This window comes from Lygodium microphyllum, chromosome 18 (genome assembly GCF_053477565.2).
Source record: "Lygodium microphyllum isolate KBCC chromosome 18, Lygodium_microphyllum_v1.1.10, whole genome shotgun sequence".
NCBI lineage: Eukaryota > Viridiplantae > Streptophyta > Polypodiopsida > Schizaeales > Lygodiaceae > Lygodium > Lygodium microphyllum.
Window position 1 is genome coordinate 8,243,661 of NC_141152.1, and position 144,179 is coordinate 8,387,839.

The following is a 144,179-nucleotide window of genomic DNA, read 5'->3' on the forward strand; positions in this document are numbered from 1 at the left end:
ATCCCAATGAGCAAGGAATGAGAAAGAAGAGGAATCTAAGGAGGAAAGAGTGAAAGTGATAGATAAAAATGGGAAGAAGATTGAACTTTTAACCACCATTTAAACATCTAAAACTAGTTATATACATTGAGTGTCACACAGATCATTCATTGTATGATTGTAAAGCCATCATCTTTTATCAAAATGTGACAAAAGTAAATGTGAACACTTCTCAAATATTCAAGAGCACATTAAAAAATTTTAGTGCTAAAATTTTTTAGGAAGACCCTTGTCCAAAGTCTAAGCATGGGGGGCATTTTGCTAGTATCTGTGTGCTCTTGGGTACCTGAGGATGTGCACATTAAGTTTTATCACATTCCGATTCGATTGGGTATTTTTAAAATTATCCTATTCAAAATTATGGATGAATCAATAATCAAGACATTAATATTGCAATTACTTATCCATGTAGACTCTACAAAGGCCTCGAGAGTAAAGTGTGTTTTTCATGTTATTGCAAACAATTACTTATCCATGCAGACTCTACAAAGGCCTCGAGAGTAAAGTGTGCAATAAGACATAGCAATCTTACATGTGTTTTTCATGTTAAAATTGATAATCTTAAAGACTTTCATCATTGTTTGGATAATCTTGAAGACTTTCATGGCAATCTTAAAGACTTTCATCGACATGGCAATCTTACATGTGTTTTTCATGAAAAACACAATGATGAAAGTGTTTTTCATGTTGAAATTCTTTAAGTGTTTACATTATGTGTTTAGCATGCATAACTCAATGATGAGCATCACTCATCAAGTTTATCAAAAAAGCATCTATTGCCCCTTCCAAAGCACGAAGACATTCTTTTGTAAAGTGATTGGGTCTAGCTTGACCCATTGATCTTTCTATAAAGATTTTGCTCACAGACAAGCCTCAAGAAATGATCTTAACCCAGTGATCTTTCAATAAAGATTTTGCTTTCTCATGGGCAAGTCTTAAGAAACCACCTCTTGCTTTTTATTTTGTAGAGATCCTACACGATCTCACAAACAAGTCTCGAGAAACTAGTCTTCGGAATGATGAGACCCAAAGAGCATTAGTACTCCTCGATTTCCCTTAGCAGCCACTATACCTAGCCTCCACTTACGTTTCTTGTGGGAATGTTGAGGAGGACTTCTCTCAAGGTGGCTTGAGGAAGGTAGGTTAGGTTGAGAAGGGGGTGGTATGTTGGCAGACTGTGAAGTACCATTCTCAAAGGTAGCATCATCTGAGCCAATAGATGCCCCATTGACCTAAGCCCAATATGGGGCTTTGAGAGTAAAGTGTCTTTGCTACTACCTTTTGTCTAGCCATCTTTCCTACACACTAAGAGATTTGAAACTTAATGAATAAGATAGATATTGAAGCCCTAATATACAATACTTAAACTTTAAGACTCATCCTCAAAGATGCGCACTCTCTCTTTCTCTCCTAAACAAAAGAATATGTTCACAATGAATGCATTCTTCATATTAATATCTTCTGTTGTTTCAAATCCTTTTTGTTTCCTTCTCAAAGTCTTGTTTCTAGCCATCTGCCATGGTTTTCTTTGGCACTTGATAAATCATAACATGCTCTTTTAGTGACATAGCTTGATTCGATCATGTATGTATCCAATTCATTAGTATTTTTATTTGCTTTCTTTTGCGAGAGTTGAGCATCATCTATTACTATAACCCAAGCTTACAATCAACTCATTAATTGGAATTTTTCTTTTATTTTTATCATTGTATCAACTTGTTGTTAATCTTCTTTAGGTCACCCAATTTACACTTTTATCTCATTGTACAAGATATCGATATCATGAATAGTGCCCTGCATTGTGATCGTGTGATCACTTTTTTGAGTTTTAATTTCATTAAGTCCTTCACTTTTGTTATTATCCATTGTATTTTGAAATTGATGTACAGTGATAACATCATGATAATTTTTTGTAGTTCCTTTGTAGGTTGTGAACACATACTTTTGCTTGATCATTGCGCCAACTAGTGTAACCAAGCAATAGATCTTCACCCTCATACACATATTTCACCAAGTTTCTAATTCTTGAGAAAAATAGAGGTTTATTAGTTAGGGGATCGATTGGGCATACTCAATCTCTATCTTAATATACAGCTTACTTGGGGTAGACCCTCGGTAGAGACTATTCATTTTAATACATGACAATCTCCAATGATACTGAAGTGAGATCATTTAGAGTTCTCAAGGATTGACTAATCAAAATCATGAGTATCCAATTCTTAATGAATTTCATTATCATGAAGGAAGTGAACTAGATTACACAATCTAGTTGGATGTATGTTAAGTGTCAAGGTACTCTACATTAACATGCACACATATTAATGAAAATAGGGGGTTTTATGTCTATGGAGTTAAGCTAGAAAGAGATAAATGATGCACAAAGATGTTAATGGAAGTAGGGAAATTGATTCTATGGACATAAACTAGAGAGGTATAGATAGGCACAGAGAGATGTTAATGGAGGTAAATTAAAAAGGCATAGATGGCCCCATAGAGATTGACACATAATGTGTTGATGAAAACAAGATAGAGGACATACAAAGGTGTTAATGAAAATAGGGGATTTGATGTCTCTAGAGATGGATTGAAAAAAAACAAATAGATACATATATATGTTAATGATATCAAGGTGCTTGATTCTATGGAGATAAATCAAAGAGGCACAAATAGACATAGAAAGATGTTAATGGAAATAGAGAATTTGATATCTATGGAAGTAGACTAGAGAGGCACAAAGATATTAAAGGAAAGCGGGTAGGTTAGTGAGTGAAGGTAGGATGAAAGGACACACTAAGATATCGAGCAAAATGGAATAGTTGAGTGTGAAGGGAGAGTGCACAAACACAAATAGATTGATGGTGAGCATGAGAGGTCAAGATAGGTTGGATAGACACAAAGAGTGGTGAAATGAAGAAGAATAGCTTAGAGAGAAGGGATATCCTAAAGTTTCCTAGTTTTAGAAAATTCAATTTTATCTCCAAAAACATTTCTAAAAAACAAAAAAAATAACCAACATGCTTTTTTTACCAAAAGTGAAAATATAAAAAATCCTCAAAATATCCTAAACTGAACTCTAAAATTTTGATTTTTTGGTTTTTCCTTTAAAAATAAATATCTCTACATCTACTAATCATTTTGCATTGAAAGCCAAACACCACACTTCCATAACTAACTTTTTTAAAATATAAAATTTGGTTGAAAATGGTTCTTGAATAAGGAGAGAGAAGGAATCTGAGTAAAATCCTTTGTGGATAATATAAAAGGAGGAGAGAGTGAGGGCTAAAAGACCCATTTCAGAGTTTACTTTTTTTCAAATGCTTCAAGAATATGGAGAACATTAATGAATTATTTTAGACAATGAGAGATTTGGCAAGAGGGTAGTAACCTACCTTTAGGAATATGGACAATAGCAGTGAATCATGGTAGATAGGGAGAGCTAACCTACTTGTTATGAAGTATGGTAGAGAGTTAATGTTGCCTTGCTTGCAATGAATAATGGCAAAGAGGTAGAGCAAGGTTGCTTTTGCTATGGACTATGGTGGAAATGGAGAACAAAGGAGACTGAAGGTATGCATGTTGGTATTGTTACTGTTGCAACCATCCTCATTTTGTTGGGCAAGGCCTAGTGTTGATCCATGGCATCTCATGTGTCTGGCAAGGTCTATTGTTGATCCATGGCATCTCATGTTATTTGCCAAAATGAATAGGGTGTCCTAGATATGTGGGATTCAGTTGAGTCTGAATTTATTATTGTTTGAATACAAATTGTATAAAGAATAAGGAATAAAGGAGAGTGGTATTATGATGATGTTATAAATTAGTTCCAGGACAAGAGGGATGTGTACTAACATGAAGGTCTTTCTAGTTTTTGTAGGTAAGAAGCATTTGTAGTCACTGTGAGTGTCAGAGAGAGCACTAGGGAGAGAGAAAGAGGAGAGAGAAAGACTGCAAAGAAGAGAGAAAGACTGCAGAGAGAGAGAGAGAGAATAAGAGTGACGAGGAGAGAGAAATACTAGATTTAGAGAGAGAAAGACGAGAGATGTAGAAGCCATGGAAGCTGTGAGCAAGAAGGGAGAGAAAGATTGTAAATGTATTGATTTGTCAAAAAGATATGTAAAATTACATGTCTTCTCCTTTTATACCAATGTCAGTGTGACATGGCATAATATCAATATTATTTACACTAATTCCTTATTCTCAACTTCTTACAATCCATCCCTTCCCAAAAGTTTTTGTCCTCAAAAACAAACCTGAAAGACTAGAAAAGGATAGATGAAACAGAGTACTACTCTGATACAAGGGCTACAAAAGTAGGAAAAGCACTAGTTTGTACTAAGTAATGGACAGGATCGCAAGTGGGAAATGAAGGTGCAAAATCCTGCTCAAAACCTCCTGGATCAAAAGGTATTCCATCATAATGATTGTCCAAGAGAATAGAATGCCTCTCAACCACATACTCCAATCCACCCGGATCAAATGGATACAATGAAGTATCCCCATAATCAAATCCATGATCACATCCATAATCCCCTGGATCATAGGGAAGCACAATGTCATCTTCATATCCATGTATGCCCAAATCATGTATTATATCATCATCAGACATGTGCCGGTCATCATAACCATGATCAAGGTACTCATTATCAAATGCGTTCAATGGCTGTTGTAGACCTTGATTAAGTGTAAACTGATGCCCAAAAATATCATCATGAGATTTCTCTAAGAGTCTAAAACCTTCAACATGACCATCTACATCTGCAAGTGTTTCATGCGATTCATCAACGAAGATGCCATCAACTTGTACATCTTGCTCATCTGCAAGTGCCTCATGTAATTCATCAACGAAGATACCATCAGCTTGTACATCTTGCTCTTCATTGTTCACTTCTTGTACATCTTCTTGGACTCGTACATCTTCTTGGTCTTCTTCTTGCTCAGCGCACGTTACTGCTTGTCACTTGTTGCGCACTTCCTCGACTGCCCGTTATTGCCAGTCACATGGATCACATGGAAAGCAGACTGTTCCACTACGCAAATTCAAACCCTGAGTTCGATGATACTACTGATGCTAGTTGTGATGTCGTAAAGTTCATCGGTGTCAACAAACGAAGCCAAATCAAGCACCCTGAGTTTATCAGTTATCATATCTCTCTCTGAGTTTATCAATTATCCTATCTCTCTCTGAGTTTATCAGTTATCCTATCTCTCTCTAGATGGAGAAGACCACCACCAAGGAGGTTTTCGACGATGAGGATGAAAAAGTTTGAGAGCCGTTTTCTGCTGTCATCAGCAAGCAGTTCTAATGTTGCCAAAATTGATCCTCTTCTGAAACGATTGCCTCCGCAAATTTCTGACCCGCTAATCTTCAACAATTGGTGTCCCAATGAGCCAAACAAGCAGTTGTTTCAGCTTTCCTTTCACCAAAGCAAGGAGGCCATTTCTACCCTCAAGGACAGAATAGGATTCGGCCTACCACTGGTTCAGATCCAAGAGGAAAAACTGAAGCAACTGTGGAAGAAGGAGCTCAAAAGGGCTTCAAATCTCTGAAATCTTCATGGCACAAGTCGCATGATAGCATACTCCCAGCTTGCTACTCCACGTGGGATCAAAGCCATCAAGTATTCATCCTGTAGGTATTGAAGCAAGGAAGCTATTCCAGGTGATGCTTGGCCAAGAAGATCAGAGGTCTGAGAGATATGAGCACATCTTGGTGATGAACTTCCATGAAACTTGCAGGAAACTCCAGGAAAGGGGAAAGAGAACTCCCTCTTTTCAAAGTAACCACAGTTTGTTCCCAAACTAAGCCCGGTTAACCATCCTTTACCCTAGTTACCTCCATTTTTGTATGAAATTTGTTGACGTCCAACCATTTAAGCCTTTACCCGCCATATCTAACCTTGGATATCTCCAGATGTAGTCATTTGCTAGCTGTAGTTGTCCTGCAGCACTTCATTAGTCACTGTCTTGTACTATTTTTGTCTAAAATTGGTTTTTGAAATAGAAAAATGAGATTAAAATTGGGAGAAAATAATGGATCAAAGACTGAAGCTCTGATACCACTTATCAGAGAGAGAACTAGGGAGAGAAAGATGAGAGAAAGACTGTAGAGGAGAGAGAAAGACTACAGAGAGAGAGAGAGAATAAGAGTGACGAGGAGAGAGAAAGACTAGATTTAGAGAGAGAAAGACAGGAAAGATGTAGAAGCCATGGAAGCTGTGAGCAAGAAGGGAGAGAAAGATTGTAAATGTATTGATTTGTCAAAAAGATATGTAAAATTACATGTCCTCTCCTTTTATACCAATGTCAGTGTGACATGGCATAATATCAATATTATTTACACTAATTCCTTATTCTCAACTTCTTACAGTGAGGACCAATGAAGTAATAGAGAAGTGAAAGAAGAAGAAAATGCATACAATCCAGAAAGGAAATACACTTTTTTAGGTTGAAGGTAATGCACCACCAAAATTCAAATATGAGAGTTTTAGGTGAATGCTGACATGTCTCATGCACACAAAATGCATGATAGTGGGCCAAAAATAGAACATTTGATCATGTGAAAATAGTGTGACTAATAAAACATGCATCTCCTTTTAAACAAACCAAAAAGGTGCCATCATTGGACTCTAGCAATTGCAATGTTTTGTCCACTTGAGACTATCACTACCCAAGATAGGCATTACCAAGTACAGCACTACCCGAGACTAAGATGTTGCATTGTGGAGCCACCTAATGTGATAGAGAACAAGAGAAGGGTCTATGGTACATCTACCCTTCAAGATCATCTAAGAAGGAGAAGTCCAACTCTCAAACCAGCAAGGGTCAACTAAAACCAACATGTTCACATGGATCACCAGCTAAATTCCAAGACAATCATGTGCAACCTCTACTAGAATATTTGGCTTGCAACCTTTGCAATACATATGAGTAATTGTGCTACAATCTCAACAAACATTTAGAGACCATCAAAATTTTCTATAACAAAATTTTCGAAGGATATTACTAATCTGACAAAATTAGAAGTTTTAACATTACTAAGTGAGGCCTCATATTTACAATAAGATCAAGTAGGTTTGATAGAGTTTCAAGAGCTAGATTTTTTTGAGGACTTTACTTAAATTTACCAATTTATAATAATAATAATAATAATAATAAATAGCATTAAAAAATAAAAATACGCAAAATTAAACAAGGATTAAGAACTTGGAGAATTAGTTAATATCAAAGAAATTTCCTAAATGAGAGAAAATCAAAGCATTTCACATAATCCAAATCAAGGATCAAGAACTTATAGAATTAGTTGACAATAAAGAAGTTTACTAAAGGAGAGAAAACCAAAGCATTCACATTACCAAAATCAAGAATCCATGTGACTAGAAGATTAGTAGTAGGATATAAAATATGAGTCCATCTTTGAATTTTTCCACCAATGTTTGATAGATTGGTAACAACTCCTAAACTAGGTTGTATTTATATTGTCATATTATTAGAAAATATATTTTATACATTCAATACCACGTATATTCCATATAATATCATAATTACCACATAATCATAATCTTTTGAATGAAAGATATACTTTCGTATATAAACTAGAGCAAAAGTTCATGATTTCATGTGAAAAAAGAATCTAAATAATCATGATTTAAGCTCATAGTAGTTCAAAATTAAGTAATATCAATAAACCTATCTTTAGATTATTATAAAATACTTCAAATCTACATTTGAAATGAGTAACACCTTGGTGTCAATTTGTGCACCACCAACATGTTTAGGGTTAGAAGTGAATATATATTAAATACATATAAAGAAGCATTTAGCAACACCTTGATGCTAGTTTATATTCATCATGCACCAATGTATTTAGAATTAGGATTGAGTAGATCAACATAGGAGCACCCTTGTATTATCAAGTTGCATGCATCTTGGATCAATGTTTAAGATTAGAAAAAAATATACCCTAAGGTGACAGAAGCATTGATCCAATGTGCTTGCACCTTGTACCACTTTAGAATGAACTAAGTTTTTCTATAAATCATAATAAATATCAGCTTTGTATAGCATGCATGTAAATACATCAATAGTTATTGTGTGGATGATCATGAGGTCTACTAGTTTATGCAACCAAGGTTGCAATCTTCACGGTATTTGGCGTGCACCCAAGAATCCACATGCTTTTCTATGTTTATATCTTCATTATGTCAAGTTTGGAGGCATTGGCCACAACGCAATGACATAGTGGATACACAAGAGGAAACACAAAATGACAATTAATTTCCAACTTAGAGCAATCTTGTATGGATGCATAAAATGGTAGGTTGGAAATTATCTATCATTCTGTGTATCCTCTTGTTTATCCATTGTGGCATTGCATTTTATTGTCAATGCCTCTTACCTCATTGCATTTTGTGACCAATGCCTTCTCATTTTGTGATCATAATTTTCTCTATTCTTTTGAGTTCTCCCCTACTAAACATTTTGAGTTCTATCCTTTTGAGTTTTTCCCTACTCCTAAACAAGTCTACTTGAAGAATAGATTTATCAAATATAGTTGTAAACATTCTCTAATTTTCTCTTTATCCCTAAAAATATTTACTTCAAAACTAAATCCATCGTGTAAAGTTGTTACTATCCTCTAAGTTTCCCCTATCCCCCTCAAACAAGCCTACTTAAATAATAAATTCATTAAGTAAAACTATTTCTATTCTCTAAGTTTATTTCAAAAAATTAAAGTTCACATAAAAAATATTTTTTAAATTTTATTTTACATAAAATTATTTATTGAACTAACTTTAATTGATTTAGTTCAATCCATCTTAAATTTACTTTACTTAATTTTTTAAAGTTGACTATAATTTTATATTATATTTCAAGTATAATTTTTTATGCAGCTTGCTTATCAAATTTTGTTTATTATTTTAATATTTTAGCTTATTAACTCCATAAGAATCCATTAAGCTTGTTAAATCTCTAAAAGTTCATTAATCTTTTAAGTTTTTAAGCTTTTTAACTCCATAAGAGTCCATTGAGCTAAATTACATACTTAGATAGCTCATTGCAATATTTTTTCGAAGTCTTTATCTGTGCCTTTACAATCCCTTTGGTTACAAAGACTAGTCAAACATGGCATATAAAATAAAATCTCCAATTTTATAGGAGAATATTCTTTCATATGAAAGAATATCCTTTCATATGGAAGAATTTTATATAAAAGATTCTTTCCACTATTTATTTTCTTAATCCAATATAATAATCACCATATCTGTTGACATGTCCTTGTATTTTTTTAATCATCATATAATAGTCTCGTATTTTTCATATTATAAAAATCTCATGTTTGTATTGATGGAGATTTTGAGATTTAACATCAAAAAAAATTTGTGATGGAGAAGGAGATATAGAGCTTAATACCTAAGAAGAAAGCAATAGTGATGCAAAAGGCAACGATGATTCCTCCACCAAAAGTGATGGTGACAAAAAGAAAAAGTGTGGTAAGAAAAAGTTTCAAGGAGAGTGCTTCTCCCATAAGAAGAAAGAATATCCAATTGGAGATTATTGTATCAAGGAGGGAGATGAAAGAATGATACCTTAAAAAGTAAAGAAAAGGAGATAGCCAATGGCTAAAGTAAAGCTAGAGTTATTCATGGCCACCATTAAGGAAGTGTGTTCCTCAATGCAAGAAGCATCAATCATCGACTCATATGTGATGAATAGAAAAGGAGATAGCCAATGGCTAAAGTAAAGCTAGAGTTATTCATGGCCACCATTAAGGAAGTGTGTTCCTCAATGCAAGAAGCATCAATCATCGACTCATATGTGATGAATAGTGGTTTCACCCATCACATGACCTATAAGAAAGGCCTATACAATTATATGCAGCCTTTACAAGAACCTATCACAATGATAGTTAGAAACAACGCAAAATGTCCTACTGAGGGTAGACGTACTATTTATTTTATCACTACAAATGGTGAAGTCAAAAAGCTTTCAAATATATTATATGTTTTAGAGAGTAAGAGAAATTTGTTACTATCAATTTCTTGCACAATTGATGTTGGCCATGAAGTTACATTAACCAAGATATGTACTCTTGTATCCACCACTAGAGTGCGCGCAAGTATACTTTGGGTATGAAAGATTTGGTCACATTGGATTTACAAAGTTAAAGAATGTCAGAGAGAGAACCAGGGAGAGAGAAAGAGGAGAGAGAAAGACTGCAAAGCAGAGAGAAAGACTGCAGGAAGATAGAGAATAAGAGTGACGAGGAGAGAGAAAGACTAGATTTAGAGAGAGAAAGACAAGAAAGATGAAGAAGCCATAGAAGCTGTGAGCAAGAAGGGAGAGAAAGATTGTAATTGTATTGATATGTCAAAAAGATATGTAAAATTACATGTCCTCTCCTTTTATACCAATGTCAGTGTGACATGGCATAATATCAATATTATTTACACTAATTCCTTATTCTCAGCTTCTTACAATCCATCCCTTCCCAAAAGTTTTTGTCCTCAAAAACAAACCTGAAATACTAGAAAAGGATAGATGAAACAGAGTACTACTCTGATACAAGGGCTACAAAAATAGGAAAAGCACTAGTTTGTACTAAGTAATGGAGAGGATTGCAAGTGGAAAATGAAGGTGCAAAATCCTGCTCAAAACCTCCTAGATCAAAAGGTATTCCATCATAATGATTGTCCAAGAGAATAGAATGCCTCTCAACCACATACTCCAATCCACCCGGATCAAATGGATACGATGAAGTATCCCCATAATCAAATCCATGATCACATCCATAATCCCCTGGATCATAGGAAAGCACAATGCCATCTTCATATCCATGTATGCCCAAATCATGTATTATATCATCATCAGATATGTGCCGGTCATCATAACCATGATCAAGGTACTCATTATCAAATGCGTTCAATGGCTGTTGTAGACCTTGATTAAGTGTAAACTGATGCCCAAAAATATCATCATGAGATTTCTCTAAGAGTCTAAAACCTTCAACATGACCATCTACCTCTGCAAGTGTTTCATGTGATTCATCAACGAAGATGCCATCAGCTTGTACATCTTGCTCATCTGCAAGTGCCTCATGTAATTCATCAACGAAGATACCATCAGCTTGTACATCTTGCTCTTCATTGTTCACTTCTTGTACATCTTCTTGGACTCGTACATCTTCTTGGTCTTCTTCTTGCTCATCCTCTTGTTGATCATGTTGTTCATTATCCAAATCTTGTTGTTGAAGAGATGGATGCTCATAAGCATAAGCATGTTGACCATAGTAACCAATCTGCTGCCAAGGTTCAATGGAATGATACTCTGCATTATGATATGGTACATCATATTTATAAGCATTAACATGTTGTCCAAATGTACTTGCATACTGCTTATATTCATTTGCATGTTGTTGCTGTTCATATTCATAAGATGCATGTAGATCATAGTGTGTACCATCAACATATACATGTTGTCCATAAGCATGAGCATTTGATCCAAGTGTACCATCAGCATATAGATGCTGGCCATGAGCATAAGCATTTGATTCAGATCCTGCTGTTTTTTCCATAAGTGCCTTTGTAAGAGCAATACACTGTTCAGTCGAAACTACAAGTTTGTCAATGTTAGCTTTTGTTTGAAGCCAACCTTGTCTAAGTTTGTCCATTTTAGCCTGTGTTTGAACCCAACCTTGTCCAAGTTTGTCCATTTCAGCCTATATTTGAAGCCAACCTTGTCCAAGTTTGTCCATTTCAGCCTATATTTGAAGCCAACATTGTTCACTAGAGCTGGAGCTATTGTTCTCAACTACCATTGCAGTCAAGTTGAAGAGATATGTTGTTCCTTGAAAAATAGAAGTCCAAATAAGGTGTATGATAGCTTGGCTCGAAGGTTAGGATGTCTAGTATCAACTAGAAATCCTGGTTTGAATTTAGGAATAGCAATACCCCTCTCTGTTTAAGAATTTCCAGAACTGTCCATAGTAAACTGCTAGTGAACTGCCGGTACCAAATAGGCTCTAGCTCGAGAAATGTGTGTCCAAATGAGACGTTTAATGGCTCCACTCGAAGCTTATGATGTCTAGTATCACTTCCAATTGTTCCTTTGTTGTTAGAATGATGCTACTAATTTCTGTAGCAACTTTTCCAAATCTGTCCCTGTTTGGACTGCACCCTGTTTTAGCCCTAAGCACACAGTTCTCTGTGCTTCCCAACTATCTCAAGGGTCATACATTCTCATCTCCATAACTGTGAAAGCTGGATTAACTTTCTAGAAAGCAAGTCAGAGGAGTCTGTGAACCAGCTTCAGAAATTTTTGTTGTCAAGTATCAATGAACAAGGGCCTTTAGCTGTCAAGCTCCATGACATGACGGAACAAGCATTTTCAGAAATTGCAAGTCAAGAAAGAAGTGACTCAAGTCTTTGGGCTCTCTGAGGCTGATTACTTTGTTTGCATCGCTCTGGTAGAGTTCCTCCTGATTTTGATTGCTTTTCCAGCTATCGGCAATGGTGCAACAAGCTTTGGAATGCTATAAGGTTCGCCATAATCAATCTTGGAAAAGGATTTCACCATTGTCTCTTCTGATAAATTGGATGAGAAGGTGAACTCTTCTGATGATGACTTGATAAAGACAAAAGAGGAGAATCGAAGACCGTTATTGCAGATGGATCTGATTGATTTGTCATCTGTGATTCTGAACGGGGCGCAGTTATGTCTTCCAAAGCAGAAAGCACAGAGGGTATAATCCTAAACAGCAGAAGATCTATCTTGCCAGGCAGGACCAGTTTCAAATCCCGAGTCCTCAAGAATTACAAGACTTGCAAGCTGGCAACGAGAAGCTTCAGAAAGAACTCGAAGCTCTGAGCTTGCCGTTAGCTTCAGAAGTTTTCAGGCTTGCTTCTATCCACTCAAATGATTCAGCTGTTGTCAAAAACCGGCATCTTCTTCTGTGCACACTCCTTGTGTGCAACTCCTTGGCTATGGAAGGTATTCTATTCAGCAGCAGCAGCAGCAGCAGCAGAGTTTACTTCAGCAACGTACAATAAAAGATGAACAGTCAAAGCAGCTGCAACAATGCCAGTTGCAGCATCTTCAGATACAACAACAGAAGCATCAGCAGGCTGCTCAACTGTTGGCAGCACAGCAGCCTCAACACGTTCAGCCTATGCCTGATCCAGCTGTAATGAAGCAGATGATCCAAATTCAGGGTGGAAGAGCTTTTTTTACAACAGCAACAAAAGACTTCATCACAACCAGCACCCTCCCCACAGATTGCATCTCCCCCTCAAATGTCCCCTCAAAGTGATATGCTGCCTCCCTTACTTGGGAGAATTATGAATGATCTCTGGAAGATTGCTGCTCGGTTTGAGGAGAAGAAAGAGCGGCAAATCAGAAGACCAGCAGGACAGCTCCTTGATCAAGAACGAGTACAAGATGATACAGAACTACAAGGTCCTGCAAGACGTTTTCAATAAACTCAAAATTGAGAAGCACATAGAAGTGAACAAACTCGTGAAAGGCAGGCCTCTGGATAACTTGGAGTTTATGCAATGGATGAAGAGATATTGTGATTCGATTAACGGAGGATTCATGAACAGCAGTTACAATCCAATAGAGAGGAGAGAAGCTTGCAAAGGATGGAAGGAGATCAACAAAAAGTCTTCTGCAATAGTCCAGGTTGCGAGCAAGTCTGCAGTTACATCAAGAACAGCTACGACTGGACCAAGACGTGTAGAAATAGCTGGATCAACGGCTTTAACTACCGGAAATAGGGCACCAAAAGCTTGTCCTATGACCAATGCAAGTCTCGCCCCTTCCAATACATCTGCAACCCCCGTTGTTCCTATGGTCCCTGCATCTCAGGTTGAAGGTCTTAACGAACAGGTGACCGAACTCAAGCTCTCCGTAGATAGTCTAGAGAAAGAGCAGCTCTCTCTCATGACCATTGCTTCTCCCAACACGACGGAAAAACCCTTGCCGGAGAAGAACGTCTGCCATGAGATGCCCGATGATGCTCCATCATCATCAGGGAAAGCTGCATACTGCTCGGCTAATTCGGCTTCTTCTTCTCCTCCTTTGTCCAACAGAATAGCGAAAACCTTGACAAAGAAGAACTGCTCCCCCTTTGTTCCAGGACGAGAGGATGGCGGAGAGGATCATGAGCACCAGGGACCCCAAGCAGCACAAAGCTTTTGCCAGAAAGGTTCGGGGCTTCCGCCAGGAGACGTGGGATGAAACCCTCCCTAATCTGCTATTTGGGATCTTGTTGGCCAAGTTCTCACAGCAATGGAAGTCATCTTTGTCTGTCTGCCTTCATTTTTGGTCCAAACTCCATTTAAGACTCCAAGAAAGCTGCCATTAATGCTCCTGCATGCAGTCCTTATGGTCCAGAGGTGTAAACTCCCAAGAAAGCTGTCATTAATGCTTCTGCATGTAGTCCTTGTGGTCCAGAGATGCTTTGGAAACTCCCCTACTGCTCCCGTGCTTGTGTACCTGTGACTCAAAAATTCCATGTAACTAGAAAGTTGTAACTAGGTGAAAATGAGGGACTAACTGGGACCAAGAACCAAGGCTCTGATACCACTTGTCAGAGAGAGAACCAGGGAGAGAGAAAGAGGAGAGAGAAAGACTGCGGAGGAGAGAGAAAGACTGCAGGAAGAGAGAGAATAAGAGTGACGAGGAGAGAGAAAGACTAGATTTAGAGAGAGAAAGACAGGAAAGATGAAGAAGCCATAGAACTGAGCAAGAAGGGAGAGAAAGATTGTAATTGTATTGATATGTCAAAAAGATATGTAAAATTACATGTCCTCTTCTTTTATACCAATGTCAGTGTGACAAGGCATAATATCAATATTATTTACACTAATTCCTTATTCTCAGCTTCTTACAGAATACGCACAAGCAAGGTGTGGTTGCTTGTCTACTAGCAATGATTGAAATGAAGGAATAATGTGAAGCTTCTATGATAGGTCAACAAATAAAGATATTTCCATAAGAAAGTTAGAATACTGCAAAGGCTCCTCTAGAGTTGGTGCATGTTTACTTGTGTAGTAAGATACCTACACAAGCCTTGAAGTGATCTTATCGTTTCATGTGGATCAATGACAATTATAGCATGAAGATGTGGGTGTACTTCATTTGTGATAAAGCTAGGGCTTTTGGTAACATTAAAGAATAGCTAAAACTTTTTGAGAATGAAACAAGGGAAAGTGTGAAGGCATTCACAATAGATGGTGGTGGTTAGCTCAACTCTAACAAGTTTGAAGACTTTTTTGAGAGCAAAGGGATCGAGTGTCAACTAAAAATGTCTCACATACCTCAGTAGAAAGGATTGTGGAATGCTTGGATCGCACCATTATGGAGATGGCAACATGATTGCTCAAGGGAAAGGTATTGCCAAATCATTTATTATTTTCTTCGGTTATATTAATGAGCAAAAGTTTTAAAATTTGTATGATCAAGAGGTAAAGAACAGCATAGCAAGCTATGTTGTGGAGCATCCACAAATAGTGGGGGCAAAGCCAAGCCCCTCCACTTTATCATCAATAAGAAGTCATCCACTATGAACATGTCTCAAGAGCTATCCCTATTGTTAAGGAGAAAGCATCATCTTTGAATGATGAAGAGAAAATTTACCAACATGCCATCATCCCACATAAAAAGTTGTTGCCACAATGGATGAAGCAACTCTACAATCAACATTATCTAATGTGTACATATTTCAATAAAAGGAAAATGGACCAAGGAAGCCTTAGAGAATCAAGTAAAAAAATAGTCTACTATGAACCTATCTCAAGAGCTATCCCTATTTTTAAGGAGAAATCATTATCTTCAAATGATGAAGAGAAAGTTTACCAATTTTCCATCACACTGCCACCAAAGTCTTCGTCATGATGAATGAAGCAACTTTATGATCATAGTGATCCTATGCCTACATATTTTGAGCAAAAGATAGATGGAACAAGGAGATCTCAAAGACTAGAGGAGCAAAGAAAGGCTTCTACTCACATAGTCAATATGGCCTTGATGGTAGGCCAATATTATAACAGAAGTAAAAAAACCTGCTAACTTGGAAGAAACACTTCTAGATCAAATGCGGAGATCAACTATGAAAGCTGAGTATGATAGCATAATAAAGAATGATATTTGGGGTTTCGTGGATTAGCTAGCCAAGAAGAAGGTTAAAGCACCAAGTGGGTCTAGAAGGGTTTGGTTTTTAACAATCATTCACTCCAATTTTCAAAATGATCATTATCCATATAGTACTTCCAATATGACTACTTACATGAAGCGACCAATTTACCATATGGATGTTAAATCTATGTTCTTAAATAGTGACATCAAGAAGAAAATGTATGTGGCTAAGCCACTAGGGTTTGAGACTCCCTATTCTAAAAACAAAGTTTGTGAGGTGAAAAATGCATTGTATGACTAAAATAAACTTGAAGAGCATGGTATTAGTAGATAGATACATTTGTTTTAAGCTTAAATATCAAAAGATATGCCTCAGATGCTAACTTGTAAGTTTACATTATGGTGAAAAGTTTGTAGTGATTGTTCTATATTTTATCAGAGAGAGAACCAGAGAGAGAGAAAGAGGAGAGAGAAGACTGCAAAGGAGAGAGAAAGACTGCAGGAAGAGAGAGAATAAGAGTGACGTGGAGAGAGAAAGACTAGATTTAGAGAGAGAAAGACAAGAAAGAAGGGAAAGCCATAGAAACTGTGAGCAAGAAGGGAGAGAAAGACTGTAATTGTATTAATGTGTCAAAAAGATATGTAAAATTGCATATCCTCTCCTTTTATACCAATGTCAGTGTGACATGGCATAATATCAATATTATTTACACTAATTCATTATTCTCATCTTCTTACAATCCATCCCCACTCAAGATGAAGTTTTTGTCCTCAAAAACAAATATCGGACTTATTGGTATAGCCAAGTAGGGGGCTGTAGAGTACTACTCTGTACAGCATTATAAGTGGTAAAAGAAAAGATTACCTAATATTCAATAGTAGTACTAATCTATACAGAGGGTCAAAATCAGCCTGTAGCCACCTAGATCAAAAGGGAAAGTTGTATCGTTGCCATGCATTGGATCAACTTTCATAAGATCAAAGTCAAATACAGCTGGAAACATGATCATCATGATGGTCCTCACTAACGAAGTCACCATTGCATGATGATTATCCAAATCCACATGCTGTCCATGATCTGCCTTCTTGAACTGAACTTCTTGTTGTGGACTCATACCAAAATGGTCTTCAACAAGATCTTCTCCATCCTTTGCATCATAATAGTCAAATACCAAGAATATTTTGGCAGACTTTGCCCTGCATGTGGCTTGGTGATTACAAGATAGTGGCTTAGCACATCGATAGCATAAGCTCGCAGCATGCAGTTCCCGTATCGTATCACTAGTAAGGTGTCTAACGCGTTTAGCCTTAGATAGCAATTTACACACCTGCTCATCACCATTGGTCAGCTCTATAATAGTTTTCACATGCTGCTCATAGTCATCTTGCTGCTCATGTATAACAGATGGCTGTCCATGCTCATCATGTACAACAGACGGCTGTCCATGCTCATGACCATATTACTCATGCTGTCCATACTGCATATGGTGATAATAACCTTACTGCACATCAGAGGGACGGTTTGGTTGAGCATATGCATTTGCTACCACTGATGTTTGCTGCTCACATACATAAGCATGCTACCTTTGATCATTGATCCCACAGCATTGGTCATAATTACTTGCTTGCTGTTGATCAAAGCTAGAAGTGTACTGATAAGCATACCCATTTCTGTCACATCCATAAGAACTTGGCTGGTCAACCAAGAGAGCTTCACAAGTATAATCATAACTATTTTGTTGAAGAGATGGATGCTCATAAGCATAAGCATGTTGACCATAATAGCCATACTGCTGCCAAGGTTCAATGGAATGATACTCTGCATTATGATATAGTACATCATATTTATAAGCATTAACATGCTGTCCAGATGTACTTGCATACTGCTCATATTCATTTGCATGTTGTTACTGTTCATATTCATAAGATGCATGTAGATCATAGTGTGTACCATCAGCACATACATGTTGTCCATAAGCATAAGCATTTGATTCAGGTCTTGCTGTTTTTTCCATAACCGCCTTCATAAGAGCAATACACTGATCAGTCAAAACTCCAAGTTTGTCAATTCTAGCCTATGTTTGAAGCCAACCTTGTTCACTAGAGCTGGAGCTATTGATCTCAACTGCCATTGCAGTCAAGTTGAAGAGATATGTTGTTCCTTGAAAAATATAAGTCCAAATAAGGTGTATGATAGCTTGACCCGAAGGTTAGGATGTCTAGTATCAAGTGGAAATCCTGGTCTGAATTTAGGAGTAGCAATACCCCTCTCTGTTTAAGAATTTCCAGAACTGTCCACAGTGAACTGTTAGTGAACTGCCGGTACTAAATAGGCTCTAGCTCGAGAAATATGTGTCCAAATGAGACGTTTGATGGCTCCACTCAAAGCTTATGATGTCTAGCATCAATTCCAGTTGTTCCTTTGTCGTTAGAATGATGCTACTAACTTCTGTAGCAACTTTCCCAAATCTGTCCCTGTTTGGACTGCACCCTGTTTTGGCCCTGTTCCAAGTGTTTTGAGTACTTCTTATCCAACTTGAGTCAATACCCAATACCGATACACTCAAATGAGTAGGAGAGAGCATTCCATGAATATGGCATTACAAGATTGCATCCCCAAAGCATTATGCATACCCTTGAGAATGCTCCATCGGTCTTCCATAGGCAATAGGTTGATAACGAGAAGTCAAGTGGCACAAGATTCTTCAAATAGATCATTGCTGAGCCTTCAAGAAATGGTTCAATCTCTTCAATGTTGGGGAAGAACCTTCAAATGTTGTTGGTCACCAATTACTTGAGCTTGCTTGATGAACTCCTCAAAGCCAATCTTGTAGTAAAAACGCTTGAACCAAAATAGTAGTATATCCCAGCATCATACTCTACTCAATAATGCTTCAATGGTTCTCCATGAACCATAGCTTGTTGAAGAGGAACCAAATGCATTCCCCTATGCTGAAACATTGTTGAATCTCTAGACAATGTGACTTCTTCAGTGTATACAGATTCCAAAGCCACAGTCTGCTAAGAAGATTGTTCCAACCACGGGATCGATCTTTGCAAGTCGTTGGGGAGGAGTGAAACCTGGAACACTAGGCATGGAACACTATGAATCGGTACTAAGATATCCTGTCCAGTCTCCAAGAGTTACTGCCAACGAGTCGGATTATGCATTTGACATAATTGCAGAACATGGGCTGGGCCTCGTTCATCCAAACAAGGTGTTTCAGTTCTATGATGAGCTCCACAGCTACCTTGTTGCAGCGGAAGTTGATGGAGTCAAAGTAGAAGTACAGAACATATTGGAAACCCTTGGATCAGGGTTCGGAGGTCGTGTGTCCTTGACAAGAAAGTATCATCAGGCCTTAAAAGCATCTATTGTTCATAATTTCCCTGACAATGGGTGAAGAGGGCAGGCCAGTTTTGATCACAAGGATGTTGCCAGAGCATTTAGCCAGCAGTAAAACTCAGAAGCAGTTCTTTAGGTACTTTGTCTTCACAATGGAAGTCGGCCTAGCCTACATGCCATCTATTGTCCAGCAATGCATACTCATTTTGGATGCAGGTCCTTTGAAGAAGGGAGCGCCTGGTTTTTCTGCCATAGTACAATTACTGAAGCTGTTGGGTGACCATTACCCAGAGAGAGTAGCCAGGACCTTTGTTGTGGATGCTCCTCCCATGTTCTATTACCTTTGCAAGGGAATTGGTGGATTTCTTGGTGTAGGGATGCGGGAAAAACTGAAATTTGTGTTTTCCAAAGACTACAAGGCTATGTCGGCAGCTGTTGAACATCGCGTAAGGACTGCTAGATCTTATTCTAACTGCAATGAGTGGACAACAGAACAAAGCTATAATGATCAAGAAGATGAGGACAAATTTGACACCACATGGAGCTCAAAAGGGCACACAAATGCAATCCAAAGTGTTTCCAGTTGCTCCAGCTTCCGCATTTCATCCTCATCGTCATGTTCATCTGCAGGTGATGAAGAGCCTTTACCAGAAATGCCAAAGAGATGGCGAGACTATACAGTGGAGTTCCATTTTCCTGAGCCCACAGAGCTTACACCTCCACTTCTTCAACTTATTGATGTTACTTTCAGCTATCCTGGTCGAGATGATTTTGCACTGAAGAAAGTTGATGTTGGTATAGATATGGGCATTTGAGTGTTGGTGAAAGCCCAAGCCTGGATGCCAAGAGGCAGGTTGATGATGTTCCAAAATCAGACCAGCAGGTTGATGATGTTCCAAAATCAGACCAGCCAGCGGTAAGATCATGTATCATCTCTGCTGAAGGTAATGGCAGCAACCTGGAAGATGATTTGTTGAGTTCATCTCATTCCCAAGATGATCATAGTTTGTATAGTGTTGATTCTTTACAGGGATCATCTGTTTTCATACTTTTCCCACCGACTCCTGTCCAGACTCCGTTGCCTGAGCCAGTGGTGTTTAACAACTTTTAACCACCTGGTCCTGGAAGTTCTTTTTCTCTTGTTGGTTGAAACGAACACAATAGTAAAAGGCTACTGCGTATAGCCATGAATCACTGTGAACAGCCACAAGAGAGAGCCAATCCTGATCCTCCAAGCTATCTCTTGCAAAGTTAATACCTAGATCAGGCTCAGGGAGCTCTGGAAGGCGCAGAAGGCTACGCCCCTTCTCAAGTCGAGGTAGTCCACAGGTAGAGGCCTCTTCCACATCAGCAGATGGTGTTTTTGATGACCAAGAAGTGATCACATCTTCTCTGAAGCATGGGAAACTGCCATTGGTTGCATTGTCGATGGATAGCAATCGAGCTATTGATGCGATGTGAAGCCTTGCCTTTGCTACAAGTGTTTTCCACTCTACATTTTCAATAATGCATATCTACAAGCCCTTTTAACTCAGCGGTAGAGTAATGCCATGGTAAGGCATAAGACATCGGTTCAAGTCCGATAAAGGGCTAATTGAACATCTACTGGCAGAATTAGATTCCAAGATTAGGTTCGGTTTATTATTTTGTTCCCCCAACCCGTCTTTATATATATATTTTTTATTATGAATATGTTATATCTATTTTTTTTTACTGCTATGCGCTACAAGCACGACAATACTGCATTTTTATAGATATCAATTCAACTTCTTTTTTTCTATAATCAATAGAATATGATAAATATCATAATGTAAAATTAATGACAAGGGTGGACTGCCAGGTAAACTAACCCCCCCCCCCCCCCATAAACTATTTTGAAGTGTTTTAAAAAATTCTTATTATAACTAATAAGAAAAAAATATGGTAATAATAAAGGGTTTAGGGTCTCCCAGATAACAGATAGTGTTAACTGTTCATGGCTGCAGATTTGCAGCAGAGTTTGGTTTCTTATGCTGCTGTTGCTAGTGGCAACGCAATCATGACAGAGTATGCAGATGGAGACCCCGAATCATCATGAATGGCTTTAAAATGCTTGCAACATTTGCCTCCCCTACATAGTAGGTTCAGCTATACAACCTGTAACTACATGTTTATCTGCCTGATTGAAGGCCTCTTCATCTATTGTGCAATTGTTGATGAGGCTCTTAGCAAGACCAAAGCATTCATGTTCTTGGAGCATGTCAGGGATGCATTCAAGGTGCTTCTGCAGCAACAAGGCTCTGACAGAGTGAACCCTCCACCCTACTTCTTGGATAAAGAGATGGCTCCCTTTTTTGAGCATCTTGCAGCCCCACTTGTTGGCACACCACAGAAAGAAAAGGATCGCATACAAGAGGAACTCCAAGCACAACGGTATGCAGACATTGACTTTGAAATCAGCTCACCCTCTGCTGTTGCACCTCTTCCTCAAGTATAACCGAGAAGGCGACCTGCTGTTTTCCTGCGCCAAGGATCATACCCCTACCATGTGGTATGCGCACAACGGAGAACACCTTGGAACCTACAAAGGCCACAATGGAGCCGTTTGGTGCTGTGATGTCTCAAGAGACACTTCTCGACTGATTACTGGGTCTGCGGACCAGTCAGCAAAAATTTGGGATGTGGATACAGGAGTGCAGCTTCGTTCCTTCAATTTTGAGTCTCCAGCTAGGGCTGTAGACTTTGCTACTGGCGACAAGCTAGCTCTTATCAGTACTGATCCCTTCATGGGGGCACCTTCTGCCATACATGTGAAAAAAAAATTGAGAAGGATCGATCTAAGCAAACCATCGACTCTTTACTCGTTATCACGGGACCATAAGTGCTGGTGGCAAACTTAAGCAACCTTGTGCTCACTCTGAAGGTCTTGATCAAAGGAATCTATTCCATGTGATAGTTGGCCAAGAAACTCAGGGGTTTGAGAGAAATGAACAGATCTTTAGGGCTGATCTTCCATGAAACCTGCAGGAAACTCCAGGAAAGGGGAAAGAGAGACCCCTCTTTTCAAAGTAACCACAGTTTGTTCCCAAACTAGGCTCGATTAACCATCCTTTACCCTAGTTAGCTTCAATTTTGCATAAAATTTGATAACGTCCAGCCATTTAAGCCTTTATCCACCATATCTGACCTTGGATATCTTCAGATGTAGTCTCTTACTAACTGTAGATGTCCCGCAGCATTCCACTAGTCACTGTCTTGTACCATTTTTGTCTGAAATTGATTTTGAAATAGGAAAATAGGACTGAAAATGGAAGAAAATAATGGATCCAAGACTCAAGCTCTGATACCACTTGTCAGAGAGAGAACCAGGGAGAGAGAAAGAGGAGAGAGAAGACTACAGAGGAGAGAGAGACTGCAGGAAGAGAGAGAATAAGGTTGGAGAGAGAAAGACTAGATTTAGAGAGAGAAAGACAAGAAAGAAGGGAAAGCCATAAAAGTTGTGAGCAAGAAGGGAGAGAAAGACTGTAATTGTATTAATATGTGAGAGAAAGAGAAGAGAGAAGACTGTAGAGGAGAGAGAAAGACTGCAGGAAGAGAGAATAAGAGTGACGAGGAGAGAGAAAGACTAGATTTAGAGAGAGAAAGACAAAAAAGAAGGGGAAGCCATAGAAGCTGTGAGCAAGAAGGGAGAGAAAGACTATAATTGTATTAATGTGTCAAAAAGATATGTAAAATTACATATCCTCTCCTTTTATACCAATGTCAGTGTGACATGGCATAATATCAATATTATTTACACTAATTCCTTATTCTCATCTTCTTACATATTTGGACAAACTTCTTATTACAAAGTGACTATAAAGATGTAATCTATCATACTCAAATGGCTTTAAATTCTGAGTTTGAAATGATAGACTTGGACTTGGTGCACTTTTGTTTGGGATAAGAGTCTAGAAGAGCTCGGAAAGACATGCATCTCTCGGAAGAAAAAGTATACATGGCATAGCTTGAGAGAATTTATCATGACCAATCACAAGGAGATAATTACACCTATGGAGATCAATGCAAAGTTATCCATTGAGGACACATCAGCATTCGCAAACACTAAGGGATACAAGATATTGGTTGTCAATAGTATATCTCTCAAAAAAACCCAAGCCAAGCATTTATCATGGTCAATTGCAAGGAGATAATTACACCTATGGAGATCAATGCAAAGTTATCCATTTAGGACACATCAGCATTAGCAAACACTAAGGGATACAAAATATTGGTTATCAATCTCATCTATTTGTGCAATACTAAGCCAAGTATTAATTTTATTATTAGTATCTCTCTTAAAAAAACCCAAGTCCTTGGAAAGTTAGGATATGGACAGGAAATAATGATTCCACTAAATCAATTTTTGTTTTCTACTTGGATTTACGAACCTTCTTCTAGGTTAGTAACAAGCAACCAACAATAACATTATCTTGTACCAAAGCAGAGTACAAGATAGCTTATTTTGTCGTATATGAAGTAGTATCATTAAGGAGGATCCTATCCCACATAAGTGTATATGATGAAGAGCCAAATATGCTAAGATGTGACAATCAAAGTTGCATCACCATTGCCAAAAATCCAATGTTCCATGCATGCACGAAACATGTAAAGATTTAATATCAATATGCATGATTTGATTGAGAATGGAATATAGAGCCAATCTACAATCCAATAGAGGCTAATGGAGTAGATATCTTCACCAAAGCACTTACAAAGTATCTGTTTTGAGTTCATCTTCAAAGACTCAATGTTGAGTTGATGATGTAGTTCACCTACAATTAGACATTAAGGGGCAAAGGGGGTGGACAGAGAGGATGTGTTAGCTATACTCAATGTCCTGCCCTCATAAGATGCCACCAATGATCCATGGTGCTCAAAGTTGAGACTCCCATTATGAAGGAGAAGTGTGTGAGCTCCAAACAGTGGTTGAGTCCTAATTGGTATGTCATATGAGATCTATGTGATGAAATGGCAATAAGGTGAACTTTATGAGTCTAGCCGTTGGGTTAGATAGAGTAAACAAGTTGGTAACAACTCAAGGTGCCTAGCATCAAGTTATGGGACCTAGGAGTTATCAAGGACCCTTGTCTTAGGTCCTAGGGGCCAGAAAGGCAACCCTTGGTTGGGATAGGGACACATTCTCCAACTATAAAAGGGAGACCCCTAAGAACCATGTTTATCTATCTTTCACCCAATTAACTTATTCTAGCTAGCCTTAAGCTCTTTACTTTGTATAGTTGAGCAATCAAAGGTAGTATTATGGGACTACATATTAGGTTATGGGACTATAAGGTGGGTCATATTCCATAGTCGTCTTACCACTAAAACATTCAATACTAGACATAATGCAACAATTGACTTTGTTGTCTATCTAACTTCATGTGAACTTCCCAATAAGAGTTTGTTAGCAAAGATCAATTTAAGCTATTGTGAATGGTCTAGCACTAGTATGGATGTATGCATATTATTTTCAATTTGTAGATTGGTCTCAACTATTGGATTTAATCATATGGAGATTTCATTATATGAGTCATTAATTTGCTATACAAGTGATTTTGTACAGGTAAAAACTAAGATCTGAAAACTACCTTTTAGAATTTATAGAGAGAGTGCTCTAAACCAATAGAAGTAAAATCTCCATGATGAAACTTTATTTTTTTTAAATAAAAAATCGAAAATATATAAATATTTTTAATTATAAATTTACTTTAAATATCCTCGTGTAATTATAATTATAGCAGTCTTTACATTAATGGCATAAGGTATCATCCATTTCACATTAATGACAATTATGATATGATTGCATGATAAACATGATCAAATCTAAACTCAGATCACAAAAAAGATTGGTACTTCCCTCTAACTTTTCCACTTCTTTGGCTCTCTCTCTCTCTCTCTCTCTCTCTCTCTCTCTCTCACTCATATAAAGACAAAAAATTAACATTCAACAAGGCACTCAATCTCTCAAACCACATCCATACTAATGTTTAATTCATTTCAAATTGACGAAAACCCATATTTGATTTAACTTTCTTAATAATAAAAATTCATGTGAACAATTTTACATATATCAAAGAGAAGAAAACGTACAATGAAAAAATGTTGAAGTAAATATATTTTCTTTGATCATAATTACATGCAAAAATATGTATAAGGCAATACAAAAAAACTATTGCTTTTTGTAAGGACTTCTCTTAGAAGAGATTCTTTCTAGGAGTTCTTTAAGCTTTCTTTGATACTTTAGTTGCCATAAGTTTTGTGCACATGCCTTCACTTGTGGTTTTTGGCAAATCTTATCCATTATTCACCTTTACACTCTCCATGCTCTCCTTGCCTCTTTGGTCAACATCCTTTTTTGCATCTTTTTTAACCTTCACCTTGATAATAATTCTCTTGTTGCAATTAGATACAATTGATGACCATGTGCTTCAATAGCTTTACCCTTAGATATCAAATACACTTACCAATGTAACAATCCTTTGAGAATTGGATATGTTTGAATAAAAACAATGTTACTTCATCATTATTTTTCAAAGGACTAGCTTTAAAGCAAAACTCTATCCTAAAGCTTACTTTCTTTATGTTACCTTTATAAGTTTGTCATCCTCAAGAAAAATAAAATAAATCAATATTCTTATATTTATAATTACTCTCCAACCACATGAATGGTTATTGTCTTGTTGAGGATCTTGAAACCAACAAAGAGTGACTATTTCAAGTTATTTATGGTATCAAGTGTCTTGATGTCCTTTAATAAAGCATTGATCACAACTTGTCTAATACTCCATCTTTGTAAGAAGATCAAAAAGCATTGAAAAGCTCTTCAATCAATCATTTTACACTTCTATACACAATTTAAAAACTTTAAAATATTTTAAGTAGCAAAAGTTTAAATCATAAGGGAGACCTTGAATTATTGCACTTAAATCTTGGTATTTTCATGAAATCCCTTCAAAGAATTAATAAAATAACATTGCTTGACCTAGGAATTGGTTGACTTTAAAAAACTATACCTACCTACGTCGGGCGCCACCCTATTATCATGTGTATTTGTACAAGCCACGCTGCTACCTCAAGCGAGGGCATTAATACTCTATGCAGCCTGTTCTTCATTAGTTTTCCTTGATTATACACCATAGGAAACCCGCGAGCCCGCTTTGCTTGCTGCATGTCCAAGCAAGGTAGCATGTGCGAGATAATGGGACAATGACCTAATGAGCTTGCTCTTTTATGGAGGACTTGCATCAACCTGCTCTATGGACCCATCGCTTGCAACCTCATGTCTAGACATGGAAGTAGAAGAAGATGCAGTTGAAGAAGAAGACACGATAACCTACATTAATGAGGTGGCTTCATCCCATGTTGATATTCAACCATCTGTCAAACACAACAAGCATCTTTATGACAAGTTTAATGCTGCTCCTAAGGCCTCTAACATGGGTGATTCTCTATCTTGCTCGTTAGCTCAAGTGGCTTTCACTCCGTAGGATTTGCAAGAACCAAACTAGAAACATTTGCGTGAATTCCGTATCTCCCTTTTGAAAGAATATATTGAGCATAATCATTGAGCTTTCCTTGCCTATGTGGAAAAGAAGGTTTTTGATACACAAGTGCCAACTCATGAGATTCTTTATTCCATTTTAGCTTTTCATGTGCAAGGTGTCATTCTCTTCTTCGCGGGTCAAATTCCTATGCTTACTAGGATCCATCATGGTTGACCTCACTTCTTCAAATAGGTGGTGTAGAGATCTTTGCTAGTCCGCATGGATTTTATGAGGTTCTCTCTACTTCACCCCGCAACTTCCTCCTCCAAAAGCAACCCCTCTTCTTTGAGAAACCATTCGCCCATATCATCTCATCGCGTCCACTTCTGGAATTCCAAGGGTGGAAGTGAAAAATTACTGATGTGTTTACTAGGCCCTTCTCAAAAATGCAATGGCTACCAAACGCCATGTGTCGATACCCCCCAACCTAAAGGCAACCAACAGAAACAAATTATGCATAGTGTGGGATACTGCTAAGAAGCAACCCAATTGGTTGGGCCTCAATTGCATGGTCATGCGGTCTCTTTGGTTCTAGCTCAAGTGGGGTACTTTTGTTTGCCATTGCTTCTCGTGTGATCAACTAGGTCATTTCATGGGCGAATGTCCAAATCACGACGAGTGCCTTGGTGGATCAACCCACAGACAAGGACTTGAAGACACCCTTCTCACTTTGCCAAGCAACAAACTATTCGGCCTAGTCATTCCAAAGGTAAGCAACCCGCTCCTTCTACAGACTTGGAAACCCAAGGGTGGATGGAAGCTCAATGCAATGAAGGGAAGTAAAGGAGTCCTTTGTCCCCTCAATACCTACTGGCCTTCCTTTGTAGGACCCCCTCCACAATTATTTGCATCGCCAAGAAAAATTCTTGGATGCACCTACCACTCAGGTTCCTACTGTTGCCAAGGGGCCCACCGCCCCCCAAAGGGCAACATCAACAATCATCCCGATGATCACCACGTGCCCACGACCCTCCAACCCAATTGGCTTTTGACACTATTGATAGAGTCATCCATGTGTGGGATCGCAAGCATCTAGGTTCTTCCCACCACCCAACCGATGTGCCCTCTCCCTCATGGGGAACATGAAAGACCAATCCCTTTGTGGTTTTGGGAGACTTCTTTGAAGATGGTGCTGGAAACATTGGCAATCAATGTCCAAGCTAATGCAACTAAATCCCATCAAAACTCCTAATCCTTTGTTTGGATGATCCCATGGTGCCTTTTGCACTCGTCTTGTACTTATTGAATCCATTGTATTTGACTTAGACATGATGGCCTAGAGCCAACCTACACTTTGTAATCTTAATATATTGTACCTTTTTTTTTAATTAATATAATTGACCATTGCCAAAAAAAAAGGGAGATATACAAGTACCTACTATGAAAAAAATGTACACCTACAATTTGCAAGGTGTGACTATGCATAAGGGTGCATCCACATATATCAAGAGGGTATCATCAACTTGAGTGTATCTTTAGACTAGAACAGGAGAGTAACATCAGATATGGGATGTATAGATACAATCTATGGGATGATTACGGTATAGCTCACGCATACATCTATGGATACATGATACAAAGATACCTATAATTTGCAGATCATTGAGCATATAAAAACAACAAAAAGGCAATTTTCCACTACAGAATCATAGGAAGTGTATTTGTCAAAATTTAAAACAAGAGGGAAGGCATGCATTTGTGGGAGTGTTGTGATAATCACATAATGAAATGTGTGCACGCATGTGTCGTTAAAACATAAGCGATTATGAGAGTAGAGGTGTCTATCATAGCAATAGGTCAAGTAGGTATTTTTTGGGTTGGTCTTTTTGGGAACGCTTGCGTGTGTGCGTGCACGTGCGCACGTCTCACACACACACAGCTGCTTGAACTCTGCTCTCTCCTCAGCCAGTTTAATACATATAAACAAGAAGGCCAAATATGTAAGCATCAAGACAAGGTATTAAATTATCTAGACTGCAAATCAAATTTCCTTCACGAAAGGATGTTGCCAATTCTTTAAGAATAAAGGGACTAGCACACCCATTTATAAAAGCCATTTCCAAACACCTACTTGCTTGACGCTTGTATCGTAATGGATTAAAATCCATTTGAAAGGAATCTCTACATGATCCACTGTCGGTTCCAACAAAATCTACTTATGGGGGTTCTTCAGCAGTAACCTCAGGAAATTCTCCATTATCTTCATTCCATCTTCAGTAATGATGCTCTCTGGATGAAACTGCACACCCTGTTCCAACAATAGATTGGACATGTATTAAAATTGAAAGGATTTCTATGATAACTTAGCAGAAGACCAAAGAAGATGAAATCCCTACCTGCACATGGCGATATTTCTTATGCCGTACACCCATAACCAAACCATCCTTTGTCCAAGCAGTAATTTCGAGCTCTTGATGGGGGAAAGTTTCTCTATCGATAACCAAGCTATGGTACCGACCTGCAACAAAAGGACTGTAAATACCACCTTGAGTCAGTGAGTGGGTCGTCCAGAGATCTTGACATGTAAATAATCTTTCTAGGGAATGCAGTGACACTAAAACAGTTCCTTGCCAATGGTGGCGGCCCAGAGAATGTAAGAGCAAGCCTGAAAGATTTCAGAAGTATGAGCCTGCACAGTTAGCATGGAAGCACAACACGAGATCCATAAACCCAAGGATGTCAGAATCGGCTAGTTAACTTGCCATTAACAGCGCAAAACATGAGACCTTCCCGAACTCTTGATTTTTATACGACCCATAAACCCCAGGATGGGAACAGGCACTGGCTTGAGTTAACAGAACAGCAAGTGGAAAACCTTCCCAAACTCTTGATCTTACATGAGATGGCAGACAAACACAATAATAAGATCCAAATTCTCATGAGATAAAAGCAATGACTGTCAGAATACACAGAGTCCTTCCTAATCATATTTACCATTTATGGGATGTAGATGCTGAAACGTACTATAGAAACAACACTTGTTACCAAGTTAATTACAGAAAAGAAGGCGTGCATGGAAATCAATACTGAATGTTAACTGCAGGGTCAGAAAGTGAGGATGGTCATGAGCAGAGTCGTTCTCCAGTACTGTAACGGTGCCTACCAAGTGCATGAAATGGAATGAAGTATACTGATATGAGCTGTTAAGAAATCAAAATGGCACTTTCCAATATTAAAAATATAAAGAAGTCACTCACTCACATTAATAGAGCAGCACATGAAAAAGCGTTACAAAAGAACGTCAAAATAAAGCTTAATATCATGAAACAAAACCCTTTAAAGGATGCTCTCCATATTCAATTGGAATAGATAAGCTGCCCAAATCAGGATCGATTCTCATAGATTCTGGTAGCTGCTATTTAATGCCCCCGATAAGAATGAACTAATGAGAAAACTTGACTCAGTTTCACATATAGATTATACTCACTTCGCTTCAAAGAACTTGCCATTGAGGATTCTATAATATGCTTAACATAATGGTCTGTTATTCAAGATCCCTATACTCAAAGTTAAGGCTCCTACTGCAACCTTATGATGTAGCCTGCATAACTAACAAAGAAAGAATATTACCAAACATACACATTTTCAGCTATTCAGCCAATTTGCTCATCTTACTTGGGAAGGCCTGCAAGTAAACCATCTTCTCCCTTCTCATCATAATAAACCCAAGACTTTTTCCCATGCATTACACCTAACGGAGAGCGCACAATTTTTCCTGCAAGAATGTAAGAGTAATTACAAACAAAACTGCGGGAGAGAGCATTAATACTATCAATGATGGATAGAAGGGTTTTTAAGCCTCACTTCCAAAAAAAAACACAAAAACAAAAACAAAAAAAAAGAATTGGACCCTTGACAAATACAAGCACATCTCTATTATGAGGAAAAACGAGGGATAATAATTATATGAATTGGGTGGGGGTGGTTTGGTGTGTGGTGTTTGTGGATATATTAACAAGAATAAAGATACAAATTCCACAGTACAAAACCCTAAGGTACAAAAGCACCACCACCTAAGAGGGTGATCACAAAGGGAAGCCTGTTCACACCAAAACAATTAAAAGGAGCACATGCTATGCATAACAAAACCCCCCAAGAGGGAACCATGTGAAACGATACAAGAAGAAACAATGTGAAGGATTCATCATTCAAGCCTAAAGCCACATATAATGTTTCAAACTTTTCTCTTGAAAAGGCATTCGCAAAAATATCTGCAACATTGCCATGTGTAGGTACACAAGTCAAAGCTATCTACTAGTTTTGTTTTTGTTTTTTGAGCCAGGTGCCTAATCAGACTCAAAGGCGGAACCTTGTACCACTAGCTTATGATTTCGCTACTTCCTTCATGATCGAGATCCTTGGAAGACTTTATTAGCAGTCAGCTCCCTGCCACATCAGCAGTGCAACGTGGCAGCACAGTCAGCTGCACTAAATGCAGGCGACCTGCCTATTTCAGGCATTTTTCGAGGCATTATTTTCAGCCTTTTAAAGGCTGAGTTTCCAGCAGACTTCATCACTTGTATTTGACAGATTTCAGCCTGCTGGTGATGGAGACAACACTCGGGGCTGACAGAGATCAAGGTCCTCAAGGCGGAGACATACGCAGATATTCTCTCTGCACCAGTGTATAATTCTGCATCCTTATACAGCATTCTTCACTGCAGGTTTTCTCCGTTTCACTGTCTCTTTTTCTCTCTCTCTCTTCTCCGTTCACTCTTTTTCACGGTCATTAACTTCCACATTGCTTCACTCTAACATGGTATCAGAGCATTGACGGACTGACCAAGGGTGGTGGACCTATCTGAAGAGGAGCTTTCAGTGCAACACAAGGCTGCGTTTTCAGCACTCAAGCACGAGGAGGTGGGCTGCGCATCAAAACAAGGCTGAGGTGAGCATGGGCATGCGAGAAAAGAGAAGATTTGTTGAAGCTGCTGCTGTTTTTCTGCTGTTAGAGAAGGAAGAAGGCTATGTTTTTGGCCTTCAAGTGCAGATTTTACCTTTTCATCGCCTTCGGGCGGCTGAAGAAGGTTCGGGACATGAAGACGAGAGCCCTAGCAGGCTGTGTTTTCACAGTCAAAGGGGGTTTCTTTTGCGTTTGTCCAGGCATTGCAGGTGAAGATGTCTATAGAGACTGACATGGAGTTCTAGGCAATCATGGACCGAAAGGTGCCTATCCTACTGGCTCTTCCATCAGATCAGAAGCTTGATGACGACAATTGCCGTATCTGGCGAGTGACGATGTTGGCCATATTGAAGTCTTGTGTTTTGGCAGAGCTTATGATGGAGGAGATCAACCGGCCCTCGGTCAGAGATGAGTCCAAACTCTCTTCCAGTGCTTGTGCGGAGTTGACCAAAGCTCAGTCTCATTGGGACAAACTAAATGCCAGGATTCGTTCTTTTCTCTTTCTGTCTTGTACAACAGCCGTGATAGCCCATATCGAGCACTTGTCGGTGGCTCACGAGATATAGCTAGAACTTGACCAAATGTACAACCGGATAACCCTTATGAAGAGGGTTTCTTTGGAGGTGCAGATGCGGCCCTTGTCCGTAAATAAGTCTTCTTCGCTTTGGGAACACATCAACAAGCTTCGGCAACTTCAGATGTAGATTCAAAATGCGGGGAAGCCCATTTCCTCCAAAGACATGGCGATCAGTTTATTGTCCCAGTTGCCACCATGATTCGGTGCTTTTTATTCCGCTTTTATTGCTTCAGGGCAAGAGTCGACTCTTCAATGGAAAGAGTTGGTTCCTATGGTTTTAGACCAAGAGAAACAATTGAAGGGACAGAATGCTTCCAAATCAGAGGCATTGATTGGTCAAGCCTCTCAGAAGAAGGGGAATGACCAAAAGAAGGAGGAGGACAACAAATCCAAGAAGGACAAAGAGAGAGAATTGGCATGCCATATTTGTGGTAAGACCGGTCATTGGAAGAAGGATTGCCCTGACAAGAACAAGGACACCAAGAAGAAGGACACGAAGGATTCTGGAGTGGTGGCTACACCCTCATCAGCTGCTTTTCTACACTTGGCAGTCATTGAGGACCCTACACCGAAGACTTCTGATGCTGCGATGACAACTCCCCAGGCTCAAGAGTGGATCATGGACAGTGGTGCCTCCTGGCACATGACTCCTTCGTCAATTGGTGTTGCCCATTTGTGACCCCTCGCATGGGCAGATTCTCATCGGAGATATTGCAGCACAAGGTGAGATGTAGCTAATTCCAGATGGACGTGGTGGTATCCACATTTCCGAGGTGTTGCATGTGCCACGTTTGGGATATCATTTGCTTTCAGTACTAAGATTTGTTCTCTTGATCTCTTGGTCTCTTTGTCTCTTGGAGGAGTTTGACAGTGATGATGTTCGCGTTCTTAATCGTGGATCGAGGGAGGTTCTCTCTTCAGGGTATGAGGAGAATGACATCTACAAATTAAATTCTTCTTCCGCTCTTATATCTCAGACACAATCCGAGCTATGGCATGCTCGGTTTGGCCACTTGAACTATGAGTATCTTCGAAAGGCGTCACGAGGATCGCTTATTCGAGGTTTGCCAAACATAGTGGTGAGCTAGTAGCCATGTGTCTCTTGCATTCGTGGGAAGCAACATAGGGATGTGATTCCCAACAAAGCTTTGAGACGGTCTACTTCACCTATGGAGCTTGTATCTATGGATCTTTGTGGCCCGATGAGGAATGAGTCCCTAAAGGGGAGCTTGCACTTCATGTTGATCGTAGATGACTACAGCAGGATGACATGGGCCTACTTCTTGATGCTGAAGTCAGAGGCTTTCTCCCACTTCAAGGATTGGCTTCTCTTCGAGGAGAACCGATCAGGCCAGAGATTGAAGACCTTGCAATCAGACAAGGGTGGTGAATTTGTTTCTTATGAGTTTGCTCATTTTTGTACAGATAGGGGCATTCACCAAGAGTTTGCTAATACCAACGCTCCTCAAAAGAATGGCATTTTGGAGCCGAAGAACCGAAGTGTGATCGAGATGGTATGCACCATAATGGAGCACTGACAAACACCTCAGTTTCTTTGGGAGGTAATGGCTATGGAAATCCACATCCTAAATTGATCTCCCACTTCAATCGTTGACAGAATGACACCTTTTGAGGCTTACTTTGGGGCTAAGCTTGATGTCTCTTATTTCAGAATCTTTGGGTGTGATGCCTATGTGCAGATCCCGAAGACGCAGCGTGACAAGTTTGAGGCGGCTACCCAACGACAGGTCTTTCTTGCCTACAGCTCCCAGTCACAAGGTTATCGCTTGTATGATCCCGTAAAGAGGGATGTCTACACGAGCCGAGATGTGTGGTTCGTGGAAGTTCTGACCACAGAGGGGGATGAGAAGCACCCCGTACTTGGAGATCCAGGGGATACTTGGGCTCCCGAGACAGCTCCTTTGGAGCCCGAGTCTCTTGATGGTGATTCTTCTTTAGATTCTGAGTCCTCTTCCACCGACCACCCCAGTGGAGCTCCCACCAGTCGATGTACCGGAGTCTTCAGTAGATGGGGAGCACCAAGGAGAGATCCGGCCTCCTCCTCATTGGGCTTGTGACACCCTCCGTGATTCAGGGAACGAGGGGATCCCTGAGGAGTGGGAACCGCACGATGGACCATGGAGGTCACGGCAGCACCAGGCACATACTACGGAGCTTGTTTGCTCTAACTACTGTTTGATGTCCCATATTATGCAGGATAGAGAGCGTACATCAATGAAGGAGGCTTTACAATTTGATCATTGGCGAAAGGAGATGGAAGCTGAGTTGGAGGCTATTAAGCGAAATGGCACTTGGTTCCTTGTGCCTCATCCCTCTCATAAGAAGGTGATTGATGTCAAATGGATCTTTAAGACCAAGTACCATAGTGATGGCTCTTTAGACAAGCTCAAGGCTCGCCTTGTTACTAAAGGTTTTGCACAGCGCCCAAGTGTTGACTTCCATGATACTTTTGCCCCTACAGCTCGCATAGCAACTATTCGTGCTCTTCTTGCCTTGGCTGGTCATAGGAGATGGCTTGTTTTTCAGTTGGATGTAAAGTTGGCCTTCTTGAATGGTGATTTAAAGGAGGAGATCTATATAGAGTAGCCTCTTGGATTTGCTTCTTCAGTTGGGTAGGTTTACAGGTTAAAGAAGGCCTTGTATGGCATAAAGCAGGCTCCGCGTACTTGGAACGAGAAGATTGACTCGTTTCTCCACGTCAAGTTGGGATATCGGCGTTCTAGGGCCGATCCACAGCTTTATGGACCTTCCGAGGGAGGTCGTGTGTTGTTTATTTTGTACATTGATGACTTGATTATTGCAGGTCCTCATACCTAGAAGGTCGAAGAGATGAAGGCAACCCTACATTAGAAGTTCGAGATGACGGCTTTAGAACTTCTCCATTTCTTTTTGGACCATGAGATTTATCAGTCTCACAGGGGGATTTCCAACTCTCAGCAGAGATATGTTCAGAAGCTCTTGGTCACTTTTGAGATGAGGATTATCGGTCCATTTCTACTCCTATGGATCCAAACTGGAAGGCCACTTTACTCGCGGATTCTCCTTTGGCGAATGCTACTCGCTACCGTCAACTGATTGGCTCATTGATTTGGCTCCTCAACACACGGGTTGATCCATTTCTACTCCTATGGATCCAAACTGGAAGGCCACTTTGCTCGCGGATTCTCCTTTGGCGGATGCTACTCACTACCGTCAGCTGATTGGCTCATTGATTTGGCTCCTCAACACACGAGTTGATCTTTGTTTTGTTGTGGGTCTCTTGGCTAGGTTCATGAGTACGCCTCAACAGGTGCATTGGCAAGCTGCTCAGAGGATACTATGGTATCTAAGGGGGACCTCCACCTTAGGGATTCATTATCCAACAGGTACAGGTAATTCCGATCTTGTTCTTGCAGATTGGAGTGATTCAAATTGGGCTAGCAATGTGGATCACAGGCGGTCTACTACAGGTTATTGTTTTACCTTAGGGGCTGGTGCTATCTCTTGGAGTAGCAAGAAGCAGCCCACGGTAGCCCTATCTTCGACTGAAGCAGAGTATCAGGCTGCATCTTCTACCACATGTGAGGCTGTGTGGCTTCAGCGGTTGTTTGAGGAGCTTGGTTGCCCCCAAACTTGTCCTACTATCTTGCGGTGCGATAGTGAGAGTTGCATTGCCTTGGCACGGAATTGCCTATTCCATGCCCGAACGAAGCACAAAGAGATCCAGTATCACTTCATTAGGGAGAAGCTTCTGGATACGACCATTGATGTGGAATATTGTAAGACTAAAGACAATCTTGCAGATTTGTTTATGAAGCGACATTCCAGATCCCTACATCTGCTGCCTTGTCTAGGATCTGAGAGGGGGTGTTAGCAGTCAGCTCCCTACCACATCAGCAATGACACGTGGCAGTTTTGCCACGTGGCAACAATCGGACTGTCTGACTGTAGTCGGCTGCATCAAATGCAATCGACCTCCCTATTTCAAGCATTTTTCGAGGCATTCTTTTCCGCATTTTAAAGGCTGAGTTTCCAGCAGACTTCATCACTTGTATTTGACAAATTTCAGCCTGCTCGTGACGGAAACAACAGTAGGGGCTGACGGAGATCGAGGTCCTCAAGGCGGAGACATATGCAGATATTCTCTCTGCACCTATGAATAATTCTGCATCCTTATACAGCATTCTTCAATACAGATTTTCTGTGTTTCACTATCTCTTTCTCTCTCTCGTCTCTCTTTGTTCACTCTTTGTCACGATCATTCACTTCCGCATAGCTTCACTCTAACAGAGTCCACCCAAAGGGTAGATAGTGGGTAGGCACCTAGCACCCTATTTCAAGGGTCCAGGTATTGCTAGACTCTCACCAACTAAAACTGCCAATCCCGGCGGATTCCCTTAAAGGAATGCCATACCCCAAGGTTCGGCGTCGGCTCAAAGGTGGTGTCCCATGGCACCCAAGTAAACATTGCCTCCCGATAGCATTCGCTTGCTTGGGCAAGGTGGTGTCATCATTGGTACGAGTACGAGCTTGCGCACAAGTTTGCAAAGGGAGGATATCATCATTTCTCTATCTATTTAGGGATAGGGATTATGCATATAATGCTCCCAAGTACCTCAGCCTCGCCTCACTGAGGAATACTGCTATAAGACGGTGCCCCGGAACCACATTCCTCAAGTACGAACGAGTGTTCACCCAATTGGGTAAACACACCCCGCCAACCTCCCCACCAAGGAGTAGAGTGGCTTCATCCTGTAAGGTACTCCCTCGGAACAAAAGGTCGCAAGATTCGCTTATAATACCCGAAATGTGCCATCATGGTTTACTTTAACAAGGATATACTAATTCAAACTAGGCTGGAGATCCCAACGCCCGTCGATCTCACAACGGCTACATGTTTTCCTTAGGCACCGCTCCCATTTCTTGATCAAGCCCTAAGCAAGAGACAATAGTTGCTTCCGTATCTTCCAATTCTTCATTTCCCATACAACTCTTTGACTATTATCTACTGTGACAACCAGAGTGCCATCGCCCTTGTTGGTAATCCAATCATTACACCACAAACACAGCATGTTGAAGTCCATTTCCACTTTACCAAAGAGTAGGTTGATCTAGGCACCATCCACTTAGAGTTTGTGCCATCATCCAACAATTTTACAGATATTTTGACCAAGGCTATCAACCGCACAATTCTCCAGTACTTGCTACCCAGGATCGGCATGGATACCCTCCCCTACTGCTTCAGGCTGACAAGGAGAGGGTGATTCCCTCTAGCTTTCTCTTCCACATTAAGAGAGGGTAGCTTTCTTCTCTTAAGGATGACAAGATTTTGGTTCATTGTTGCTTCATGGACATTTATTATTTTAAACATTGTATCGTTATCCATATCCTTTGGATAATCATGATTGTAAAAGGATGCTTGGGCAAGTGAACAATTTTCTTGTAAGAACATTATCCAAGTGCCACCATTGCATTGAATTTTACATGAACATGATTACTTGCATTGCATCTTGCATAACTCTAATGCATCGGCATTCTATTCTTGTAAACATGCATTTGTACGCATTTATCTCTTTTCGGTCTTGTTTGGAGCAATTGGCCTCTTTAGGGTAATCAATTGGGCTCCCTTGGTAAGATTACAATCGCCTCTGCAGCCTTGGTAGGTCATTGGGCAACCAACATGCACCCTTTGCCCAATGCCTTGGTTGCTTTGGGGTGGGACGCCTTGGGGAAAAGAAAAGAAATTTTGGGCTTAGGCTAGTACAATCCCTTTCTAGTTCCAATTGTGGGCCTAAGACGGGGGTGTTGAGCTAAAAATGCATTAGCTTTATTAAAATAGCCCAAAACTCAACTAATTAATGTGTTAAACCTTTTATTAAAAAGAAATGTGTTCCTAGAGAGTATGTGTCCCATAAGCACAAACCCTAATTGGAAGGACCCAAACTTTCTATAGCATGATGCCCTCCACTCAGCCACAATCTCATTTTTACGGCTTGTAAGTGCCAAAGCTTTGTTGTCCACACCTCATACACAAAGGATATCTCAGCTGAAGCTATCCACCATCATCAAGCACTTGCTATCCAGCCTTCTCCCCTAGAATTCTTTAGTTTCCAACCATTGTTCAGCTGCTGTCCAGCCAAGCGCTGCTGCTGTCCACTCTCTTCCTATTGTCGCCTCAATGCAGCCAGCCCAGAAGGCTGCATTTACTGCTGTTCGTCACCTTTCAGACTGCACTAACCAGCCAGGAGCTGTCACCTACAGCTGGTGACTGCCAAATAGGCTGTATTTTGACCAGCCTGCTGTTGTTTCACATCATCTGCAGCCACCCAGACTGATTCACACTCATCCTGTGCTGTGTTTTTGCTGTTCAACCATCCGTGCACCTGCCACCTCATCATCTTCATCTATGTTTGCTGATTCTATCTTGTCTTCTGCCTGTCTATCACTGATCCAGCATCCACTACTATGTTTGGCTGCCAAACACTCACGGAGGCTGCCTTGTTGCATTTTGAGACCTGTTACAACAATCTTCGAGACACGAGAGGTCGAGGATCAGTATTCTTCACTCTATAGTGTGCTTGCTGCATTGAGCACTGTATTCTCTTCAATATTCATTCATTATAATTCCTTGTGTTCACTGTCTCTGCATTACCCTAACCCTAACTATGTTCTTTATCAATCTGTAGGTTTGTCGTGACATTGTTTTTGTGTGTTTTGTGGTAGAGCATTTCTTTACACTCTTAACCACCTTTGAGATGGCAGAGTGTCAACCTATTTCTACTCCCATGGATCTATATTGGAAAGGCTACAACTCAAGTTGATTCATTGGCAGCCAATGCTTCCAAATATTGACAATAGATTGGGTCACTGATTTGGCTTCTTAACACTCTAATAGATTTATATTTTCTAGTTAGTTTGGTTGCAAGGTTCATGAGTGAGTCCAAGAAGATTCATTGGCAAGTTGCCTTAAGGATGCTTCAATTCCTAAAGGGAACCCTCAGCCTTGGTGTATTTTATCCAGCAAGTGTAGGTGATTCAGCTTTGATGCTTCAAGGCTAGACAAACTCGGACTAGGCTGGTGATGTTGATCATAGGTGGTCGACTACAAGCTACTATTTTCTCCTAGGTGTAGACTCGAATGTGTGCAGTCTCAAACCACCACCCTTCTATGTGACAATGAGAGTGTGCACAGCCTTGCCACATAATCCAATAGTTCCTGCAAGGATTAAGCACATCGAGATTCAATATCACTTTATTCTTGAGAAGATCTTGGACACAACCATTCATGTAGAGTACTGTAAGATAGAGGATCTAGTAGATTTCGTCACCATGGCACTTCCTCAAGCCATTCTTCGTCACCATTCATGTGGAGTCTTGCAAGATAGAGGATCTAGTAGATTTATTCACCATGGCCCTTCCTCAAGCCGTTCTTCATCAACATTCAAATCCAAGAGCCTTATGGCACATCCAAGATCTAACAGGTGTTAGAGATTTGGTCACCTCTAAGATGGGCACTCGCTCGCCGAGCATGGTAGTTGGCAACAACGTGGGCGTCAAGAACACATGGAATAGTCGATTGGGCAACAATTAGAATTTATGGCAGCATGAGCAAGGCAGGCAAGTAGGGCAGTTCCTAGGTGACAAGCAGAACCGGGCAAACTGCCGCATGGCATCAAGTGCAGCCGACAATTGGACAGCTTTTGGTAGGCCAACCTACATTTTTGAAATTATTTTATTCAAAGTATATAGGCTTCTCCTGCCCCATCTCTTTCACTTCAGTTTTGTGCAGATTGAGAGTCCTTATGGCTGTTCTCCACATGCATCCCGCTGTACTTACAGCCTTCTATATTCAGCATTCAGATTTCTGCAATCTTTGCATCGAACTCTAACAATGCGTGGGTTTTAAACATGAGGTGTGGATGAAAGACTAGAAGTGAAGTGTATGTAGTGGAAAAAATTTGTGAGTTAGGCACAATCTATTGAAAATTTGAAATTGTAGAGGTGGATTTTGTAAATTAAAATAAGGAAAAGCAAGCGAAGAAGTTATACCTAACTTTCTCTTATAATCCCCTCCTCTAGGGTTTACAAATGATATGGATCTTCTTGATAACTTACCCCACTATCCTGCAATATAGAAGGAATGGAAGGAGGACTAGCGAATGAAACTTGTTTACCTTTCACTAATTGTGTTGGAATTGGATCAAAGAATAGTATGTATTCATAAAGTTTGAAACCAGACTTCCTTCCATGGAGGGTTGGTAATAACCTGATTATAACTTAATTACAGCAAGTAGTAATTAATGAAATGCTGGAACACAAAAATTTATTGATCAATCTTGGACATTGGACACCCTATTGGCCCCAAAACCGGCACCCCTTTCGGTATTTCATTATCTTTAATTGCAATTTGAATTCAAATACGATGGGATTCCTTCCATCCCCTTCGCAAACCAAAAGCCCCTTGCTGTCAATAATGACCCATCAAGTCTTCAAATTTATTTGGCCCTTGATTTGCTCAAGCAAATTGCCCCAAATTTGAATGTTCACTAGTCCCTCACTTAAATCTTGCTAAGAATTAATTCTCAGCCCTGAAAATTGAAGTCTTCAGGCTTCAATCTCCTAGCACGCTTCCCAAGATTGCTATCAATCCCTAATTTCTTATCTACATTAGGGGTTACAATAGAGAAAAATACAATTTCTCAACCTCCAAGGATTAGAATGCCAAGATCTTCGGAACAAGGCTAGGAAATGGCTGGAAAATGAGAGAGAATGCTGAATAGAGAGAAAATTCAGACTTCCATCGCAAGAACAACTACAATAGCCTTCACTCTATCTCTCTCAGCTTGCACAAGGCTGAAATGACCCTCTCTCCCTCTCACCCCTAGCCTCAAAAATGTCTTTCCCACTTGCTTGGGCAACTTTTGCCAAGTGGCAGCCTTCCAAACTCAATTGCAGCGTTACTTGATTATTAAATTAATTTTCAGCTTTAAATTTTCGAAAATTAATTTAATAATTATTTTAGCACCCAAAAAATTAATCTGGCCAACCAACAATTAAATTGGGTAGGCAAATTCATCTCCCAAGTGTTCCCGAGTCTTCTTTAGCCCCGAATCAGCATTAAGTACCATTAAATGCCAAATCCCTAATGTCACCGATTCCCAAGTGTTCGTGAGTCTTCTTTAGCCCCCAAATTGGCATTAACTACCATGAAATGCCAAATCCTAAATGTCACCAACTAACACTTATAGCTAATAAAATGTCTTAGGCAAATTTCTCACACCAAATACCACCTAATATTTGTGCAACGTTACTTTAGACAACTTTTGCCTTCAACATCCCCTAATTTTCTCACATCCTTGGCTCATAAAAATGAATAATCTCAATTGCACCTCACATATGCAACACATACTTTAAAATTCAATTAAAAATTAATCCAAATGTTAAGTAAAGCAAGCTAAATTATGCATCCTCCTGACAATTCCCCCCTTGAAATCCTTGCAATTGTCCCTGATTGCACTGTCTGATGATACATCAAAAAGCAAAGTATTGCAATGGAATTTCCACAAGGCAACATTGGCCATTGCTACCAAAGACATGTGAAAATTACCAACGAGCAAAACAGAGCATAAGACTCACCAAGAATCTCAAAAGCATTGCCAAAATATCATGGGATGAATCAATTACTTATTAGCTCAACTTATCTTACAAAATTCAAACCATAGTATAGCATAAACCATGGTTGAAACATCAATGGCATCATAACACATGTTGTTGTCCATACAATCAACTAAATACCACTAAAAACTAATGACCATTTACCGCAAATCAATATAAGATGAACAGTCTGTAATGATCAAAAACCAATCATCCAATACTGATCATAACTGATAATAAACCATACCATATGCATACCAAACATAGTGACTAGTGCACTAAATTGTGATCCCCTATCAAACATACCATTAGCTACAGTACCTTGAATGTATGCTAAATGTATAGTTCTAGTGTAACCAGCCTTCCTTCTTGGAATGGGTGGTGATAACCTGATTTAAGAGTTAATTACAACAATAAATAAATGCACATAAAATGAAATACACACTTTACCATAACATTCGTGGACAGTAGACACCCTATTGGCCCCAAAATTGGCGCCCCTTGCGGTATTTCTTTAGCTTTCATTCAATTGGAAGGAGTATAACTTGAGATTCTTCAATCTCCTCCTGCTAACCAATTGCTCTTGCTATCATAAATGTCCAGCAAGCCTTTTGGGCCATTTGCCCCTTGATTCACCCAGGACTTCTTCTCCAATTTGACCCTTGGCTGGCCAAATGCTGCCCCAAATCAATTTTGGATGGGCTGGCTCCTGAAATCCCTTGATAATCTTCAATTATCAGCTGCTGATTTCAGTCCCTTGAGTCTTCAATCTCTCTAGCACGAATCCCAAGGTGGCTGCTAAACCCTAATTTCTGCTGTAAATTAGGGTTTACTGCAAAAATTACAGATCAGCCCACCAAAAATGCCTGAGATCTCCTCCGAATGGCTGAGAATTGCTGCTGAGAATGGTTGAGCATAGGCTGAAGGAGATGAGAGAAAGCTGTAGAGAGAAAATTTTGAGATTTGTCGCAAAGAACTGATCAAAATCAGTTGCTTCCCTGCAGTACCAGCACCAAATGGATGCACCGACAACAATAGGAGCATCAGAGACTGTGATCTTCAAGAGAAAGTGCATCAACAGCAATTGCCAGCTTCCCAAGGTCAAGAATATGCAATCTCCATCACCAAAATGGTCTCTTATGAACGGGAAATGGCCCCAAAAGCTGGCAGCAACAGTCCAACACCTCTTTCCAACAGCTCCAAAATGAAAAAACAAAGATTTCCCTCTCCCTTCAGCCCTATTTAGCCTTTCCCCCACTTGCATGGAAAAGTTTTGCCAAGTGGCAGCTTTCTTAATCCATTTTCAGCAATTTCTAGTCATTTAATTAATTTTCAGAATTAATTAATTCTGAAAATTAATTCAACCCTTAATCCATGCCCAAAAAATTGACCTTGCCCATCCAAAAATTAATTGGCTGGGCCATTTGCAACCCAAAGTGGTCCCATGCATTAATTGACCCTTGGACAAGCATTAATCCATTAATTAATGCCTAGCCCCTAGTGTCACCTTACTGACACTTAATGGCCAATTAATGGTCCTAGGGGCAAACTGACACCAAAATTCACCTAGAATCTAACAAGTGTAACTTGTTACAACTTTTGCCTTTGACACCCATCTTTTTCACATGGTCCTTCAGCCTTCAAATGTGAAAAAGTAGCTTGCACCTCACATGTGCAACACATGTGCATCTTTTAATTGCACATTTCATTAATCCTTTAATCAAATGTCAATTAAACATAAGCAAAGCATCAAATTTTCACGTCCTCGTGACGTCTAGAGCTGCAAATAATAAACCATACCAAACATAATGACTAGTATACTAATTAGGGATCCCCTGTCAAACAAACTATCAACTACAATACCCTAAATGTATGCTAAATGCATCCAACATCCACTAAATCTAGAGTTGCCCATCACTAAGGAGAGAAGGTGCTAGCTGCCTCACGAGTATCAAGTAATACTCTAAATTCCTACTCTACTGAACTTAACTTGACTAAGCTCCCAAATCCAAAGTCGACTCTAATTGGAAAGCATTGAGGTAAAGCTACAACAACTAAGGATGGTCTGCCAAGCCATCATTCCCCATCAATTTGGCATCCATTGGTGATGAATAGTTCTAAAACTTCACCAAATACCGTCTAAAAACCTTACCCCTAATCTTTCACTCTTTGTGTCATGAGGACATATATTTTTAAAACCTCACTCAACATGTGGATTAATTTTTAATCGCATGTTTAAGTGAATGTTGCACATGTTAGGTGTAACTAGAATTAGAGTAAATTTACCAGTCCGAGACTCCAAAAAATCACAGGATGTCAAAGGCAAAAGTTACTATAAGTAATGCCACATATGTACTTTGTGGTATTTAGTGTCAGTTGTTGGCCTAGGTCATTCATTTGGCCATAAGTGCTAGTTGGTGACATTAGCAAAGTGGTCTTTAATGATACTTAACGCCAATCCAATGGTCAAAGATGACGCAGAGATACTCAAAAACGGAAGTTTCCTAGCCAATTTAATTATTGGCCAGTTAGATTTTTTTTTTGGGCACCGCAATAATTATGAGATTCATTTTTATTATTTAGAGACTGAAAAATAATATTTAATTATGGATAATGCTGAAAAAACCATTTGGAAAGACTGTCACTTGTCAAAAATGCCCATGCAAGGCTGAAAAACGTCTTCAATGGCTAGAGAGAGGTATTTTTGGTGTATTCAACCACGAGAGAGAGAGAGAGAGAAGATGCTACTAGTCTGATCTGCAGCCATTGGAGGATCTTCTCAGGCAACCAAGGGCAGGAGAAGCCTAATCAACAGCAAGAAACAACATCTACAAGCTTGTGAGACAAGGCAGTAGCAGTAAATGACTAATTTTCTTTAGTCCTTCACAAAGAAAATCTGAATTTTCTCTCCTCAGCATTCTCTTTCATCTCTAATCTTTCTAGAGCCTTGCTCCGAAAATTACAACAATGAGATCACCAAAGGCTGAGAAATTTCAATTTTCTCTACTATAAACCCTAATCTGCAGCAGTAAAAATTAGGGTTTAGCAACAACCTTGAGAAGTGTGCCAAAAATTGGAAGCTCCACGACTTGGATTCAATAGGGCTAAAGCTATTTTTAGTCAAATTCAAGTGGAGGGACTAGAAAAATCAATGTATTTGGGGCATTTTCCATCTCTATCAAAGTGAATGAAGGCCCATTGACTGCCCACATCAAGGAGCATATCAAATTGAACACTTGCTGGTTATTTTGGACAACAAGGGGAGTTGAAATATTGAAAGCAATTGGGAAAATCCCATTGTATATCCTTCATAAGGCTTTAGAATATGGACATGAAAAGCATTGTAAATTCTTCAATGCTCTAAAAGTTGTAACTTATAACAAGCACCATTAATCTTTTTAGTGACTTGAAATAACCTATAATTTCTCAAATGATAATTTACTTGTAGAAGTATGAATTGTGTTGTTATAGGCATATTCTACCAAAGGCAAATACTTTTTCCCTTGTAGATTGGCTTCATGGCAATAGCACTTCACCATATCCCATATTGTAAAATTAGATATCTCACTTTGACCGTCTATTTGAGAATGATAGAAAGAGAAAAAAATAAGCTTTGTATCTAAATTTTCATTGTTCAAAAAGAGCTTCCCAAAAGAAACTAGTGGTTCCTAGATCTCTATCATCCAAGATGGATTGTAGTAATCCATGATACTTAAAGATTTGTTGAATAGATATTCTAGCCATATGTTGAGACTTATAGTCTTCTTGACTAGAATGAAATGAGCTTATTTGCTAGACCTGTCAATAATAGTACATATGTCATCATTGTTATTTCCTAATTTTGGCAAGCCAAAAATAAAATCCATAGCAATGCTTTTCCAAGGTTGGCTCACAATTGGTAATGGTTGCAAAAGCCCTACAAGCTTTTGGCGATCAAAATTAATCTTTTGACACACAAGACATTCTTTGATAAATTATTCAATGTCTTGTTGAAAACTTGGCCAAAAGAAATATATTTTAAGTGCCCCAATTGTGGCCAAAATACCACAATGAGCCATGTAAGGAGACGCATGACATTCTTCCATTACTTTAGGCCTAAAACCTTTAGTAACACGTAACTTATTGACCATCAAAAGAAATCCACCTTTGATAACATAAGAGTTTACCCTTTTACCAAGTTGTAAACTCTCTCAGATGATTTTAAAATCTTCATCAAAAGCAAACACGTCCCTCATACTAGTGAAATTTGTATGATGAATCATGGACACTACATGAATTTGAGGTCTTCTTGACAAGGCATCAGCTACCTTGTTTTGCTTCCCAAAAATATACAATATTTGAAAGTTAATTAACTACATAATTGGCCCATCGAATATACTTTTCAAAAATCTTTGGTTGATTGAGAAAGTCTCCCAAACTGTCGTGGTCTAGATCACCAAAGATTGAGAAATTTCAGATTTCTCTGCTCCAAACCCTAATCTACAGAGCAAAAATTAGAGTTTAGCAACAGCCTCAAGAAGCGTGCCAAAAATTGGAAGCTCCAAGACTTGGATTTAACAGGGCTGAAGCTATTTTTAGGACCAACAAATAATTGAATTTGGGGCATTTCCATCTCCATCAAAGCGGATGAAGGCCAATTGATTGCCCGAATCAAGGGGCAAATCAAATTAAAGACTTGGATTCAACAGGGCTGAAGCTGTTTTTAACCTATTCAAGGGGAGGGACCAACAAATAATTGAATTTGGGGCATTTTCCATCTCCATCAAAGTGGGTAAAGGCCAATTGATTACCCGAATCAAGGAACAAATCAGATTAAAGACTTGCTGGTTATTTTGAACAGCAAGCGGAGTTGGAATACCCAAAGGGATTGGGAGAATCCCATTGTACATCAACTTCTTCAATTAAGCTAAGAGGACTAGAGAGCAAAAAGGTAAAGAACTAGGTCTTCTTAGACCCTTCTCCAAGAGCTCATTCACTTGTTTCATAATCTCCTCTTGTTGTGTTGGTCTTACACGACAGGGTAGCATATTTGGAGGTGAGCTCCCAAGAATGAGATCAATGTAATGATATTCCGGCCTCTCTGGTGGTAGCTCGTCAAATAAAGTGCTTGCAAAACAATCTTCATACTTCTTTAAGAAACTCATTTGGTCCTCGTTCATATCTGAGATACTCTTCAATTCTAGACTCTTTGTTAGAATCTTTGACACAAATCAAGTACGAAGAAATAAAATTTTCATTGCTTTACAAATTTATACATAGGATAAGATGGGAATAGAGTTTCCTTCCACTCCCACATTAAAATATACATTTTTACCTTGAAAGGGAATCTAAACTTATTTTGATTCCAATCAATCTATTCTTCTATGCCAATGTATTCCTAATACAATATTAGAATGACCAAGATCTCTCATGACAAAACTCTCATGATCTACATAATCTCCTATCTCAATTCCTAGTTTTCCAAGAATGGGAGCAACTTCATACTCCATTCCTTGAACAATAGCACCTAACATTTGTTCCAAACCTCTCCTTTGGTAGATGTAGAGCTTGAACAATCCGAGGATGGATATAATGATATGTAGCCCTGTATCAAAACAAATGAGAACAAGTTGATTAGCAATCTTATCCCAAGCCACAAAAAGCTTACGTTTCTCTAACGGAGTTTCATCCTGCAAGTTTGCTACTTGGCCAATCATCTTGAAGCCTCCCCAAGGTGCAACTTTTTGTAATTGGGAACCTATGATTTCAACAAAAATCCCTCCTTCTATGCTCATCTTGTTGCAACAAGGTTGCTAATTTGAAGTATTCCAATCCATGCATTCCCCAAGGTGTAACCTTTTGCAATGGTTAGGAATCTCTAGTTTTGAGGAGAAGCCCTCCCCTATGCTCAAGTTGCAAGTTTGCTAAAATTAGAAAGGTTTGAAACTATCTAAAAGGACCCCCCAATGTACAACTTTTTGTAATCGGAAGCCACCTCTAATTTCATTGAAGGCCCTTCCCTATGTTGCAAGGATTCCTTAGATACAACATTTGCTTAAGGTGTCTTTTGGGGCTGATATTCCTTCTTTGCCTTATTAGAACATTAACCAGCCATGTGTCATTTTTCTCCACAAGAGAAACATCGTCCTTCTCTTATATATTCTACTAGCTACTAATATGTTAGCTTCATTTTGGATGGCAAAGGTAGTCTACCTCCATCCTTATGCTTTGGTTATTGTTTATCTGACTTCTTTTGGTCAAATATCTTGGTCTTTTTCCTTTGTGATTATTCTTTTGAGGCTTTACCAAGCATCCATGGCATATGCAATCCTTCGACTTCTAAGGTCGGGCTGCTTCCAAAGTATCACGCTTTGTCATCTTGATAGCCCGACGTTGTTGAGCTAAAACACGCTTCTCAACTGATTAGCATTCTTAAACAGCCCCAAAACACACTTTTTTTCATTACCCTAAAAAGAGGAGCGGTCCAAGAGAGTTTTAGTGGCCTCCCAAAAACCCTAATTTTTGGGGCACCCTTCTACATCTATAAATAGATAGGCTGCCCCCATTCACCCTTATTCCGTCTGTGCAGGTTTCACACTCTCCAATGCAGATTGCAACCATCAGTCTACCTCCACGTGGCTGTCCAATCTTCGCGACTGCTGCCACCTCTCCCTCAAGCCTCGCAGTGACTTGCCGCCTTCTTCCAGCTGTCACCCACTGTTTGGCACCATCTCCTAGGTTGTGTTTGGCCTCCAGCTGCCATCACCAACATCTCCAACATCAGGCGACATCCTACAGCATGCGTTTGTATCCTTCCAGAGCTGTCCGGTGTCATCTCGCCCCTCTGCAGTTGTCGCCTCTGTCTCTGGCAGCCCTTGGTGTCAACATTTTGCAGTTTCCTCTCTCTTCACACTCTGACTGGTAATTACAAACTTGGGATCCGTCTCTGGTGGACATCACTCTCCGACATTGCTCTACTCTTGAGCACACTGTACACCTTACATTCATTTACAGCATTCATTCACTTCAAAGTTGTGTTCTCTCTCTTCCTTCTTCTGTTTGTGCTTTAGTTTCTATGTTTGAGTTTTGCGATTTGCGTTTAGAGTTTGAGTTTTGAGTTTTGCGCTTAGGGTTTGAGTTTTGCGATTTGTGTCTACGTCTGTCTCTTTGTGTTTCTATCATGGTCGTACACTCTGTGTCCTCAATGCAAACCTTAGTAGTTTTCTTCACATGGTTTCAAAGCCGGTGCTCTTGTAAAGAGTATCCTGCAGATATTGTGGAGAGCTAGTTTTTGTGTGAGGCACACAATACAACTCGTAACCAAGTCATAATGTCCTAGACACCTTCTTCCCAAGTTCCTATGATGTCTTATCAGGCTTCTCCATCATTGGAGTTCCTGAGATAGCATTATGGACTCGGTAAGGAGGACGACACTCCACTTTCACCTTCACCTTCTTTTTCTACTCCTATTCCAGATTTCACTAACATGACAGATGACTTTAAGGAGTACTATCAGAACAAGTACAGTGATGTTTACACCCCTCCTACCAATTTTGCTACCACATCCAGACCGGTCGGTGGGGCTGGCACCCTCTTCGATCATGGAGAATATACGGCATTCGGAACGTTTGGCGATCCATCTTCATCATCTCAGCCAAGTCCAATGTCAAGTTTGTACAATTCTTTTGTGTTGCATGAATCAAAAGCCTCGCCTGTTTCTTCTTTTGAGGTATAGGATCCGGATGGCTTTGCGTATGTCAACTTCAATAGAGGGGGCTCACGAAGCAAACGGAATTCGGGTACATCTACAGCTTCTGTTTCTTTTGAGCATGTCACACACACTTCTCACTTCCCTCCTATCCCACCCTCTTATATATCACACCTTCATCACCTCTCATCATCTTTCCAAAACCTTGGATTATGTGAAGAAAACTGCTAGGGTTTGCACTGAGGAGACATAGAGTGTACGACCACAACAGAAACACAACGAGACACGTAGACACAAAGAGTAAAACTTAGACCCTAAACGCAAAACTCAAAACTCAAACACAGAAACTCAAACACTAACAAAAGAAGGGAGAGAGAGAGAACACAACTCTAAAGTGAATGAATGTTGTAAATGAATGTAAGAGTGTATAGTGTGCTCAAAGGCAGAGCAATGTCGGAGAGTGACGTCCACCAGAGATGGATCCGAAGTCTGTAATCACCAATCGGAGTGTAAAGAGAGAGGAAACTCCAAAATGCTGATACTAGGGGCTGCCAGAGACAGAGGCAACAGCTGCAGAGGGGCGAGATGACACCAGGCGGCTCCAGAAGAATGCAAATGGAGGCTATAGGATGTCGCCTGATGTTGGAGATGTTGGCGATGGCAACTGGAGGCCAAAGGCAACTTGGGAGATGGCGCCAGACAATGGGTGACAACTGGAAGAAGGCACCAGGTCACTGCGAGGCTCGAGGGAGAGGAAGCAGCAGTCGCAAAGGATAAACAACCACGAGGAGGTAGACTGATGGTTGCAATCTGCACAAGAGGGTGTGAAACCTACACAAACGGAATAAGGTTGAATGGGGGCAACCTGTCTATTTATAGATGTAGAAGGTATTCTGCTAAGAAATACACTTAGCCAATTGAACAGCCCCAAAACATGCTTATTTTAGGCCTGTTTTAGCCAAAACCCTAAAGTGGGAAGCAGATCGAGAGAGTTAAGTGAGAGAGGATCTAGAACCCTAATTTTCTATAAATAGGAAGCCATCCCTCAACTCTTGTCTAATCTCGTTTTTGCAGATTTCAGATGTTTCAGCTTACTACTCACACCCCGTTCGCGGAGGACATCTCAACCGAAGCTGTCCATTGCTGTCTCCATCAGTTGGTGCCTAATTTCCAGCCCTCTTCACGCAGTTTGGAGCTGGTTCCAGCCAAGTGACTATTGTTCCTGTGCAAACCTGCTCCCGAACAGCCTACCACATCATCATAGTCCTCCTGCCTACGTTTTTAGTCTTTCTCTCTCCTGCAAGCTGTCTTGCCTACGTTTTTAGTCTTTCTCTCTATTGCAAGCTATCCTGCCTGCGTTTTTTGTCTTTCTCTCACATGCTGCCTACGTTTTTAGTATTTCTCTCTCCTCACAGTTGTTTGCATCAGATCCAGCTTCTCACTGCTGCGTTTGCTGGCATTCGACATCCAAAGGCTACCTTGCTGCGATTCAGGGGTCTGTTCGGAGTATGACACGCTCTCCAACTCATTACCCCGGCCCCAATCCTTGAGATACAGGAGTTCAAGGTTCAGTATTCATTCAGTGCATATAGTGTGTTTGCTGTTTGAGCATCGTATTATTCAGTAGTTATATCACTTCATTTATTCACTATATTCATTGTCTCTGAGTTACCCTAACCCTGTCTATGTTCTTTTATCAGTCTATGCTTTGTCGTACGGTTTCTGTTTATGTTTCTGTGTTAGAGTATTTCTTTACATGGTATCAGAGCCCGGTACTCTCTGAGAAACCTAGGCGTTTGATCTGAAAGCTCTACACAAGAAGCAAGAACAACAGTAGGTTCAAATGATTTCGAACACAACAACACTGATTCAGTGTCCAGAATCAACTATGTCAAGAATCAAGCGAGTGTGGGTCGATCAACTTGCTCCACAAAGTTCCGACATAGTGAAAGACACATTTGATTACATGGAAGAAAAGCTAGGCAAGCTGACCTCTAAAGAATACAAACTGATCATAACTTATCGACGAAAGAAGATTGAGAAGCTCGATCGAAGGATTGCCCTTCAAGAAAGGCTTTTAAATAAAGGTATGCATGAATTTCTCTCTTCAGATGTTGCACATAAATCTAATGATGTTGCAAGGCCGTCGAGACCTCTATCAGGGATGGGCCCCCCTCTTGGAGAACAAGACCCGAAGTATGTTCCTTTCTTTCATCCTCTTCCGTCCACTCTGGTGTAAGGTACTTTAGATTCGTCTTTTGTTCCTTTTTATTTTACCTCTTCTCCTTTGCAATGTTCTGGTAGAGATCCTGTGTAAGAAAGAGTCCAGTCTATTGACTACGGAAAAGGTCCGCTTGAGGACCAATTCTTGTATGTTAACACACGTCGTGGGGATTATAAGAAAAAGCCAGATACCTCTTTTTCTAACCTTCCTTCTTTTCAGTCTACTTCACAAAATCAGAATGAATTTGGTGTTCCTTTTTCTTCATTGCCTAGTGCATCATCATCTTTACACTTTCATTTCCAATCATTAAATGTTAAAAATGAACAAAATGCACACATTTAATGAACAAAATGCATCTGCACCTCACACGCCACATTTTCAAAACCCACCCATCCCATCACATTCTTCCGCTGCTTCTCCACTTTCATTCACACCATTTACATTTCCATTTTAAACACCTCATGTCGCACCACACATCACACCGAGGGATTATGGAAACATAGGCACATCCTTTAGGACCTCATCCTTACCTCTGTCGAGTGGTGTTCCACCGACTTCACACACACTTTCGCGATCATTGCAGCCTGGGTATTTTCCCCTCAGTCTCTCTCAAGTGTGGAGCAGTTGACTTCACAGTTTGCCTCCATGGCTTTACCTAGTGGATCTTCTGGTCATACTGTTATGCCCCAACCTCACTTTGGACCGGGCTTTCATGTCCCAATGCCTCCACCTACACCAGCACCTTATAGAAGCATTCATGTTCCAGTGCCTCCGCCTCAATTGGCACTCATTGGACACTCACAGCCTACTTTTGCCTACCCATCTTTTCCCCTCCTCCTCCTCCTTATCAAACACATCCATCTCCACCATCTTACCCTCCACAATCTTATTCCCCACATCCATCTTACCCTACCTACGCAACACCTCATGGTTCTAGCTCATCTTATACCAGGCATGCATTTAATGACAAGACTCGTTTTAACAGGTCAAACTTTACTACTTGGTCAAACTTGATGAGACATGTCCTTGACTCCCAAAACCTATGGAATCTTCTGCAGGGGTTGGAACCCCAACCCAATCCCGCACTAGTTCCATACGAGGTTATCTGCTCATGGAAGGCTAGGAATGCCTCCGCTATTGTCGAGCTGATGCAGGGCTTAATGCCTGAGTTTCATTCTTAGCTTCAGCATTTTGACTTGGCGTCAGAGCGACGGGCACACTTAACTGACCGCTATGCGGCTCGAGATAGAACCTTTCGTATTAATCTTGACCATGAGCTTCAACTTTTCAAAATCACTAACCGGGATGGCTTGAAAGTCAAGTTGGCTGAGTATCGGCGTCTCCTCGCTGAATTCTCCACTACGAGGACTCCTAAGTTCTTTGACGATCAAGTCACATTGTCCCTAAAGAAACTCCCCACGAAATACTTCAATTTTGTGGAAGACATAGTTTCAAAACCTACCATGCCTACATCCTATGAATTTAAGTCTCAACTGTTGCGTTATGCACGGTTGCTCAATTAGTTTCATTCGAATTCCTCTTTAGAGGGGACTCTGTGAAAGAAAACTACTAGGGTTTGCACTGAGGACACACAGAGTATACGGCCACAATAGAAACACAAAGAGACAGACACAAATACAGAGGGCAAAACTCAAACCCTAAACGCAAAACTCAAAACTCAAACACAAAAACTCAAACACAAATAAAAGAAGGGAGAGAGAGAACACAACTCTGAAGTGAATGAATGTTGTAAATGAATGTAAGAGTGTACAGTGTGCTCAAGGGCAGAGTAAGGGCAGAGCAATGTTGGAGTGTGACATCCACCGAATATGGATCCCAAATCTGTGACCACCAGTCGGAGTGTAGGAGTGCTGAATAGTGAATAGCAGCAGGCTGGTCACCAAAATGCGGCAATATAGAGGCTGAAAATTGGTAAACGCAGCGGTGTACCACTGATCGGAGGTTGGAAACTGTGCACAGCCTGCTGTAAACAGCAGGCTGAAACAGTGTCTGAGAGTGTCAAGGCCTGCAATGCTGAAAACGCACGTTGGCTGACCCTGGAGATGATGGACAGCAAGCTGAACAACAGTCTGGGACAGTCTGGAGCAGTCGCCAGCAGCTGAGAGCTGTTGCCTACAACAATGGACTGGCTGAAGATAATGTGGCTGCACTCGATGATGGCTGAACAGCAGATGGAGATGGGCTGCAGGCTGGAAACTGGACGCCAACAGCAGCAGAGGGTGTGTGGGCTGGTGTAACCTGCAAACAAGGATGATGGCTGAATGGGGGCCTGTCTATTTATAGATGTGGAAGGGCAGCCCAAAAATTAGGGTTTCCACTGAACTCTCTCGAACCACTCCCCGTTTTAGGGTTTCCACTGAACTCTCTCGAACTGCTCCCCGTTTTAGGATTTTACTCTAAAAGAGCATTTTTAGTGTGTTTTGGGACTGTTTAAGAGACTAATCAGCAAGTAATGCATATTTTAGCTCAACACCCCCTCTCAGGCCCAAAACTTAGCTGAAAGGTTACACTAGCCATTGTGATGTTTATGTACCCCAAGATGTCCCACCCCAAAGCAAACAAGGCATCGAACAAAGGGTGCACATCGGCTGCCCAATGACCTACCAAGACTACAGAGGCGATGGTTATCTTACCAAGGGAATCCAAGTAGTCACCCCAGAGAGGATAGGGCATCAAACAAAGGGTGCACATCGACTGCCCACTGGCCTACCAAGCCCTACAAAGAGGGATGAAACTACATGGATTTATTTATTTTTTGAATAAGTGAAGCAAATTTGATGGGATATGGCCGATTGAGAAAAGTGACCCAGAAGACGAGAGTAGGGAGGATACACCCAACACATCACAAAACAGTAAAAGCTAACCTATCCACTCAGGGTGTCAATGACAAGGAAAAATAAGTGATGAGGTATCCATGTGATGAAGAAGGATGGTGGTGTGGTAACAACAGCCGCCGGTGGAAACAGCTTAGGATCCGTGCAAGTGGTGCTCTGCACAATGAGATGCAAAGTATGCTACATACTGAAGAATGCTCATGCAGCAGGTGCCACTTAGACAGTGTCCCTCATGGGAAAATTGTTCACTTGCCCAAGCACCCTAGTGCAAGGATGATGTAATCATGCAATGCAAAGGGTAAGGTACAACAAGGGGAAAAAGCCAATGTCAAAGACAAAGTGCTAAAGCCTGTAGAATATCAAGAAGGGTAGGAACCCCCTCTCAACCTAGATATAGATGCTGAAGAAGGAAGAGAAACCTGATGTCGGTCTTCATACGGTGCCGAGAACCATAAGGAATGAAAGAAGATGAAGTGGATGAAGCACCAAGCTAGAAGAGCAAGGTAGAAGTCACCTCCATGATAGCATTGAGAGAGATGTTGCACGATCCGCCTCAGGAGAGAAAACCGCCATGTTGGAAGAAAAGCAAGCACTCCTAGGAAGATGAAACCATGAAAGGAATGGTGCGCATCCCCACGTCTCTAGCCCAGGGAGGACCAAAGCAATCTGCAAGTTAGCTCTACACTGAAAGACAAAACCCTGCAAAAGAGATGAGAATCTGCAAACTCAAAGGTTAGTGGTGAGATGCTCCAAAGCAAAACAAAACAAAAAGAAAATCTAACTCAAAATAAATGCAATGAATGTGTATGTGTGTGAGTAAATGCAACAGAAGACAAAAAATGCAAAAACTAAGGATAATGAATCCTATGGGCCCGACTCTAAGAGTGCAAAAAATGAATGCTAGACTGACCTAGGGTATTTGAAAGAACCTAGAGGCATGTGAGTCGAAGAAGGTGGCTACCATCGCGTATGTCCAGTAGCAAGGCTTTGCCAAGGGAACACCTGACGAGGTGGAGAGGAAGGTGAGATGGATACATGAACTGCAACAGGATTGGAATCTGCAGACCAATCAGCCAATCCCTTAGGGGTAGTGAAAGAGATGGGCTGCTGAGGCTGTACTCGAGCCACATGTCCGGCAACAGCAACAACGGGTGCTGAAGGAGCAGATGAAGCAGGAGCGGAGGGCGTAGCCCCACTGGACTGTGTAGTCGCAGCGGTCTGCTGAGGCTTTTTAGGTGGAAGACCTTGGGCCTTGGAGCGACACTCCTCGTCCACATAGCCGGCTCTTTGGCAATGTGTGCGACACCGGTTTTTCTTCGCGAGTTGCTGCCAAATAGGTCTAGATTCTTTGGTTCCATCTAAGGAAAAGAAGTCACCCTTTGATTGGCTTGCCTTCGCATCTAGCGAGTTCTTGCCACTAGTGGTTGTCCCTCCAAAGAAAAGACAACCAACCCCCTCTGCTCTTAATAAGACTGTGATGAGAATTTTTTATGGACTTGATCATACAGCCTCGCGTAACGCAAGAACTGGCACTCAAACTCGTACAAGGTTGGCAATCTAGGTTGGGAGATGATGTGTTGAATAAAATTGAAGTACTTGTTGGGCAACTTATGCAATAAGAATGTAACCTGATCGTCATCTGACTTTGGAGAGCCAGTAGTGGCAAACTCGGCAAGTAACCACCTATATTCAGCCAGCTTGACTTTCAGATCATCCCCTTCCTTAATAGAGAACTCTTGAAGCTCAAAGTCGAGATTGATGCGCCGAGTACGATCACGAGTCGCATAGCGGTCGAGAAGGTGACTCCAATACTCTGACGCGAGCAGAAAGTGCTGCAACTGAGAGTGAATCTCAGGAAGCAATCCCTGTACCAGCTGAACATTGCCTATGGCATTGCGAGCTCTCCATTGACAGATGTAATCAGGGTGAGCTAGTTGAGGGTCCGACATAGGCTCTAGACCAATGACGAGGTCCCAAAGACCCTCAGACTCAAGCACTTGTTGCATGAAATTTGACCCATTAAAACGTGTCTTATCCGTGAAGGCATTCTTGGCCGATGCAACAGGAGTGGTAGTGCTCGGAGATGGATAGTGTCAAAAAGTGTAGTGTGGGTAGCATGGGGGAGTAGAGTACACTTGGGAATGGGCCCCAAAGTGCCCACCAGGCATGCATGTAGTGTGCAAGGTGGATCCATAGGTAGGGATGGGTTGACTAGAATGGGCATGGTAGCCACATGAGGAACCCAAGGAGGTGGGACGAGAACACGGTGAGCAAAAGATGGGAATCCCTACGTAGGTGTAACCCAAGGAGAGTGTAAAGACGCACCAACGCACCATAATCTGAGGATGGAAACCCCTACGTATGAATGGTCTGGGAGATGTGAAGCTGGGGATAGCAAGGAGGATGTCCATCACAGTCATCCCAGGAGTTATGGGTATGCTCATGTGCTGAAAGGTGAGAGATACTGTGTTAAAGGGTGGCATTCCCCCTAACGAAGTACCATGGTGCAAAGAGGTAGAGAATAAGGTGAAGGAAAAGGTGCTAGGAGCGGAGATGGAAGATCCAACCCCTAGGGTATGTGATGTAGATGTGGAGTGTAATCCAAGGTTTTGGAAAGATGATGAGAGGTGTGATATAGAAGAGGGTGGGATGGGAGGAAAGTGAGAAGTGTGTGTGATATGCTCAAATGAAACAGAAGCTGTAGATGTACCTAAATTTCATCTGCTTCGTGAGCCCCCTCTATTGAAGTTCACATACGCAAAGCCATCCGGATCCTGTACCTCAAAAGAAGAAACAAGCGAGGGTTTTGATTCATGTAACACAAAAGAATTGTACAAACCTGACATTGGACCTGACTAAGATGATGAAGATGGATCGCCAGACGTTCTGAATACCGTATGTCCTCCATGATTGGAGAGGTGGCCAGTCTCACCAACCGGTCCAGATGTGGTAGCAAAACTGGTAGGAGCGGTGTAAACATCACCATACTTGTTGCGATAGTACTCCTCAAAGTCCTCCTCTGTCATGTTAGTGAAATCTGGTGAAGGTGGAGTGTTGTCCTCCTCACCGAGTCCATAATGTTGTCTCAAGGCCTCCAATGATGGAGAAGCTTAATAAGACATCATAGGAACTGGAGAAGAAGGTGTCTGGGACATTGTGATTCGGTTCCGAGTCATATTGTGTGCCTCACACAAAGACTAGCTCTCCACAATATCCGTAGGATACTCTTTACAAGAGCACCAGCTCTTATACCATGTGAAAGGAAACTGCTAGGGTTTGCATTGAGGACACACAGAGTGTACGACCACGACAGAAACACAAAGAGACAGACACAGACACAAAGGGCAAAACTTAAACCCTAAACACAAAACTCAAAACTCAAACACAAACAAAAGAAGGGAGAGAGAGAACACAACTCTGAAGTAAATGAATGCTGTAAATGAATGTAAGAGTGTACAGTGTGCTCAAGGGCAGAGAAATGTCGGAGTGTGACATCCCCCGAAAACGGATCCCAAGTCTGTGACCACTAGTTGGAGTGTAGAAGTGCTGAATAGTGAATGGCAGCAGGCTTGTCACCAAAACGCAGCAGTTTGGAGGCTGGAAACTGGTAAACGCAGCAGTGTACCACCGATCGGAGGCTGGAAACTGTGCACAATCTACTGTAAACAGCAGGCTGAAACAGTGTCTCAGAGTGTCAAGGCCTACAACGCTGAAAACGCAGGCTAGCTGACCCTGGAGATGATGGACAGCAGGCTGAACAGCAGTCTGGAGCAGTTGCCAGCAGTTGAGAGCTGTCATCTACAGCAACGGACAGGCTGAAGATAATGTGGCTGCAGTCGATGATGGCTGAACAGCAGATGGAGGTGGGCTGCAGGCTGGAAACTGGACGCCAACAGCAGCCGAGGGTGTGTGGGCTGGTGTAACTTGCAGACAAGGATGATGGTTGAATGGGGGCAGCCTGTCTATTTATAGATGTGGAAGGGCGCCCCAAAAATTAGGGTTTCCACTAAAATCTCTCGAACCGCTCCCCGTTTTAGGGTTTCCACTACACTCTCTCGAACCGCTCCCCGTTTTAGGGTTTTACTCTAAAAGGGCATTTTTAGTGTGTTTTGGGGCTGTTTAGGAGGCTAGTCAGCAAGTAATGCATATTTTAGCTCAATAGGCTCTTGTTGCTCATTCTCAGAAAGGGCAACAAGGAAAGGGCAAAGAAAACCAAACCTCCACTCAAAATCAAAATCAAACTCAAAAGCAAAATCAATCCGGGGACTCGCAAGGAACATCCCAATCCCTCAAAACTGGGTGGCAGAATGTACCTAAAAAGAATAGGTATTGTCAACATTGTCAAAAGGCTGGCTATTTTGACGACGAGTGTCGATCAAAGTAAACAGGCACAGCACCAAAACCTAAGTCTTAGACCCCCGCCCCTCAGTCGGGCAACCCCCAGCAGGGAAGGCAGGGTAATGGCAAGGGGCAGTTTAAAGGTCAGACTCACACTGCCACCACACAGCCATCTCAGTTGACAACGTTCTCAACTCCAAAGGGCTTGTCTAACTGGTCTGCAAAGGCCCACATTGTCTCCATAGAGACATTAGATGCGAGTCTCGTCCATATCTGTGCGTTGCCTCTCAACCAGGTGACCGCAGAGGCCCACTTGACACAGCCAAGCACTTCAGCTCCTATTTTAGATTGTGGACAGTGAAGCTACACATCACATGACTCCTATAGAGTACATCTTCCGTACCCAAGTCCCTACAGCCGAGCGGGTCTACGTAGGAAACAACTCCTCGGTCAAGATTTAGGCACAAGGTTGCGTCAGTTTTGCCACTGACAAGGGTCCGGATTTGGCTACGCTAGACAATGTATATCATGTCCCTCAGCTTGGGGTGAACTTGTTATCTATTTAGCAACTTTGCCGGTTGGGGAGAGCGGTTTTCTTTACAGCGGCCACAGTCGAGATGCTTGACTATCTAACTAGTTAAGTGATTGCTCGCAGTGAGGCACAGCCTAATGGCCTATACCACATGACACACTTTCTGACCAAGCCGACAGCCAAGGGCTCCGTGTGTCACAGGGACGTGAAAATTTGAGATGCTTTAATCTTGCTAGTAACATTTGATTAAGTTACTAATCAAATGTGCAAGGTTGTTTAGCACATGTGATGCACATGGCAGTTATTTCATGGAAACGGGCCAAGGACCCCGAGGATGCAATGGGTGTTAAAGGCAAAAGTTGTGTTAAGTTATGCAGTTGGTGTCAGGTTGGACCCTAGGACAATTGTTTGGCCATTAAGTGTCAGCGGTGACACTAGGGACTAGCATTAATTAATTAATTAATGCTAGTCTAAGGGTCAATAGAAGTTGGAAACCACTCCAAGTTGCAAATGGCTTAGCCATTTTCATTCCAGATAGGCATGTTTAATTTTGGGCAGGGTCAAAGGGCTGAAATTAATTTTCAGAATTAATTAATTCTGAAAAATTAATCTAATGGTTGAAAATGCATTAGGAAGGTTGCCACTTGGCAAAACTTTCCCATACAACTAGGGAGAAGGCTGTTGGAGGGTAGTGGAAGCTGAGTGGCAGCCATTCGGAGCTTGGTGGAGGGAGAGGAGGTGATCAAATTTGGCTCTGAGAGGCGGCGACGACTGATTGTGTGCCACGACAGGACAGGGGGCAGCAGGTTTTCTCTTCCGCCTCAAGAGAGGCGACGGTAGGAGAGGAGGGCTTGCCAGCCGAGGTGTTATTTTACCCCCCCTTTTGAAGCAGTTGGTGCCATCAGATTTGTCATCAGAGCTACAAATCAGAAGATACATTTCAGCTGATTTTCTCTATTTCTACAGCATTCTCTCATCTCCTCGAGTCTATGCTCAAGTATTCTCAGCAATTCTCAGCCATGGGTGGCAGAGTACAGCCAAATTTGGTGGACAACAGAGAGTTTACTGCTATAAACCCTAAATTACAGCAGTAATTAGGGTTTAGCAGCCACCTTGGGACCCGTGCCATCAGTCAAAGGCATTGTACACTGAAATCGGCATCGGAAATTCGTGGAATTGTGAGGATTTTAGATGCCAGCCCATCTATTGTGAATTTTGGACAGCATTTGACCAGTCGAGGTTCCATTAGAGCAAGTCCTAGGTGAAATTCAAGGGGCAATTTGCCAGAATGCTTTGCTGATTATTGGAACAGCAAGGGGCTTTTGAATCAGCCAAGGAGATTGTGAAATCTTGACTTGTAATTTATCCATCAGCAATTGAAATTAAAGAAATACCGAAAGGGGCACCATTTTTAGGGCCAACAAGGTGTCCATTGTCCAAGTTTATGAAGGTAAAGTCAGCATTTCAGTTTATGTTCATTTGCTAATTGCTGTAATTAAGTGCTTAATCAGGTTAAACCACCCTATCCGAGAAGGAAGGCTGGTTTCACTGTGTTTCATAGCTTCCAGACCTTAGCCATATCTCGAGAGCCTACGAACAATGAGCGTCTTCGGCATTTTCGCTTAGGGCATCTTGGTTATGACTCACTTTATGAGTTGTCACGCCGTGTGGGGAGCGGATCTAGAGAGTTAAGTGGGAGAGGATCTAGAACCCTAATTTTCTATAAATAGGCAGCCACCCCTCCACTCTTGTCCAATCTCGTTTTTGCAAATTTCAGGTTTTCAGCTTGCTGCCCACACCTTGTTCGCAGAGGACATCTCAACCGAAGCTGTCCATTGCTGTCTCCATTAGTTGGCGCCTGATTTCCAACCCTCTTCACACAGTTTGGAGCTGATTCCAGCCAAGCAACTGCTATTCCTGTGCAGACCTACTATCGTACAGCCTGCCACGTCATCACAATCCTCTTGCCTACGTTTTTAGTCTTTCTCTCTCCTGCAGGCTGTCTTGCCTACGTTTTTAGCCTTTCTCTCTCCTGCAAGCTGTCCTCCTTGTGTTTTTAGTCTTTCTCTCTCTAGCAGACTGTCCTGCCTGCGTTTTTAGTTTTTCTCTCTCCTCACTGTTGTCTGCATCAAATCCAACTTCTCATTGCTACGTTTGCTGGTGTTCAACATCCGATACCTGCCTTGCTGCGATTCGGGATCCGTTCGAAGTACGACACACTCTCCAGCTCATTACCCTTGCCCCGATCCTTCAAATACAGGAGTTCGAGATTCATTATTCATTCACTACATAGTGTGTTTGTTGTTTGAGCATTGTATTATTCAGTAGTTATATCACTTCATTTATTCACTGTATTCATTGTCTTTGAGTTACCCTAGCCCAGTCTGTGCTTTGTCGTACGGTTTTGTTTATGTTTATGTGTTAGGGTATTTCTTTACAAAAGGGTACCCCAAAAATTAGGGTTTTTGGGAGGCCACTAAAACTCTCTCGAATCGCTCTCCTCATACCATTGAATGTAATCCATGAATAAACTTTCTCATCTCCATATTGGAAGGAACTTCATAAAGATATTTAAATTTAAGAGAAACAACTACAAACTTGTGGATATATATCAATATTGTCTCCATGGCTTTGCTTCAGCTCATCCCATTCTTGTTGCACATCCACTTCAAAGGATTGAGGGCAAAAACTTCTTGCTGAACATCTACTTAAACTCTTTTCAAGACGGATTTCTTTTCCTCTTGAACAACTTTAAGCCACCAATTTAAAGCAACATCCTTTAAATGCATTTTAACCATCCTAAGTTTTGATTTTTCTATATAATCTTCACCACCAAAAGCAGCATCAAATTGTCTAGTAAAAGACACAGCTTTCTGAGAATCTCTCTTACCGTAGAAAATGTCAAACTTGAAACTCCTCTCCAATTTTAAAGTCTCTTTTAGTATTGTTTTCCTTTGCTAAAAGAATCTTTGGAAACTCGGCTACCATGGAAATAGTCGGTTCTTTTACTTTCTCCTTGCCATTCTTCATGGAGGGATTCTTGGGACAAGAGAAGACACCTTATGTATGATAAGACTTTGAAGTCACAGCTTGGATGCATCCCCAAATGATAGGTGATATGTTTACATTTCATAGACTTAGTTGCATCAATAGCATTGATACCTTTCATAATGAGATAGGCCTTCGTAGCCGTAATATCATCTGTTTCAAGAGCCTTCTCAATAAGGAAATCTTCAAAGACCTTCGCTTCCACTCGTGTTTTAGCTCTTTTCTCCATCAATGCTTCAATTTCCGGATCGGCTTCCAACTTCTTATATCTTTGTATCTTCTCATAATCAAAGAAGCATACAAATACAGAGTGTTAGCAGCCTTCCGATTGTTCATCAAAATTTTCCTCTTCGGCTCTTGACATGGTGAGAAAGTTCGGCCCCAATATCTTGTTACTCAGAAAAGTTCTTGCAAAGAATAAGTCCTTGCTTTGATACCAATGTAAGTACGGGGAAGAACATGAGAATGACAATATTATAGTCTTAACCAACTCCATCAATTATCGCCATGAATATTAGGAGAGAGAGAGAGAGAGAGAGAGAAGAGAGAGCCGATACCACATTGAGAGGGGTTCTCTCTTTACAAGAATTTATCGAAACAGAACCACGAGCACCAAGTGCCTGAAACTCTAATTTTTACAAACTCGATAAGCAAGTTGATTTTCTTTTTTAGTGCTTGGATTAGATCAAACTAACTAGAAAGTGCTTCTTGGATCAGAGTTATATAGGAGAATACAAAGCATGAGGCCGAAACTTTAGCATAAGAGCTTATTCCAAATGAAAAGAGAGATCTCCAATATACAGGTGTAAGGCTTGGGTACTCCAAAGTGGAAAAATAGAGATTACAAATGACAAGAGTTTGTTGAAAATGACAAGTGTAGGGACACTTCTCTTCAAAATGACATGTGTCCTCTTCTAGATGTGACATGTCACTTTTTTAGAGAAAGAAGCTTCCAAACCTTCTATTCTAAAAATCTCTCAAATGGTTAAGAATTTAAGATAGCTGCTGAAGAAAAAATTGTTCCTTGCAAAATTTCAAAGCCTTTGACGTGAACAGGATTTCCATTAGAGCAACTTCTAAAAATAGTAATCTCTAAAATTTTAGGAGTTGCCAGATTTAGCTTCTGAATAGCTTCATTGTATAGGTTCACCAATTCATTATTTATTTCTTTGATCATAAGCATCTGGTTTCACTTTTTGAAACCACTCATTATATGGGCTTCTAATCAATTAGATTATCTAAGTGTAAAAGTCTTAGTCATTTGAGCTTTCTGGCCAATCTAACCGCCCAACTAAACTTTTAATTTCTATTGCACATCTCATCAATGACAACCCAAGTATAATTATAGGGTATTCTGGCCATTGGCTACCCTTAAATAGAAAAATGAACATTTAATCATATTTTAAAATACTTGAATAATACAAATCGCCTTTCAAAGTACATGAACATCAAATTAATTTGGAATCATTGAGCCAATATGTCATGGTAACAATTGGCATACAAAAGTTTGGTTACATCAAATCTTAGATTACGATGGTTAAGTAGATTTGTAAAGGATATTTAGACCACTAGCCCAAGAACAACTAAGCATTCTTCACTTGCAAATCCTTGATGCTACCTTGCTATCCTATTCGACACAAATCTTATATCATTTGCCATGAACTACTGACAATTGTCATTAAACCACAATCAAGCTATGAGCACACTAACACATCTCAATCACAAATTCTCCTACTCATTGGTAAGATTTGCTACTAAACACTAAAAGACTTTTTTTTTTTAAATGGCATTATTGATGCACCATCCACAAAAGCTCCAAATCTTACCACCTCTAAAACCCTAAGAAATGTAACTTATTATTTGATCATTGCTTAGTGCTTATAGCCAAGCACTTGTAAAGTATCAATGATAAAGTTATTCCCTAAATCCTTTGTTCATTGACTACATGTTGCAATTTTCCCTTACCATTTAACTATAGACTCCTACATTCTAAGACAAGCAATTTTACTTTTATCATCATATTTTATTTTCCACGGGGTAATATTTAATTATTAGAACAAGTCTGTGTGCACACATGCGAGCTTGTGTGTGTGGATTGCTTCTATAAGGGTTTTTTCCAAGTCTTGGATGCTACTTAGAAAAGACATCTACCTTCACAGTCCGACAAAATGAGAGCTCTTAAACTCAATCTAAGTTACAATTAGCACTCTAATGTAAAAACATTTGCAAATGTATTTGTTGCAACATCATCTCTTGCTTTCACATCTTCATGCTCATTAGCTACTTCTAATTGTTGCTTCTACAAAAGCTTGCCAATGGAAACAATCTTTCATAGATATTGCATCGAGTGATGCTTTAGAAGCCTTTGGCAAATGGCATGGAGAAATTGTGTGGTTAGAGATACTTGAATCTACATAACATACATCATTCTTTGATGAATCATTAGTAGTCAGTATGCAAGTTGGGATAATCTCACTATGAAAACCATCCTATTGGGATGATTTTAGAGAGATTCTTTGGCTACTAATAAAACATGCCTAGCAACATGGGTAGCTACCTCCACATTGGAAACATGGCAATCATGTAAAAACATCAAAGATTGGCAGCCGGTAACACTTACATCTAGAAACGTGGCCTAGTTTGATTGACCCCAAAGAGGTAATTATGTGTCAACTTTACAAATCAGCAGTCAATTACACTCATACAGGTAAAACAAAAGGTAATGTTAATATTATGGTTCACAGAATGAGACATATTGTATCAAGGGTTGCATCCAAGTCTCAGGGCAATATGGCTTTGTTTTGACAAGGAAAATATTGCAAGTTTTTAAATTAGGTCAAATTTTGGGCATTGCTAATAATTTGACTAATGCAAAGAAACTAAGGATGCATAGAAGCTAAACCGTTTCGTTTGTACACTCTTTTAAAATGGACTGCTCAACTTCGATTTCAGATTTTTCTGCGTATAAAAAACAAGTTTGTACATATATAGGCATGTATGGATGCAAGCACATGTATAGATTCATATGTAAGTGGGTAGCTACCTTGCCTTAGACTTCCCTATTTCCTATCTTAACATTCTCAGCCACATCACGAGGAAAACTGACCATAAACAAGTTAACAGACTGATTAATAGCCTGGTATTGCTTGAAGATACAGCTAAAGTTACCTCCATAAGCTTCTCCCATACATTGTAAGCCCATGCATACACCAAATAAAGGGATGATCGGACCAAGTTTTAAAACAGTTTCCAATGAAATTCCCGAGTCCTGTGGTGTGCCTGACATCCATTTAAAGAAGATCAGAGCAACAACGACTTGAAATGATCTACAAACAGTGTGTGTGTGTGTGTGTGTGTGTGTGTGTGTGTGTGTGTGTGTGTGTGTGTGTTGCATTGCTACACAGAACTAACCTGGCCCAGGGGAGATAAGAATACCAGGTGGTCTTTTCCTGGAACAGATGAGAAAAAAAGTTGTCTGCAAGTTGCGTGAAACTCTAACCCAATTCAGCATGTAAAGCCAATCAAAAGAGTTTTGACTTACTCCTCCAGTTCCCGAACTGAAAGCTCATCGTTGCGATACACGTCATACGAACAACCCAAGCTCCCTAGATACTATGTAGACAGAATGAATGGCATTGTCATAAATACACCGCAATAAAAGTTTGCACATGCACGATCATATAGTGGCAAGTCAGCCCTTAGAATAAGGTCCTTAACTTTTACAGGCTCTGTTCCCTAAAATGGGTCGACCACAGTTAAAACCAATTTCCTACATTTCAATGGTTAGTCTTCGCCCGATGAAGGGTTGAATGAGCAGCTTTTTGAGACTGTGAAGAGGATTGAGAATCGAGATGCCGGCTTCCACAAATTAAATGCGATGCGATGCGATTAAGCACGTGGCTGATTCGTTGTCGCGTGATAGCTTGAAACAAGTCCCTGATTTGTAGACAATACTTGGTGACTAACCCAGAGATTAACCGGAAGGAGGAGCAACCTGGCAAAGATTGTACGTAAAGCTATCGTAGTTGTCAATGACGACGACGGGATTCTTGGGTGTGGGCGTTGAGCGGATTGCAGCGCTGTCGAGAGCTTTTGCGGTCGTCGCAAAGCAGACTCGTCTAAATCGAGTGCTCCTCTCTAATCATAAACCACAAGAGGTAAGGCAGTGCCCTGAATCTCCTCCTGCACATTCAGTCAGAACAGAGCCATTCGGGACTTTACCTGCACCACACTGGCGCCTTGCAAGTAACGCCGCTGTGCGCTCGCCGGCGTGAACACGCAGAAATGGGTCTTGTACAGGTCCAGCGCCGGCCATTGGCATTTGCGGCACACCTCGATCAGACGACCTCTTCTGGCCCACCGCCGCCCAGGAAGAGGAGGCCTTTGCATTCTCATCTCGTTAGGGGCAGGGCGCAGGGTTTAGGGTGGTTACACACTGCCATTGCTCGCCCAATCTGTGCCTAGTTTGTGGGCACAGGAAAAGTTGACTTGGGCGGTCACTTGTCCGCCACCTGCTTACACACTGGGCAGTGAACACTTTTCGTTATCAATAAGTGTCCGTTCATCTTCCGTCCACAATAGTTTACACACCGGACACTTCCTGAATCGCATGTGAATGAAGGGACGCTAAGGATGTTGATCATCATTCTCATAATAATTATTTTTAGAATACTTGATTAAACACTTTAAACCGACTAATAAACATTTTAAAAAAGTCACCAATAAAACTAAAAGCATGAATCTGAAGTTTTTCCTACCAAAGAACTCCAAGATTATGACCTTATTGCGTCGTTGCTTTCTGCGCCAATATATTTGTTTCTATGGTGACTACTATTCATGCTTTTGGAAGCTCACTCACTTCCAAAAGAGCAGGGGAGTTGAACCCCTTTGCCATGTTGTTAAGGCATGGCTCTACCGAGCTCTCTGTGGAAAGGTGGAAAGAGGGAAATTTTTTTAGCACACCACCCCTCTTTCCACCTTTCCACCTGCGTTGCAGATACAAGGATGACTGAAAACTTAAAAAAATCATGCAAGGATGGCTAAAAATTACTTACGTGGATGTGATTGTGCTTAACAGTATGGGCTGAAAATTACTTACTTGGATGTGATTGTGTTTACTCACCATTGTCTTCGTCGTCCATCTCCTCCGCAGAGTCAGAATTACCAAATATTGTTCTCACATTTGCACTCTCCCTCTCTTGATACATGGCTCGAGCAATGTTATCTCTTCGAGATGCCCCCCTAAGATGGATTGCCTCTTGTGTTGGCTCCGCTGCTTGAGCTCTTTGTATTACTTGTGTGGTACCTGTGTTAGTTAGCATAGCAACCTCTGCTAATCCATTCCTCAAACTATTTTGCTGGTCCATGTCTTGATGAGCCGCATTACTTTCTCTATCAAGTTCTGCTGTCGCTTCATGTATCCATGCATCATCAAAACCATCTCCATGCACAATACATATATTATGTAGAACAATGCATGCTACCACCATCTTTGGGACATTTTGTAAAAGCATGTCACATCTCTTTAACAATATACAAAATCACGCTTTAAGGATGCCAAATGCCCTTTCAACTGGCATACGAGTACTTGATTGTATGTAATTCCAATAATAACGTTCCGGAGATAGCCCATCCTTACTACCCTTTAAAGGAGAAAGCATCCAAAAGCGTGCAGGATAAGCACAATCGCCTAGTAGACAGTATTGTCCCAGAGCTTTGTTTGTGCATCATTTTCCTAGGTCTGAACGTTGAAAAACATTCCAATCGTGCATAGAACCTGCCCAGCCAACGTCATAGTCCCAAACAACACAATTGGCTGCCACGCTTATCTGTAGAATAATAGAGTGGAAGCCCTTCCTATTAAAATAATCTTCGTGATTCTCCCTTGGGGCAATTATGGGTATATGACTACCATCTACTGCACCAATAACATACGGTATGCCTCGAAGGGCTTGAAATGCACCAGCATATTTTTGCATTTGTTGTGGGGAAGGCCACTTTACATACATACTATGCAACCCAGAAGCACCCAATGCATCGCAAAAGTCCCAAACAGCCAGTTGTGTAAATGAGGTTGAGACTCCATACAAATCGGCTATTAGTCCCAAACTTGAGCCGCTTGCCAAGCGATGCAGAGCCACACAGACCCGCTTCTCAAAAGGTACTGCCCTTCTATAGTTCATATTCTTACGTCGCATTTGTGGTGCTAATTTCGCGACGAGATATTCAAATGTACTCCTACTAACTCGTAACCTGCTTTTAAACATTCGGTTTGTATAACTCCCCATAAGCCCCTATTCCATAAAAGTTTGTGGTCTTGGATAGGCCCAACATGACCGTTGATCGTGCCTTCGCTGACCTATCCTGGCTCGACGTGCAACGTAACCTCGAGCCATGCACTCCATCAAAGTATGCAATAGCATGCTGTCGTCGTCCCCGTCATCCAAATCACTCAACAAAAGTTGAAACATTGCTATGACAGTGACTACAACACTGATGACACACATTATCAAAAGACTTTCGTCGTCCATTCACCTGTCAAAAGATTAGACGAAACCTTATGAGACACTTGAAGAGAGATGTAAAGGTACAATAAAAAACTTGTTTTTTTTTTTAAGTTCCAAATTCATCTACAGTTGAATTCATCATTCCTTTTTAAGACTTTTGATTACATCTAATAGACCAGATACCGAGGAGGCAAGTGTATCCATGATAACGAGCTTGCGCTCTTCAAATGTTTTTTTTTTCCTCTAGGTTTGATTTTTGGTTGGCTAACATTGATCGGGCGGTGCTAGCCATGTCACTGAGAGACTCCTCTATCTTTCTACCCTTTTTATTGCGTGCTCCTTGGTTGGTTGTTTGATCATGCACGATCTTCGAAGGCTCATTGGAGCCAATGTCTTCTTGGGTGTGGTCACCCTGATCATTGGAGACTGATGTATTGTTGTCTTCTGACAAAGACAACCCACCAACAGACGAGGCATGTGCATCGCTAACAACATTGGCACGATTCCACATATATTCATCCACAATATCATACCACTGACAAATGATTCTGCGATCATTGCCTGATATGGCATTGTGGGCCTTATCCTTTCTATATGACTCATAAATGCGTCCCCAACGTTTTCTGCATGCCTCACCATCTTTGTCAAACTCTGGAAATAGCGATGCTAGCTGGGTGGCAACCTTGGACCATATATCCACTCCTTGCTTCGGTGGCTTTGAGAACTCCACACTCATGGATCCTCGGATGTGAATGAGTTGTACTGTCCATGCATCCTTCCATTGCACAAACGGTTTTTGTGTGGCTATTATATGACCTTGTGTCTCAAGACCGTCATTCTGATTCTTTCCTTTCCATGCCCTCTTTGGTTTAGGAGGTTTAGGAGTATCAGACTCCGATGATGTTCGTCGTGGACGTTGTTTGGTGGCATTCTCAGAAGATGGAACCATTGGTTCTTGAGCCTGAACCAAGTCAACCTCTTCACATGAGTCTTGGTTGGCATCACAAGAACTTATTGCTTGTTGTTCTTGTTGTCGTGGTGCTGAGAGACCATGTTGAGGACTATGTGCAACTGGACGAAGAATTACATTATTGTGTACTGTTGTGGGTCTCTCTATACCTAATTGTCTTGGTCGTTGGAAAGGTACGAATTGAGGAGGACGGGGATTGATCAAAGGAGGGCGGTTTGGAAACACATTTACAGGGATATTGCCAACGGCAGTGTGGCTTGGCATGTGGTTTGGAACACCCACACTTTGGCTCGAAAAGTACATGAAGTCATTATTGCATATTGCATCTTGGCTCATTTGAGACACGAACTGGTGAAACTCCTCCATGGGAGTGCTCTCTTCAGAATCCATTCCAATCGTCCACCTTACGCATGAAAATTGATACATCATTTACACTATGTGAATGGACAAACAAGTTTATTGTTCTTTACATAATGCACTCCATTTTTTTTATTTACATTTCAATAATTGATTGTGAGGTGACAACTATAGGATAACTCCAATTACATTGCAATTTATCTTACAATTAGAAAACAATATGGTTAAAAAACAATAAAGAAAAGGAAATGTTATACAGATACATTGATTCAAACAAAATGATGGGATGTATGTATAGATAATAAGTTTTAGCCATTGTCAATCTGTAATAGATGCCAAACATATATAGCGGAACTATGAAAGGATTCATTGCAATGATGAACATATATCAAACAATATGGTTAAAGAACAATAAAGAAAAGGAAATGTTGTACAGATACATTGATTCAAACAAAATGATGGGATGTATGTATAGACAATAAGTTTTAGCCATTGTCAACCTGTTATAGATGCCAAACATATATAGTGGAACTAAGAAAGGATTCGTTGCAACGATGAACATACATCAAACAATATGGTTAAAGAACAATAAAGAAAAGGAAAAGTTATACATATACATTGATTCAAACAAAATGATGGGATGTATGTATAGACAAGAAGTTTTAGCCATCGTCAACCTGTAATAGATGCCAAACATATATAGCGGAACTAAGAAAGGATTCATTGCAATGATGAACATATATCAAACAATATGGTTAAAGAACAATAAAGAAAAGGAAATGTTATACATATACATTGATTCAAACAAAATGATGGGATGTATGTATGCATCCGTTAAGTAGAGAAGAGAGTCAAAGTGGGTTAATAAAGGAATACTCAAGTCCGTATAACCACAACCTTTGCATAATCACCATCAGATTTGCTGCTCGAGTAATTTAACTTAAAGTTTAATTACACCCATTAGGTGCAATGGCATAGAATCCAAAAGAAATTAGTGTTCATCACTATGAGCACACAGAGACCAATCAAGCAAAAGGCAAGAAGAGAGCACATTTTTCTTGTAGGGTGTGAGTACTACCATAGACAAGAGGAGCACCATTAGAGATGAGTGAGATAGGAGTAGAGCACCGCACTCGAGCCCAACACATGAGCAACATGCAAGAAGCACACGAATGCCACCATCGTCACCAGCACCGTTTTGCGAGTATGATCCTCCTCAATTTTGTGCCTTTCTCCAGAGCTTGAATCCCCCCAACCTTGGGGTTCTTATTCTTGCCTTGTATTGTTGCATAATTGAGTAGCTCTATGCATCACAAGCTTGAGGGTACCACAAGCTTTGTGCTCAACATGCTTTGTTGACACAAGCATTAGGCCGCCTATCACTCAAGCACAATGGCTCAATTGCCTTGGCACACCACTCTTGTCATGGCACCGTATACTCCAACAACGAGCTTACCATTTGACCCTTTGAACGTCCCTTCAAGTAATGGATTGCTTAGATAGTGCAATATAGCGTAGATGCCTACTCTCAACATACTTTCAGTGCTTAGGCTATTCACACTAGCCACAACACACTCAAGTCATGTGCTCAAGTGAACATCTCTAAAATGCTCAACTCTAGTCCACTAAAATATTAGGATGGCTCTTGACTCAAGTGATGATCACTTGAGACTTCATATAGATACTCTTAACCCGAGAGCCACATGCACTTAAAGTATACCCTTTTACATCTGGATAACTAGTGTGTACCCCATTCAAGCCCATACCCTTTTACACTTAAGATTGTAAATGGGGTTGTAACCTAGTGGTTCTCAAGGACAAGAGAGCCAATGGGGTTATAGCCTAGTGGTTTGAGTATGGGTTGAGTGCTGAAGGTATGTAAGTTCAAATCTTAAGTTCTACTTCTCGAGTGTTACAAAACATTATGTGTGTAAAGATGTCTTCAGCCTTCAAGGTAGTTCATATTTTCTCAAAAGCCCTAAGTGCTATCTTATAGACTAAATGGATATCACTTCTAAAAAGACAAGGGTCAAAGGCATTTTCAACATCCGACTTACACAATCTACAGATTCCTTGTGTCTTGTTTTATTTTTTATATATCATACCCTCCTTATAACTAATGCTCTTATCATAGCCTACAAGTACAATGCTTTCTCTATTATGAGCTCTCTCTCCCCCCCAAAATTGCCTACTTACAAGTAATAAATTCTGAAACCTTAATGTAAACATGACTTTCTCAAACTTCTTATAATGTCATTCTAAAATGGGTACATCCCAAAACAAATGCATGATATCTTCTTCCTTTTTGGAGAAGAAACCACACCTAAAGTTAATGCTGCAAACTAGTCAGTCAAGGTCAATAGAATCACCTGTGAAAACATTACCAAGCCAATCAAAGAGAGAGAGAGAGAGAGAGAGAGAGAGAGAGAGAGAGAGAGCATACCTGTGAATGCTGTGAAGTTCTGATCTGATAAAGACCTCTGCTTCCGAGCTAGAGATATGATAAAACCCTCGGTTGAAGCTTGCGAATCACCTGCGAAGCCTACAAATTACATGCAAGAAATTGGCCATGATCAAACCCTGAACTGGTTAAATTACATGCAAGCAATTGGCCATGATTAAACCCTGAACTGGTTTCTGCAAGAGAGAGAAACCTGGCTGGATGCATCATCATGAAATATGCCTTCCCACCTTCACAATGTGTACATTTTCATGCGAAGAGAGGGATGATGAATCCAGAAAAACACAGAGAGATGAACCTTCACGATGTGTACATTTATGCATGTGGTGAAATGGGCAACACATGGAAGCTCCTGTGTATCAACGGCTCCCTGTGTGTCAACGGCCACAGGGTGCACCTACCTGGAGCCCACTCATGTGGGAAGAAAACAGAGCTCTGATGAGCATGGGGGCCAGAGAGATCATCACAGAAGGTGGAGCCAAACGAGCTGCAGCAACGGAAACGTGCAACGGGAACGGGCTGCTGCAGCAACAGGAACCAGGGCAACGGGAAGCCCTCTCTCTGTCCTGGAGCCCACCACAAGCCAACAGAGGAGCGGCCAATCACAATCGACAAGAGAGGCGAGGACGGAACAAGATGGGGGAGCTCCCCTGCCCTGCGGAACGCATAAAGGGGGCGGGGGGAGCATTGAAGACAGAGAGAAGGCAACGTGCCGGACGCCCCCAGTGTGTAAGAGGGGGGCGCCCACTTTTCGAAATCCGACCTTCTTATTGGCCGGATTAGGTATGCTCGGGCGGCCGCGGACCGGTGTGTAACGGCCCTTAGCCAACAATCAAAAGACTTTTACATTTGTTGCCTCCTTCGAGTCAAATTAGTGAACTCCTTCCCCACTTTTGAATGGGGAGTCTCCCCCATCCCATTGGTAAAATGATGGACAAGGGTATACTTTTGCATTTGCAAGCAATCAAAAATAATGATAAGCATATTTTACTTTGTTGCAAAGCACATTCCTTTTGGCGTGCAAAGGCACAGTGTCCATGTCCATGCCTAGTTTCAAAAATTGCATACCCACACTTTGGGCAAAGGGTTGAGCATCTGTCATTTGGTGTATAACCAATCTTATTCATAGAGGCTTACAAAATACACCTAGTGAATTGTTTTTACTTTATTACAACTAGGTGCTTTGCACCTAGATTCTCTCGATGCTTTGCATCAGTAATCTTTCATATCGGGCTTTGAAGGACTGGTGTAATTAACAATTAGAAGGTCACAACCTTAAAACCAAACCTACATACATGGCACATGTGGAATGACCCTCGAGCTAAATTTCTCAAATTGAAAAAATGGATGTCATATTTAGATGGATGGATATTCATGAAATTGAGTTGGATGCATTCTTTGATATTTCTAAAATTAGTACAAAAAATAAAAATATATACTGTTACTATTAGACTAGCTCTTTTCACCTATTTTCGATCCATTTCTCTCTCCAAAATCTCTCTATCTCACATCACTACATAGTTCTAAAATCAATACTCAAAATTGATATACATTCTATAACGGACCTTTCAACCTCCAAACTTGCTAAAGTGACTTGAGAGAGAGAGAGAGAGAGAGAGAGATGGTGCATTAACAAAAGCCCACACTCACACATGGAATCTCTTTCTCTCTTTCAAGTCTCAATCTATCACCACACACAACAGTTGTACAAAGACTTGATGGTGCATTAACAAGAGGCCACACTCGCACATGGAATCTCTTTCTCTCTTTCAAGTCTCAATCTATCACCACACGCAACAGTTGTACAAAGCCTTTAATCTCTCTCTCTCTCTCTCTCTCTCTCTCTCTCTCTCTCTCTCTCTCTCTCTCTCTCTCTCTCTCTCTCTCTCAATCCCCAAGCCTTTAATTATATGAAGCCTTTCATGGCTTCTCTCACATGAAGGGAGAAGTCCAGGTGAAAGCACGAGCAAGTAGAAGCAACAGAGGTGTGAGCTATGACAAATGGATCAAGAGAGCAAGAGGCTCAAGATGTGGGAACTCCAACAATCACAATGTGTGACCAACCTCCCTTATTCTATTTACTGAAAGAATAAAGAATGAGGTAATAGTGATGGTGGGTGTTGGCGACCTGTAGTCTACATGTGTACATTATTGTTAATGTAGTGAATATATGGGTGGTATAGGCATATGCAACTTTACCCCAAATGACCTTCCACTCAAAAGCGAATGTGCCTCTAGTGAGAAGAGAACAAGAAAAAAAGTGAGCATTAGGAGAAATATGGACTTTTTTTGTCCCTTAAGGGGTTTCTCTCACCTCTCTCCCTCTAAAAAGAGATTCCAAAATAATATTATAATGAGATCTTCTACAATTAAGCAAATCTCGTATTCTTATTTTCAATAGATTTCACCTATTATTTTATTCCCAAACTATAGGATAAGGTTACTTTTTGAAATGTGAGAAGGATTGAAGCTTGCACAGGAGAGCTATGGCGAGAGAGCAAGAGCAAGAGCGAGAGAGAGAGAGAGAGAGAGAGAGAGAGAGAGAGAGAGAGAGAGAGAGAGAGAGAGAGAGAGAGAGAGAGAGAGAGAGAGAGAGAGAGAGAGACTCATAATGTGGGAACTCCAACGGTCACAATGTGTAACAAGCCTTCCCTTTATTCATTTGTTACTAAAAGAATAAAGAATAAAGTGACAGTGACGGGCGCCTGCCGCCTACAATGTGTAGGCGCGGGTACTGTCAATGTAGTAATACACAAGCGGCTAGGTAGAGGCACCTTTACCCCCAACAACCTCCCACTTAAAGGTGAATTTTTCCCAGTGAGGAGTGAAAAAGAAAAAGAAAAGACAGTACAATATGTATACATGTACAACATGATGAGAAAAGACATCATCTCATTCCACGCCCATCAATCTCCTAAGGAAGGCAAAGCGCTTTGTAGAGAGGCTTTTGATGAGCAGATTTGCAAGATTCTGGTCAGTCGAGATCTTGACAATGTCAACAGACTTGTCCTCAATGACCCCATGTATGAAGTGATACCTCATCTCAATGTGTTTCATCTTCACATGGAAGACCGGATTCTTGGCTACCAAGTGAATAACACTCATAGAATCCGAATGTAGTGTAGGGATAGCATCAATACCAAGGTCATGAACCAAACAGCCTAACCATATGGCTTTCTTGCAAGTCTTAGTGGCTGCAACATACTCGGCCTAAGTGGTGGTGGAAAGAGCCCTATACTTCTATACCCTAGACATCCAAGAGACATCACCTTCGGCATAGGTGAACACATAGCCAGAAGTGGACTTCCTACTATCTGCATGTCCTGCATAATTAGAGTCACTGTATCCCACGACTCTTGAATCCCGATTTCCATAGCATATGCACATATCTATACTGCCTTTCAGGTACCTCATGATATCCTTCACAGCATCCCAATGCTTCTTGCCAAGTGTAGCCATATAGCGTGCCAAACACCAACTACAAAGGCAATATCTAGATGAGTGGCTATCATGGCATATATAAGACTGCCCACTGCAAATGCATAGGGAATCTTGGCCATCTCGGCCCCTTGCTCATCTATTTGTAGACAAGACAATTGGCATGTGATACCTTCACATAAGAAGGCAATGGACAGCCAATAGGCTTCACATCCTGCATGTGGAAGCACACAAGGACTTTATGAATGTACTCCCTCTATGACAAGTAGAGGAGTCCCTGATGCCTGTCACATCTAATGTGCATACCAAGTATGTGAGAGGATCCTTCATCTTAAAGCTCTTCTTAAGCTGAGCCTTAAAAGCATCTAGCTCATCGTGAGCTTTCCCTGCTAATAGCATGTCATCCACATAGAATATCGAAATAAGCAAAGAACCATCACGGGCTTTCTTCGTGTACAAGCATGGATCCATAGCACTACAGCTGTAGCCCTGTGACTGCATAAAGGCATCGAACTTATGATACCATTCCCTAGGTGCCTGCTTCAAGCCATAAAGACTTTTCTTCAACTTGCACACTAGGTGCTCCCTGCCAGGCTATGCAAAGCCCTTAGGCTGCTCCATGTAAATCTCACCATGTAAGTCCCCATGTAAGAAATCCATCTTGACATCCATCTGGTACAAGTCCAAGTGCCAGCCTTGGCACCTCTCGAAAGTCATCAAGTTGTCTAGAGAACATGAGATTGTGTGTCAATGCAGGTACATGACATACATTGTGCATAACAAAACTGTCGCCAGAAGAAAACTGCAACCTAATATCACCAATGCCGACACCTATCATCACCCAAGCGCATAGAACCCGAAACAGAACGGTATGAATGGAACCACTCTCGGCAAGGTGTTACATGAAAGGATGCAACTAAGTCCAAGAGCCAACACTGTGCATACATAGTGTATCTCTATCATCTGCGAAGCACTAGATGAAGTTGGTGTAAGGATATAATCCCCATCACTTTCCTCGAGTTGCATAACATTGATCTCTTCAATTTTACCACAACTTAGTAGGTACTATGTTGCGATTAGAAGACTTTTCATGCACTTTCTCTTTCCCCTTGTATTTGTGCCTTTCATATGACAATGTGGCCTTTCTTCCCACAATGATGACAAGTTAGATTGAAATTTCTCCCAAAGACTTGCAATGCGACTTAGACCGAGATTTCTGCAAATCCCATCCACGACCATTACCATGGTCATTTCTTTGCATTTCCATCATGTTGGCCTATAATTGTTAAAGCACGAGACACATGAGAGGCATCCAAATTCTTACAGTTTATCTCTTCCTACAGAAGAGAGCTCTCAATATCAGATATCTTCAGAGTAGTGGCAAAAGCACATAAGACAGTGTAGAATGCATCCCAAGAATCATTAAGAGTTCCAAGCAAGAACAACGGAGTGACATCCTCTTTGAAATCAATGCCGTGCGAAACCAAGTTCTTAAGAATAGCATGAAACTGGCTCAGATGAGCTGACATGGTCACATTCTCTTTCATGCAGAGATCCATAAGCTATTTCAGCCAATACATTTGACTTGCACGACTTTGCTTGTCATAGAGGTTCTTGATCTTATCCCAAGGCTGCCAAGCACTCTGTGCTTCCTCAACCACATTGTAATGCACTTATTTAGCGAGAGACAATATAAGGGTGGACTTACATAACTCATCAAGCTCCATCCATTCGTCATTAGTCATAGTTTCAGGTTGCTCTCCACTCAATCTTAGTGGCTTTATCTACAATTTCTACACCAATACCTACCAAAATTGACTCTTCCAATAGGCATGATTCATACCATCAAGCTTACTGATGTTGAAGATAGCACCGTTAGTGGAAGAATATGCCATATTGCAAGCTGAAATAGTGTACACAGTCCAAAACTGCTTGCTGTAAACAATAGAAAATGACAAAAAACCACAAAAACCAAGGCAAAATGGCGAGAAATGAGTATTTAATGATGCTTTCCACCAAGTACCATCAAAAGTACATCAAACCAGGATGATTCAATATGAAAAATATATCACAGTCTGGAGATATATGCTTTCTGTAATTTATGACAACATTGTACAATGAGAGCTGACAGTAGGCAAAACCCAATATTCAAAGTCAATCACTGATTATCAATGCAAAACCAACATCAAGCAGGCATAAACAAGCATGTAATAGTCAAACTAACACCCAATCATGTCAAACAAAGTCTGTTAGTATAGTCAGTAGATCCCCAATCAACAAGGGAAAATGTACATACCACTGCCAAGATCTGACACAAGTTGGTGTCTGCTAAGTGAATACAAAGCCGAATCAGCCCAAGTATATCAACACAGACCAAGGTATATCAACCATACATCATCCACAAGGAGATTCTAGTCTCAAGTATCCAAAAGCTCAATATACATAACTTGCATTGCTCAATGTTTGATAAGCATACAAAGACACTCCCACTGGCATAAAAGCCGTAAGTGTCAAGCAAGTAAGCTCAAACAAAGCATGTAAGAGCACTAGTGATGTAGTATCCAAGATCATACATCAGTAAGACATCCAAAGAATATGAGCAGTCAAGTATCCAATGATAGCATCCAATGTCATGAGAAGACAATCCCAATCAATCTTTGATGAGGCAAATCAAGACCAAAATAAGCTCCAAAATATCTAAAGTCAAGCCCAAATGAAGCTCCGTTAGCATTCAAGTCCAAACAATGTAACTAGCATGTGTAAGTAACATAAGCATCAAGCATGTACCAATGGGTTATACATAGATGGACCATAGGTATAGCCTCTGTCACAAAGCATGCCAGTGTAGACCAATGTCAAGTAAATGCCAACCAATATGGAGCTCAAACAAGGCTCAAAATACATTCCGAAACCATCCAAAGCATTTGCCAACCTTCATTTGCATCCCAATAGTCATATGAAACACCCACGATCAATAGGCAAAGTATAGAATGAATAAATAAGTTTCATCCCTGGAGTATACAATAGTGATTTACTATGTAAAATTGAGTATTTCAAGTCACTAAATCAGCTCCAAATGATGGCCAATGAATAGGCATATATTCCCCTAACATTCGGGGACCAACCGAGCATCAAATGTCAATGACAACCAAGCATAAACACAAAGTGCTGATATAACATTGTTTGTGGATGCCTGTGGACTATGAAAAACAATCCTGGACTGAGGTAAATCAATGCACAAATCAATGCCAATGATAACCACCAATGGCGAGCATCAAGGGGGTGTTCCCAAGTGCCAAACGAAGTGTTTTCAAGCTGCCAATGAGTGCCAAGGGAGGGTTGGAGTAAAAAATGATTTTTTATGTAGGTCTTCAAGCTGGCCCAAATTGATTTGAGGTATGTGGAAGAGTTGGGCAAGGTCAAGGCAAGGTTGGGGAAGTAGTCAAGGACCCCCAGGAGCTCCCTCTTGAAGGGCAAAGTCACCAGTAGAGTAAAGGTGTCACAAGAAGTAAAAAGACATGGTTGCTTTGCTTCACAAAACCTGTGGACTGAAGTAAAATAATAAAAGAGAGTTCCAATACCTCTAAAGGAATGCCTTGAGGGTGCACAAATGGCCCAGGTAGGTGCTCGAGAAGCTAGGGAGTGATCAGAGCTCGAAGGAGTTGGATATGGCTGCCAAGAGTGAGAAGCAATGGTTTAGGGATTTGAATGAATGTTGAAGGGGTCACGAACCAAGCTCGAATGCTCAAGTAACCATGCTCTGATACCAATTGAAAGGTGAGAAGGATCAAAGCTTGCACGAGAGAGCTATGGCGAGAGAGCAAGAGCAAGAGAGAGAGAGACTCACAATGTGGGAACTCCAACAGTCACAATGTGTGACACGCCTTTCCTTTATTCATCTGTCACTAAAAGAATAAAGAATAAAGTGATGGTGATGGGCACTCGTTACCTGCAATATGCAGGCACGGGTACTGTCAGTGTAGTTTTACACGGGCGGCTAGGCAAAGGCGCCTTTACCCCAAACACTTTTTCTCAAACTCCTCATAACTATAAGTGAAGTCAATAATTGATATACAACTCGTTAATGCCCTCATGACTTTTCAACATTAAAATATATTAGAATCATTCTCATTCTTGCTTCTTAAAAGGGTGGAAGTTAAAAAATGATATAAAATGACATACACATTATATTTTAAGATTACACATTTTTGACTCGAGATTTTCCTTGTAAATTTTAATCTTTTTTGGACAAGTATATGTCTATCTCTGGGTATTTTTTCATTCCCTCTCAAAGCTCTAATTTTGTCCCAAATTTTGTATACTCTTCTCCTTCCCTCCAGAATATGGTTTCTTGCATGCATACGAATTCTTCTAAAGTAGCACTCAGTACTATCTACAACACTCTCTACCTTGCTACAAGCAATCTCATAAGTGGTTTTGATACCATTTACTAAAATCAAATAATCTCTATCTACAACACTCTCTACCCTGCTACAAGCAATCTCCCTCTTCAGTACTATGCTATATAAGATATCTTCCTCTTAACCAAAGGAAGTGGACAATATCATAGATGGATATATGCTCAATCTGTTACAATGAGAAATATGTTCCCTCATGCAGAGAATGATACTATTGCCAAAGTCCCAAGCAAGGATATGGTACAAAATGCATTGGAAAATCGTAAATTCGAGGACATTATAGATGGTGTCGCAAGTGAACATCTTAGGGATGTGAGGAACTTGTTTACTGCTACAGATGCTCATGGATTATGTGACAAGGTGGGAACGAGTTCAGAGTCATACAGTATGCTCTATCAACAATTGGATACATGTTTTATGCAAATCTTCAAAACTAGGCTAGTAATGCCTCTACCAAAACCATTTCATGTGAAGAAGGATCGAAAACAACTAAATGAGAAAGTTTTAGAACTAATTGGTGAGCCGACACATTTGGAACACACACACATATTGAAGTATGGTTCTAAGGAAGTTGCCTTTGTATTGAATGCATCCAACAACTTTGTATTGGATATATATAGGGTTAAGATTGCTATGGTCAAGTTCTACAATATGTTTAGGGAAGAATGTAGAGGCGAGCTTAAGTTTGTCCTCAAACTTGATGAGAGTGACATTATTAAGGGGCAAAAACTTGAACGTGTGAGTATAATACTTATGAATCGAGCATTGGAACCCAACATCAATGAAAACCATCATTTATACTTCAGTGTGCAATCAGCGAATGAAATATGGTGGCTTGCAGCATCATTTGAAGTACCAAAGGATGACCATAAAGTACTTAAAATTTTTTAAACCTCATTAATATACCTAGTGTTATTCAACAACAAAATAATGAAGCAATTTTATGCATTGAGGGGTTTGGGGACTATGAAGTTGAATGGCATCTTGCAAGTGATTTAAAAACATTAAAGTATATGTTTGGTTTATCAAATGCAATGAATGTAAAATTTTTGTGCATATACTACATACAAACTAGGAAGAAAGGGAAAAATGGAAAGAAAGAATGGCTTGCCAAGGTAGGACAACAAGGTGCTCCAATACGTGATCAAAAAGTCATGAGAAATAAAATGCTAGTTCTAGTGGATCCAAACCGGTGCCCTATTTTGTAAATACCACTAGCAAGGGTTCACTTTTGCACATTGCATTGTTTGGTTAGAATAATTGAGAAGCTAGTATATGAATATATGTGCTTTGCATGCAAGATGCAGCCCATGTCAAAAGCTAATGCTATATGTAAGAAGATAGAACAAGTCCTCTTTGAAGCTGGATTGCATGGGGGCCAAGTAGAAATAAAAAATGATGAGAAAAAATCAGGCCAAGAGTGAAAATATCCCTTGTAAACCATGCTTTGGTAGACCCATGACTAGGAAGTTATATCTCCACCTCGAGACGAGGAAGGCAATATACTTGTAAAATAACCAGAGAAGTATGAAGCATGAAAAAAGTTGCACCTTATTGTTCTAGATTGGAGCAATGGGGGATGAACGAGGATTGCAAAGGGAGAAGTGTGGATACACCTAGATAGATTAGCAGCTCTCTTACAAACCTCGAGGTTTAGGGATGGTGATGCCAATACATTTAAAGACACAATTGCTAAATTTCATAAGTCCATGGTGGAGGCATGGACTACAAACAACATAACACACTACATGGTCAGTATTGTCACCACTACAAAAAATATCATCATTTTGAATTAGTTTATGTTTCTAATCTCTCTTCTTGTGCAGCATATACTTGAAGCACATGGTCCATACTTTGTAGATCAATGAAGTTTAGCAGTATGTTGACTCAAGGTATGGAACAATCTCACTGGCAAGCTCACTGTGCTTTTCAAAAGGCAACCAATCATGGAGGTGGCATCAATGATTCCAATTCTACGAGGCAATTATTACAATGGTGGTATAGAAGATTAGTGATACGATACAAGGAAAAAGAAAAGAAGTCCAAAACCTCTCAAGCCGAATTTATAAGTAGAGCAATATATGAAGTGAGAAAAGCAAGATATGAAAACAACACATGTAGACAACACCATGTAAAATGGTTGGCAACCCAAGAGAGAGATGGTAAGAAATGGAGACCTAGATAAATACAATAATTTTGATGCATTTAGAGTCCACGAGAGAGTACATGTACTAAGGATATGACACATCAATACTCCTATCTTTAACATGAGATGTCTTACAAATTTTGAAGGTTTATCACTATGTTTTTCAAAGTTGATTTTGAACTATGTTTTTTAATTATGAAAAGTCAATTTTGAAATCTACCCATCATGGTCATACCTAAGAAAAATAGGAAACTTCGAATATGTGTGGACTTTCGAAAGTTGAATTCAAAGACGAAGAATGATCACTTTCCTATCCCTTTCACTAACCAACTATTGGACACAGTGGTATGCCATAAGCTTTACTCCCTCCTCCTGGATGGATTCAGTGGTTATAACCAGGTGCTGATAGGAGAAGAAGATTTGTCCAAGACAACCTTCACAACAGAGTGGGGGACCTATGCCTACAAAGTGATGTCGTTTAGGCTTTGCAATACCCCTGCTACCTTCCAACGAGTCATGATGGCTGCATTTCAAAATCATCTACATGACTTCATTGAGGTATACTTGGATGATTTCTGTGTTTATAGATTGATCCTTAAACATTGGGGACATTTGGAGCAATGTTTTGATCAATGTCGGGAGTATGGGATCTCCCTCAACCCCGACAAGTGCATATTTGGAGTCTCTTCTGGAGTCCTGCTGGGCCACATTGTCTCTGCACAAGGGACAGCAATAGACCCTGCAAAGATTGAGAAGATTGCAACCTTGATAGCACCAACCAACCTCAAACAGTTGAGGGGATTTCTAGGCCATGTGGGTTGCTACAGAAGGTTCATAGCCCATTTTGCAACAAGGACAGTCCCCCTACATAAGCTTGTAAGGAAGGATGTGGAGTTCATTTGGACAGAGTATTGTGATCAGGCCTCCAACAATGTCTGGTTGAGGCACCTATCATGCAACCTTCGGATTGGACGACAGAGTTCCATGTGCACATTGATGCATCAATTGAAGGCTTAGACATAGTCTTATGCTAGAAAGGCTCCTCAAGTTGGATCAGCCCATCTACTATGCAAGCCGAAAAATTTATTGATAGAGAGTGTAACTATACAGCGATAGAGCTAGAATTCTTGGCAATGGTGTTTGCCCTAGAGAAGTTTCACTATTACCTGCTGTCAACTCACTTCAAATTTTATGTGGATCATGAGGCCCTATCCTTCTTAATGAAAATGTGAAGGAAAGAATGATGAGATAGCTCCTTCTATTCCAGGAGTTTGACCTCAAGGTAATCACCAAACCTGGTCGCTCCCACGTTCTGGTTGATCATCTATCGTGTATCCCATAGTCTGTAGAAGAGGAGCACGTTGATACAGACCTCCCAGATACGTCTTTGTTTTTGGTCGACATTGTAATCCCTGGTATGCAGACATCGCTAACTTGATAGCAACCCAACAGTATCCTCCTGGCATCTCTAGCCGAGAAAGAAAGAAGCTTCTATTAGAATCAACCCCCTACACCTTGTTAGGCAGTGCATTGTATAAGAAAGGCAAAGATGAAGTGATCAGAAGATGTGTTGTAGGAGACAAGATTGGAATTTTTATGAAGGCTTGCCACGATGAGCCATGTGGTGGACACTTTGTAGGAGAGACGACAGCTAGAAAGGCTCTGTTTAGTAGGATATTGGTGGTCAACCCTCCATAAGGATGTCTATGACTACTGCAAGTGATGTGATGCATGTCAATGGATGGGGAAACCCACCAAGACTGGTGCCATGCCACTGCAACCTATCCTTCCCTCGAAGCCGTTTGAGAAGTGGGGTATTGACTTCGTAGGTCCAATCGATCCCTCCACTAGACGGAAGCAGAACAAATACATCCTAGTATGTATGGATTATGTCACCAAGTGGTATGAAGCTAAAGCTATGAAGTGAGATGATGGTAATAGCGTAGCCTTCTTCCTGTATGACAATATCATCACCTGTTTTGGCAGTCCCCTAGAGCTTGTTAGTGACGAAGGTACCCACTTCTTTAACAAAATCATGGACGAATTAACATAACTCTATAAGATTCACCATCATAAGTCTACCCCCTATTACCCTAGTAATGGCCAAGTTGAGTCACCAATCACATCCTTTGCACTCGATCTTGACAAGGATGATTTTCGCACATCGCCATGATTGGGATGATCAACTTATAAAGGCCCTTTGGGCGTACAGAACCTCCCATAAGACAGCTACAAGACAAACACCCTTCCAGTTGGTGTATGGAACAGAAGTCATCTTTCCTATTAAACTTGAGCTACCCTCTCTCCACGTAGTCATCAATGAACGCTTGGGAGATGCCGAGTCCCTACAACGCCGTCTCTTGCACTTGGAGTGTCTTGATGAGATCCGAGGATACAGTGAATAGAAGCTACACAAGCTCACAGAAAGATCTATCATGACATCTCTATCAAGCAGAAGGAGTTTAAGGAAGTGACTTAGTCCTTGCTTATGATTTCTGATTTGGCAAGCTTCAACAACGATGGATGGGTCCTTATAAGGTACTTGCTATTAATCTGAATGGCTCAGTCCAAGTCCAGACAATTGATGCCTATGATGATCCCTTCCTTATTAATGGCTATCGCCTGAATAAGTACTTCCCTCCCTAGGGATCTTGACAATCATAGTCGACCCACCCTTTCCCTTTTGGGAGTCACACTGTCCTTCTCCTTGTGCTACTGATAGCCATTATGCTCTTCTTTATGAGGTGGCATCCTTCTGCTAGCCCCTCCTAGATACCTCCCATCCCTACTCTATTCTCCTCTTGTCTGATCCAGCAATGGTAGGGAGGATGGTTCTGACACATGGTATTTCTACTATTCTCTTTCTTAAGTTAAAAGAAAAAAAAGAAAAAAAACAAGCAAACTATTATGGGAGAAAAGGAAGAAATTCCCTGTCATAGTAGGTCTTGTTCCAAGAAAAGGTGGAAACACCCTTGGGCGAGAAGTTGGCTGTGAAAAAGGTGGTAACACCCCATAGTTCAGGATAGCTGACTCACCAGCAAAACTTCTTTAGATACAATTTTAAGCCACCTCCCTTGGTGCACTGTCTCAGCAACTTCATCAATCTGTCTGACCCCTTCAACAAACGATCTCTTTTCCAATCCAATCAAAGTACCAGACGTGTTGGGCTGCCTCCCAAGGTATGCCTCATCATCAACTCCTTGATGCTAGCAATAGATAAAGCGCTCTTCATCGATAAACAATTGAGTGATGTGAACTTTCATCCTAACAGGATGGGATGTGAGTATGGTCTGCCCTCTGTATCTATCAGTGAGTGTGAGACAGAGGGTGGGATGAGTGACCAGTCCTTGCCCTTTACATTTAATAGAGAGGTGCGATGTGTGAATGGAGTGTTACATGCACGGGTTGGACCTCTCAATGCAGAAAGCACGATCTGTTCCTGTGCACTGCACTATAAGGCTCCGTGGCCTTCCTTCTCGCACTGTATATTGGCACAGTGCGGGATGTACAATTGCACTATCAATTGCGCACAAGGCATACAACCTTTGCACAACTGATTATAAGGATAACAATAATGGGTGTAAGGATCGGGTTGCCCTCCTGTATCTATCAACAAAATGTGAGACAGAGGGAAGTTGAGTGTGACTGGTGTTTCCTAAATCAATTATTAAGAGGTGAGGATTAAGGGACATTATGACAATTGGAGTCAGGTACGTTCTCGTTTCCCTATGTACACACATGATTGGTCTCTGCTATCACCATAGGACATGTTATCCTCTTCTATACATTGCACAATAAAGCTCCCTGGCCTTCCTGCTTGCGCTTATGCTAGACTGAGTTAGACGCACTAATACACCATCAACTGTGCACCCTCGCATACTCCCTCTATACCATCCCCCTCATTGATTCTTAACTCGGGTGTGAGATTTGGGTTTTCATCACGATTCACTCGAGTGATGTCCGTACTGGAGGGAGTAACTATTCTTTCATTCCATTTGAGTGACCGTGAGTTGAGTGCAATATTCTTTGCCATCGACGGTTTCCCGTGATCCCCTCAACAAAGCTTCCTCCTTTGGGTATTGCTACTGCGTGGTCCCTACCTCGCTGGACGTGTACGTGCTGCAAAGACACCTTGGTCTCTCCTGCATTCGACTGTGACACAATATGCGACATCGCCAGCCAACCTCAATTCTCTCCAACATGAGCCAAGTTTTTCTAACCCTACACCTTTTGTTTATTAATGATGGTCAGGTCTTCAGTGTGGGGATGTCAGTAGTTGGTTTGATGTGTGGTCCTAGGTCCCTGATGTTCGATTTACCCTTCCCGTTAAGGTTTTAAGTGTGGGGGTGTGTCCTTGCGCTTCTATGATGCATACCCCCTACACATGTATCAAATTGACCATGCACATATTCCATGACTCAATTTTACCCTAATGGGTCCTTTCCCCACCCACCCGTCCACTTTCAACCCACCCTTGGGGCCATTCCTTCCCTGTCCCTGTGTGCCTTCCCTTAGGCGTGAATGTGCGTATTTTTTTCTTTCCCACACCTCGAGATACCTCCGTCATGTCTGCATGCCACCGTCCTGGTCTTGTTTGATCTCGCAACTGCAAATTTTTTTTACCCCCGCCCCACGCCTGTGCGCGGGATGAGGGAGACTACCTTGTTTTCTTTTTTATTTTTTAAACTTTATCTGTTTTTAATTTTTAATTAAAAATTAAATCCCCCCTTCCCCGACAGTTCCCTCCTCCCCCTCTCCTTCCTCCCTCTTCTCTCTCCTCTTTTTTCTCTCTCTTTCTTTCTTCTTCTCTCTCCCCGACCTCGACCCCTCCCTCTCTCCCTGCTTCTGCTCTCCCTCTTTCTTTTCCTTCTTCTTCTTCTGTCTCCCTCTCCTTCTTCTTCTTCTTCTTCCTTTTCTTCCTCCTCCTCCTCCTTCCTCCCCTTCTTCTTCTTATTCTCCTTCTTCTCCCTGCTCCTTCCATCATCATCTTCTCCTCCTCCTCCTCCTCCTTGTCTTCTTCGTCTTCTTTCCCCTCCTTTTCCTCTTTCTTCTACCGCCGTTTCGTATTTAAGTCAAGTCTCTCCTTTTATTTTTTTCCCATTACTCTTCACTCTACTCTCCACCTTTCTATCCTTCATCATCAAACCATGGCACATTCCAAGCTTCCTATCAAGAAGGCGCCTACAAGAGCAAGAGCTCAACACTCTTTCGATTTTAGTGAGCGTATTGTGAGTGACAAAGGTCCCCTAGTGGCCGACAACGATGGCCCTACTGCAGCTAATAATGGTGGTGCTACTATGGCCAACAATGGTGGTCCTAGTGCGGTCAATAGTGATGGTTTGTCATTGTCTAGAAATGGTGGTCCACATGCTTGAGTTGCTCCATCTCCCACTACTGCTCTAGTTGGTAATACACGTCCTCCAACACATAAGAAGTGAATATGAAGACCAGGCACATCAACGCTACATGAGATAAAAAAATTCCAGAAAAGGGCCAACTTGATTATTCCTAAGGCACCATTCTCTAGGTTGGTACGAGAAATACTGCAAGATCTGCAGTCAGGGTATCATCACAAGTTCTTTTCAATGAATCAAGTAAGGAATGTGGGGTGATGGTCAAGCTAAGCCTTGCTTACTCTCCAAGAAGCCTTGCTTGCTCTCCAAGAAGCAGCTGAAAATTACTTGATTGATCTAATGAGTGATTGTCAACTTTTAGCATTCATGCTTGACGTATCACTATTAAGCCCATAGATATGGTTCTTGTCCGTAGGATTCGCAACAACAAGGATGCATTTAATCTTAATGTCAACAATATGCTTTGAGAAGCTACCTTGTAATTGGATTTATGTTTTTCGCTCAGGTTTGGTTGTAGATTGTAATGAGCTTAGTTTTGGGTTATCTTTCTAGTAGACCAAGTATTTGATAGCAATGGCATGCAAAATGGGGCTAAATTTTGCCTAGCTCTAGTTGTACTTGGTGCAAAGCACTATCTATCGTGTATTTCATGGTTCGTAATGCCAAATCCAATATGTGATACTTTGTTTTGACCATGATTTGCGTTATGCGTATTTTCAAGTTTTCAATTTTGTAAGTAGTTTCGTTGAGGATAAATTCAATGCACAATCATGCACACGTCAGTGATCAGTTGTACATGGACTGATGCACTATATCTTTACTGTATTTAGTGGTTTGGCAATACTATATCTGATATGTAATATTCCATTTTACCCATGACTTATTTTTTGTGAATTTTATTGTTTCTAATGTTTCATGTAGTTTGGTTGACAACACATTTAATATGCAGTTGCACACACTCGGTGTGAGTTTTTCTGTTATTAGTAAAGTATAATCGAGTTAATGCATTTTCAAAAAATGATTGAACTGTCAATTTTATAAATCAAAATCTGGTGAAACTTCATCCACATACCGGGCGCCATAAAAACTCATGGATATTAAAAAATTAGCCTTAGTCTGTCCTAGAGGAGTTCGCACAGGTAAAATTTCATATCAATCAGATCACTGGTCATATTTTTCCAAATCCTGGATACATTAATTCAAGTTTAAGGATTTTTACAAGGTTTGGCTATAAGTTTAAAGTTTCACCTCATTTTACGCATTTCACTTTTGAGTTTTGAGTTTTCTCTCCTAGAAGACATGGCACGCACCAAGCAAGCGACCCAGAGACACCCCCTAGAAATCCCATGTATAGGCCATCTCCCCTAGCTCCACCACCACCACGTCAGCATCGCAAGCATCGATGGAGACCATGCACATTGGCTCTATGCGAGATCCACCATTAGCAGAAGACCACGCACCTCCTAATACCAAAGGCTCCATTCTAGAAGCTGGTGCGGGAGATTATGGATGGCATACTGATTAAGAACAGGAGGCACTTTTGAGAAGGATCACGCTTGCAACAACCCGATCGATGGATTTCCCAGGCCCTTCTTGCATTACAAGAAGCTGCCAAAGCTTATCTCATCGACTTGTTCAGAGACTCGGTCTATGCAGTAGTACATGCAAGGAGAGTCACCATCATTGACAGGGATCTACGGCGGATAGTGAGGTTCTTCTGACAATGGAAGGATAGTCCTTGCGGAGATCAACAATGATAGGGGTGTACTACTTACATATACGGAATGTAACTTTCAAAGAGATTTTGCAAAACCCTGGTTGTAATGGATCCCATGTAAAATGTTATGAATATAAATATAATTTTATTGGCGCATCTTATTTTTGTTTATTCGCTTTAATTTGTTTTATTTATGACTTTGAGTTATCCTTATATGCGTTCGAATGAATACATGTTGTGCATGATTTCGATAAAGCACTGAGTATTAAATTTAGGGTACGAACAAATAAATGTAGCATTCAAGTAAAAAACAATAATAAATGACATATATGACAAAGTACATTGCAGACAAATCCAACAAACATTAGTTTTCATTACTTCAAGAGAAGATTACAAAGTGCATTACATTGGTGATGAGATATCATTTGGCAATAAGTATATCTACTCTCTCCTAGGCTTCTTCGAGCTACACTTTCCATGGTCAAAGATATTCTTGATCATAGGCAGCAATACCTTTTGTTCTAGTAGTTCTTGCCTAATGACATTGGGGTGTTGAACACCAGCAACCATGCTATGGGCAAGCATGGAAAAAAGTGGCCCAGACCTAGTACTAGAGAATAAGTAAAGTAGCTTTGAACATCGAAGCAACACTACTTTCTCCAAGTTGCCCCTAGCCTTCGTTAGTGCCCTCAACTTCAAGAAGTTCTCAATAAAAGTTGGAGAGGATGTCTTATGAAATACAATAATGTCGCTTACAAGCTGGCCAATGTGCTCCTTCAATGCCGAGTTCTACACCCTTCATTGGCTACCAGATTGGCCACCTTGCGTAGATGAAAACTCATCTATATAGACAATGTCTTGTATCACACAAGTTTAGTGTCAGACTCACTATGCATGGAGTGTGCTAAAGATATATACATCAGATTTGCGTGTAACTTCATCAGTAGGGCCTCTAGGGCATCAAGACCCTTGGGGTAAAATTTTTTAGGGATCGGGCCCCCAGAGCAGCCCTGGCCGAAGGCTCATGTCTGGGGGCCTGAATCGTAGGTCCCAATGCCCTACTGGGGTGAAGTTGTGAGCAAATTTGAGAATATTACATTATCTGCATCATCTATCTAGCTGTAATAGAGCATCAAGGTCTGCTCCTATAATTGGGCCACCCTTATCTCTCTCCTAGCAATGTATTGTGTAGTCGGTCGTCGAGGACCAAAAAAGCTTTCTTGCAAGTGCTCAAACTCCTCATCTGAGATCTCGTACTGTGGCGCCGCATCCTCAATTTGCTCTTAGATTCTCACAATGGCAAAGATGCCATCGACACTCGTGCCATCATATTGAGCCATCTCATAATGTGCTATTGGGGCATCTTGTATATCAAAATCTATAAAATCATCAGGTGCATCACACACCATGATACATTATAGTTCTTCTTCTCTTAGCTCCAAAATTTCTAATGCATTCATCATGAGTAGATATTCCATCCTCTCGATGGTGATAGCATGGAGAGAAGTGAGGGGTAGCTCATCGTTTGTCGGCATCTCATCAGGGTAGGGAGGTGGGTGCATAATCTCTAAGCTCTGTGCTACCTCTACGCTTAGATTGAGTGTGATCTCCTCAGGCTCCCTCTCAAAGTACTCTAGCTATGATCGAGAGGGTGTGTCGATGTCTTCATCACTATTCTTTTGCACCTCAATTCACAAAACATATATGGCAAATGATGCATCATGCTCGATGAGATCCATTGTGGCATGGTCTTGGGATGAGGTGGGCACTACTTTGGCGCGAAGTTGCTGCCCCACATGCACCAGGGCTTGATTTATATCTTTGCATGGCTCAATCTAGTACGTAAACTATACAAGAAATCTATGGGGACCCACTTGAAAGAGTAGAGTCCGAAATAGAGCAAGTGAGAGGGTTTGCCACATCACAAAATGATGCCACTATACTAGAGCTAGGGTCTACGGCGGAAAGCGAACTTTCTAGACTCAAGGTTATGTAAAACCTAGGGTATATCTAGTCTCCTATGTGTGCATAGCGTGTTGAGCTAATCCATGCAGCAAAGGCGGGACAAAGAGAGAAGGAAGGAGAGCACAAGTGTAGGGAAGTAGAGAATGAAAGTGAAAATGAGTTTGGAGTTATAGCTTTTATGTATCTAGGGTTTTAAATAAAGGTTCTTTTTTAATCCTAAAGTTTCAAATTAAAACTCTTACCTTAGTTTCTTTATTTCAATACTTTAAAGTCACTGTTAAAATTACTCATACAGACAAACACTTCGTTCTACATTATTATATCATCGAATATGCTTGGATCACTGAGTATATTCAAGTCTAACTAGAGAAAATATACAATTTTTTAAAGAAAATAAATCTAAAAGACTTTAAAAATCCCCTTGGATCTAATTTAATATTTAAATTTAAGAAATGAGTAGAAGAGATAAGCTACATAATATCATTATGCAAATACAATATTGCATAGATTATAGAACTCTAGCTTGCAATTTAATTATGACATTAACTAGCATGATTTAATAATTACAATATGTATTATCTCATGCTTGGATCACAATAAACTAAGATTATCAAAATTGAAAGTACTCAGAAGTTTTAAAAAAGTTTGTATTTGTTCTTTATGAAATTTTTTTACAAGGATTCCACTATCTCAAGGATATGTGGAGAAGCATATTGTTTATATGTCATGGATTGCTCACTACAAATCCTGACATTTAAATTATCTAACTTGAAATTGAAGTTGCAGAGGGGCTCATTGGACATTAATTGGATTTCTTGTCTCAAAAAAGAAATGGGCCAATGACTCTCTACACATTGACCACAAAAGGATTATGACCATTCCACGAGATAACCACATCTATGAGAGCTGTATGTGTCTCATCTCGGGTATCTTGATCTAAGCTGATCCACTTCCCCCGCAAAAGTCACCATCTTCTATATTGAAAGCAAATGCATAGAGTTTGTCTAGCAATGAAATACATGTAATAAAAATAAAAATAATGGTAGGTAAATGTGACTAACACAATATTTCATTTAAGCTAGATCTATGTCAATTACATCAAGCCATACAAAGTAGTTTAAAAGATTTACTTGAATGTGAGATTAGATTGGGTGACCCTGCACTCAGTAGTCTCATCAAAATGTGTTATTTTGACTCGCCAAGACTTACCCAATAGCTGACTCATCCATACTTTGGATGGACACTTGCATTGATAAGTAATCTTTGTTTTCTTCAGAACATCACATGAACTAAACAAATGTGCAAACAATTAAAATAGAATAAACCAACTAAGATGCACATCTTTGGAGTATGTGGTGGGTTTCATAGCACTATTGATGTTAGATTTTATCTTGGACTTACATGCTCCTGACAACTCCAAGCTACCAATCAACCATTCACCACTAAATAGTGGTCCCAATGGGACATGCTACAATCTATGGCTTTCTACTACATACAATGAATTATAAAAAAAGATATTTTGAGTTGTAAGTTGACTTGTAGAGTTATTATCATAGATCAAAGAGCTTATGTCTTCATGCCAAACATGTATCTTGCCACTCAAACATTCCACATTCTACCATTCATGCAAAGTTGATAAATATAGAGCTATCAGTAAAACAAGATTGAATTAGAACACTGCAAAGATTTTTAAAACTACTGTTTTGTTTATAATTTGCAATGTAGTTCTCGTCGTGTACAGAGATTAGTTTGTGAATATAAACATGTTGGTTCAACACTTTTGTTACTGTACTTGTTCTATTAAACACTTTTCTGAACTCTAAAATTCTACCTTTTGAATGTTTGCTGGGGTTTGCAACATCCTTATGCCTGACCTTGAAACTCCCTTGAGTACTTGGGTGCATTAAAAACCAATCCAACTTATAGTACTTATCACAAATCCAATTATCGCCACTACTTTCCTATTGAAGACCTCCACTGCAAGTATGTTACTAATGTTTTTTCTTTGTGGTGAAGATATTTATAATAACCAAATAGAAAAGTTACCTATCAACATGTGTATAATTTACAAATGTTCTCTCCAAATGAAATGAAATTTAAATGGAGCATTAAAAAAAAAAACATTGGACATGTAATTCTTTTCACAAAGAAGCTAGAGATGTTGAACAAGAAGTTAACTTATAACAAGACCATTATTCTTTCATTGACAAATACATAGATTACAAAAACAAAAGAAATATCGGGTCAAAGCATACATATAACTCACATAGGCTTTGTCCAAATGAGTTGAAACTTAATCATGGAGTAACAGAAAAAAATGACAATATACCTATGGCTCTCTTTGCAAAGAAGCCTAAAGATGTTGAAGAAGTTGAGTTTTTAAAAACTCATTGTTCTCCACCCTCGGAGATTCTTGGAGTAAAAAAAAAAAGGAAAGATCAGTGTGCATATTTAACTATGGAATAGCAAAAAAACAAGACAAGATACCTATAGCTTTGTTTACAGAGAAACCCTCAGACGTTGAAGAAGAGTTGAGTGTTCAAAATATCATTGTTCTTGATGGTAAGAGACTCCGAGAGTACCAAAACAAAAGAAATTACATGTCAGCGAATACACATAACTTGCACAAGTTTTGTCCAAATGAGATAAAACTTTACCATAGAACATCCATGGAAGAGAACAATATACCTGTAAAGTTTTGTGAAGAAAATCTTAGGGCTTTGGTAGAACAAGCTTTGCTTTCATAAAACATGTGAAACTCACTCTGTGTTTGTGTAGGGGAAATAAAATTTCACAAGGTTACAGATAGGGCAAGCAACAATGAGGCTGTAAAATTTCGTCAGGAAAGAAGAAGCAGGGAAAGAGATATGATAAATTTGAGTTCTACCCAACAAAGAGGGAGAAACTGAAAAGGGGAGAAATGAAAAGTCAAACATAAAAAAATAAGAAAAGAAAAATTCGAGTCACAAACTTCCAAGTAGTGATGGCATTGTATTTCCCACATTTTCCCTTATTTTATTGTTGAGGGAAGATTTGGGCCAAGATATAGCTAGAAGATTCATATTACATGAATCCAGAATCCCAGCTCTCTCATTGGTTGGGCCTATGTTTGTTTATTCACTCCTTAAGGGAAAAAAAAGAGAGTCTATATTTCTCCTATTGAAAGTACAAATATACGTAAAAGTAGAACAAGATGAGGAAAGACATCATCTCATCTAACACCCGTCATCTTCCTAAGGAAGGCAAAATGCTTCGCTGAGAGACTTTTAGTGAGTAGATTTGCAATATTTTAGTCAATTGAGATCTTGATAAGCTTAATGGACTCATCCTTAATGACCTCTTTGATAAAGAGGTAACGCATCTCAATGTGCTTTGTCTTCATGCATGGAAGTCTGGATTCTTAGCCAATTGAATAACACTCATAAAATTTGAATGCAATGCAGGGACCATATCAATAATACCAACATTTCTTACTAAATGGCCTAAACAAAGAGCCTCCTTACAAGCCTTAGTGGCTTTTGTCTCTATAGTAGATAGGGCCATGCATTTCTACACCTTGGACATCCAAGAAACAACACCTTCAACAAAGGTGAAGATATAGCTAGAGGTAGACTAAATGTCCTACATAATTAGAGTTAGTGTATCCCATGACTCTTGTATCCTTGCCCTATAACATATGCACATATCTTTATTGCCTTTAAGGCACCTTATGATACCCTTCATGGCATACCAATGCCACCTACAAAGTGTAGCCATATAGCATGCTACAACTCCACTACACATGTTATGTTAGGATGAGTGGCCATCATGGCAAACATCAAACTGCCCATTATAGATACATAAGGGATCTCGGCCATCTCAGCCTTCTGCTCATGAGGCAATCGACCCGACTAACCTTTACATAAGAAGGTAAAGGATAGTCAATGGGCTTAACATCTTACATATAAAACCACTCAATGACCTTTTGGATATACTCATTTTGTGATACACATCTCAAGAATATATAAGGCCTATCCCATGTCTTTCATCTCAAAGCTCTTCTTGAGTTGACATTTCAAGGTATCCAACTCATCATGAGCACTCCTAACAATCAATATATCATCCACATACAATATCAAAATCATAAGGTTAGTATCATAACCCTTCTTGGTGTATAAATATGGATCCATATCATTGCAGGTATGTCTGTGTGAATGTGTGAAAGCATCAAACTTGTAGTACCATTCCTTAGGTGCATGCTTAAAGTCGTAAAGGTTCTTTCTCAACTTGCACACTAGGTGTTCCCTAACTTTTTAATCAAAACCTTTAGGTTAGTACATATATATCTCATCATGCAAGTATCCATATAAGAAAGCCATTCTGACTTCCATCTAATAAAGAACTAGATCTAACTATGCAACCAAGGTAAGTATCATGCGTATGAAAGTCATCTTGAATATAGGAGAAAAGACCATCAAAATTGACACCATGCTCCTACTTAAAACTCTTAGCAATTAATCTAGCCTTATCTGCTAGCATGGGGCGTCCAAGGGTACTCTTCGACTTGTACACCCACATGCATGGAAAAGCATACTTTCCATTAGGCAAAGAAACAAAATGTAGATTTTTTTACAATGAGTCATACTTTGACTGCAGAGCCCTCTCCCAATAGTGACTATCATCTTGGCACGTGGTTTCATCATAAGTAAAAGGCTCATCCATCATCTATGCCTGTAACATAATCCATGGGGGGTACAAATTGATCAAGTTGATGTTTATATCTAGTAGGTTGTGGGGCCTATACATCCTATTAAATATCCGATGCCAAGAGGCCTGGTACACAGATCGGATGTTGTAGGTGTGCGTAGTGAGCGCCGGAAGGTCCCCAAGAACAAAAGAACTCTACTTTTGCATAAAAAACAAGAGAGAAGACTTGCACGATATGAAGCAAAAGACTAATTGGGTACAATCTCCCCCCATGCCTTGTGTGAGCACTCCACAAAGCATGTATTTGATATATTATTCATCTCCAAGCTCAAAAAAATAGCCCAATTTACAATTAGCACGCTTTAGCTTTTGTGTTTGCTTTTGTCCCACTAAAGAATTAAAGCTATTGGGCGCCCAAAGAGTCGGGATGTGCCCAAATACAATGTCCAATAAAATATTTAAATCGTGCGCCCATGCACATACAAAATAATAAATAAATGTCAGGAGCTTCAATAAATAAGTGCATCAAAATAAATATTGGCGCCACGCCTAAGATGCGCGCCCATCAAAAATGATAATTTTTTAAAAATAACTTGAATACACGCTATCGCCTAGTGCTTCCCAACGCCACCGCTGCCTGCTCTACACATCAACTGAAGCATTCACAATTGTTAGAAAATAATAAAATTAAACCGATAAAAGTAAATACCTAGCAGTCTTTAGTGACAATATAAATAAATTGGCTAGAACTCAATCCTAACCTTAATTTATTACTGGTGCGCACTCTAACCTCATAAATATCCATTAATTTAAATATGTATTTTGCAGAATCACCCGCTATGGAATCACCCACTTGCACATTAAATTAACAAGACGCCCGAAAAGGATAGGCATCCCCATCGACTTTTCGCACAAGGAATCCACCTTGTGTATGAGCCCCAGCAATAAATATAATTTTACGGAATTCATCGCAAAACCTCACAAAATCCACCGTGGGATATGCCTCTTGGCATCAGTATCATGGTTATGGACCATTCGAGTATTAGCTACTACAGATTGTCTAGTTGGTTGTATGGTAACAAGAGGCTCCTCCAGAAATATCACCATGCATACCTCAACTACCTACTTAGGCTATTTATGTATCTTCTCTTCATGGAAAACTATGGACGACCTTTCGAACCTGCGGATCCCATAGACGATAGCCCATCTCACCTACATCTACATAATCAAGAACAATGCATTTCACTAGCTTAAGATCTAACTTATTACAATTATCCTTGGGAACATGGTAGAAAGCCTCACAACCAAAGACACACAAATGAGCATATGATGGAGGTTTTCTAGACCATACCTCATTTGTAACCCAATAGTCAAGAGCAATGCATAGGGAGCGATTAATCAAAAGTACAATAGTTGTAATTACCTCAATCCAAAAGTATTGTGGTAAGCCTGCCTAGTTGAGCATACTACAGACTCGCTATTGAATCATCATGTTCATGCACTCAGCCATATCTTTCTGGGGTGGGATGTACGGGGTAGTTAACTAATTCTTAATACCCCTCTTATCACAAAATTTCTCAAAGGCTTTAGATACATACTCATTCCCATTGTCAGATCGTAGGCATTTTAGTCTATACCCAGACTGGTTCTCAACAAAAGCAAGCCAATGCTAAAGCGTAGCCGAATACTTCTAACCTTTGCTTTACGGGGTATGCCTAGACCTTATGTGATTAATCATTAATGAAAGTAACGAAATACTTCATGCCACCTAATGACTTGTGAGGGATAGGTCCACAAACATCAAAATGAACAAGAGCTAGAGGCTCACCCATGTGTGTAATGCTAGACTTCTTATGTGAACTACGTGTTTGTCTACTATAAAGACAATGATCACAAGAATCAAAATATTTATAGTCAAGGAACATAATATACTACAAACGGGTAAGCATTTTCATTTCCTTTAATGACACGTGCCTAAGGCAATGATGCCATAACGATACGTTTGGTACTATAGCCATTGACAAAACATGGTCAATAGATTTAGATACAAGTAAGGGATAAAGAGTGCTAGAATTAGCACCTTGTACCAAGACAAGATTCCCGCGGGTAATCTTCTAGGAGGAACCACCAAAAGATACAAAGTAGCCTGTATCATCCAATTGTCAAACAAAGACTAGGCTTTTAGTCAAAGCCAAAACATGGTGTATATCATGGAAAGCAAAGATGTTGCATGAAGAAAACTAAAGTTGTATATCTTGAACACTAACAATACCCAATGCCAACTCATTACCCAATCTAACAGATCATGTCATGCTACAATAGAAGTGGAACCACTCTTGATGAGGAGCAACATGAAATGAAGCCCCTAAATCAATCAGCCAATTCTAAACATAAGTGGACGAGGCATCAGTTAATTGTGAAACATCAAGAGAAGAAGCCACTGTGATTATCGTTCTTTTGTTGCACTTTGCCCTTTTCCTTTTCCTTACACTTGTCCTTATGCATTTTATGACACTATGGTTGAATATGACCTTGCTTACCACAATTATGACAAGTCAATGTAGACTTATGGCCACAAGACTTACTACGAGATTGTCCATGTGATTAAGAACAAGACTTCTAAAAGTCTCTCCCATGGCGGTCATTACCACTCTTAGTATTACTACCTCTAACTCTCAAAGCATGAGAGCTATAGGAATCATCAATATTCTTTTTGTTAACCTCTTTATTCAATATTGCACCCTCTACATTTTGCAGTTTCAGTCCCTTAGCATGAATATTTACATACATAACAGTACAAAATGTGTCCCATGATTCAGGCAATGTAACCAACAAGAACAATGGTGAAAGATTCTTCATAAAGTCAATCCTTACCAAGACAAGTGGTTAAAAATAGAATGAAACTCATTTAAGAGGGTGGACATGGAAGTATCCTCCTTTATATGAAGGTCCATGAGTTGCTTTGGCCAATACATTTGAGAGATAGGGCTCTACTTACCATAGACACCATAGATATTCTCCCATAACTACCATGCAAAATGTTATAATAATCTAAAACATGTTTGTATGTGAATTTAACTATCTTTTTCCTCAAATTCACAAATCATGTGTAGCCATCTCTAGAGCCATTGAGGGATATAGACCCCAATGCACAGCACCATCACTCGACACATCTTCAATAGGAGTGTCAAAGCACAAATGTAAGAGAGTTCACCAAGTTGATGTTGCACTGAAAGCCATGACCACTGACATAATGCACGGGATGGAGATGGCAGAGTAGGGTTGACAAGTGAATAGAGATGGAAGAGCAAGGATGTGACAAGCATCAAAAGGAGTTCTTGAAGACCACATTGGAAGCTACGAATGTCATAGTTAGCTTCATTGTAGAGGTTGCTTGATCCATAGATTGACTAGCAGATTGATTATAAATATGTCTTTATTGATTTGCTTTTTAAAAAAAAGATGTGACATTGTGGATTTTCCCCTAGATATTAGATGTTATTTGGATGAAACCTTTCTTACAAGTTTAATTTTTGCCTTTTGCAAGCTTTTTGGTGTCTTCTTCCATGCATTCATTGCCGATATTAGATGTTATTTGGATAAAACCTTTCTTACAAGTTTGATTTTTGCCTTTTGCAAAAAAAATTGGTGTCTTCTTCTATGCATTCGTTGCCTCGAAATTCGCAAGGTATCGAATAGTTATAACTTAAATTGTTTTATCACATTAGAATAGAATCTATTCATTTACTTTTTTTTTTTGGAATATGAATAAGTCATTTAAAAACGTTTTGATGCATGTAACAGCCATTGACAAAATTTTTGGAATTGTCAACTAGCTTTACGATAAACATGCTGAATGGTAGGAAGTGTGGCATCGCCAAGCAAAAGTGTAGATGTCACATGTGAGGAATAGTCATTCCTCAACACCCTAGAGGAGATAGCCCTTGACTTTGGGAAAAGAGCATTGAGGGCCAAATCCAATTGCAAGGAAGCATTGCATGAGGAAAAGCATGAGTTGAATGGAGTTATTGAATGGATGCCTTGAGTGTTGTGAAATGGATTTGAGTCTAATGGTGGCAGAACTCGACATGTTTGAATTGAGATTGCCTATGGCCATTGGGTACATGCATGCTTTTAATTATACAAGGGATGTTGATGAAAAAATGTTCCATGATGCTTACCAATCCATTGTTGCACTTGTTAGTGAAAGCTTTAGTCTTATGTAGTATAGAAAGTGACACAAATAAAGTGCTATACTATCCTTGCTAAACATGTATAAGGAGTGCAATTGTGCTTGCTTCCCATCATATATATAGCTATATTGGATGACAATTGTTATATTGGGTTTTAAGTGAACACTATATTACATTGCACACTCAACAACATTGCCAAAACATTTAATCATGTGTTCTTTTTAACATACAAAACTGTTATTTAAAGTGCTTTTGCATTGTGAAGCCATTTCGTAAGTTTTAAGGTGTTCAATGGTGATTTTAAGAGTATGATCGCCACATTAATATCGCCCTTCCTCTAATTATTACCTTTCCTTGATCTACCCAACATTATCATCTTCAACTTCAGTTTTGTAAATCTTTTGACTCTCTCTCTCTCTCTCTCTATGTGTGTGTGTGTGTGTGTGTGTGTGTTTTTTTGTTTCTCTCCTCATACAATTATAACCCTCTATAAATTTAGTATATAGTTCTTACAATGGTTTGGGTTATTTTTTCATACATCATGAAGTCCATAAGTTACCTCATTATCATTTCTAGTTTTAGCGCTCATGAAATACTTGGTTTTTTGTAAATCTTTGGACTCTGTGTGTGTGTGTGTGTGTCTCTTTCTGTTTCTCTCCTCATACAATATCTATAAGCCTCTATAAAGTATATAGTTCTTATAATGGTTTGGGTTATCTTTTGATACATCATTAAGTCCATAAGTTACCTCATTATCATTTCTAGAGATGGCTAATTACATGCTTATCTAATTCACTTATGGTTCCCTAGCACACAGTTAAAACTAATTATTGCGTTGCCACCTCTGATTTATTGAAAAACTCAACAACTGGAGGCCTTGGCCACATGCAAGTCACCATCTCGCATGCAAAGGTGCCATCGCAGATGTGGGTAGGCCTGTGGAGTCGCCGGGATGCGGGTGGGTCAGAGGAGGTGGGCGAGCCACTGGACATGGGTGGGGTCACGCGGGCGGGTGGGCGAGCCTCAGGATGTGGACGGGTTGCATGGACGATCAGGTCGCAGGATGCGAGTGGGTTGCGTGGACGGGGGGGCGGGTTGGAGGAGGGGTCAGAAGCATGCCATGTGAACTACCCCTACCTACTGATAATAGTTATAGAGATACATACACGGAGAATGAAGTGAGAAGAGATACACAACCGTAATTTCCATACACAATAGCTCTCTTTAGCATTGACTAAAAAGCTTGGTCACAACTCACCAAGAATTACGCCTTAGAATTCCCAACGAGTTGAAGGATTGCATTTAAATCTATAAGGCTATAGTTTGTATATCTAAGGTTTAAATTTAAAGTTTCAAAATTATAAAATTTAAATGTTTTGTTTACCCTTGAGCATCAATGCAACTGATTGTTCAATGATTAACCCTATCAGTTTGTAATTTGTTTTTTCCCACCACAAAAAACTTTGAACAGTCCAAACTCATATTGTGCTCATTGCTTAGCACACACATTCATTGCTTCATCTTGCGAGATCTGGTGTGATTGGTTAGTGGTTAGTTACTTCCTCCATGAAGGTTCAAGAAGCATCTATTCAAGTTCGTCCTTAAACTCTATGTTTAATATAGAGAAATGGAGCTTGATGATTAATTTAGGTCATCTCTTTGGTTTAACATGGCAAGAATGAAGTCTGAATTGCATACAATATGGAATATGAAACTAAAAGACCAAGGTTCTCTTTCCACATCAATATAAGGCATGTTTGCTTCCTTTTCAAGCTACAAGTCACTGCATTTCCTAAGTCCTATGTCTAATCTTTATTAGGTGCTCCACACCTACATTCTCCTAGCACTTCGCACTAGTGTCCTCTTGGTACTTCACACCAAAGTTCAAGGGTATGTTTCATGTGGCAAGAGGATTCATGGGATGTTGATATAAGGAATATGGTCTAGCCTTTAACATTATATAAATTTGACAATCCATAAACTATATTGAGAATTACTTCTCTCTCTCTCTCTCTCTCTCTCTCTCTCTCTCTCTCTCTCATTTAGTCATCAACCATTGGAGGCAAAACCATGGATATGTCTACTTAAATCATTTCTAATTAAAAGCTTTGATGCTTTATGTACATACTATCAAGTTGTAGCTTCGAAGCCCTCCACATACCAATATTGCTTTTTAGCACTTCAATAGGATCCTATATTGGCACCCCAAGTTTGAATGGAAAAGTGATGTATAACATAGCCCTTGATTGTAGCACTTTCTTTGGTCCTTCTTTGTCATCCTTTTTCTTTTTATGTAGCACCATACATGTTATGGCTTATCTATGATCAATGTGGCTTCCATCTTAGCTTTTTATGTGAGTGGTAGGAATAACACATCTTTGTAAAGGTCAAGGAGTATGTAAGGACCCTTAGTATGAGGTTCATTTAAGCATGAATGACTACCTATTTACTAGAAGGTTATAGAAATGGGTAATGGAATTTAGAAATTAAGTGAGCATATGGTGCAATATTGAAATTTTGAAAGCCAAGAATACTTGCACATTGGCATGTGCTTGATGTAGATGCAAAATATCTAACATGTGACTCTGAACCGTTATTATGGATTGGGCACTCTCACAAAAAAAAGAGTCTAATAATACTACTCTTAGGAGGAATTGCTATCAAATTCTTTATGATTATGTCTTGGAATCTTCCATCCAAAAGTCCATGAAATACTTTCCTAAGGGCTATGGACAGACCTAAACCCAAATATATGGAATGGGGGGAGGCGACTGGAGAGGAACATGTTGAGGAGACACCAAGGCTACAACCCCTTAAGGTGGAGGAGGTGGACCACATTAAAGGCTATTAGATGTGCAAGTGTGACAACCTTACAAATATATGCATACATGTTAGATTGCATGAGAGAGAAATAGCACTAATCTAATCATGTATCCTATGGGGCAATGTCTATGGGCTAGCAACCACATGGGAGATCTTGTTTTGGCATAGTGGGTAGGGGGTGAAAGAGTTAGCATATTACCAAACATCTCAAAGTGATTATATAGCTCCATATTCAAGAATTGAAATTCAATGAAATCCAACCTTCACAATCAATCAAAGAAGCATAAAAGATATATAAAAAAAATAATACATAAAAAGAGAATGAAGCATACAAAATTAGAAGTAAATAATTAATTAAGTTATAGATAACTATTAAATAGCTAAGTAATTAATATAAAATAACTAACAAATTAATAACCAATAAAGTTAATTAATATCTAGTTAATGTTAGAGAGAGAGAGAGAGAGAGAGAGAGAGAGAGAGAGAGAGAGAGAGAGAGAGAGAACTTTACTAAAAATCTAGTGGACTACAAGATATAGGCCTTATATCGACGTTTAAAGCGACGAAAATGCAAATAATAAAATTTGCCCCTGTCGTCGCAAAAAGCGTCGTTATTGGTGATACCATAGAACAATCGGTATCACCGTCGCTATCAGTGTTAGCGACGGTTTGCGATGTATATAATGACGCCAATAATGACGCGAGCAGTAAAATTTGCGACGCTAATAGCGATGGTAACATGTAATTTTTTTTTTGGTGGTAGGGCAGCTTGATTTTTTATCCGGAAGCGAATTTACTCCTGAAGGATTGCCGGTGTGTCAAAAAAGACTTATTCAAGAAGCCGTGGATGCCCTCATTGATAATGGTATATGCACATATAGCACTGTGTGCTTTATGAGAGCCATATAAAATAGTTTCTGCACTACTGTGTACAATGCGCTTGCAAACAAAAACAATGTATACTGAAATCATAAAACTGATACATGAAATAAATACATGATCGCATAATAAGCGATTGGTACAATCATGACATGATATCACTAATACATAGAAAATGTCTACATAGATCAGGCGACTCAAAAATAAAGGCATGTGAACTCCAAGGATCTAAGGGCGAGCTACATATCCTCGTCCCCCGAAAGCTCGTCTCATCGCAAAGGAGCATCGAACGGACTCTGCAGAAAAAGAAACAACACATCAGTCCACCATACAATAATGCATTCAAATATCTCATGGTAACTATGGACAAGAAAGATGAGTGACTTACAGGGCCGCCGCGTCTATATAATCAGTCGATCAATGCAGTGAGACCGTGCCTCTCTGCATATCGAGTCTCAAAGCCAGTCGGATCGCGATTTGTAATGGAGTATTGCAAAGAAAACAAATGCTAACTGTTAGAAACATGATTGTCAGTACAAAGAATATTTCAAAAAAATAAACAAGCAAAACAAAAGAAAAACTTACAAAGTCCTCCAAATATGTCCTGTGGCCGCCACTCCCAAGATGATGGACCACTCTGGCCTCGAGTCATGCCCTTGCCGCCTCGCACTGTTGACTTCAACGTCCTGGAGAATCTGTAGCCTCCTCCCTCAATCAGCTCCAGTCGTCTGCATCTAACCACTCGGGCTTTGCAGCCCCACTCTTGATTGCCTTGCGTGCGTCAGATCGTCTATGTGACATGTATGCACGCATGCAATCCATCATCCAGCCCGTAGAGAATCTATGTACTAAGGCTGGCACCGAAAACTCATCGTGCAAGGATGCTACTATGTAGTCCTTGCTCCCCTCCGGTATGTTCTTCCAATGATCCAAGACGTTGTGCCGAAAAACTTGTTGGCACAACTCTCTCATGCAAGCCATCACCCTCCTCCCCTCATCATTCATGATGATGGCTCCTGACCTACTATCGACTAGATATCCATAACCCCCTGGAGTCTGCCTAAGATGGGTCCTCTCCCATCTGCGTCCACGCTCTTGGGCATATCCAGGAGACCCCTATACATCCGGTGTATCGACCGGGGTAATATCTCTCGGAGTGGCACCCACAGGGGTGCCACCTGCTGCTGACGGCTGAGCAAAAGCCGGAGTAACTAGAGTAGACGTCCCCACAGGTGTGACAAATCCCTGAGGTGACGTAGCTCCAGCTGAACGATGAGACGGAGACACTGCGTCCGTGTCTCCACAGCATCCACCTGAGCTTGAGCCATGTTCCCTGGAAGGGCCACGAGAGTGAGGAGTCGCACCTGTATCCTGTGTCGACTGCGGGCTCACTGCCTTTGTATCTCTGCAGCATCCCCCTGATCCCGATGCACTCCCTCCCTCTGGCCCAAGTCATGAGCGTCGAGCTCATCTGTTCGAAGTCGAAGCATCTGATTGCGCTGAAGCTGATCTAGTAGAGCGCCCTGACGAAGACTGAGACAACTCCTAGTCTGCCATCTCTCTGAATCTCACGATCTAGTCTGGAGACATGCGTGTGAAGATGTCCTGTAACTCCTAATCGCTCATTCCTTGACTCATCCTAAAAATATCACCTGTACAGATAAAAAATGATGTTAGAATAATCAATTTAAATCATACAAAGCACAGTAATATAAATCATTTAAAAAAAAATCTCACTTAAAATGCATATCTTATGTACCCTTATAAGCGATTGGTCAACGAATTGAGTAAGTGGATGTTCCAAGTATGAAGTATCCTATGGTCCCATGTTAATCTCCTGACACAACTCCGCATACACTGGAAGGTCGATAGATATATCACCACAAAAGAATGAGTCCACCTCGTTCTCAAAGAATTCTTGGACTCCTATATTTCCATCATTGTTAGCCGATGCTGGCTCCAAGCTTTCGATGGCCTCTACCCCTTGCAATATCGACCCCTCTATTTGCATATTATCTTCATCTATGCTCGGAACATCGCTTTGATCATACACTCTCGCACTTCGAGAAGTTGAAGGTATAACATACCACCATCGAGGTTGTCGAGGGTTTGGATAGAAGATTACATGTTCACAAACACGTACAAGAGAGTTCAAACCATTGTGACATAAACCATGTCATAATACAATTAGCAAGCAAATGAGTCCATGCACCTGTTCAAAATGGACCGGCAACACAAAGGTGTTATGCAAATCCGTCCATTTTTTTTCGGAATCTATTTCGAGAAATCCAGACGGACCTCGTCGAGAACTATTGCTCTGGCTCCTCCACATCGAATGGTATCATGGAGAAGCTACGGTAATCCACCGTAACAATACTTTGCAAGTTCCCAAAATACTCCATCTCATCCACAATCGTGTTTGGATCCGTTGCTCGTCGCCGGCTCTCTTGCTCGAACCTTTCTATGATACCACAGTCCATAGTGGAGCGCATTTTGTCAATATGCTCTACGCGAAAATGCCGTCCGCGCGACCACGCTGCACTATATATTTTGTACTGTACATTGAAACACTCAAATTACATGTCGCATACAAAATTTAAATACAATAGATTCTAAACCCCTCATCACCTTTGGACTACATCCCCTTGAGAATTCCCACTCCTCCATTGAGAACTCTACCCCTTCACGAGATGTTACGGTCAAAGCTCTATGTAACCATCGCGTTGACATAAACCGTGACATCTCCTCCATGCCTTCGGGATATCGAATTGGTCGATGACGTGTACTACGTCGGAATTCAGCTCGCGCTTCCTCTTGATCTTGCCTAGTGATCTGGTACTTGGCGAGCCATATCTCCATAGAGGCATGTGCGACATACAAAAGCGATTCATCTTCTCTTCCATTGAGGCATCCATTCTTTTTTTACCCCATTTCCAACCACCACATCTCCAGTCAGTCTATCATCGTTCTTCAGCGACCATAGCATTTCATTGTCTGGTTCCACCGTTGGTAGCCATTGTGAAATATGCACTAGCGCCTCAGACACCAACCAACCTTCGACCATGCTACCTTCTGGCTGAGCTCGTTGTCGCACAAAGCCTTTCAAGGTTTTCATGAAGCGCTCCAAGAAGAACATCCATCGCGTATGGACAGGTCCAGCAATCTCCACTTCATCTATAAGATGCACAAGAAGGTGGATTTGTATCGTGAGCATGCTGGTGGGCAGATATTTCTCAAAGAGACAGACCATCTCCACTGCTCCCTGTCTCGCGGATTCAATAGAGGATGTCTTAATCTCCTTCTGTGAGATCCATTGCACCAAAGTCGATAACCTGTAAATGCCTCCGCGTATTTCTGGACTAGGACACCCTGCGATCGTGATCGGTAGTACAAACTGCCACAAATGAGAAAGCAGTATGAATAATGGCTACATTCCAAATAGCAAAATGCCCACGCTAATTACAATCCATTCGTAGTACAAACTTGACATATCTTATGCCAGTTATGGGATTTTAGCCCTGATAATTGGTCGTCTTTAGAAAATGCGGACCTAAGAGAACGCATCATACCTGTCGGAGTGCGGATAGACTTGATTACTTGCTTCACAATGCACTCTTCTTTAGTAGACAAAACCCAAGGAGTGCGAGAAAGCTGCACGCGACCATCAGCACTCGACTGCGGCCCAATCTTATTGTATATGGTATTCAATTAGCTTGCGAGTATAATGCATGATTGATATTAACTTCAAATTACCGTTTGCTGAAAATCCACAATTGCCTAATCAATGATCTCAGATTGAAACTCGCTAAATCATCGTACGTATTCTATAGACAATCGGTGTTTTCGTCTAATTGCCAGCTTGCATTGAGAGCAAGGACATGGGAGACGCTGATTAAGATATGTCTTGCGATCTTGAACAACAGGACCTTCTTCGTTTTCCATTTTGTCTACGTTACAACAAACAATTTGTTTTTGTTATCATTCTTTTCTTTTCTTAGATTGTTATCCTCTCCTTCCATCTCTCTCTTTTTCTATGACCTAGCATATAGTATCATAGAACACTAGTATTTAGTACCTAGTACTCAGTACCTAGCACATAATATTTCGTTTTCTCTCTTCCTCTCCCTCTCTCATTTCCTCTCCCTCCCTCACCCTCACCCTCTCTTTCTCTCTCTCCCTATTAGGTTTAATGATATTTCTCTTTTTCTCTCTCCTTTCTCTCTCTCTCATTTTCTTTTCTCTCTCCTCTCCCTCTCATTCCTCTCCCTCCCTCTCTCTTTTTCTCTCTCCTCTCTCTCTCATTCCTCTCCCTCCCTTGCCCTCTCTCATTCCTTTTTCTCTCTCCTCTCCCTCTCTCATTTCCTCTCCCTCCCTTGCCCTCACCCTCTCTTTCTCTCTTTTCCTATTAGGTTTAATGGTTTTTCTCTCTTTTTCTCTATCCTCTCTCTCTTCCTTATTTTTTTCTCTCTCCTCTCCCTCTCTCATTTCATTTTCTCTCTTCCTCTCCCTCTCTCATTTCGTTTTCTCTCATTTCCTCTCCCTCCCTCGCCCTCACCCTCTCTTTCTCTCTTTCCCTATTAGGTTTAATGATATTTCTCTTGTTCTCTCTCCTCTCTCTCTCTCTCATTTCCTTTTCTCTCTCCTCTCCCTCCCTCTATATTTTTCTCTCTCCTCTCTCTCTCATTCCTCTCCCTCCCTTGCCCTCTCTCATTCCTTTTTCTCTCTCCTCTCACTCTCTCATTTCTTTTTTCTCTCTCCTCTCTCTCTCTCCTCTCCCTCTCTCATTTTCTCTCCCTCCCTCGCCCTCACCCCCTCTTTCTCTCTTTCCCTATTAGGTTGAATGATATTTCTCTTTTTCTCTCTCCTCTCTCTCTCTCATTTTCTTTTCTCTCTCCTCTCCCTCTCATTCCTCTCCCTCTCTCTCTCTTTTCCTCTCTCCTCTCTCTCTCATTCCTCTCCCTTCCTCTCTCTCTCATTCTTTTTTCTCTCTCTTCTCTCTCTCTCTCATTCCTTTTTCTCTCTCCTCTCCCTCTCTCATTTCCTCTCCCTCACTCGCCCTCACCCTCACCCACACCCTCTCTTTCTCTATTTGCCTATTATGTTTAACATCTTATCTCTTTTTCTCTCTCCTCTCATTCTCTCTTTTTTCTCTCTCCTCTCCCTTTCTCATTTCCTTTTGCTCTCTTCCTCTCCTTCTCTCATTTCTTCTCCCTCCCTCTCCCTCTCTCATTTCCCTATTATGTTTTCGTCTCTCCCCCCTCTCCCTCTTTCTCTCTCTCATTCCCTCTCCCTCTCCCTCTCTTATTTTCTCTCTCTTCCTCCCCCTCCCTCTCTCATTTCCTCTCCCCCTCCCTCTCCCTCTCTTTCTCCCTCTCCCTCTCCCTCATTTCTTCTCCCTCTCTCATTATATACAAATTATACAAAAAATAAATAAAAAAGAGAGAGAATACACTCTCCCTTCCTCTCATTCTCTCATTTCATCCCCCTCCCTCTTCTATTTCCTCCCTCTCCCTCTCCCTCCCTCTCTTTCTCTCTCTCCCCCTCCCTCCCCCTCCCTCTCCCATTTCCTCCCTCTCCCTCTTCCTCTCTTTCTCTCTCGTTTCCTCTCCCTCTCTCAATATATACACACAAATCATATAAGCAAAAGTAAAAGAGAGAGAGAATGCACTCTCCCTCCCTCTCCCTCTCTCATTTCCTCCCCATCCCTCTCCCTCTCCCTCTCCCTCTCTTTCTCTTTCTCTTTCTCTTTCTCTTTCTCTCCCTCTCTCATTTCCTCCCCCTCCCTCTCCCTCTCCCTCTCTTTCTCTTTCTCTCTCCCTCTCTCATTCCCTCTCTCTCTCTTCCTCCCTCTCCCTCCCTCTCCCATTTCCTCCCTCTCCCTCTCTTTAATTTCACTCTCTTTCTCCCTCTCCTTCTCCCTCATTTCTTCTCCCTCTCTCGTTATATACAAATTATACAAATAAAAAATAAAAAAGAGAGAGAATACACTCTCCCTCCCTCTCGTTCTCTCATTTCATCCCCCTCCCTCTCCCTCCCCCTCCCCCTCCCTCTCTTTCTCTCTCATTTCCTCTCCCTCTCTCAATATATATACACAAATTATATAAGCAAAAGTAAAAGAGAGAGAGAGAGAATGCACTCTCCCTCCCTCTCCCTCTCTTTCTCTTTCTCTTTCTCTTTCTCTCCCCCTCTTTCTCTTTCTCTCCCTCCCTCTTCCTCTCCCTATCTTTCTCTCTCATTTCCTCTCCTAAACAAGCAAAAGAAGGAGAGAATGGACTCACCGATGAGATATGGTGAGGGTTTGGCGGCTCCTCTTCGCGATGAAGGCTCCTCCTCTCCTTCGCGAACGGTGGCAGAGGCGGTGGTAAGCCTTCTTCCTCTCCCTCTCTCACCCTATGCAAGACGGTCGCTCTCTCTCTCTCTCTCTCTCTCTCTCTCTCTCTCTCTCTCTCTCTCTCTCTCTCAACGTTCGACGAAAATGCGCGAAATGAACCCGCGCTCGGGTTTCGGCTTGTTTTTTTTCCCTATGGGGCATCGCTATTTGCGTCGTATTTGTGACACAAATAGCGACGCTGCTACCTACATCACTACCCGCCGTCGCTATATGTTACAATCCTTGTAGTGGTGTAAACATATTAATAAAATTCAGGATCCCTTTTATTGACATAATTTCACTTGCATTGAATAATCACTCACCAAAATAATATCAAATCTTGAAATCCAACATGAATAACATAAGGATAGTAACCCTCTAACATCATTAGGCAAGCAAAGATTTAACTATTGTACTGAGGGATAAATTTTGGGGACAACGTCATGTAAAATGTTTAAATATAAATTGTAGGCAGAAATATTGGGTACAAATTTATGTATTATGTCTTTATTGTGATTATGGCTATCACAATTTAATCCTTGAGTGTATAGGAAACTCAAAAATATAATTGACTAATGGTATGGCTCAATTTTAAATGAACCAAAAATCATAGTGGAATGATACCATTGTAAGGTGAAATTACATTGTGTTGTTTCAAACTAATGACTAAGGGATACACAATACATATCAAACCATTTGTTGCTTTTATCCAAAGCTATGGTTCATTCTATGTAAATAATAAGGTGGAAAACAAATACAAAAGGTCTATTCACAGTACAACTCATTGACTTCATTGACTTCACATTCCCCCCTTGCAACTCAAAGGAAGGGTTAGGGTTGGATGCAAGGGAGTGGGTTTCATGAGTACTCCCACAGGAGCATTCCCTCACTCAAAGGTGCTTGCAATACATGTATGACTAAAGGAAAATATATAACCAATAGCTCAAAAATATTCTTAAAACCATGTTCTTATTCTCTCCTTGTAGAGGGAGCTATGGTAGAGAGAGGTGCATGATCAAACCTTCAATAAAAAACCCTATTGTTGTTCTCTTGGGAATGATTGCTTCAAGTTTATAGTTCCCTATATGAATGTTGGATATGTCCCTCTCTCTATCTCAATCTGTATAGAAAAACTCAAACAAATTGACTTGAATTCATGCATTACCTGCAATCCCTTTTGATCACAATAGGTTTTGAAATGTGGGTGGGTGAGGGGGTACTAGTCATGACTTCCATGGTAGAGCCTTGCTTGTCTCATCCAACCTTAGTCGCCCTATTGGTGAGTGTCCTAGGTGAGTTGTACATTGCATTCACTATTACAACTTGATTTTCATTCAAATACAATATTGTCAATGTCAAAGGAGAGAGAGAGAGAGAGAGAGAGAGAGAGAGAGAGAGAGAGAGAGAGAGAGAGAGAGAGAGAAGCAACTCTCCCAAAAGCAATCACTCGGAGTAGAGGAGAGGTTTGTCATCGTAGTGTCAAGTAGCCGCCCGTCATCCTCCACCTCTGACATGAGGAGTAACCTGAGGATAAAGAGAGATATCTCATTCATAGTAACCTATGAGAAAGAGAGAGATCTATTGAAAAAATCTATTTCACACTAACCTGAGGAGAAATAGAGAGATCTGATGCTCTCACCATTGAAATAGAGAGAGAGAGAGAGAGAGAGAGAGAGAGAGAGAGAGAGAGAGAGAGAGAGGGGGGGGCCTTCATTGTCAAATTCGTTCATGTAGGATTACAATGGACACACATGGAGGGGCAAAAATAAAGAGAGTGAAAGGGTGGTAGAGTGAGACCTTTGACATGAGCCATAGCTTCTCCCCACCCCAGTTGCAAGGCCAATGTTTGGATGGGAAGCATGCACATAATCATCTCTAATATAAGAGGCATCGTCCCTAGTGTTTAATCGTGTAAGGGGGTGGCAAAGGAACACACACACACACACACACACACACACACACACACACACACACACACACACACACACACACACACACACACACACACACACACACACACACACACACACACACACACACACACACACACACACACACACACACACACACACACACACACACACACACACACACACACACACACACACACACACACACACACACACACACACACACACACACACACACACACACAGGTCCATTCAAATCATGAACCCCCCCTTGTGTTGAGGAGAAGAAGCTGCTGAGCCGTCCGCATGAGAGAGAAGTCCCACTAGTATCCTAGACATAAAAAAAAGAACACTCTGAACATTTATTCTATAATATTAACAAATCATTTGCACGCTCTCATCTACACTCTATGGAATCACTCATATTTGATAGTTTTTTCTCTTTTTACACCTAACAGAGGTAGAGCATTGTCAAGATTCGAGGTACTGTCCTTTCTGACATGTGGTAAGTCCAAAAAGCTCTCATTAATAATATTTCAATATTTCTTCTATAAGTATAATTTTTTCATTTTGGACACTTGGTAGAGGTAGATCATTGTGATGTATCATCTTTTTTGACATGTGGCAAGCCCAAAAACCTCTTATTAATAATAGTATAGATTAAGATATGGAGCTGCATGTCTTGGGGAGTATAGATTAAGATATGGAGCCACATGTCTTGTGGAGAGTCCTATACTTGTAGAGTCACATGACTCATGACTTGTGAGAATAACTTCTATCAATCATCTTATCGCTACAACACTACCTCTTTTGATTGTTTTGTCCTTATTAGTCCATCCCAACTTATTTGCACACACTTTAATAGAGCAACAACATATGTATTTAGACTAATTACACTCATAATTTATGAAGGTCAAGTATGGAGAGTCAAGTGACCAAAGGTAGAATGCAAATAGGCTATAGGTTTGCTTAGGTGCAACCACAAGGGATCTAGTTGCCTTTAGGATCCATTATCCAACGTGCAGGAGTTCATTGAGTTGAAGTTGCTAGCTTTCCTTGTATTATAGCTTCATACTTTTGGGCTTGTTATTATCTTTGCACCCCCTCGTAGCCATTGTGATAGTCTTCTCCAAAATAGTCGACCTCTATTTCCATACGTTGAGTCTTAACTACAGTTTTTCTACAACTATTAGCAATCACTCATGAGTGGTAATAAGCACAAGATGGAAGGATGGAAGGTTTTAACACTTGATCTCGGTATTTAGTGATTCCTGATTGTGAGCAATATTTACAGAGTTCCTTGACACCTGAAATTATAAGCCCTTGACCTTGCTGACGGCGATGGTTGCACACAGGCTGGCCTAGCATTAAAACATTAATAGCTTGGTATTCTCCATATGCATGTTTGTGTTGATGTAGTGTGAGTTGTAAGTTTGTTAGTTTTAGTACTCATGAAATACTTGGTTTTTTTGGGTTGTGATAGATTTCAAGTGGGGTACTATATTGGATTCACACGTAAGCTTAAAGAGGTCCAGTAGCCAGACCCACACTAATGATTTGATGAAGCCTTTAAAAAAAATATGGAGATAAATATGTGATTCATTATGGTCCATGGGATGGCATTGAGATCTGCCATCCCATTCTGATGCATTCGTGGAGCTTGCAGATTCTGTTGGTGCTCTTTAGTTGAGATTACACATATCACTCTTACCCTAATCAATGGGGTTTTTATGACTACTAAAAATTTAATAAATAAATAAAATAGTTATTCATATCCATTTTAGTTCCCCTTTCACTAGGACAAAAGTCTACCTCTAACAAAACAATGACTCGCTCTCTTTGCTCTCCTCCATTCTAGAAAGCACTCTCCTGCATTTCATTTGTACCAGTTTTTGAAGCAGCATAGGAAGCTACCTTGGAGTGCAACATAACAAAGCACACACTTTCTATCATTTTTTAAAGATGCCATTTTTAAAAGCTTAGCAAAGCTTACATCCATACCAAAGGCTAGATTTATATGCACTTATGGACATCAAAGAACACAATAGGCAAACTGTTACATGTGATGGAAAATAGTCATATACATCTCATTGGGTAAATCCATACTTCTAAAGCCAAATGTGGCATACCATAAGTAAGCAACTTTTTTTGAATATGGAGTACATGGAATATATCATGCAATGCTATTGAAGATTCTATTTTATTCTATAGGTTTTGGCGCAACTTTGACCTCATTGATACTCACGATAACCCACCATCAATCAAAGCCCAAAAGAAGGTTGGCAAAAGAAGGGTTGAGTCCCAAACCTATGCTATAGGTTGTCAATGTCATTTCATGTCCACACAACTATATATTTGGCCCACATTTTATTGTTCGAATTGTATATAGTATGAGCATGTTGATGCAAAAGGAAATGCATGTCATGGTATACTATACACTGGACAATCAAATGCAAGATTGGTCTTTGCACCATGGTTGTCAATGAGGATGCGATTGTGGATTTATGACGTGCTTCACAAAGGGTTCACGGTGTAATAGATTTTATAACATCACATACACATAGTCCAAAGAGGTGCCAAAGATGGTAGCTTGAAGACCATAATAGATAGTTTTCTTATATTGAGGGATATTTTGAAGATTTCAAGTTAGTTGGAAACCATCACCTTACAAATAGACCAAGATGATGCATGTAGTGTGCGCAATTGGGTCCTTTCCAATAAGAGCCAAAATTTTTGTTATTAGTTCTTTAATGAGGCAAAAGGCCATGCATTTGTGCTCACTGTGCAAAATTGATTGGCAACTAAAGATGGCTAAAGCACATGGGGATGATGGGTTGTTGGCAATGGATGTCACCTTTGCTACTAATAAATATAAGATATAATACTAGGAAAGAAATTGATGACACTTCTTATGTCCATTGAAAAAATCTAGTGGACATTTTGAGATATTTTGCACTTTCACCTATACACCACCTTAGTGTTTGGTTCTCATCGTAATGGTCTCTATTGCTTGGGTTATTACATCTTTAAGCACCATGGCTAACATTTGAGTGTGGCTAGTGGCTTTTTGTGATCAAATGTTAGATGCAAAAAGATCATGGCAGCCTAATGCATGTATGGCAGATTATCCCCTTGTAGAAATATAGGCTAGTAGGTAAGCCAAGAATCATTCCTCCACATTAATTGTTATGTGATGGCACTTTATGTTGCTTTGTGCGCACAGGTGCAGAGGTTCATTGTATTTTGTTGTTTATGATAGGGAGGTCTTTGGCATGCCAGCATACCTTTGCATTTGGCATGTTCAATGAGCTTGTTAAAGAACCTAATCAAGAAGGTTTTGAATACCTCGAAATGGGTAGATATGTTTAGAGTGCTAGGTCAAATAATAAACATGTAAAGCCAAGTAAACACTGATCATGTGAGTACAAAGTGAGCCATGAACCTGGTGGATGATTCTTGTATAAGTACAATGAGGAGGAGGCCGTTTTCAAGTACTTAAAGGAGCAATGGATGGCATCAATATGTAATGATTTCTAGCCTAGTTAATACTTTTACCTCACTCCCTTGCCTACTTTTTACTTTCATTTCCAAGGTATGTGGATTATTCAAGCATCTCGATACCTAGCCACATTGACCAATGTATATAAGGTGTAAGAGTCCCAATTTAGGGCATCCAATTATTATCAAGAATATACTTTTCACATTCATCTTTAGCTTCCATGGCTTCTTCTCCTTTGTCCTCCCTTTTCTATCTGTCTCTCTCCTCTTCTATGTCAAGATTGTGGGAGAAAAGGAAGGAGTCTCACTTGTAGCTTTCTCACTTACACAATGGGGGAATACACACAAAGGTGGAGGTTGAAAACAGTTTTTCTCTTCTTAATTGTGTAAGCCAAAAAAAGAACTCTAGTACAGAGAAATAGAAAAACCCTATATATGGGTCTCAAACCAAACTCAACTAACTAAGGTGGCATAGTAACGGAGCCACGAACTAGAGTAGATAAGGATAGCTGTCATCTAGCTATTATTCATGGGCGGTGTACCAACTACATCTGCAGCTAACAAGTCGGTGACATAAATGCACAACGGTCACCCTGGCATATCACGAGTGGAGCTCGATATATCAACACTCCCCCTCGAGATCAATCCTAATTCTTGCACAGCAAGCAGGTCTCTAAACTTGCGTAGCTTCTCTACGCCCAATGCCTTCGTGAATATGTCAACTACCTGATCCTTTGTGCTAACATAAACTAGATCAATAAGACCTAGTAAAACCCTCTCTGGCACATAGTGATAATGCACCTTAATGTGCTTTGTTCTAGCATGATAGACTGGGCTATTTGCCAAGTATATACTGCTCATGTTGTCACAATAAATGACAATTGGCCCATCTGTAGACTGATGCATATCATAAAGTAGCTTATGCAACCAAGCTAGCTCACATGCAGCCATTGCTGCACCCCTGTACTCAGCCTCTGTGCTCGACAAGGCAACTGTAGGCTGTTTCTTGCTGCTCCAAGTGATTGCAGCACTCCCAAAAGAGAACACATATCCACTGGTAGATTGTCTATCATAAATGCTACCAGCCCAATTAGCGTCAGTGTATCCATGCAACTGTATCTGAACCCCAGTCTCATAAAATAGTCCTTACTGCAATGTGGACTTCACATACCTGAGTATGCGTCTAGCCGCATCCAAATGCGGTTTCCTTGGAGCCTGCATAAACTGACTTACCAATCCAACAACATAGCTCAAATTTGGCCTGGTAATAGTCATATAAATCAAGCTTCCTAATATGTGTTTGTACATAGTAGGGTCTTCCAGAAGCTCACCTGCATCTGCGCTTAGCTTCACATTTTGCTCCAAAGGAACTGAAATAGGCTTACAACCTGTCATCCCATATTTGGACAGCATGTCCAATCCATACTGCCTCTGCAAGAGCTGTATCCCACTTGGTGATCTAATCACCTCAATGCCCAAGAAATAACACAGCTCTCCCAAATCCTTCATCTCAAACTTATGCTTCAATAGCATTTTCACATGAAGGATATCTTCATCACTGTCACATGTCATAATCAAATCATCAACGTAAATGACAAGCAGCATAAAACCTTTCTCTGTTTTTCTCACATAAAATGAGAAATCTGCCTTGGAAATCTGAAAGCCAATAGTGACAAGATAATGTCCTATCTTGTCAGACCATGCTCTAGGTGCTTGCTTCAAGCCACACAAGGCTTTCTTCAACCTGCAAACAAACTCAAGATGAACAGCATGCACATAACCTGGTGGCTGCTCCATATAGAACTCTTCTTGCAAATCACCATGATAGAAGGCATTCTTTACATCCATCTGATGTAAAGACCATCCCTTTGATGCAGCCATAGCAATGACTGCTCTTACAGTTGCCATCCTTGCAATCGGACTGAATGTTTCTTTATAATCAATGCCATATGTTTGTGCATACCCCTTGACTACTAATCTTGCCTTGTATCTATTCACAGAACATCTGCATTGTGCTTCACCTTATAAACCCACTGTGGGAGCTTTCGCTCAACCGCCAAGACCCACGGACCGCTTATTGATTCAAGCGTTCCAAGCCGAGCACTAATGGCTACCTCTCACATAGCCGACGCGCCTTCCATATCTACGGGTGTAGTGAGCTTACCTCCGTGCCGTTCGAGTTACCTCCTCTCCCGCACACTCCGGTGGCTCCATGATCCAAGTGCAAGCTTCAAGCAAGCTCCATCCTCAAGCTCCATGCTCCAAGCTCCATTGCCGCGAGCAAGACAAGACAAGAGAAGAGAAGAGAAGAGAAGAAGAGAGGAGAAGATGGAGAGCTTCTCCTCCTCGGTCCCTCACCCTCACACACTCACTCCCTCACACTCTCACACTCCCTCTCTCAAGCACAAGCTCAAGCAAGCAAGAACAAGAAGAAGAAGAAGAAGAAGAAGAAGAGGAGAGCTACTTTTGGCCACACACAAGAATGAGCTTCTCTTTCACTTTTCAACTTTATATACAAAACCCTAAATCCCTTTTGGGCGGTCATCCCCTTTTCCCCTTTTTACATGGCCGGCCATAGCCTAGGCCCTTTTTCCCATTGTCCTTCTATCTTCCTAGCTTCTTTCCACCGCCCGTCTACCTTTACAAATTGCACGGGTGAGAGCCCGGCGCTCTTTTACAAGATTTCAGGGTGCGCCTTTTTATTTTAAAATGTGCATTTCCCCTTTTGCCTTTGCCTTGGACTTTTAAGGTTGCCCTTGCGCTTTTGGGCTTTTCTCCTTTTCTTTCTTCAGTCGGGCTACCTTTTTTCCGCCTTTGCCCTGCGTCTTTTCCACTTCCTTTTGCTTTCTTCGTGTTGGGGTTAACATTACCCCCCTCCTAGACGAGTGCCAGTCCCATGGCACTTACCGTCGTAGGTAGCAGGCTGTAGCATGCGCACCGAAGACGCGGGTGACAAGGGCACCTGTGGTTTCCGTGGAGGAGTGTTGGTGGTGGTGTGGCAGAAGGTCATGGGGGCCTGTTGGTGGCCAAGGTGGCTGGTGGAAGGTTGTTGGAGTTGGTGGTAGGGCATGCTGTGCTGGGGATTGCATGGATGGCCAGCACAAGTATTGGTTTGTTGGGGATTCTGCGCATGACGATTCCTTGCGGGCTTGTCGGATGGTAAAGGACAAGCATTCAAAGTTGAGTGTTGATAAGGAGCGATTGGAATTTCGTTGGAGGCTTCAATTCCTACAATTTGAAAACCTCTCGTGTGATCTCTCCCTAAGGGGTAGTGCTAGTCTTCTTATCGTGCACAAGACATATTTGATTAGTTTGGGAGACAGGTCGAACTCTAAGCAAGCTGAGAGTATTGTCCTGCACTTGAGGACCCAAACTGTGCATATACTTTGGTGCAGATATTATGTAAGTGCTCGTGCATACTTAGATATTACATAGTTAGAAGACCGTGGGCTAGTTTCTCATAACAATTCGTGGATGACGCAAAGTTGTCCATGTGGAGAAGGAGTACGCGTGAAGGCATGTGAAACATCCTTTGCATCGTGACTGCACGATGTAGCCTAATGAAATACAAGGACACTGCACTTTTAGTAGCTGGAAACTATTGGACTCGCTTGATGAGTGCGGTGTACTTTTCATGGCCAATCGTGCGGTGCTTATCACCACTGGTTGCAATGGTACGAAGGCAGAGTGCAAAAGAAAATTGTGCAAGTGGTTCAGGGTGACAGGTCTAACCCTAGGCGAGACAAGCTCCCTAGGTATGTCCTGCCCTTGATGTGCCCTGAACAATTGTGGGTGAGTGTAAGGGGCTAGGGGACTAGGGACAAAGCCGGTCGACCAAGGTCACCAGACATACCTAATTTGAAGACCCCTAGGTGCTATGCTGTGGTCGTGGGTGCTTCTTATTTTTCCATTCATTTCTTTTGCTTTTGTTTTCCTTTCTTTTCGTTTCTTTTTCTTTTTCTTTCTTTCCTTTTCTTTCTTTTCTTTTCTTTTTCTTTTGTTTTTTGTTTGTTTTTGTTTTTGTTTTTTTTTTTGGCCTGAGTACAACCATTACAATATGTTGAGGCTATCAGCCTTTCAATACGTTGGAAAATGTCAAGCTTCGAAGGCTCCGAAAATGAATAGTACAATGATGATGGTGCCCTAGCCTCGTTGTTAGAGAAGTAGTTGGCGAAAGGGGGAGATACACTTGAGCTATTGCAACCCTCCTTGCGGCACATGCGATGTTGGTGTAGTTGAGGTAATGGCTGCCGTGAGCCAACTATAGAGCTTGACCCAGAAAGGGGGCGTGGCCCAGGGATGTTTTGTGGGCCATGCAATGTGGGCGGTTGGCAAGGGTGCTTTCGGCAGCGTGGCTTTGCCGCGGCTCGTTGTGGGTGTTGCGGTGATTGGGCATTGAACATTTTTGCACAAGGACCTGTATTATCCTGCATCCACTTGTCACTTCATGAGAGCATATGCATTGTGTATGCCGCAACTATAATAAACCAGTGCAATGCAAGGAGACATCACTTATTTGAATATGGTGTTGATTAGACATTTATCACCTGCGCTTGATTAGCTTTTTCTTTTGCTAAAGGCATAGCATATATTAAACGCAGATATGATAAGTTCATACAAGTCAGGGACATGTCAACACTTAACAAGTCGGGAACACTTAACCATTTAAAACAAAAAGTCCTGGCCCAGTTATCATTTCATAAGCCCTTTATGCATTATGGGCTACTCGATTTGTACGAGGCGAGGCGAGTCTGGATGGCCGGGTGATTGGGGCTCGCGTGGGGGTGAGCCGAGAACATGTCGGCCAGGATATGAATGGTGTAATCCCGGCTCGCTACCGTCTCCAAAATTTCTTTAAATAATTCATTAAATTCTTCTCGTTCCCGAGCTGCCTTTTCTGCCTTAGAGCGTCTGGGGCCCGAGCGGGAGCTGGGAGTGCGTACCACTAGTGCTGCGGCCTGTTGCGGGTTTCGAGTCTCTACTTTCTTGACTCGAGTATTCTGCGGCCTTCGCCCTGGGCAATGTCTCTTGGGGCCTCGCTTCTTGGCATACCTCTTGATGGTGGGCACATAGCGCTCTGGCGGAGGGGCGCGTGCCACATGTTCCCCCCTTCTGTGAAGAGCGTCCTTGCATGCTAGATCCCCAGGATTCTCCATGCGTTCTGCTGCCAAAGGAAACCTGTAGGACGCAATCCAAGGGTTAGACCTTGATACAGGAGGCAAATGTTTGCATGGAAGGGATTTTAGTGTGGTTTATGAAGCGCATATGACAAGAAGGGGAGGGGTGAGGCATGCGGTGTTTGTTGTAGGGGAATGGTCCCCATGCTGATGTTCGTGTTGCCTCCAGTCAGTAGTGGATATTAGTTTATGCTAAGTCGCGTGGACTGGTTGTCGTGGAGTGGGACAGGGTACTTCCTCGGGAGGATAGACCAAAAGGGAAGAAGGTGTATGGGAAGGGACTACACCCTGTCTACACCATCAGAGTTGTTGGTCAAGGCCTCCTATGGCGGCAATATGGGTTGCATGCCCTTCACTTGGAGGTGGGGCTGGTCACCCGACTTTTAAAAGTGTGATATGAGGAGGACCTGAGGAGCTTAGCCTGTTAAACCCAACTCTTCTCCCAGCGCTTGACTATCATTGCTTGTGTGTGTGTTGATATTGTTTATACATGGTGACACAAAAATTAGTGTTTATTTATATACATATCTATGAATCCATGTCACATCACGAGGATAAGAACCAAGTGTAGAACTCGGGGTTGTACCGGAGCATGGCACATGCATCTAGTATTCGTGGCAGCTGACTTAATACTGATAGATATTTTGCCACGTCGAGTAGCATGGAACCTTGACCGAGTCTACTGGCAATATGTAACTCCTCTTCGGTGAGAACCTTATCAATCAAAGGGCCATGTAGCCTAGTCCTAGCTAAGTCCGTACCCTGAATGTCAGTGAGTACTCGAAGGGAAGTTGGTGCCACATAGGTTGGGTCCCTTTGGGATCGCCATTTGGCCAATCTCTCTTCTGAGACCGTCATGATCTGAGCCCCTAGTTCAGCCATTACGACGCGGCTTTCGCACCAACACCGCTCAAATTGACTCTGGCCTGCTGACAGTCGCTTTAGTAGCTCTAGGTCTACGAGATTTGGTCGGCAGAGCACTTCATTGAACGTGACGGTTAAGCGTAGTTCATCAGCCTCCTCGTCAGGGATGAGTCGCATCTGTTCATGCAAGAGCCTGTCGTAGTGCCCGTTAAGATGTTCTTGTTCTTCCCATGATAGAGGAAAGGTCAAGTACTCTCCAAGCTGCTCCTTGGGGATCGTGCCCATGTCCGCAAGGACGTAGACATGTGCGACCACTTTGAGCTTAGCCTCTAACTCAGTTAAGCATTCTGCAAAATTTCTATGTTCAACGAGGGCTTGCTCGGTTGCTATCTCATGCAAAGTTCTAAGAGTTTCCTTAGGCTTTAGCATGGCTGGGGGCTCAGGCCTAGATGAGCAAGATTGGTCAACGCTAGGATTCCTTGTGCTCTTAGGGTTTTCACGTTTCTCCTGAGGTTTTGTTGTTATTTCGTCATGGTTCTTCTCGGATGTGACTGGTATAGATTTGTCACCCTGTTGTGACAACGTTGTATCCACTCTTGATTGATCAATGTGAGTTCTATTGTCAGTGGATAGAGTGTTGCAAGCAACTGTTGATGGCAACAGTTGCTTTGGTTTCTCAGAACACACGGATGTGTCTGGGGTTTCACCGCTATTCGGAGAGGCATCAATGAGTTCATTGGTGGATGGACTTGAGGCTTTATTCATTGGCTCTTCGGCGCTCTTCGTCTCAATGTTCTTGGGGTCCACAACCACTTGCAATTGTTGTTGTTTTCTCTGCTTTCTCCTCTTTTTCTGGGTCAATGAAGGTGCCTCTCTCGACGACTCAGGACCCTGGGCTATATCGACCGTTGATGTGCTTGGTCGGGCCTCAGAATTTTCCTTCTCTAGTGTGTCCTTATGGGACATAGCCGCGGTTTGCTGAATAGCCTTGCCCGATTGTGAGGGCACAACTGCTGCCCTTTTCGGAGAGTCTAGCTTTTCAACCAACTCCCTTGCATTTGACTCCTCCGTCCTAGGCTTTAGGCACTTTGAAAGCGCTGGAGTTGTTGAGGGATTTGGTTGCGACACCTCCTTCATAGGTAAACTACTAAGGACACGTTCCACAAGGGGCATTGTCACAGCCAAGGGCTGTGACTGCTGTGATCCCGGATTGGAAGTAGTAGCAACCAGTTCAGTGGGCTGGCTACCCTTGGTGGATTGCGGTGTCAAGTCCCTAGGGTAATCAAAAGTGGTTGTGTCTTTTGTTGGCCTTTGAGCACTCATTTGTGTAGATCGAACATGAGCTGATCTAGTCGCATTAGGTGGCTCAAGCATATCCTTGGGTCGAGAGCTACAGATGGCATCATGCCCCACCTCTTTGACGGTTGGAAGCTTAGATGGAGGTAGAGATTGGAATTGAGCAGTCGCCCTTGACAACTGCTATAGTGCTTCCTGTGTCTGTTTGGGAGAAGAGGGCGTAGGAGATCTAGGACTCCTAGGTGGATGTGGCACTAGCTGAATTATTTTCTCAAGGCTATTAGATGATTGTGCCTTTTGCTTTGTTGAGCAAATAGCCGTGCCATGAGCAATGTTGTGCCTATGATGTTTGTTCTCCCCTTGGGAAATCAAAGGCTCCTTGGGCACTAATGATTTTTGTGCACGCTCAGTGGCTGCATCTGATGTCTGCTTGTCAAGCACACTAGGCTGAGGATCTACTTTTTGATAGGCCATGTTTGGTTTCTTGATTTCAGTAGTGATGGGCTCAATCACTCCAATATTTTTGGTTTGAAACTTGGTCGTTCGTTTAGTTTTCCTCCTACGCCTCTTTGCTTTGGACATAGTTTGGGCTTCTGATAGAGGTGGCCTAGCAGGGAGTTTGGGCACCCAAATCCATTGGTTACCTGTGTAGTATCCTTGAGCACGTAGCAACGCTTTGGATATCCATCGCGGTGTTGTGCTGACTCTCCATCGACGCCTCCGTCTATAAGGCTTGGGCTTCTTTCGTGGTCTTCTACGATATCTGTGAGTCCAAACCTTGTCCTTGGCCTTGTCTCTTGACCTTCTTGTTTCTGGCATGGTCTCACTCACTGGTTCTCGTTGTTTGACCTGTGCTTGTATCAACTCTTCCAACAAGTCCTTGCCCTCGTTAGTAGGCTTGACTGTTACGTCAGCACCTTCCTTGCCTTTCCCTCGAGGTTTGATGAGGTCACCCTTGCTAAAGGTTGTGACTATCCTCACACCCGGTAGTGTCAGGTGTATCCTCTGTGCTACATAGTCAGCCTCACACTTGGTCGCCCTTTTGAAGGGTCTTCCTAGGAGGGTTTCTTTCCCGCAGCCAGCACTATTTGGAGGAACATGAAATAGAATAGGCAAGCTTTCTGTTTCAATTGTCGCAAGGATTTTGCACTTCCCTATGAGTGCTTGTGGGTGTCCCCCATAAGGGCTAAGAGTTGCACTAGTCGGTGTCAGCTCTGGTTGGCCTAGTAGGGTCCATGATTCATAGGTCAAGATATTAAAATCTGCTCCTTCATCAATTAGAGCATCAATAGTATGCTCTCTTTTTGCGGTGAGTTTGACCCTAAGATAAGCAGGTGGTACTATGTCTTCATCTTCGGGGTCCTGGCTTGTAAATTTAAGCCTTCTGACAGATGCCCTTGAGTTCTCGACTGCACAACCAGATGTGGATTCTCCACTGCTGTCTTGGATCGTCAATGCAGTGCTATTCAAGGTACATCTCTCGTCAAGAGTGTTATGTCTAGTCATATTCGCATTTGTAGCTTGCTGAAGTTGCATTTTGCTCTGACTAGACACAGTCTGAACACAATGTCTTTGTGTTCTCGTGGTGTGGCCTTTTCGCCCTTGATGGCTAGATTGGCCCATTGATGTTCTAGGGTCTCTGTTTCTCTCTGTTCGGGTATGGGTTTTTGGTTGCTCTATTACAAGTGAGACTCCATGCTGGTGTAGAGCCATTACTTCACTAGGGTCCAATTTGGAAGGCCTGTCATGGCGCGTGTTTTCTCTCCAACCTACTCGGGGGAGGTGCGGAGGGGGCAGAGCCCCCTCTACGGGGGTCCGGGGGGGGCAATCCCCCCGGCCCGCAGGGCCGTTACAGTAGACGCCATATGCAATTCGAAGGACCGTTTATAGCCAAATTTTGAACTACGTGCTCTAAATTTTAGCCCGGTGATGGATCTGTGATGTGCCTTTAGCTCTAAGTAGCCTTTGGGGTCAATCTCGGGGTTTAGATGCGTCAAAATTTATGTTCTAGATACCTGTCCGATTTTGATAGTTTTTTATCCGATTCTCAGATGTCCGATTTTTAGGAGTTCGATTATTAGAATTGGACGTCCGATTTTGGGTGGGTCCGATCGGACCAGTGGTCCGATTTTGGTCATGTCTGATTCTAGGAGTTGGATCAAAAAGTGGTCCGATTTTCAAGTGGTTCGATTCTGGGAATCGGATCGGACAGGGTGGTCCGATTCTAGCCTGGTCCGATTCTGGCTAGTCCGAGTTTGGGACTCGGACGGCCTGGTTCGATTATGGACTCGTCCGAGTGTCCGAGTCGGATGGATTGGTCCGAGTGGTCCGAGCGTCCGAGTCGGACAGGTTGGTTCGAGCGTCCGATTCTCAAAATCGGACGGGTTGGTCCGAGTGCCACGTGGCACGTCCGATTCTGGGAATCGGACGGTCCGACTCCCAAACTCAGGTGGTCCGATTCTGGAAATCGGACCACAGCGAGTTGGTCCGAGTGCATCGGCGGCGGGCGCGATTCCTGCGCGTTTGACCCCTCCTCATTGTCTGGTGCACACGATCACCACAGACTTTTCTAGATCTGATCAGGGCACTTGTTGGAAAACACCAAACTCACCTGGAGTAGCTCGAATCACCGACGCCAAGAAATCGGGGCAGTGCTTCCTCGTCTTGTGAACCAGAAGTTCTCTCTCTCTCTCTCTCTCTCTCTCACAAGGCAAACCAAGGAAATGAGGTCTATCCTGGCCTCCCAGGCCTCTTAAGGTCCTTTCCCAGCACTGCAGAACCTCACAGCTAGTTCCCTGTCCCTGTCTCACCCAGAACTTGAATCTGGTCTCCTGTTTCCCTGGTTTAGCTTGTTATACAGCAACAGAAAACCCTGCTGTTTGCCTGTTTTTTTCTTCTTTTTCTTTGTTTTTTCCTACCCTACATGCATCCAAATCACAAAATAAATACCTATGCTACTCCATTCCACAACATAAATATCAGAAAGCAACAAACCTACTTGCCAAGGAGATCGAATACCATCTTCAACCCCCTCGTTTCCTACCTATCTACCTTAAGCACCGGTTCGGGGGAAACCCCTTACTTTGATGCTCGATTCGAAGCGCGCAAGCGCTCAAGGCTTGAATCCGTTGGTCCCGGCAACGGAACCAAAATGTGGGAGCTTTCGCTCAACCGCCAAGACCCACGGACCGCTTATTGATTCAAGCGTTCCAAGCCGAGCACTAATGGCTACCTCTCACATAGCCGATGCGCCTTCCATATCTACGGGTGTAGTGAGCTTACCTCCGTGCCGTTCGAGTTACCTCCTCTCCCGCACACTCCGGTGGCTCCACGATCCAAGTGCAAGCTTCAAGCAAGCTCCATCCTCAAGCTCCATGCTCGAAGCTCCATTGCCGCGAGCAAGACAAGAGAAGAGAAGAGAAGAGAAGAAGAGAGGAGAAGATGGAGAGCTTCTCCTCCTCGGTCCCTCACCCTCACACACTCACTTCCTCACACTCTCACACTCCCTCTCTCAAGCGCAAGCTCAAGCAAGCAAGAAGAAGAAGAAGAAGAAGAAGAGGAGAGTTACTTTTGGCCACACACAAGAATGAGCTTCTCATTCACTTTTCAACTTTATATACAAAACCCTAAATCCCTTTTGGGCGGTCATCCCCTTTTCCCCTTTTTACATGGCCGGCCATAGCCTAGGCCCTTTTTCCCATTGTCCTTCTATCTTCCTGGCTTCCTTTCCACCGCCCGTCTACCTTTACAAATTGCACGGGTGAGAGCCCGGCGCTCTTTTATAAGATTTCAGGGTACGCCTTTTTATTTTAAAATGTGCCTTTCCCCTTTTGCCTTTGCCTTGGACTTTTAAGGTTGCCCTTGCGCTTTTGGGCTTTTCTCCTTTTCTTTCTTCAGTCGGGCTACCTTTTTTCCGCCTTTGCCCTGCGTCTTTTCCACTTCCTTTTGCTTTCTTCGTGTTGGGGTTAACACCCACGTACAACCAATTGCATTCTTATCTTTAGGCAAAGGTACCAATTCCCATGTAGCATTTGCTTCTAAGGCATCCATTTCTTCATCCATGGCTTTCTCCCATTTTTCTTTTCCCATGGCTTGCTCAAAAGAAGTGGGTTCTGGTTCCTGTATCACTTTGACCATATAGGCATAGTGAATGGCTGTAAATCCATCATATTTCAACCTATCCACAGGATACCTAGCTCTGGTAGACCTACCAAAGTAGGTTTACTCCCAGGTGCTCTCAAAACATCCTTGGTCTTCCTTACTCCAAGTGTAACAATAGAAGGAATACCCAACTCATCATCAATGCTCTGTTCTGAGCCACTGGATTCATCATCCACATAAGAGTGATCTGCATTCACATCAAACATGGGCTGATCTACCTTCTCTTTTCCTTTTCGTGAAACCTACATACCACTATCTGCATTGTTTTGAGGAGATTCTCCTGATCTCAATCTGCCTGTCCATGGCGAAGAATGTGAACCACTGCTAGAGGACACTCCAGGTCCACTAATATTTTGTGACTGCTGCTGTGAATTCTGTGCAGCATTACCATTTTGTGCATCTACATCATCAATCACATTTACTGGTTTATACTAGCTACTCATCTCATAAAAAACAACATCTCTGCTCACTATAAACTTACGAGTGGAAGGGTTATAGCATCTATTACCTTTCTGCTGTAGAGAGTAACCAATAAAGATGCACTTCTCAGCTTTTGGATCCAATTTGGATCTCAACTCATCTGGCACATGAACATAGGCAATGCAACCAAAAATCTTCAAATGAGAAATATATGGTTTCCTACCAGTATACCTCTCCTCTGGAGTCATACTATGTATTGCTGCAGTGGAAGTCCTGTTCATTATGTAGACTGCTGTAGCAACTGCTTCGGCCCAGTAAAAATCTGGCAAGTCTTTTTCATTGAGCATGGCATGAGATACCTCTCCAATATGCCTGTTTTTCCTTTCTGCAATTCCATTTTGTTGTGGGGTATGACTGCATGAATATTGCTGCTTTATGCCATGCTCCTGCAGGAACCTTGCAAACTCATTTGAGAGGTACTCTCCCCCTCCATCTGACCTTAGGCATTTCATTTGCAGGCCTATTTCTTTTTCAACCATAGCTTTAAGAGGTTTGAAATGCCCAAACACTTCACTTTTCTTTTTCATAAAATACACCCAAACTTTTCTGCTATAGTCATCAATAAAAGTGACAAAATAATGATAGCCTCCAATAGATGCAGCTTTAGTAGTCCACACATCAGAGTGAATTAGTTCCAATGGCTTCTTACTCTCTTGAACATGTCTAGGAAATGGTTTCCTTGCCTGTTTTCCAAACTGACAGGCTTCACATTCCTTATGCATTTCTGCAACCTTGAATTTAGGCAATCCTGCAACAATATTTTGGGCTTGCATTGATTTAAGTCGCTGTACATTAACATGACCAATGCGTTTATGCTAGATATCAATATCTGCAACTACACCGGTCCCATGTGCAAACATTGCTGCACTCAATTCAGGCATGTCTGCATCCAAAGTAAACATTCTACCCTTCTTCTTTCCTTTTGCTATCAAGCGACCTTTATTTTTCATATCCTCAACAAAGCATCCATGAGAATTAAATCTGACCTACAAGCCCTGCTCAACCATTTGACCAACAGAAACCAGATTCTTGGTGATATTTGGGACATGAAATACATCCTACAGGTATTTCTTTTTCCCATCCTACATAGACAAAGGATTTTTTCCAATTTGCACAATAGTATGTGCAATATCATCACCAGTCTCCACAAATCCTGGTTTTTCCATTTTCCTTGCATCCTGCATGACCTATCATGTGGTTTGATGCATCTGAGTCAACATACCACACATTGTTGCTTTCTTCTGCACTTGTCACAGAATTGGTCATGTGCTGCACCATAAACAAGTGCTTATTTCTGTCATCACCCTGTCTACTAGAAGATGCATAATTTCCTTGATGCAAATTTCCATTCATGATGTCATTCTGCTTCTTATAGCAGTCTTTAGCCATATGAATCATTTTACCACAGTAGTAGCATTCAACATTGCTGTTTGCATTTTGGCCTCTTTGCCATCCACCACGACCTCTTTGGCTCCCCCTGCCTCTAGAGTTACCACATCCTCCTCCATAGGATTGGTTTTCTTGAGTTTAGTGCATATTCTGATTTCTACCACGGCCTCCAGATCGGCCTCCTCTACCTTTACCTCTACCTCTTCCAGCATTTGAGTAGAAGATAGTTTCTTTTGAAGTTCCTCCTGAAGAAGATGCACCACCATTTCTCTGCTCCTCAGAAATTAGAAGAGCAATCAACTCCTCAAAATCAGGAAATCTTTCACGGACGGAAATCGATGTTCAGAACTGTGCATAATCCTTTCCTAGACCATTCAAGGTCACAGAAACTAAATCATCATCTTCCACTGGCAACCCAATGGAAGCAAGTGCATCTGCAATCTTCTTCACCTTCATGTGGTAGTCATTGATGCTCATACTTTCTCTTTGCACATTGTACAACTCTTGCTTGAGCTGCATTTTCCTGGCTTGCGTATTTGTACTATACATTTTTGACAAAGTATCCCATGCCTCCTTTGGCGTACTTGCTGTTGAGATATCGAGCTCCACTCGTGATATGCCAGGGTGACCGTTGTGCATTTATGTCACCAACTTGTCAGTTGTAGATGCGGTTGGTACATCGCCCATGAATAATAGCTAGATGATAGCTATCCTTATCTACTCTAGTTCGTGGCTCAGTTAGTATGCCGCCTTAGTTAGTTGTCTTTGGTTTGAGACCCATATATAGGGTTCTTCTATTTCTTTGTATGAGAGTTCTTTTTGGCTTACACAACCAAGAAGAGGAAAACTGTTTTCAGCCTCCACCTCTGTGTGTATTCCCCCATTGTGCAAGCAAGAAAGCTACAAGTGAGACTCCTTCCTTCTCTCCCACAATCTTGACATGGAATCAGAGCCTTGTTCGTGGTAAGGAGCTCAAGAAAGCAAGCCAAGCTCGTGGTGTTCTGGCAAGAGGAGCAGTGTTGCTTTCATTTTCTGTTTTGGGAGCAGATCTCTGCAGGTAGCACAGTCGAAAATTGCAAGAGTGCACTGTCTCAGGTTGAGACGCCCTTCGCGGTGAAGCAAGAGGGCAGTATATGCTGCGGGTAAGGGCTTTAGCCCTTGGCGACCTTGTTTTTTTGATTTGAGGCCATTTCGGAGCCTGTTTTGGAGGCATAAGTTTTCTGCACGCACTTAGGAAAAGGCCCGGTTTTATGCTGTGCAGCCACTGTTCTATAGGTCGGTGAAAAGTTACTATAGAAATTGCATCGTATGCCTGTGCGCAGAGACATTGGGAGTTACAGAATCATCCGTGTTGCCTGTTGATGCAAAATCATCACTAGGAAGTGACTATGTGGTTAAATACCACTTTCGTCAGTTTTGCAGATTTGCCCTTGTGAGGCTGAAGCTGTGTTCTTTGCAGTGACAGAATTTTTTGCAGGATTCTGTAATGGCGTCTGATTCTCTTTCATAGATTGTAACTGAAAAGCTTGACAAGAACAACTTCCAAGCATGGAAGTTTAGAATGACGAATTTCCTTATGGGAAAAGGATATTGGGAATTTGTTGCAGGAAATGAAGAAGAACCAGTTCTTCCTGATGTTCCTAATCAACAGCAAATGCAGGCATTCAAAGCATGGCATGAGAGAGCCAGGAAAGTTATGTACTGGCTGTCTATCAGTATTTCAGACTCTATGATTGTGCATATTTAGGATGCAAGTACGCCAAAGGAGGCATGGGATACTTTGTAAAAAATGTACAGCACAAATACTCAAGCCAGGAAAATGCAGCTCAAGCAAGAGTTGCATAATGTGCAAAGAGAAAATATGAGCATCAATGACTACCACATAAAGGTGAAGAAGATTGCAGATGCACTTGCTTCCATTGGGTCACCAGTGGAAGATGATGATTTAGTTTTTGTGACCTTGAATGGTCTAGGAAAGGATTATGCACAGTTTCGGACATCCATTTCAGTTCGTGAAAGATTTCTTGATTTTGAGGAGTTGATTGCTCTTCTAATTTCTGAGGAGCAGAGAAATGGTGGTGCATCTTCTTCAGGAGGAACTTCAAAAGAAACTGTCTTCTACTCAAATGCTGGAAGAGGTAGAGGTAAAGGTAGAGGAGGCCGATTTGGAGGCCGTGGCAGAAACCATAATATGCAGCAAACTCAAGAAAACCAGTCCTATGGAGGAGGACGTGGTAACTCTAGAGGCAGGGGGAGCCAAAGAGGTCGTGGTGGATGGCAAAGAGGCCAAAATGCAAACAGTAATGTTGAATGCTACTACTGTGGCAAAATGGGTCATATGGCTAAAGACTGCTATAAAAAGCAGAATGACATCATGAATGGAAAACTGCAACAAGGGAATTATGCATCTTCTAGTAGACAAGGTGATGACAGAAATGAGCATTTGTTTATGGTGCAGCACATGAATAATTCTGTGACAAGTGCAGAAGAAAGCAACGATGTATGGTATGTTGACTCAGGTGCATCAAACCACATGACAGGTCATGTAGAATGGATGGAGGATGCAAGGAAAATGGAAAAACCAGGATTTGTGGAGACTGGTGATGATACTGCACATCCGATTGTGCAGATTGAAAAAATTCCTTTGTCTATGCAGGATGGGAAAAAGAAATACCTGTCCGATGTATTTCATGTCCCAAATATCACCAAGAATCTGGTTTTTGTTGGTCAAATGGTTGAGCAGGGCTTGCAGGTCAGATTTAATCCTCATGGATGCTTTGTTGAGGATATGAAAAATAAAGGTCGCTTGATAGCAAAAGGAAAAAAGAAGGGCAGAATGTTTACATTGGATGCAGACATGTCTGAATTGAGTGCAGCAATGTTTGCACATGGGACCGGTGTAGTTGCAGATATTGATATCTGGCATAAACGCATTGGTCATGTTAATGTACAGTGACTTAAATCAATGCAGGCCCAAAACATTGTTGCAGGATTGCCTAAATTCAAGGTTGCAGAAATGCATAAGGTATGTGAAGCCTGTCAGTTTGGAAAACAGGCAAGGAAACCATTTCCTAGACATGTTCAAGAGAGTAAGAAGCCATTGGAATTAATCCACTCTGATGTGTGGACTACTAAAGCTGCATCTCTTGGAGGCTGTCATTATTTTGTCACTTTTATCGATGACTATAGCAGAAAAGTTTGGGTGTATTTTATGAAAAAGAAAAGTGAAGTTTTTGGGCATTTCAAAACTCTTAAAGCTATGGTTGAAAAAGAAACAGGTCTGCAGATAAAATGCCTAAGGTCAAATGGAGGGGGAGAGTACCTCTCAAATGAGTTTGCAAGGTTCCTGTAGGAGCATGGCATAAAGCAGCAATATTCATGCAGTCATACCCCACAACAAAATGGAATTGCAGAAAGAAAAAACAGGCATATTGGAGAGGTATCTCATGCCATGCTCAACGAAAAAGACTTGCCAGATTTTTATTGGACTGAGACAGTTGCTACAGCAGTCTACATAATGAACAGGACTCCCACTGCAGCAATACATGGCATGACTCCAGAGGAGAGGTATACTGGTAGGAAACCAGATATTTCTCATTTGAAAATTTTTGGCTGCATTGCCTATGTTCATGTGCCAGATGAGTTGAGATCCAAGTTGGATCCAAAAGCTGAGAAATGCATCTTTATTGGTTATTCTCTACAGCAAAAAGAGTATAGATGCTATAACCCTTCTACTCGTAAGTTTACAGTGAGCAGAGATGTTGTTTTTGATGAGATGAGTAGCTGGTATAAACTAGTAAATGTGATTGATAATGTAGATGCACAAAATGGTAATGTTGCATAGAATTCTCAGTAGCAGTCACAAGATATTAGTGGACCTGGAGCATCCTCTAGCAGTGGTTCACATTCTTCTCCATGGACAGGCAGATTGAGATCAGGAGAATCTTCTCAAAGCAATGCAGATAGTGGTATGCAGGTATCACAAAAAGGAAAAGAGAAGGTAGATCAGCCCATGTTTGATGTGAATGCAGGTCACTCTTATGTGGATGGTGAATCCAGTGGCTCAGAACAGAGCATTGATGATGAGTTGGGTATTCCTTCTATTGTTACACTTGGAGTAAGGAAGACCAAGGATGTTTTGAGAGCACCTGGGAGTGAACCTACTTTACGCAGGTCAACCAGAGTTAGGTATCCTGTGGATAGGCTGAAATATGATGGATTTACAGCCATTCACTATGCATATATGGTCAAAGTGATACAGGAACCAGAACCCACTTCTTTTGAGCAAGCCATGGGAAAAGAAAAATGGGAGAAAGCCATGGATGAAGAAATGGATGCCTTGGAAGCAAATGCTACATGGGAGTTGGTATCTTTGCCTGAAGGTAAAAATGCAATTGGCTGTAAGTGGGTTTATAAGGTGAAGCACAATGCAGATGGTTCTGTGAACAGATACAAGGCAAGATTAGTAGTCAAGGGGTATGCATAAACATATGGCATTGACTATGAAGAAACATTCAGTCCGGTTGCAAGGATGGCAACCGTAAGAGCAGTCATTGCTATGGCTGCATCAAAGGAATGGTCTTTACATCAGATGGATGTAAAGAATGCCTTCTTGCATGGTGATTTGCAAGAAGAGGTCTATATGGAGCAGCCACCAGGTTATGTGCATGCTGTTCATCCTGAGTTTGTTTGCAGGTTGAAGAAAGCCTTGTATGGCTTGAAGCAAGCACCTAGAGCATGGTCTGACAAGATATGACAGTATCTTGTCACTATTGGCTTTCAGATTTCCAAGGCAGATTTCTCACTTTATGTGAGAAAAACAGAGAAATGTATTATGCTACTTGTCATTTATGTTGATGATTTGATTATGATAGGTGACAGTGATGAAGATATCCTTCATGTGAAAATGCTATTGAAGCATAAGTTTGAGATGAAGGATTTGGGAGAGCTGCGTTATTTCTTGGGCATTGAGGTGATTAGATCACCAAGTGGGATACAACTCTTGCACAGGCAATATGGATTGGACATGCTATCCAAATATGGGATGACAGGCTGTAAGCCTATTTCAGTTCCTTTGGAGCAGAATGTGAAGCTGAGCGCAGATGCAGGTGAGCTTCTGGAAGACCCTACTATGTACAGACGCATAGTAGGAAGCTTGATTTATATGGCTATTACCAGGCCGGATTTGAGCTATGTTGTTGGATTGGTAAGTCAGTTTATGCAGGCTCCAAGGAAACCGCATTTGGATGCGGCTAGATGCATACTCAGGTATGTGAAGTCCACATTGCAGTATGGACTATTTTATGAGACTGGGGTTCAGATACAGTTGCATGGATATACTGATGCTGATTGGGCTGGTAGCATTTCTGATAGACGATCTACCAGTGGATATGTGTTCTCTTTTGGGAGTGCTGCAGTCACTTGGAGCAGCAAGAAACAGCCTGCAGTTGCCTTATCCAGCACAGAGGCTGAGTACAGGGGTGTAGCAATGGCTGCATGTGAGGTAGCTTGGTTGCATAAGCTACTTTATGATATGCATCAGTCTACAGATGGGCCAGTTGTCATTTATTGTGACAACATGAGCAGTATACACTTAGCAAATAACCCAGTCTATCATGCTAGAACAAAGCACATTGAGGTGCATTATCACTATGTGCGAGAGAGGGTTTTACTAGGTCTTATTGATCTAGTTTATGTCAGCACAGAGGATTAGGTAGCTGACATATTTACAAAGGCATTGGGCGTAGAGAAGCTGCGCAAGTTCAGAGACCTGCTTGGTGTGCAGGAATCGGGATTGAGCTCGAGGGGGAGTGTTGAGATATCGAGCTCCACTCGTGATATGCCAGGATGACCGTTGTGCATTTATGTCATCGACTTGTCAGTTGTAGATGCGGTTGGTACATCGCCCATGAATAATAGCTAGATGATAGCTATCCTTATCTACTCTAGTTCGTGGCTCAGTTAGTATGCCACCTTAGTTAGTTGTCTTTGGTTTGAGACCCATATATAGGGTTCTTCTATTTCTTTGTATGAGAGTTCTTTTTGGCTTACACAATTAAGAAGAGGAAAACTGTTTTCAGCCTCCACCTCTGTGTGTATTCCCCCATTGTGCAAGCAAGAAAGCTACAAGTGAGACTCCTTCCTTCTCTCCCACAATCTTGACACTTGCATCCTGAATATGCACAATCATAGAGTCTGAAATACTGATAGACAGCTAGTACATAACTTTTCTGGCTCTCTCATGCCATCCTTTAAATGCCTGCATTTGCTGTTGATTGGGAACATCAGGAAGAACTATTTCTTCTTCATTTCCTGCAACGAATTTCCAATATCCTTTTCCCATAAGGAAATTCGTCATTCTAAACTTCCATGCTTGGAAGTTGTTCTTGTCAAGCTTTTGAGTGACAATCTGTGAAAGAGAATCAGACGCCATTACAGAACACTGCAAAAAATTTTGTCATTGCAAAAAACACAGCTTCAGCCTCACAAGGGCAAATCTGCAAAACTGACAAAAGTGGTATTTGACCACATAGTCACTTCCTAGTGACGATTTTGCATCAACAGGAAACAAGGATGATTCTGTAACTCCCAATGTCTCTGTGCACAGGCATACGATGCAATTTCTATGGTAAATTTTCACCGACCTGTAGAACAGTGGTCACACAGTAAAAAACAGGGCATTTTCCTGAGTGCGTGCGAAAAACTTTTGCCTCCAAAACAGGCTCCGAAATGGCCTCGAATAAAAAAAACAGGGCAACCAAGGGCTAAAGCCCTATCACGCAGCATATACTGCCCTCTTGTTACACCGCGAAGGGCGTCTCAATCTGAGACAATGCACTCTTGCACTTTCCGGTTGTGCTACCTGTAGAGACTTGCTCCCAAAACAGAAAAATGAAAGCAACACTAGTCCTCTTACCAGAACACCACGAACTTGGTTTGCTTTCTTGAGCTCCTTACCATGAACAAGGCTGTGATACCATGTCAAGATTGCCGGAGAGAAGGAAGGAGTCTCACTTGTAGCTTTCTCACTTACACAATGGGGGAATACACACAAAGGTGGAGGCTGAAAATAGTTTTTCTCTTCTTAATTGTGTAAGCCAAAAAAAGAACTCTAGTACAAAGAAATAGAAGAACCCTATATATGGGTCTCAAACCAAACTCAACTAACTAAGGTGGCATACTAATTGAGCCACGAACTAGAGTAGATAAGGATAGCTGTCATCTAGCTATTATTCATGGGCGGTGTACAACCTACATCTGCAGCTAACAAGTCAGTGACATAAATGCACAATGGTCACCCTGGCATATCACGAGTGGAGCTCGATATCTCAACATTCTAGTCTTTCTTTCTCTTCTCCCTTCTCTCTTTCTCTCTCTTTGGCTCATTCTCCTCTCTCTTGTCAGCTTCATTTATTACAAGTGGTATCAAAGCAATAGGCTTTGGTCATTTTCTTCTTTCCTCTTTCTCCATCTAGTCCCTTTCCAAATATCAAACCCTAGTTACTCAAGTTACATGTATAGGTACAGTAGGAAGGACCATAGTTAGCTTTAGCTTTTTGGAGCAAGCAAGAGCTATGGCTGGAGACTCAGAAATATGTGGAGGTAAAATGGCTAACTTAGCAGGTTGTCACTCCTTTGCATGAAAATTTAGGGGTTCTAGGGCAAATTGGAGGTTCAGGAGTTTAGAGGAGGGTAAAGTCACAGTTACTTTTAGCCTAAGCCCTCCTTCTCTCTCTTTTCCAGCAAGTTGCCATGGTTGCCAGCCCCCTATAATCGCCAAGATCTTGCTTCACCTTCCTCCAGGACATCAACCACTACTTGGGCTTGATTCCCCACACTCCTAGCAATAGCAGATTGAGCACCCTTGAGGTTGGAGAAGACCAAGTTGAAGCTCTAAATAGTAGTCCACAATTTGTGGTGCAAAATGCGTTGTTGCCCCTGCCCTCCTCCTGCCCATGCACCCCAACAATAAGATTTTTCCCTAGTCTCCCTGATCCTTGGGCAACTGGTTGAAGCCCTTGAGCAAGGTTTTGACCTTCTCTAACATTTGAGCCCCCTATGTTGAAAACCCTGCTATGCACTTTCTGAGACAGCCATTAAAGCTCAGCCCAAGCTCTCAAATCAGCTCACAACCTCTGGAAGCTCACCCCTCAAGAGATCTCTCAGCCCCTTTGCCCCTCTTACCTAGATTGAAGACATGGAGCTCAGCATGCAGCAGGGATTTCTTGTGGGTAGCCATGAAAGTTCTCTTTAAAGCTTTCCATTACTGAAGGTTAAGCTTGGATATAAGCTCGGGATCCCCCATCATCAGTGGAAGCATTCAAATGCTTGAAGGCTTCATCCATTGGAGTGTTCTAATCAACCAGCTTGCTTGATTGAGAAATTGGCATCATGCTTCAATTATCTTCCCTCGACACTGAAGAGGTATGTTAATCCTATCATATGTTTTGAAAACATCCAAGTGACCAGCAGTGGGGCAAGAATGCATCTCTTCCATGATCTTCTATGTGAAGGGAGAAGTGTGGCAGATGACAATCCTGCATGGGACCAAATAAGGCTATACTTGAGTTGATGTTGGGAGTTTTCAACTATTACTCCATGATGTAATTTCTAGAATATGTAGCAGAAGTCCTCATTCAACAATAAGCTTCTTGAAGATCCCCAATCCAATCACTATGCAACTCTGAAGTGGAGGATAGTCTGCATGCCCACATCTGAGAGAGTGAATCAACCACATCTGAGAGAGGATACTCTGCAACTCTGAAGTGGAGGATACTCTGCACGCCCACATCTGAGAGAGTGAATCAACCACAATGTTACCTTTGCCATGAGTGTGAGAAATGTCAAAATCATAGTTTTGCGATGTCACCACCCATCTCCTTTGCTTAAGAGTCAAAGCAGAATGAACCAAAAAGTACTGGAAGACTCAATGGCCACTCTTTACTTAAAAGCAACTATCACACAAATAGTGGTACCATTTATTAATAGCATGGAGGATTGCCAACATCTCCTTGTCATACACATTCATTTGCATTTCATTGTCTCTTACGGCTCTCAAAAGCATAGAGTTTGAGAGGGCCATTTACTAAATTGCTGCATCAAATTTTGACATCATTTGGTAGTGGTAACCATGCCATTATGTCTTTCCATGTGACAAAGCTCATGCTGACATAAAGTGTAGTTGAGTAGGTTGTAGGGATCCATATCAGGCACTTCCTCATGCATATCACTATGATAATCTTGTACCGATCCAAGTTCATAATTCATTGAGGTCCTGGAATCTCTAATCTCCCTTTGGAGCTCTTCATGGGCCTTACTTTTGCCTTTTTGGCCAGCCATTTAGATGCAGCCCATAGGACCCAGTGTCAGTAACTGGGGTGTAACTTTTGGTGGGAAACTCTGATCAGTGAGATTTTTGATTCAAATCGAAGGGGAGAGCAAGCCCTCTTCAAGATGAGCTATTAAGCTTTGTGATAGAAAATGATTAGAAAATTCTACAATTGGATTTCTATGTTTGTCCACACGCTATCCACAGTGACCTTAGTGCACAAAAATAGCCATAACTTTTAGATTCTAGCTTTGATTGGGGAAATTTTTGATTCAAACTGAAGGGAATGAATCTCTCTTTGAGAGGAGCTATAGGATTCACTACTAGGTGTAATTCAAAAATTTTGGTAATTGGATCTTTGTGACTGTCCTAATAGACTGACTAAAAACATTGTTTGTCCCTTGATGCAAATGCACTGTATGGATAGCTCATAGGTTGAGTGGCTTGAGCAACATCATAAACAATATTTTGGGTATATTGAGTATAATCCTAAGCATATTTACATGTCCATCTACTTTGTCATCACTGCATAAGTGGATCTTAATGCCATACATCTCTTCTGACTACCTACACCTCAAGTGTCATACATGGGTACCATAAGCATTGAAAGGGTATCCAAAGGGGATTATTTCATTGGGAATGGTGGTGACCATAGGAGGCTACCTACACCTGCTTAGAAGTATCGGGCTCCGGATTAGCAAGAGGTAGGCAAAGTTCCCCCTGGGCTAGGTTGTGCACCCCTTCAGGGTCTTAAGTTTTATGTGAGGGTCACCTCTGTTTTGGCTTACCACCTCACCTAGCATCAACACTTTTCCTCAGCTAGAGTATACGTAGTAAACATTTGTATTAAGAAATTAACACAAGATGCATTGGAAAGGAAATATTGGATTGTTTCATGAGATGCAAGGATGAACAAGAGCTTGGATAGGGATTATCACAGCCCAGTGATTCAGTGGTTGCTAGTTACCCCTTTTTACAAGCCTTATTACTCACTTGGGATTAATCCAAAGCACACAAGATCAGGAAAGCCTCATGATTCAGAGGAAGAGACTAAGATACAAAGCCCTCAAAGTACATCTTTTGCGTTCTCATGAGCCATATGGACAATCAGCATCTCAACAAGAGATAAACCAATAGTAATAGGTGCAACTCAGTAGTCTTCATTGCATCATATGCAACTGTTAAATGGTGGAGACATCTTAGCACAATCTGTCCATCATCAGTGGGCAGCACAATAGTGGAAACAACATGGAAGACATGAACACGATGCCCAATAGGAGAGACATGCATTCACATGGAAAAAATGAAAAAAAAAAGCATTTGAAAACAGAATCGAAAATGAATAATGAATAATCCGATGAGTGAAACAGAATGCAATGAAAAGGAAACATGTGAGAAGATTGATAGGGCCATCAGGTCAAAACATGGATTCGATGAAAAATGGGGCATTCATGTGGAAAAAATAGGAAAGATACACACAAAAATTAATTAATAAATAAATTTGAGACAATCTAATAGTTGAAACAAGGGGTAACAAAAAGGAAAAATATTGGGGGAGCGGTGTTCGATAGGGCTATTAGGACAGAAGGTGATTTCTATGGAAGAAAGGTGCATTCGCATGAAAAAAAGATAAAAAAGGGGTGGAAAAACATAACAAAAAATTTGTGGACTGAAACAAGGGAAAAAGAAAAGGAAAAATGTTTGGTGGGACTAGCAGCTCAAGGCTATCCGAGTAGGATGACATTCCAATGAGAAAATAGCATGTTCACATAGAAAAATAGCAAAAATCGGATAAAAATAAACCCGCAAACATGTAAAAATAAATAACGGCCAATCTTTGCATTAAAAGGGCGGAATGCAAAAAGGAAAAGTATGTGAGAGAAGGGAAAGATCAGGGCTATCATGTCAAATTGTAGTTTTGGGCATGAGAAAGGCGCGTTTGCATGGAGACACATCTAATTCACATTTTTTTTTTCAAAAATTAATATTTGATGAACTGTTGCTTAGAGGAATAAAGGGTGTTTAAAAAAAAAGTGGCTAGTTTGAAGGGACAAACAAGACTATAAGGTTAGATTTCAATTTTGGTGAACCTAGGGCATGTTCACATCGAGGATCAATAGAATGGAAAAAAAGACGAAAGGGCTAGGAAAAACCCTGGGAACAGGGTAGAATAGGACGGGTAGGGGAGAAAGGGACCTCAATAGGACATAAAGAAAACATGATATCATTTAAGGATCAAATAGTGGGGTATTCATGAATATATGCAAATAAGACACGCAGGGATGCGTCCCCACACTTAAAACGTGAACAAATCGGTTTGCCTAATCAACAGGGGCCTAGTACTTAACCATGACATATATCCTCATGTCTCCACACTTAAGACATGTCACATACATAAATAAAAGAAAAAGGTAGGGTTAGGAACAGTTGGCCCATTTAGTTGGTCAAGGTGGAACATCGTTGACATGCTTGGGAGTTGAAGTTGTCTACAGCAAGAGGTACCACAACTCACCATAGCACTCACCCCAGCATGACAGGGACCATGCAACGACACCTAGGGAGGTAGCAATGTTAATGACAGATGGTTAAGTTGCTAGTATCAAAGAATATCACACTCAGTGCAACCGCAGCTCATATAAGAATGATAGATCAATTGCTTACTCCATGGCTCACATCACTTAGAGAGGAAGGAGGAAAGTCCCATAGCTCGCACTCAGTTGAGAAATCGACAAGAAAAATAATGGAGAGGAAGTATGCTTGTGTGTACAATTGAAGATGTATCAGTGCGTCCCAACCTAGGTGGCATAGATGTGAGAAGGTAAGCCAGGGAGCTTTGCAATGTAGTTTATAGAACAAAGTGATGTGTCATGTGGTGAGAGTAGAGGCCCATCATGTGTGTGCATAGGGTAACAAAAATGTACATGGTGCAAGGGTCTGAACATTCCTCAAATCTCATCTCTCATTTAATAAAAGGAAAGATAAGTCATCTTCACTACCACTTGTGTGAAGGTTGTATGCCTTATGTGCAATTGATGGTGTTGCAGTGCATCTCACCCTGTGTTGGTATACAATGCAAGAAGAAAGGCCAGATAGTCTTATAGTGCTATGCATAGGAACATATCGTGATTATTGAGAGGCCCAACACATGCGTGCGCAACACTCCATTTACACATCTCACCTCTCATGTGGATTTAAAGGGCAAGGACTGGTCATTCACCCCACACTCTATCTCACACTCGATTGAGAAATTTAGAAGGCATTCCATACTCACATCCCCATCCAGTTAGGAGATGAAAGCTCACATCACTCAAGGGGTTGTTGGAGATGAAGATAGGCATTGGCTTGCTGATGATGTCTAATTTTATCTATTGATGGAAAGGCATACCCAGGGAGGTAGCCAATAGATCAGTAACTTATGTTGGAATATAGAAAAGTGTCATTTGCTCTTGCTGAAGGAGATATATACTTTGCAGAGTGTCATAGGACATAATGCACCAAGGGAGGCAGCTTTGGAACTGGATCTTGGAAGTCTGATTGAGGAATCAACTAGTCTCTGGACTGCAAGGTGTTATCACCTCTTCCATAGAGCCAGCTTCCTGCCCAAGGGTATTTGCTATCTTTTCTTGGATTGAGGCCTGCTATGATAGGGAGTCTTTTCCTTTACTCTCATAACACTTTTGTTTTTTTTTCTTTACCCTACTCTTGAGGGAATTTTCACCTTTTCTCAAAGAGAGTAAGTTAGCATGACAGACACTGAAGTCATTTTCTCTCATAATTAAATTTTTGTTTTATTTTTCTTTTTTTTTCCACAGGGCTAGAACATTACTTGTCCGAACCATCCATACAAGCTTTGCGGGATTAGATGAGAAGATAACAGAGGAGGGGCGAGAGGTAGAAGTGAGGGGATAGAAGGTGTCATCCACCTCAACAATATCAGAATGAAGATTATCAGTAAACAGGATCAAAGGCAAGAGTGAGTAACATCCCAATGGAAGAGTGAGTGTCAACTATGATTGTTAGGATCCCTAAGGAGGGAAAGTACTTCTTTAGTCGATAGCCATTGATGAGGAAGGTATCATTAGAGGCGTCCATGGCCTACACTTGGATAGAGCCATTAGGATTGACTACAATGACTTTGTAGGGGCCCATCCAATGCTATTGGAGCTTTCCTAAGAACTTGTTAAAGTGCGAATCATAGGCAAGAACTAGGTCACCTTCCTTAAATTCTTTGTGCTTGATAAAGCTATCATGGTAAGCCTTTTGTCAAGCATGTGTAGCTTCCATATACTCTAAGGCCATTCAACGTATTTCATCTAGACATTCCAAGTGTAGAAGACAGCATTGTACTAACTCATTATCTTCCAAGTGCTCAGTGATAGCCATGCACAAAGAGGGTAGCTCTAACTTGACAGGGAAGACCACTTTTGTGCCGTATACCAGCTCTGGAAAGGTGTTTGTCCTATAACAGCCTTATGGGAGGTTCTCTACACCTAGAGGGCCTCTGTAAGTTAATCATCCCAATCATGGTGTAGCAATTATCTTGAGGATTGAGCAAAGGATATGATTTCTAACTACGACTTGGCCATTGGCTCTAGGGTAGTAGGGTGTGGACTTGCAATGGTGTATCTTGTAAAGCTCGATCAACTCTTCATAAGCTTGTTGAGAAAGTGAGTACCGTTGTCACTTACCAACTCTAAGGGGCTGCCAAAGCGAGTGATGATATTCTCAAACAGGACCATGTTGTTGCCATTATCTTGTTTGAGAGCTTTAGCTCCACACTACTTCATTACATAGTCCATACTACTAAGATGTATCGCTTCTACTTCATTTTGGTTGGAGGGTCAATTGGACTAGAAAGTTGATGCACCACTTTTCAACGGCTTTGGGTGAA

At 41.1% G+C, this 144,179-nt stretch overlaps 1 protein-coding gene, 1 non-coding gene and 1 pseudogene across 3 annotated transcripts; 2 read left to right on the top strand and 1 right to left on the bottom strand.

Annotated features, from left to right (window-relative positions):
- The first annotated feature begins 21,039 nt into the window (after positions 1–21,039).
- On the top strand, positions 21,040–21,111 carry TRNAT-GGU (transfer RNA threonine (anticodon GGU)). Its single transcript has one exon. It is a non-coding gene; the product is annotated as a tRNA-Thr (tRNA).
- A 383-nt stretch (positions 21,112–21,494) lies between these two features.
- On the top strand, positions 21,495–21,995 carry LOC148020557 (phytolongin Phyl2.1-like; annotated as a pseudogene).
- Positions 21,996–29,023: 7,028 nt separating this feature from the next.
- On the bottom strand, positions 29,024–67,311 carry LOC148020558 (anthranilate synthase beta subunit 1, chloroplastic-like). 2 transcript variants are annotated; one of them, XR_015694565.1, is made up of 8 exons: positions 67,124–67,311; positions 66,897–67,039; positions 66,444–66,514; positions 66,314–66,351; positions 66,071–66,181; positions 30,700–30,799; positions 29,421–29,542; positions 29,024–29,332 (listed from the first exon to the last, which is right to left on the bottom strand). XR_015694565.1 is itself a non-coding variant. In XM_087698335.1 (8 exons), the coding sequence occupies exons 1-8, from the start codon at positions 67,221–67,223 to the stop codon at positions 29,237–29,239; spliced, it is 795 nt and encodes a 264-aa protein (XP_087554461.1). In that variant the 5' UTR covers positions 67,224–67,309; the 3' UTR covers positions 29,024–29,236. The 2 variants fall into 2 exon arrangements, 1 of the variants encoding a protein (XP_087554461.1); XM_087698335.1 differs by having other exon boundaries at positions 29,421–29,556; positions 67,124–67,309.
- Positions 67,312–144,179: the final 76,868 nt, after the last annotated feature.

Excerpts from the sequence above, each read along its gene's own strand:
- LOC148020558 (XM_087698335.1), bottom strand. The coding sequence starts at position 67,223 with ATGCCAATGGCCGGCGCTGGACCTGTACAAGACCCATTTCTGCGTGTT. Across the intron at positions 29,557-30,699 it reads TTACTTGCAGGCCTTCCCAA|TCCTTTTGTTGCAGGTCGGT; the intron begins GTAAGATGAGCA and ends TGGTATTTACAG. Across the intron at positions 29,333-29,420 it reads AGAAATATCGCCATGTGCAG|GGTGTGCAGTTTCATCCAGA; the intron begins GTAGGGATTTCA and ends TTGTTGGAACAG.